The sequence below is a fragment of the Uloborus diversus genome, unplaced genomic scaffold (genome assembly GCF_026930045.1).
Source record: "Uloborus diversus isolate 005 unplaced genomic scaffold, Udiv.v.3.1 scaffold_443, whole genome shotgun sequence".
NCBI classification, from domain to species: Eukaryota; Metazoa; Arthropoda; class Arachnida; order Araneae; family Uloboridae; genus Uloborus; species Uloborus diversus.
In genome coordinates, this window is record NW_026558619.1 from 268 (window position 1) to 144446 (window position 144179).

At 33.1% G+C, this 144179-nt stretch overlaps 1 protein-coding gene across 1 annotated transcript; it reads left to right on the top strand.

Annotated features, from left to right (window-relative positions):
- Positions 1 to 12934: 12934 nt before the first annotated feature.
- Positions 12935 to 82112, top strand: LOC129233474 (ATP-binding cassette sub-family D member 3-like). The gene is made up of 26 exons (XM_054867494.1): positions 12935 to 13091; positions 13226 to 13265; positions 15699 to 15745; positions 15856 to 15907; positions 17176 to 17264; positions 23886 to 23955; positions 30374 to 30400; positions 31635 to 31705; positions 35459 to 35582; positions 35674 to 35730; positions 37532 to 37584; positions 38873 to 38962; positions 40466 to 40535; positions 42518 to 42587; positions 53346 to 53434; positions 59316 to 59505; positions 60789 to 60867; positions 60947 to 61010; positions 62555 to 62632; positions 65080 to 65145; positions 66551 to 66664; positions 67637 to 67687; positions 68038 to 68082; positions 70248 to 70352; positions 73048 to 73104; positions 79094 to 82112. Exons 1-26 carry the CDS (start codon positions 12982 to 12984, stop codon positions 79166 to 79168), a joined length of 1983 nt encoding a protein of 660 aa, XP_054723469.1. The 5' UTR covers positions 12935 to 12981; the 3' UTR covers positions 79169 to 82112.
- Positions 82113 to 144179: the final 62067 nt, after the last annotated feature.

Here is a 144179-nt window from a genome sequence, read left to right on the forward strand (position 1 = left end):
AAAGGGATTACTTGTGATGATGACTCACTGAGCAAAGCATGGGATGTTCAAAGAAGCTCCCACACCTGAAGTAAAATTGCTTTATACATTTCTATAAAGGTTGTGTAAAGTGAGAGAGAGAGAGAGGTTTTTAAAGAAGTGAGATGAGAAAAAAAAACCCTTATTTATAAAAAAAAAACACACACACACACACACCAAAAAAAGTTTAGTTGTGCCAGTCATTGGAAATTAAAGGGTTCAATGACACTAATTCCCCACACTTTTGGTTACACTTCATTATGTTTAGTGAAAATATATAATACATTCAAATCTCAGACTGGTTCAAACTTCAAGTTATGGGAAGTTACCACAGCCCCTCAAGGAATATTTGAGATATTGAGAGTTGATTGTATAACACAAATAAAAAAATAATGTGTTCCGGGATTTATTCCAGATGATTGAAGACCTCAGTGATGATTAGTGGTGACCACGGCTTGTTAAATATATCCATGGTTAAAGTACAAGTTCCCATGCCAGATTGATACTTTTGGGACTGCTGGATCAGGGGTTGCTTGGCTCCTGGTCTGAATCAAAAAACCAGAACTGTCTTCAAGGCCTCATCCAACTGGTTAATCTCTATGTTGTAGTAAGTATGACCCTGGAGTGTTGAGAGAGAGAGAATCCCATTCTTCAGTTGATTCAGTAGCTACTCTTCAGGCTCGGAAAAAACCGAAAAGCACAAGCAGAGTTAATGGCAGCAAACGAAGCCAATTCCCTCTACAATGTGCCATTCAGTCGGGAATTTCCAGCCTCTGCAACTGGATGCCTGAAATAGTTCTTGAACTCTGGGAAGAAAAAACAACTTAATTTAAAAGCAACAATATTATGCAATGCTAATGGACACAATCTGTTTTTCATCTTGTTCAGAAAATAATATATTTTATTTCTCAACATGTTTGTAATTAAAATATTTCGTCAATAGGTACAATAATAAAATATCTGTTATCAATAGCTTATTTGCTATTACTTTTTTTGTCATATATTACACCAAGGTGTAACCATGTATTATATAAAAAATTTACTTAGCTATGATTGCTTCATAATAGAGATTATATCAAGAATAGAAGCAAGACACATTCATACGAAAGATTGTTCAAGAATTAAATGCATTGCCTGTGTATTACAAGAAAATTCTCTAAATATAGTATGGCACAAAACCAATTCAAGTTGAGAATCAAGTTTAATAACAGTCTGGGAGTAATCCAAGTTTCCAATTACGCAGATTAACGATAGAGAATAGCATCCATAAGAAAGTAACAATTTTAAAGATCAAACATACCCACACTTCCATTGATTCAGTAATTACTCTTCAAGTTCGGAAAAAACCGAAAAGCATAAGCAGAGGAAACGGCAGCAAATGAAACCAATTCCCTCTACTATGTGCCATTCAGTCAGGAATTTTCAGCCTCTGCAACTGGACACCAGAAACAGTTTTTAGACTCTGGGGAGGAAAAACTTAATTTAAAATTTGAATGCAACACTATAACAATGATAATGGAATAGCATACAATAGTTCTAAATAGGTATCCATCCTATTCAGAAAATAATTAATATATTTTGCTTCTCAACATGTTATTAATTAAAACATTCTTCAACAGGTACAATAATAAACTAGCTGTTATCAATAGCTTATTCTCTTTAACTTTTTTTGTTGTTGTTGTCTATTACACTAAGGTGTGACCATCTATTATAAAAAAATATATTTCAACTATGATAGCTTCATAATATTACATCAAGAATTGAATGCACGACCTGCTTATTACAGGAAAAATTTCTCAAATTATAGTATGATACAAAACCAATTCAAGTTGAGGATCAAGTTTCATAACAGTCTAGGAATAATTAAACAGATAAACAATATAGAATAGTTTCAAAAAGTAGAACTGTAATAAATTAAAATAGATTGGACATCTTTCTACGTATGGAGAAAAAATCTCAAGAATAAAAACAAATATCAAGCAGTAAAAATCCTCAACATATAAGCACTTTAACCTGGAGCGTTTGTTGCTGCTCACAGCTACTGCACCCCACATGATACTTTGATTTAAATACTTCAGTATTTATCCTTAAGCATGTGACAATATCTGGAACTGGCAAGAAAATCAAATCTGCATGTTATTTTTCTGAAAGTCATGAAGCAATTCAGCAATAAAAGCATGATTGACAGATCTTTTAAAGGATGATGAGTGAATTATTTAATTTGAGATTTCCGTTACACAGAATTCTATTAAATAGCAAAAGCTAGAAGGAAAAAAATGATTGTTTGATAACTGTTTTATAATTCAAAAAGGTAAGAATCTGCATCAGATGAATATACTCCTGTTTTAAAACATAATTTGGTCAATAGGTACCTGCATTTTGAAAAAGAAAAATGCATAAATTATTTTTCTTCTAGAAAATACCATATTTTGCTCCTGTCTGTAACTTAGCAATTTTACTCAAATGAAACAGATACACTATATAGGAAGCTAAATATAATAACTATTGCAGAAATAGTTATTAGTTAACAGAGAAATCTCATTTCGTCTAACGAGCAAAGTATTAAGTCCATAGCAAGAAATTATTGAAATCAAATCCTTATTTACTTCATATCCATAATAACGACGTTCATCATTGAGCGAAACCGTTTTGTAAGATACTATTAAGATGCATTTCTTTAGAAATTAGTTGATTTAATATGAAATCTACACTGAATTACAAGCCGTTATCTAAGTTTACTTATGCTTTAATTAAAATATGAATAAAATTGTACCATTGTTTGTTTCCTTTATGAATCAAAGCAAAATCCTCTTTGTTCTCATGTTCACGAGCGCCAAACCATTACGAGATCACTTTGAAGAAAGAGAAATACATAAATTAATCATTTCATCTCAATAGCTCAATATTAAATACATTGTAACATGTTATTGACATCAAATCACATTTATGACATGCAAGATCGAGCGAAACCATTTTGCAAGACATTAGGCAGTTTTTGAATAAATATTCGTTGAAATAACAAATGAAACTTGCAACATTACTAATTTCAAGAGTTAATTTGTGTTTTTGTGAAACATAAATTCAAATTAATCATTAAAACGTACCTCACAATCACCTAAATCCTCAGGCCCCCTCGTGTATCTACCGTTTGTTCGCGCGTCAAACCATTGCGTCGCCAAATGTCAAGGTTGCCGTAAATTTCCCTGTAAAAATCGCCAGGATTTAGCTGTAATTAATGTCCGCCCAAATACCGTGCTGCTGCTGTCAGATTAGAGTCCCTATATGAAAACGTAGTTTTCAGAGTTGCGACAACGCGGCATCATTTTCCTATTGGTCGAAGACCGCCTGAGGCAGTGTTTCTTCTTCTCCCGTAGGATTAACATGGAGCGTATGACAGTGCTGTGGAAAAACCCAGAATCTGGAAAATTAAAGGTGAGTCCAAGATTTTAATGCTCATATAACTGTTCTACAATGTTCAAATTATACGTGTGTAGCTTTACTTGAGTGAGTCCATTCCTATTTCTTTAACTATCGCGTAATTATATCAAGAACATGTGTTCCGGTGTGCTAAAATTCCCTTCTGACACTTTATTTGGGTCTTTTATAGTTAGTTTTCCTGTTAAATCGATTATTCCAATCACAACGTTATTGAAAAACAACACTTTAAGACAAGGCAAAAGTTGAAATTGTGTAAATTAAATTTTTTTAACGATAGATCTCTGTATTCGGTTTGGCGCGATCAATTTCGTGCTTGGCGACGAGTGGAAGTAAACAAAACATACACTTGTGATGTACGTGAGGATGTCTTAACTTGTGATTTGTATTATAAATGCTGTATGTTTGAGAATTTTTTTTAAAAAAATAAATGTGACTTGATATTAAAACCAATTTTAACTTATGTTTTAATGTTAGGGTTTTTATTTTTCCTGATCATTGACAAAAATTGACTTATGTATCGTTTTTAATATTCCTTCAAGCTATAAAACTCCAAGTTAAATCTTTTCTTTATGCAACGTAAGTATTTACAGTGTCACATTTTTGTTTTTTGAAAGGAGATGCAGAGGAAATAAAATGCTTATAAATTAATTACAGAATTTTCAATGCTTGCTGGCAGTATCTTTTAATAACATTTAGATTTAAGGAAAAACGATTTGTTATGATTTTCTGCTAAATATTTATTAGTTAAAAATTGTAAAAAAAAATATCAATTCGATTATGAAATTAATGTCACCACATGAATTTGCCAAAGCGTTTGAGGTGGAAATGAAGTAGAACACTTGCTTGATACACGGCAGTTTTTATCGATTTTTTAGATTGAGCGAGCCAATTTAAAATGTACTATTTTATTAAAAATTTAATGAATTGTAGGCAGTTTTGGTTATTTTGGTAATTTACTTTTTTTTATTCAACAAGCACGTCACTCACTGTGTGTTCCATCATAAACAGGAAACTGAGATGTTCTAAGTTCGTTTCAAGTAGTGTGTTGGTACTTTTTTATTATTCTCTAATTAGGGTTTACTAATTTTTAGGTTGCCTACTTATTTCCTTTACATGCTACTCTTTCTTTATCACCTGAAAATAAAGTGCATACTATCATCCCGCTTCAGGTTAGTAAAAATTTCTATTTTTATTGAGAAAATGATTTTTAAATAATTATGGCCATGATTGATACATAATTAAGTTTTAACAAATGTTGAATTAATAATGAGATGAGGACCGTTATCATGGGTTTTTGAGATTGTAAAAGTCCTCTCAGCCACAGCTCTTGTTTGTCAGAAATTAGGTACATTTAAAGTTTTGCGGGTTGAAATATCAATACTTTTATGATAAAATGCTGAATCAAAGATTTTTTAAGTGAAACTTTTTTATGCGAGGGCTTTGAAGTTATGATCCAACCTTTTTGTGTGACAAAAAGTATTGGGGATAAGCAATGTCGGTTAGAAGGAAAGCAGTGGCTTGCTTGCCTTCAGGTATTGGAGAAAACTGAGACATTACACTCTTCTCGCTTCCTTTCTCATTTTGTATGGTTGCATGTACTGCGTTCAGGCAGCACGGAGATCAATATGTACATTTGTAATTACTTACTTTAGTTATCGTAAACAGATCATTTCTCTTCTTAAGAAGGAAGAAGATGATCATTATTAGTAGACACATGTATATAATTTTATGTAAAAATATGAATAAGAAACACAATCTGTTCAAAAGTGTTTGATGAATAGTTACAATGTTTCACGTCTATCGTGTGTCATTATGACACAACCTGTTTCTTGGAATCAAACTTTAGAAGAATTCTACTCTTCTAGATCAGCAGAAAAATAAGGTACATGAAGTTCTTACCCCACATCAAGTTCGTAAAAATTTCAATATTTGGTGGGAAAATGATTTTTAAATAATCCTATCTCGTTAATGTGGAGTTAAATTTTAACTAGTGTGGAATTGCATTTTAAAATAAAGGCTGTCATGGTGGGGTTTTGAGATTATCTTTTAAGATCAGGGTTCGAAAATATCCGATATTTTGATATACAGTCGAGTCCCAACTTACGCGAGGGATGCGTTCCAAGACCCCCCTCGCGTAAGTCGGAATTTCGCGTTGTGGAAAAAGGTATGTAAAAACTTTTATAAACATAACCAATAATTTTAGACACGTGTAAACACAACCTTAAACAGTTAAAAACCTTTTCTTAACCATACCTTACTGTTTCTTACATAAAGAACTGAATTTTTATTTGTATTTAAAAAAAAAGCCGTTTTATTCAACATAAAATTCTGCTATGATGCACAAAAACAATGATCATTGGGAAAGAATGACATAAAATAAACCAGTACTGTACGTATGGCATGTAGTAAGGAGAACAAATGCCCTATAGTTGTACTGTACAGTTGATTCAGTAATGATATTTGTAACTTAAAAAAAGTGAAAATGATGATTTATGCTGCAGTTATTCTAATATATTTTTAAATACAGTTGCTTCATTGGTTCTTTTATAAAGTTTCCATCTATGGCATTACCCCTCTTCCTGGTTTCTTTAATTTACAATAAAAAACAGCTTCCATTTTCATAATTTTTGCATTTTGCTTGGATACTATTACTCGGTGAACTTTTATGGATTTCCTTTTCTTGACTTTTAATTGTACGTATGGAAGATTCACTCATACCGTCATACCTAATTGTTGTGTGACCCTTCGAAGCATTTTTTGGTTCAGCTTCAGCTTTTCAAGAAGCTTTACCTTTTCTTTAATTGTCAGAAACTTTCTCTTTTTCTTTCTATCTTCACCAACTTTAGGTAAAGCAGCGCTCCTAGGTGTCGTTATATTTTGTTAATTTTCACATTTAGAATGAAAAAAAGATAATGGAAAATGAGAAGTAGTTATTTATATAAGCGATAAAAGACTAGTACAGTGTGGGTACTTCTGCTCTCAGTGATTCTAAAGGGATGAAGGTCTGTTCACGAAAACAACTTACTCACCGCGGTTCCTTTCCGAAAATTTTCATAATGCAAGCGAGGAATTCGCGCTAGCTCAAAAATTCTTTACTGTTGAAAAAAATTGCGTTATAGCCATTTCACGTAAGTCGGATCGCTTTGTAGTGGGAGTCGACTGTATATTGGATATTTTGATATTTATCCAATGTTTTCAACCAATGCAAAATAAAGTGTTTAGTAACTGCTTCCTTAAATCAGAGTTATTTATTTTCTTATATTATTATTATAATGCATCAACTTTAAAAGTAATTTTTCTTTCATTATTTATATTCATTTATTACATGTTTATGATTTTACCTCACCCACTCAAAAAGTAATTCAATTGCATCCGAGTTCATTTCAACCACTCATAAAAAATAAATATATAAATAAAATATAAATAAATAAATATTCAATTTATCAGAGCTTATCTTAATTTGTTGAAGTCTTTAGAAAATCAATACTTTTGTCAGGAAATAGAACATTGAAATAAAGGGGAATTCAAATGCTCTAAAACAGTGGTGCCCAGCATACGGCTTTCAAAACTGATTCATGTGGCCAGCTGAAATATCAGGTATAGATAAATGAATTTACTAAAAAATGTGGCTTTATTGTAAAGAATTTAAATTCAAGCATCAGTATATTGCATTCTCTATATTTTTACTTCACTTAAATTTATATATTAAAAACAAACAAAAACAGTTTATAATTAATTTCTTTAGTATGTACTCACATTTTTTCAATCACAATCACAAGTAAGCACCACTTTGATGAGGTGGTGGCATTCACGTAAAAGATTAAAACAGGTGTTCAATTTTTTTTTTTCCGCAATCTTGACTAAAACCATTAAAAAAAAAATTAATTCATAGTTTTCTGAAAAGTACTCAGGACTGCTGAAATAACACTTTCTGGAATAAAATTTGTTCAATATAACTGTACCCATGTGATTTCATTATAGGATTTGTAGGACCATATTAGCTATTTGTTGGTCAAAAAATAAAATAAAAATATTAATATTATTCAAATAATTGGAACCCGTACAACATGCCCCACTGTCCAACGTGCCCCACCTCCCCCTACAATTTTGTTGTGGATATTCCTGAGTGAGGTGCATAAAAAACAAGCAAGTTTTCTCACGGTTCCTAAAAAATTTAGAATCACAAACGTTCATTACTTTTAGTCATCATAAACTGATGATTTCTCTTCTTAAGAGCAAAGATGATGCACAGTAACAAATATGTACATAATTTTGTGTACATAATTGAATGAAAAAGCAATCTATGCTAGTCAAAAGAGATTGATGAATTAGGTAAAATATTCCCCTGTAATATGTGTTACTTTTTCAAGTGTTTTTAAAACACACCCTGTTATTTGAACTTAAATTTTACAACACACTTAATGCAAAGTAGTTGAAATACAGCTCTATTTTAATTAAAGTGTGTTTATTTATTTTCCATTTATAATTTTATGAACTAGTTTAAAAAAACATTCCTGCCAATTGTGTTCAGCCGTATTGATGATTTAGCACATTTGAGGAATTTTACTTCTGCTTTTAAATGTTTGCCCTTAATGTTTTTTAAGTTTCTTCCAGATATTCTGCAACTTGAAGAAAGCTCAACTACTAACTGAATTATAGCCCTGATGCAGATGTTCTAGAAAAACTCAGGATAGTATTGTACTGTTCGCTTAAAGAATTGTATAATAGAATGATCTCCAATATTTAGTTTACAAGGATGTCCAGAAATCATTTTCCAAGTTTTCTTAGCTTGACAGCTTTATCAAAACTAATGAAATTGTTTAAAAATAATAATAAACTTCCATACATAATATGCCATTCATGTTTGTTATGCTTCTTATTATGCTGATGACTTCAGGAAATTTGTTGCCGAAATGGTCTTTGGACTTTCAACAATGACATACAAACCAACAAAAATTCTGTGTTTAAATGCTAAATAGTGTAATTAAATGAAATTTTGTTCTTCATACAAACAGTGCTGTATTTCTGATTTGTCACACTTATTATCATATTTATTATCATTCATTTGTATAATAATATTGAAATGTAAAGAGGTAAAACAAACAATAATTTTGCAACAGAAATTGAGAAATAGCTGGAATTTTGTTTTGATTCTCTTAATTTAGAGTTTTGAATTTGTTTTGTAAAACAAATGCTTTAAGGTTTATGCTTGTTTGTCATGTAGAAATATTGTTTTCAATTTAGATTTTTAATAAATTTTTCGGTATTCAATGCAAGGCTAAAAAATTTAGGTATACATAAAATTATGAAAGATATATTTAGGTTTGTTCATTTCAGCATTAAATGAACAGTTCATTGATTCTTATTCTCTTTCTGTAGTTATCCAGAAATCCCCTCCCCCTCTCAAGAACAGGTTTTTCTCCCCACTTAAACTACAGGACAGGATTTGAATAACTGCAAATAACTCCAATTTTGGAAGGGATAGGTAGCAACTGTTATCTTAGTCCACTTCTGACTGTCAATGCACCTTCTCTGTTTCTGACTAAATTCTGGAAGCATTTTTCAGGATGTTGGAATATAGGTCATATTCATCCATCCATGATACAGGGTAATGAATGGAATTGCAATCTATATGAAAAAATCTGAACAAAAAAATTCAATTTATTTCAATCAAGGGTTTTTTTTCCCACAAACATTCACTTCACAAATAGTATAAAAGAAAATAAATTACAAGCGTCAGTATATTTTGCCCTGTCTAATCGAAACTCCCTAATTAAGTAGATGGGAGTAAAGCCTATAACAAAATTTATTTTCTTTATGCTAATAAGTGACTGAAATTTTTGATTAAACTTGTGCTTTTTCCATAGTTATTAGTTTTAAGAAATGATACTTTGGAGTAAAGAATTTTTAAAAATTTGATAATAATAACCACATTTTGAACATGTGAATATTTTAAAGTTACGTTGCATTTCAGAAAACACAAAGATTAATCTTTGCTTATTTTGTTACTTATGCAGTTATTGACAATAATAGTTTGCCCCAAAAATCTATAAAAACTACAAATTGTTTTGGTACCCTGAATTTGATTTTAATTGCCTCATTGAGAAAAATGTCTTTGTTTTCTCTGTTTTTTGTGTGTGTAAAAATGTCAGAAATTCTATGTTTGAAATAAAGTTTACAGATGTAACAACACCAAAAAATAAATTTGAACATTAGAGACTTTTGTTGTAATCTTTATGTGGTAATGACCTGAACTGTTAGTATGGAATGAATGAGTTTTCTTCATGCTAAGTTGTATTTAAAATCTCTGTCAAAATTAAATGTAAACATTGCTTTTCCACGAACATTAAAAATAAGTACAAGTCCTCTGCTGGTGCTGGGAATGATTTTTTTCTTTGTTTCATTAAGAAAGTGTCTACTTTCTTTTCTTTATAATATTGTTTTGATTTGAAAATATTGTTCAAAATGTAAGTAATAGATGCATGATGTGATACAGAAAAATAAATAAATAACAATAGATACATTTGTTTCTTATTCATATGAGTTGAAAATAAGTAATGTTTCAAATTACACCCCCTCAACTCCTCAATTTATTTCTGAATATTACTATCTACATCAAATTAAAGTAATAATTTTCAACTTTATTCAAATTAATATTTTAACCAAGAGTGCCTACTGAACCACTAAAATATTTAGAGGTTCTTGGTATTCTTTCTCTCTTTTTTTTTTTTTTTGTTACCTCGTTTTGACCATCTACCTATTTCTAGTATTGAATTTTCAAATTTTCCTTTGCATATTTATCTTTCAAATTTTTAATTTAATGTTTAACTTAATCACATTTAAATCAGAAAAATTGTACAGGGTAAACGTAAACATGCAATTTTTTTTAAAAGCAAACCATTTTTATTAGTAATATTGCTTTTTAGATGGTTACAGGAAATATTTTTAGATTTAAAACTCTTTATAACGCTTGCCTTTCCAAAAAAAAAAAAAACCCCCAAGCAATTTCTAATGTGCATTATCTGTCGTTCATTTATTTATTTTTATTTTCTTACCTTTTTTTATCTCTTCATTTATTTTATTTATTTTGAATCAATTAAATTCTAATACATGAAGATGAGAATTCACATGCTGCACCCCCCCCCCCCCCAAAAAAAAAGGAAAAAATAATAATAAAAATTATTTTTTAAAAAAAAGGCAGATTTAAATGGATATATTTTTGCTGAAATTAAAAAATAATAAATTATTCCTTAGTTTTAACTGTAAAAGGCATGTGACAGCAAAGTTGCACTTTTTGAAGATTAGCCCATTAGTGACTGACGTTTTTAATTAAACTTATGTTTTGTTAACAGTTAAGGGAAACGACACTTTGAAGTGAGAATTTTTAAACATTTTGTAGTAATAAACATATTCTGTACATCAACTATTTTGAAGTTACGTTTTATTTCAGAAAACACTAAGACTGTTTTGCCACATAAACATAATAGTCACGAACGTTTAATTTTAAATCCTGTCTTGGTACTCTGGTTTTGATTGCTTCATTAAAAAAATGAATTTTTTTCCGGATGAAAATGCTGGAAATTATGTGTTTTAAATAAAGTTTATAGATACAATAACACCAAAAAATAAATTGAACAACAGAGATCTGTGTTTATAACAACAACAAGACTACAACAATAAGATCATGCTATTGATCTGAAGACTTAGCATGAAATAAATGAGTTTTCCTTTTGATAAATTGTTTTTAATTTTTACTTTTTGCTTTCTCATAAAAATTCAAAATAAGTACAAGTCCTTTTTTGGTGCTCTGAATTGTTTTAATTTTGTTTCATTAAAAAAATGTCTACTACCTAACTACCTATCATTCTAATATTGTTTTGGTATAGAAATGTTGTTGAAACTTTTAAGTAATAGATAGTGTACTTTCGAGAAATAAATATAAAAAAAAATGGAGACATCTGTTTCTTATGCATATACGAATGTTGAAAAATATAATGTATCAAAATACTTGTCCCCCCCCCCCCCTTTAGCTTCCCAATTTCTTTCTGAATATTTCGATCTGCTAGTTAATATAATTTCAGTTTTCAACTTTATACAAATTAATCTTTTAACTAGGTGTGCCCACTAAACCATTGAAATATTCAGAGGTTCTTAATCTCTTTTTTGGACTGTGGGGGAGGGGGGAACGAGATAGGATCCCCGCAGTAAGGGGTGGCCCACATCTTGTGGTCCAACAGCCTATGAAATTGAAGAAAAAAAATTGAAAAAAAAACTAGCACTAAGACTTATTTAACGTTACAAACATACACTGATCACCTCTGGGGAGGGGCCATACAGATTTTGTTGCAGGGAGGCCCAAAATGTATAGATCCAGGCCTGGATAGGGTACCGTGTTTTAAGTTTTCTACATATGTCTAGTATTACTCTTTCAAACTTTCCTTTGCATATACATGAGTGCAATAACCCTAACACCCCCCCCCCCCCCCGTAGGTGGCCATCCCAGGCATATATTTCCCTTCGGAATTTTTAAGTTAATGCTAAACTTTGTTCCATTTAAATCTGAAAATTGTATTTTTTCCCCCTTTATAGAAATAAAATAAATAAGTAATGCTTTTGATATCAATATAAGAAATATTTCTAAGTTCAAAAATCTTTATAAAGCTTAATTTAATGTAGCAAAAACAAGCAATTTTTTAAGTTCGTTATTTTTTACCAATTTATTTATTTTCATTTTCTTAATCAGTTTTTATTCCTTCATTCATTTTGAATCAATTAAAACTAATATAATTTTCGTTGTCTCGGAATCTTTTGATTAATTTAAAATTGATCGTATTAAAGAGAATAAGGTTTAAGAAAAAATCTGCTTTTAATTCTGCTAACACAGAGCCATTTTGTCTTTTTTTAATGTTTGAATCTAAATCGAGCGTTTCATTTTTTGACAGCATGCATTTTCGAATCAGCGTGCTTACATCCTTCATACCCGTTTCAGCAACTCTTCCCGCTCCCGCTTGTGACTATTTTTTTTAAAGGAAACTCGAAAGCGAACAAGGAGCCAATCTTGCAGCTCGGCGGCAACCCTATCTTCCCCTGGAAACCGGTTGCGCTCTCCGAGCGTAGCTGTTGTCGCAACTCTGAAAACTACGTTTTCATATAGGGACTCTAATCGAGTGACAGCAAATGATCATTGACTCTAGCTGTAATCAACCAATCAACAGCTTAAAACAGTAACCAAATAGATCTTAGAACGCTGTGGTAAGTAACCGGTTAGTCACCGGTCGACCGGTTAAGTTTGTCAAACGCAACCTATTTAGTTCTGTTTTTGGATTAAATGCCCGTATTTTTTGTAATTGTAACTGATCGTAATGACATGTCCAGGACCTACGGTCCAGGAAATTTTCTGAACTATTAAGCTTATACTTTTCACAAGCATTTTAACACTAGTTTATATCTTCTTTCAGAAATTTAGGCCATCAGGATTGAAAAATATAAACTTCATAAAAAATCTGTAACACCACAATTAAAATTATGGCTCCAGTATTTAGTAAAGTTGCCGCCCGTAATTCTGCTGTGATCGCTGCTTCAGTTGGCTTAGTATACTGGATTTCTACTGTACGATTAAGAAGAGGAAGGAAAAGGTTAAAAATCCATTGTCATTTTAAATACATTACTAGTATAATATTTTGATCATATATTGAATTTTTATTGATTGTGTATGATACCAAAATGTGTATTCATTTCAAAATCATTAAATATAAATATTTTTCCACAGAGCAGAACTAGTGGATGAGGTTGCTTGTGCATATGCTCAGGTTAGTAATCAAATTTTATCTTATTTCTCTTTTCTAAATAATTTAATACTACAAATTATAAAAAACTCAGCTATAATTTTAAAACATTGTAAGTATTGTCATGGAAATGAACGCAAACATTATTTCCTTCTGTGTTGCAATGTATGTATAAAAATTTGAAACTGTTTCCCATTTTAAGGGATCACAGTACATTTTGAACATATTTTTTTTTTTAAATTTATGAATATTGTGTTTTTCTTTGAAACCACAACATACACACACATTTCGCAACCAATAATTTATTTTCAAAATCTTAAAATATTGCCCACATTTTTTAAAAATCTAATAAATTTAGGGAAATTTCAATTTTTTAAAATCCCTAAGGCTTTTTTGTTTTTGCACTTATTTAAAAAAAAGTTTTTGCTAATCAATCACAATATTCATCTCTAAAAATCTGTGCATTCATTTGCTTATATATGTATTGGAACATTTTCTGTGATTAATTATGTAAAAAATTGTAATCTTTTTTTAAAAAATTTTGTTTTTAAAGGTATAACATGCTCTAAACATTTGAGTAATTTATAAATTGCTTATCCAATGCACAGTTTTGTTAAAAATATTTTCCTGACTGCAAAAAGTATTATTTTAAAGCAGTATCTTCAATTCGGAACTCCAGCGCTCGAATACGCTACCTTGCGGTGATTTACAAAACTGCCGATGGAACTAAAACATTGCCACGTTTTAGTTCCATGTGTGTCTGTTGACGTAAACACAGGCAGTTTGTTCTGAGTATTTATTAACGCAATCGATGTGTCTTAGTTTGCTTTCAGCTACAGAAATTAATTCGTCCCCTAAGAGTATTCTCGAGCTTCTCAAAATAATGTTAGTTTTCCTTATTTCTTTCAAAAAAGTATTAAATGGTGGACGCGTAAACAAGAAAACTCTGGATTAACAAAATTGGATAACGTTATACCAGGTAAAAATTTTTATTGTATGAATTTGTAAGAATATGAGTTTTTTTTAATCTTAAATTAATTTAACTAATCATATTTTACAGCAGCATTTAGTTGGAATGGACAGTATGCAAAATATTTTCTTGGATTTATTATCATAGAACAAAATGAAAAATGCTTAACCTAGAAAGAATTTACTTTATTCCTTTTATTCTCAGCTGAAAGGTTTCGCCAAATTTGTTTAGGGTTATAATTTTGGTATTGTGCGAGCAAAGTAGCCTTGGCGAGATTTCGCGTTTTTAGTTAAACCATTTTTAATTTTTATCATGAGTGGAATAAAATGGTAGTAAGATTACAGTATTCGATAAGTGAAAAGAAATAATGATCAATCAACTGAAAAGAAAACTACCACCATAAATCCGTGAGAATTTTGTTGATGATTTGCATAACATGACACAATTAAATCGTAACTCAGAAATTAGAAAAATCGAAACAGAAAATTTTTAAGTGAACCGATTCGGGAATTCGAGAGAAATAACTCAGCTACAAATGGAAAAAAAAATAAGCGCTAGCCAAGCAAGGCAAAGAAGTATCATCTTCTTTCGATAATAATTTGTAATGTCATATTGAATTTTCTAGCATTAATTGTTGTTCTTGTCAGGCTACAATTATTTAGTTTTATCAAGAATTGATAAATATCGAATTCAACATCATGGAAATAGCTGCTTAGAACTACGAACTACGTAGTTTGCATTAATCTTTGTCGTTTAGTAATGCTTCTTGAATTCTCATTTCTTTCTACGTGGGCCAGAATATCCACAAGACTTTGAAAATTAATTTAAAAAGAATAAAGCGAAAAAATCATACGTACGAACAAAAATCACAACACTTTTAGCATTTTTTTCGTTACCATGTGCGTTTGTTTTAGTTTTCAATTCCGCCATTAGACAGTGACTTCAGTGCCCCCTACAGTTCGTTGGAGTTGCGAATAGAAAAAAATCCTTAGGGATTCTAATGACATGAAAACACAAAAAAAACGATCACTGAGAAAAAGCAATTTAAAATTTTTCTTTTGCGTAAGAACACGTAGCGAGCATGACCTTAAACTACTCATAACTTTTTAAATGTTTGAACTCAAATGATGAAACTTTTTCCCTGTGTTTGGAATAATTTGTAGTTTTGAAAAAAGCAATAAAATATGTTTTGATCGTTTGATCATTTTTGAGGTACTATGACTCCTTAAGTTACATTCAGGAAATAAATATATGATTTGAAAGCTTTTTGTGAAAGTTTAAGTTACTTTGACAATGTAGTTATGTTGCCATGTACAACTTTTTGATAACTGAATTGATGTTTCTTGATTCTCTTTTTTCTATATTTTTAAAAATATATTTATACTGCTTGGACTAATAATCTATTGATCATTTTTGTTACACTCTGTAAATCTCTTTCAATTTGTATAGTAAGTTCACAGTCTAAGATTATAATTTTCTATTTTTAGAAAGAAGACAAAAAAGTTAGAGTGCAGGTTGACATGAACTTTTTCAGGTTAGATTTATCATTCAAAATATTTTTTTTTAATGTTAAAGGCATCATTCTTATTTTCATAAATGAACTATACGTTTAAACTTAGACTTCTTGTCAACTTTATTTTGTAGGCAGTTGAAAGCAATATTGCAGATAATTTTGCCTAGTGTGTTTACAAAAGAGGTATGTTTTCTTAAAAATATAGATTTTGAATTAGTTTCCTGCTCTAGGATTTAACTTTAAATATAAGTTTTAGGAATGTTAGTTTATATATCGTCCTCTCAGAGCAACAGTAAGACATCTAATCCTAGGAATAAAAGTAAGATATCCTACTGTTGCTTTGAGGTGATGATTTACAGTCAAACTAGCTTATAATGAGAGCTCTTTATAACCAAGTGCTCGTTAAAAAACAGGTTCTTGAAAAATTTCACAAATATTCTTACATGTGCTTTTTCTGTTTTTTTTACTTTAGTATGCTCCTGAAGAAATCGGTTTAATTTTTTTTTTAAATGACTTCTTGTATCATCCTTGTATTATTGTTTTTCAAGAAATATTCTCAAGGCCTGAAAAAAAAGACTTGTGCATTAAGTAAAAAAGCAGTCTCAAACTTAGTACAATGAAATGAGTGAAATTACAACAACATGTGTACTTGTACAGATAAAAGCAATTAAAACGAATTTAAATCAGTGTAAGAAGAAAAACTTTTTTCTCTCCTTTTTGCACTGATAAAGGGGTTTGCTTTTACGATCTTGAAGCAGCGGTTTGCAGAGTTAACTCTTTTTAATTGTTTTTATTTGTACAATTATACATGTCGTAATTTTGCTCATAGACTTGCACTCCTGGCTTCAAAAAACACTTGAAGTTTCTTGGCATGTGAAATGTCATTGCATATGTTGAGGGTTGTTCAACTTCAAACTCTTCACATTTGTTGTTATAGTCGTCACTTTCAATATTTTTTTTAATTTGCATTAGTTTGAATCTGAACTGCAATAATGTTGCAGTATCTTGGAAGTGATAACATTAATCATCAACAAATTGATATTTTTTTAAATTCTTCTCTACTCACAAATTAAAAAAAAAAAAACTGCTGTTATCACTTGTTTACAGAATATTTGACTCATCATTAATTTTGGTTGACTTTCGAATGTTGCTCGAAATTTTCCAAGAATGGATAAGTGGACTGAAAGCTAATTGAAATTCAATAAATCAGAAAAATATTACTTGTTTTAAGCGGTGTTTGCTTGTTAAAAATGAGTGATGCTTCCATAGACTTAACATTGTACCAACCAATCATTTCCGATTTCCTCGATAAACCCTGGTTCTCATTGAATCAGGTTTTGTTATGAACAAGTTCGACTATATGTGGCTGTGTGGTATTTAATAAATAAAATTTGTTTGCTGTCTTAATGTATTATTTATATGCTTAATTATTTTGATTTTCTATTTCAAAGTTTGCTTATGTTGTTATGATTGCTGGCACACTAGTTGGCAGGACATTGTGCGACATTTGGATGATACATAATGGTACTGTCATAGAAAGGTAACAATATTTAAAATGTTTTATGTTTATTGTAAAACTATTTTAACATTTGTCGATGTTTTATTAAGATTTTAAAACATTAGTTCATTAGTTAATAGATTTCTAGTTAGACAACTAGTTAATGTTTCTTTTATTGCATTGACTGTTAACAGTTACTAGTGAGATAAATAAATACCTTCGTGCTGAACAGTAAAGTAACGTAAAGCAACAACGTCTAAAAAGCACAAATTCGCATATTACTGCAGACATATGTTTCGGCGTTTCCTGAAAGTTACCAGTGGTTCAAATCTTGGAAGCTAGTCCATTTAATCATGTCATTTATTCAAATGCTTTTATTGTTTAAAGGTTTAAAATGTGCATCGTAGTATGTTATAAAAATTTAATGAGGGTCTCATAGCGGCCAACGAATAATTGCAAGCTGATGACCTAGAGAAAGAGGGATGGGGGTCATAGACCCCCACCCCTTCTTAAGTGACCAAAGATAGCCAAAAACTTGGTTTTGGAGGCTTTGAACTTGTTGCTCGCGAACCCTCATTTTCTCTTAGAATTAACACTTATGGACCTTACGGTAATGACCCACTCCAGGAACCAGAAGCTGGATCCTCCCTTGACTGAATTTCATGATCAGCATTCAAAATTTCAATCAAAGGCTAATATAGATCAAATACTATTGTTTGCGGCAGATAAAAGTAAAACTGGAGTAGCATTTTGATACAAATTTGTTGCGTCATATTTTTGAATTTTTTAACAAAATCATTTGAAGCTGTAAATTTTTCATGTGTTTAGAATTACAGAAAGCAGTACTTAAATTATTGTTTTTTACAGCAAAGAATCTAATGTAACTTCAATGCCTCTCAATTAGAATTAAAATTTAGCTTTGGTGATGATTTTATATGCTTATTAAAATTGAAATGTTTGCATTATGTAAGTCGATTAAAAAATTATTCAGAGGTAGAAAATCCATGCCACTATGTGCCAAACTAAAAACCTTGAATCATCCAGATACCAAAATTAAAAAGTCCCTTTTTTCTTTAATAATTACATTTCTACATGCTATATGAATTCTGGTTGCGTGAATATTTTGTGATTTTGTGAAGAATTATAAATAAGACTATGATAAGCTAGTTAATTTCCGACGCAGCCTGGAAAAGCGCCCGGGACGAAAAAAGCGGGTTAAAAACTCCTATTTGTACTTCTGTTAACAAAAATTGAAGGGACTTGCACCATTAGACAAAGCGGCCCCGGCACTGCTATTGTGTGGATCATGCTTTGGGGTGCTGATACATGAGCACGAACAGGAGCATACACAGGCACATGGGGGGGGGGGAGAAGGGACAGGTGTTGGCCCGTTCCGATCCTGAAGAAGGCCCCAGATTTTTTAAATGAGGGGTGAAATATATGTAGGGACGTAGGGGGTGAACAAGATAGAGGGGAGGGCCCGTAAAAGTCATTTGTGACATGCCCCAAAATGTCTGTGCACGCCCCTGGTATTTACTGGTTGTGACAGATTAAACTAAATGCTGTCAGTTGGCAAGATATTTCATTGGTCTATTGTAAATTATCGCTATACGAGTATTTTCATCTCCGAATCGCATACGGGAAAGCTAAAGCAAGCCTGGACTATGATAAACTGAATCTGAAACAGAACAAAACTTCGACTTCGAGAGAGCTCCTGAACACAAGCGGATTTTGGACTGAGTTCCGGGTTGCTGGGGAGGGCAAGGTATCTTTTTTTTTATTTTTTTGAGCTACATTAGTTGAGGAGTAATTTATCAAAAGGGAGCATGTACCTCCATTTTTCGAAAAATTCATTTTATGATATTTTCTAAATCTTTCAGACAACCTTTATCAAATCACTTACTCTCAAGAAGTCCGAACGTGGGAAATCCAATTTTATTTATAGTATGGCTTTTTGATCAAAAGGTAACAAATCCGTCCTCTGCACATTTTATTTTGAACAAAAGGGGACATTTCTTGAAAGAATCTGCAGTACGAAGACTTTTAGATCCAAAGGAAAACATGTCCAAAATCCTCAAATTTTAATCCACTACTTTTAGATTCGTGTACTTCGATAAGAGAATATGACAAGGTGAAATATTAGAGTTTTGTTGAAATTGAAATTTTCAACATTCAGGTTTTCGTTCAAAAGGACACATATCCAAAATATCCTTTTTTTTTCTCACCTCCTGAACCTTTTTGGAAACTGGATATGTTCCTTTTTGATAAATTAGTCCTCGGTTGTAATCAGGACCAGATTTATGCTTAACGGGGTAAGGTATTTCAGATATTAGGTCCCTCTGAAGTCTAAAAGCCACCAACGATACTAGCCTTAAGTCAACAAATTGAGGACTTTGATGCAAGAACCAGTTCAGTCCGATTTTTTTTTTTTTAAATTCATTTTTGCGTGTGGCCGATAGTATAGAAGTTTCGATTGGTGCTACAACGGGAACCAAATGTAAGATCAGACCTCTGCTTTCTAGTAAATAATGTGGGAAAGATATTAGCCTTTTTACCGGACACTGATGTTATTCGTTGGTCTTACCAAAAATGAGTAAGTCTGGACTTACTTCGTTCTTGGTTCTTGCATCGAGGCCCTCAATTGTGTTTTTCAGATTTAAATATCGAAAAATTGCCTGACAAAGCCTTCGAACCTTCGCCGTTCCCTTAAAATCTCTAAAAATAGCCTAAAATTTCACATTTTGAAATTTTCGTGGGAGAGCTCCGTAACCCTTTTATAAACACTATAGCCAAAAATTGATTTCAGTTTTAGAAAAAATGCTGTGAGGGAACCAGTGTTTCTCCCAGACCAAAAAAGGGACAGTGCGCTTTCAGATAAAAGGGTACTGTTCAGAGAAGTTTTGTAAAACACAAAATGTGCTTCTTTTACTTTTTGGTCTTCTAGTTACATACAATGTTCAAGTGTTTTCCATAGTAATTATTTTAGAAATATTGAAAAGCTTTTTGATGTTTAGTTTTAAAGGTAATGCAAAAAATATTCAGATATATTCTAATCAGATTCTTGTGGTACTGAAACGAAAGAGTGACGTTTCAAGGACAGACTTATGTGAATCTTTACCTTTTGAAAAAAAAAGTAGCTTTTGTGCAGTTTTGTCTAAACTTTTAAGGGGCAAGGAGGGATGATCAAGTTAAGGCTCAAAAGTTAGCTTAAAAGCGGAAGGGCACAGCGTCCTCCTAAAAAATCTGGGGGGAAACACTCGAGAAACCTGTCCCCTTTCCTTTTAATGTTTTCAAACACATTATAAGATTATGTTTTTAAAATTCCAATGTCGAAAAATTAAGAAGGAGAGTCACTGGATTCCCTATAGTAACTAAATGGCAGTTTAAAATTGGGTAGAGTATACTTCAGTTTTTAAATGTTTCCAAATGAGATCACTGATCCTCCTCCTCGCTCAAGCGTGACCAATGATAGTTTTTCGTTTTTTAATAGTTCAAAATCAAAACGTTTTCATAGAGAGCTCCCAATGCTTTCCTGTTCCATTCATTTTACCAAGGGTAACCTAAAATTGTATTTCTAAAACTTCCCATTTTGGAAATTTTTTGGGAAGAGCCCTCGACATTCTATTGTAAACAAAGATAGCCAAAAATAGACTTCAATTTTGAAAAAAAAAAAGTTAAGAAAACAAAATCGTGGGCGAACCCTTTCTTTTTCTTGTCTTCAACATTACCGCAAATTGTAAAATTACACTTTTTGACATCAACTTTGAAAATATCGCTTGAAAGGGAACTCTAGAACCCCTTCTCCCAATTCTTTTCTCCTTATGCCTATACAGATCAAGCAATTTCGAAAATTTTCCAGGGGAATTTACCTGATTCCTCCCTTTCCTCGTGTCCTTCCTATGTTGTCAGTATAGAAGCCTAAAGATGTGCCTTTTCAGACTTATACCATTAGTATCCTTTGAAGGCGCATAAAAAATGTTAGCTTTATTTTACGTTTCCCTATTTTCTTTTTTTAGAACTTTAAAACTTGATTTAGAAACTTAAAAGGAAATAGGAACTATAGCGGTAGTTTAATGTCTTTGCTCGACTCGGAAGAATCGAGATCCAGTACTGGTTAATTCAACTTTACAGAGGTGGGCCAAAATACTCTTTTGCCGACTGGGCCAAAGTCAGCCAGTCCGCCCCTGTATATCTATATATATATATATATATATATATATATATATATATATATATATATATATATATATATATATATATATATATACTAGCAAAAATACCCGCCGTTGCCTGGGTCAGAAATAAATGTAAGAAAGAATCGCTACTTCCTTTTGTTTTCTGTTTTAACTGAAAGAACTCAAAACATATCACTTTGACGTGATTAAAAATCGAGCTTCTTCCTTACCCATTAAAGTAAAATAGCAATAAGTATAAAGAACGAACGAATATTCATTTAGAAATGAAAGCACAAATTTAAGCATATAAAAGTTTGAAGAATTTCCAAAATATGAACTAACAAAAACAAAGACCACTGAAAAAACCGTGCACTTTATTTAAATAAATAGTACACACTCAAAAGAAAAAAAAAGCTCTCTACTATGTTTCTTTAAGGATGCAAAAAGTAGAATTTCCTAATGTTTAAACGACTTTAAACTCATGTCTGCTTCAGAGAAGCCTTGATTCAAAAATTTCATTATGATTACTTTTATTATTGCTGTTGTTAGGCAACGAATTTTTGTAACAATGGGTTTTATATTTGCAACAACTAGTCAAAGCTCGAATACGCTACCTTGCGGTGATTACAAATACTAAAGAAAAAGGTAAAACATTCCATTCCACGAGTTTTCTTTGGGGTAAATTTCCGGCTTCAATCAGTTTGTGGTGTAATGTAATTTCAGAAGAATAAAAAAGAAAGCTTCGCACAAATACGATGAAAAAGTACTGTCATTCACTCAACGTTAAAGCAAGTTATAAGTTATGGCATTTGTTTGTTTCACCTTTTTTCATCCGCCGTTAGACAGTGGTTGCTGCGCCCCCTATAATTTATTGGAGTTGCGAATTTAATTATTTATTGGGGAAATGATATGAAATTTACTGTTTTCCACCATAACTTTTTACAACTAATTTTTTAAGGAATAAATTACAGCCTAAGTTGCTCCCTCATAATGTATCTATCTATCTATGGTGAAAAAATGGTTAAAATCCCTCCAGTAGTTTTGAAGTTTACCCCGGACATCCGGACAGAGATTAGCCCTTTATGTGTAAAGATGATGCAATTCCTAAGAAAGCAATGTCATGCTTGCTCCAGAGAGGCCTTGTTTCAAAATTCACATAATGATTTCTTTTAATATTGCTGTTGTTAGGCAACGAATTTTCGAAACAATGGGTTTAATCTTTAATCATTTGATGTAGAAATTACATGACATTCACAGTTTTCGGTCACGCCGTTTTTAAGCTATGATTCTTAGCAATAAATTATAGCCTAAGTTGTTCCCTGATAGTGTAGCTATCAATGGTTAAAAAATGCTTAAAATCCGTCCAGTAGTTTTGAAGTTTACCCTGGACAGAAGTAGCCCTTTACGTATAAAGATAAGGATGCAACTCCTAAGAAAGCAATAAATAACATGCTTGCTCCAGAGAGGCCTTGATTCAAAATTTACATTATGATTACTTTTAATGTTCCTGTTGTTAAGCAACGAATTTTCGAAACAACGGTTTTAATCTTTAATCATTTGATGTGGAAATTACATGACATTTACTGTTTTCGATCACGACGTTCTTAAACTAAGTTTTTTAGCAATAAATTATAGCCTAAGTTGTTCCCCGATAATGTAACTATCAATGGTGAAAAAATGGTTAAATTTCCTCCAGTAGTTTTGAAGTTTACCCCAGACATCCGGACAGAGATTAGCCCTTCATGTATAAAGATAACTGAGCATAATCTCTTTGGTTCTTAAACTGTTAGAACTTAGGATTTTGTAGCACATTCGATTAGATATAAAAAGTCAAGCTGATTTAAAGGGGAAATCTTGAGTCTTTTTGCATGCAAATTCTTTAAAACTCTTAAAGCTTTGAGTTTTGCATGAATTTTCTCTCTTTTCATTTTTTAACAATCTTGTGAATAATTTTGAGAAAAATTTCTTGTTTTAAACATATCAAGAGAACAATTAAATGTGGGTAATGGACTCCATTCAAAAATTCATGTACCAAAAAAAAATTCTCAAAATTATCCTAAAAATTAAAATATTAAAAATATAGTTTTAAAATATAGAAATTTGTAGCTATGAAAATGAAACTCTTCACCAACTTTTTATGTACAGAAGCAAAAAACTTTTAATGCTAAAATTTCTTTTATAAGTTATTTTTCTCATAGCTATTTTCACACAGGCTGTAAAATTTTCTTTGTGATTACAATCTTATAACTCATCTCTAATTTTTTTTAAAAAATGGAGGAAGAAAGTTATACAATAGTTAACTTTTTTTTTTAAATAGTTCACAAAATTTTGTCTTCAATGTTAACCTGTGAACATAGTATATTTTGCAAGTTGTTCATTTTTACAAATGTAAAATAGTAAAAGTTCATAAATATATATAAATTTGTGTACATGTATTGCAATGTAAATGTATTTGGTTTCACTAAAAAATGTTCACCTTAAATTTTAGGGCAATCATCACTCAAGATATAGCTCTTTTTAGGAAAAGTTTGGAAGCTTTCATATTTGCTATGCCAATGGTAAGTGTGACATGCAAATTGCATCCTTATATTTCTATGCAATGGTCTTTAAGCTTAGCATTTGAGTTGATTTATATTTGAATAATGTAAAATAACTGCACTTTACCTTCAAGTGCTTTAATGCCACTTTAGTTTTTGTATGTGAAATATTTTTATGAAGTGTTGAATACAACTATTTTTTTTTCCAATGAAATATTTTTTTTGTATTGTTTACAGGGATTAAAATCTTTGGCAGATCTGCAATCTTGCACTTTTTGTAGTTTCTTTATTTCTGTGTGTTTTGGTTTTGAAAGCCAATTTTCAAAGAAGGCATATATTGATCACCTCATCAGAGAGACAGCGCGATGCAATATAGGAAGATATCAGAACTGTCGGCTAACTAATGACACGGTGTAGTGTACAATATTGTCACAATACCACACGAACAATATAGGAATATATTGGCCAAACTAATATCGACACGATATTGTTTGTCTTGATCACAATGTTGTTTTTGATATAGTTGCAAAATCACACCCAGCGCCGGATTAGGCATTGTTGTATATTGTGATCCCATAACATAGCGATATAATATTGGTAATTTTTACGATATCGTCGTACGACATGTGCTATAAGGGATCTTTGCAAAAATGTTAGAAACTCTGAAAAATTATGCAAATAAAGAACAAAAGAGAAATTAGGCTGGAAAAGAAGAAAAAATGAAAGAATTTCAATTAAAAAAGCTGCAAAAAAAATACGGTAATGGTGCAAAATGCCAAAGACTTAATATCAAACTGTTAAAAAGACTTAAATTATACAGCTGTTAAAGTAACTATAGATAAATCAAATAAATTATCTACTGATGCCGTAAATGAGGAAAGCAAGAGGATTGTAGAATTAAATTGTGTAAATCCTACTGGTAAAAAAATCTGCCAGTGATAATTTTTGTAACCTAGAAAATTTTCTAACTGTAGTTGAAAAATCAAATGGAAAGATTAGCTCAAGGATTACTGGAAAGAATAGCTCAAGAAAATGGGAAGAGGACTCAAGTTCTGAATTGCAGTTTAAGGCAAAAAGAAAAAAAAAATCTTCAAACTTTAAGCTGCATAATTTTTCCTTTCTTTTGACTTTGGGCTGCTTTCATCCCTGTATTTAAAGGGGATATCACACAAGAGAAATTACGGGACATCGCAACCGCAATAGGAACCGTCAACCCTATCTGGAACTTGTTTTTCAGACGGGAAGTTGCCTACAGGGTTACTGCCGGTTGCGCGGACGGTTGCTCGATTTGTTCACAACGAGGGCTACCATTTTTTAGCTTACATCCATGTGTTTGCGCTTGTTCATCGCTTTTCGTCAATTCCGCATTTGGTTATCACACTGCGTCGCGTTAATTTGACACTTATGGATGAAATTAGTAATCAAATACTTAATGCAGCTCTTGCAGCTTTAATTGTATGTGGATTTGTGAAAAGATGGCAAAAAAAAAAAGGGAAATGATCAAGGCAATGATTTCAGAGCTAGAGCATCAACTATTATTTCATGCAGTCACCAAAGCTCCTCCTGTTAAATTCATATTTGAGTTTTAACATTAATTTATAGAACTTATGGTGAAAATTTAAAAAAAACAGAAAAATTTTATTACTATTAATTGAATGTTTGATTTAAAGTGATACTCTTGATACATTTAAAGAAGACATACAGAATATATGACTTCTCTAGGCTTATTTTTCCCATAACTACTAAATAAAATCTTAATTTTAGATAGGAATTATTAGTCACTTACTGACAGGTAAGAAAAAAAATTTAACTTTAACAAATTATACCTAAATTCATAGCTAAAAACAAACATGAAAAATTCAAAAAAAAAAAAAAAAAGCCAGCAAACTCTGATCAATAGGTCTTTTATAGTTATTTTTTTAAACTTTGAGTTTATTGGATGTGCTAACTCTTTAACCTACACAAATATAATACCACTAGATACATATTGCACACAGAAAAATGTGTGTCCGAGTTTATTAAAATAGTTCTAGACATTTAAAAATAAAATGACACTTTAAAAAAAATGTGATGAAACGATGAAGTGCAAAAAAACAGTATTATTTAATGTACAATTTTGAAACTTTTTAAAAACATTCTTTTAGTCGAATAATAAAATCATTAAAATTTCAGTTAAATATGCTACGCGTAAATAACTGGGATTGCAGACTGAACTCTCATAATTTGAGCTGCAAAACTGTTTAACACTATCAGAATCTTGCCTAGTAACGTTAAAAAGTTGAGAAAATTAAAACTTTCATAATATTCTAGATTTCTATTGTACAATAGATGTTTGCCTTACATGCTACTATACACCATTCTGTATAGTATGATGGAAATTTCATTTTAATATAAAAAATTAATATAATAAATATTATTATCAAAGTAATAAATTTAAAAAACACTGTAGGGGAATGTGGGGCAAAGTGAAATAGTTAACTTACTTTTTTCAAAATGAACAAATTAAAAATTCCTTCTGAAAATTACAGTACAGAAAGGAAGGAAAATATGTTTTGCGTTAAAACTCGCATTGAATAAGTACTTTTTATTTTTGGCAGTATGTTTGTGCCTCAGAAAAAAAAGAAAAAAAGGTGGTAATTTTTCATCTTTTTTTTCCATGGGGCAAAGTGAAAAATTAAATATTTTTCTAATGAAAGTTTTTTTATTCTATCGTTAAAGATATTTTTTGTCAAATAAGTGTGTAAATAAAAGAAAGAATGAATAAGTGAAAAGAAAATGAAGGAATAAACGAAAATAAATTAATGAGTGAGTAAAATAGTGAATTATTAAGAAAATAAGTCAATGAATGAATAAATAAGGGAAGTATTGTAGAAGGAATGTAAACGAACTAATTAATAAATGAATACGTAAGTGATTTTATCAAAGACCGAATATGATACAAATACAAATACGAACTATTTCACTTTGCCCCGCATGGACATGCTTAGCTATACAAGCATTTATAATACAAATAAGCTTAATACTGAGCAAATAAACACTGCATTGAATATTAGTAGGTCTCAATCAATATTTCAAATGTTAATAAAAAGAACTTTATCATTTAATAATGTCAAACATTTTTTGACATCTCAACAAAATATTACAATGTGCATATCATTTTTTTAAAAATTCTTTGTATTATCATATTCTTTGATTTTCAGAGGGATTTTTTCTCTTAACTGAAATAAAGTATATGTGTTACTACACAGTCAAAATATTACTAAATAGGTGGCTCTAAAAGTAGAGTAAATATTTCACCATTTCACTTTGCCTTACATTCCCCTGCATTTCAAGTATTTTTAAATGGAAGATACTGTATGTACCCATCAGTTTGAATTTAAAAAAAAAAAGTACAGCTTCCACGCTATGATTGGTAAAAAGGAATTTTCACATAACTTTTTCAAGGAAAAAATTTACTGTAATTGTTCAAGTATCAGAATGGGGTGGTTTCCTCCAGTCAAAAGTAGTACTTTTAGTCACTGAAATTGATAGAATAAGCAAAAAAAAAATCATAATAATTTGGACCCAGAAAATACTTTCATTTTCCCAACCGTTATTTTTTAATTAATTCTTTTAAATATCCAATTTTTCAAACAAGGCGTGGTCTTGATGACGTCAAAAATGATGCACTTTGCTGCACCTTTCACCACGTTTCCACGTTATGATAATCAAGAAGCGAATTAAAATTGCACTCTACGCTTGCTATCAACCCTATCGTTGCCAATACACGTGAGTAAAGATGCGAATTAAATATTTTGCTCTGTGAATGGCAACACGAAATGGCATTTCATCATTTGTGACGTCACATGACAGAAATATAAACAATAAAAGCGCAATGATTTAAGTAATTTTTTAAAAATATTAAACATAAACAAATTATTTAAAAAATGGTCAGATCTTATGTTTTTAAGCATGCTCTTTCAGAAAAAAATACTTTCAAAATTTTGGAAACGACCCCATTGTAACATTTGTGCAAAACAATTTTCAAAAACCCAATGAAACAAAAAACACCAATATAAATTAAGAAATGCATAAAATTTACACTGATGTTAACTAACATATAAGTAGCAATTTAAATTCAAAATCAGATGCAAAACCAGAGGTTAAATGTCGCTCATACGTTTTTTTAAAGTGTAACTGAAAATTATTGAAACATAAAATAAATACAACAATAAAAAGGAATTCCCACATTTCTGTCGCCACGATTGCAAAAGTATTTTACAGTGATGCTGCCTGACGTCACGAAATCCCAGCGCCTTGATTGGTTCCTCCGTAACTTGCCTAGAATTAAAGGCAATTTTTTTCTAGCGGAGGAAAAAATTTGCCCCTATACGAGCAACTGCGAATTTCCACAGCAAACGAGTATTTTGGAGCGATCGTTTGTGGGAGTGAGTTGAAAAACCAGTTCCAGATAGCGTTACGGTTGCGATGTCCTGTAATTTCTCTCGTGTGATATCCCCTTAAAGGAAAATTAAATTGTACCTTTATACTTGTGTGTAAATCAGAACAATTGTTACAAAATTTAGGAGCTTAAAAAGAGATATCACTCTGTGCACTTATTAGTGAAATTTATAATGGAAAATTTTAATTGCATTATGACTTAAAAGTTACTGTTAAAAAATCATTTCAGCAATAAAGCTCAACTGATTAAAAAGCCTGTTTCTGCTTCTTGATCAACATTGTGCATATATTAAGGCGGCATTCTTATTGACCATAAATTTGAAAAATCTGAAAAATGTTAAAAATATAATAATATGAATCAACTTATGTAAGAAAAAAAAGGAATCTATCCTGAACCCAAATTTTGCTTAAGTCAGGGTCAACTTGTACGTGAGCATGATATCTTAATATGTAAAAATCTTCTGTGCAGACATTTGCCACCATAAGGCTTTTAAACGTCCGGACCGATTTTGATCAAATTTCTTGTGTGTAATCAAGTGCAAGCATGCTTTTAAAGCACGATGGATCGAATCGGAAACATTTTTGTTAATTAATTAATTAATCTAAACATTGGATGGTTATATCTCCCAAATGATTAATGTTTATTTTAACCTATTGTTGAGGGAGAACTGAAATAAATATTTAACCCATTGCCAAAGGATAATAAGAAAGCCAGCTCTGCTTTTTGTAATGAAATTTTCTACTGTGATATGTCAATTGAGAATAGATAAAACGTGGAGAGAGAGAGAATGAAGCTTTCATTTCTTGAAAGCAACGATTTTAGGTCCCGTGGTATACTTTAAAGTTAAGTACTAGAAGGTTTACGCAAAAACTGTGTGCTGTTGTCGTAGTTGAACCATGTGACCAGATCGGTGCTTTAGGTTTTCCTAACCAAATGATCAAAAAGTACCGTACCTAGCAACATTTGTTTCTCGGCTGAAATCCATCTGAGTTTTGGCACCAATCTCAAGAATACTTTAAGGATTATCTAACTAATCAGTAAATTATTAAAGGAAAAGATGATGGAATTTAAAGATGAAACAAATTTTATTTTCGTCCAGATAAATTACAACAGGGTAGTTCTGTACACAAAAGATTAGTGCAGTGGAAGATCTTTATCTTTGATGGAAAGAACAAATTAGGAAATATATGAAGTTTAAAAAGTTTTGTTCAGAAGATCGGACCGCTAATCGGTCGGAGTTGGCTTCGCTCAATGATCTGCTGGATTACAGTACATGGTGGCTTGGCGACTTTGGCGATAAACAGTAGAGTTGCATGATCATTTGTTTACATTTTAAAGTTACTGTTAATGTAATTTATTATATTTTTTGTTTATTTGGAAAAATATTTCAAATTGCAAAGAACTGTTTTTTGCTTTTAAAGAGCTTTTAGTCATTTTAGTTGAAGAATGTGTCATGTTTTACATCAGGAGGAGAGGGGGGGAGGGATGAGTGATTTTCGCTTATTCAGAGAACTGTTTTTACCTTTATCATTTTTCTAAAGGATATCCTTTCGATTGTTTTATTCTTTTTCATATGGGGGATGCTGCAGCGGGATTTCCCGTTTGTTCCAGATGGGTAGTTAGGTTTTTAAACTTAATATCTAAGGATGCTTTTTTATCCTGGCTGAAGGAACAAACCATCAAGTACGGGAGAAAAAATAGTTAATGAAACAACTTATCCGTGGGCTTAAATCAAGGGGAGATAAATCAAGTTGTAGATATATGCATTCTAACACCATAGCAGCTTAAAACATTTTTTTATACTTATTTTTTCCAACAGAACGGTTCAAACACTTGATGGTTTTTTGAAATTTTTCAACTTTTCAATTTACGAAGTTTGAACAGAACAACGTCTGTCGTGTCCTCTAGTGATAGATAAAATAATGATACATAAAATTTTAAAGATGAATTGTCTTTCTGTTTTATTATTATATTATACTCAGTTATTTTATTTTTCAGCTTTCTCTGGTGAATAATGCAATGAAAGTAAGTATAATTTCTCCTAATTGTTTTTGAATAACAAATTTAATTCAAGAAAAAGAGAAAACAAGGATGTGTTTTTTATCTACTCTAAAATTTAAGTAATTAAATTGCTTTTTGATTTCCCCTTTGCTTTTTTTTTTACTTTCAAGTTTCAGCTATAACAATTTAAAATAAATTTAATTATAAAATAGTATCTGAAAACTAAAGGGAAATTTTCTTTAGCTCTGATAATTTTTATTACAAAAATTGCACCTTTAGATATTGATAAAAAGATCCCCTGTCTTAATTTAACCACCTTTTTTTAAACATTTTTTATTCTTGAAAAATTGTTTAAAACTGAAAAACTTGGACTTTTTAAATTATTAGCGCAGCATTACTTAATCTTTTTGATAAGCCAAATTCTTAGTCTTAACTTTTACTGTAAAACTAGCAACATATTTAGAAATAATATAGTTTAATACAACATTCTGGGATAAATTTTTTGCAACGAAAATGACAAATATTTCAAATATTTATTGGCATCAACTCAAAACTTGACTCCACAGCACTGTGTGGTTGAAAGGAACTTAACATTTTAAAAAGCATTAAACTTAATTGAAAAAAAAAAATGAAAATCATCATAAATAATGAGTTTGCAAATTTATAGTGCAGTAAATGATTTTTTAATTAAATTTTATTTTATTATATGAATTGCTTTTTGTTTAACTTTACTTGTATACAAGTATGCACTAAAGTTAATGAAAGGGTTACAGGTAGGATTTAATTTTGCGTAGGGCCTCTAGAAACCTTAATATGTTCCTGCTCCGAGTTTATGCTCACAGCCCTTTTGATCAGTAGCCTGTCTAAAATGTATGATACAAATGCTTTGTTTGGATATTTTTAATTTGGAAGTTCCATGTAAGGTTTGTGTCTGCAATTTTATCTCTTCTTTGTGCATTTAATTAAATTCATTTTCTGATTTATTAAATTAAAATGTGCATTAATCTTCATCAGTTTCAATGAAAGTTCACCAAAACTGATTAAAGTTATGCTTATTTCAACTCATTATACAATTTTTCTCAACAAAAATGTCCTACCTTTTTTTCTTTGATGTATTTTCTAATTATAAAGAACTCTCAATTACTATTGTTGACTAGATTTTTTTTTCTAATCAAGTATTTACTATCCACACATTTTGACAATACGTTTGTTATTTCCTAAATTGCATTTATTATTTTTAATCTTTATTTTGTTCCAGTTTGGTTTGAATGAGTTAAGGTTGCATTTTCGCTCTCGATTGACTAAGCATCTTTATGATCGTTATCTTAGGTGAGTTTTTTTTTTTTTTTTAATTTACCTGTAAAGCGTCTTTTAAGTCTAGAATATCAACATGATTTCCTGAACTTTTCTAAAAATTAATTTTACTTAATTTTTTAGTCACTGCTTGTATTATCATTCTCTGTTACTAATATACAAATACAAATACAAAAGTGACGACCAGCAACAGGCTCTGGGCCCAGCTAGACTGGTTCCTAGTCAATTTACAATCCCCAGTGAAGATCAATGGCCCTCTTAAAACTGTCTACTCCTTTGCTCATTACCACCTCTTCCGGTAAGCTGTTCCAAGGTTCCACTACCCTGCTAAAATAATAATTTTTCCTAATATCCATGTTAGCCTGAGATTTAAATAGCTTAAAACAATGACCCCTTGTCCTGTTTTCAGTGCTAAACTTTAGCCCCGTAACATCTTTTGTTTTAATAAATTTAAACAGCTGAATCATGTCCCCTCGGTCTCTTCTTTGCTCAAGACTGTACATTTTTAGCCTTCTAAGCCTGGAATCATAATCTAAGTGGGAAAGTCCACTTATTAGCCTTGTAGCCCGCCTTTGAACCCTTTCCAATACATTAATGTCTTTCTTAAGATAAGGAGACCAAAACTGAACAGCATACTCCAAATGGGGTCTTACCAAACTTCTATATAAGGGCAGAAGAACTTCTTTAGATTTATTTGAAATAGATCTATTGATAAACCCAAGCATCTTATTGGCTTTGTTGCTAGCAATGCTGCACTGTTGGCTAAACTTTAAATCCTGACTTATTAGGACCCCCAGATCAGTAACTTTGCCTGACTAATGACTGAACCTTGCAAATAATAACTTGTACACTTATTTCCATGCCCTAAATGTAGCACTTGACATTTCCCAACATTAACAGCCATACCCCATTTATCAGCCCACTCCCTAATATGATCTAGATCCTCTTGCAGCTGATTTGCTTGTTCTTCATTTTCTACAGTCCCCATAAGTTTGACATCATCAGCAAAACAATTCATGTTCCCAGAAATATTTTTGTGAATATCGTTCATAAAGACAATGAACAAAACAGGCCCTAACACTGATCCTTGAGGAACCCCGCTTAAGACCTCACTCCAATTAGAATAATTTCCCCTTACAACTACTCTTTTTTTCCTTCCGGTCAGCCAGTTTTTTACCCAAATGAAAGTTTTCCCTCCTATTCCCATATCAGCTAATTTGGTTGATGGTTTCTCAAAAAATATATATATAATTTTGAAGCATAACTTTCATTAATGCATCGGTATTTTGACATTTTGTTTCTCAAAACGAGTATACTAAATAATGCAAAATTTTCCTACGAAAATGCTCCAATTTCCATTTGTGTATGTTACTAATGTAGTTTGCAATATATTGCATAAAAATTTTATTTATTGTTCTATAACTCATGTTTAAATGTTTAGGCTTGCTGTACTCTCTGCTGTGTATTTGTTTAATTTTTTGAATCATGATAGAGTTTTTATTGGCAGGAAAAGTGAGATTTGAGAACATGGGGAAATATGCATGTCCTGAGCCCCGAGGCTGATCAAGTTCATAAATTTTATGTTCAAAACTTTTTTCATTATCTTGTAGAATACCCTTAAACCACTGATTTATGAAGTACAATTCTCAGCAAACTGCATAAGTTTACAGAAATAAAAAGTAATTAGTGCAGTGTAATAAGAGCATTATATTCTTCATTGCATCAATTCTGCAGCAAATTGAATTTTAAAATAGTTTTTCAACTTCTTACGTTAATTCAAAACTTTATAATGAAAAACAGTGTTCACAGTAAGAAAAAAGTAATATCAGGGGATTGAAAATGTAGTTGCTATGCGAATCATAAAGCTAACAAAAGTGCATGATAATGCACTTACTTTTGATTATGGAGCATTTTAAATTAAGAAAGATGCTTCAAATTGCATAATTTAGGCTTTGATCTTAAGAAAGACATTAATGTATTGGAAAGGTTTCAAAGGCGGGCTACAAGGCTAATAAGTGAACTTTCCCACTTAGATTATGATTCCAGGCTTAGATGGCTAAAAATGTACAGTCTTGAGCAAAGAAGAGACCGAGGGGACATGATTCAGCTGTTTAAATTTATTAAAACGAAAGATGTTACGGGGCTAAAGTTTAGCACTGAAAACAGGACAAGGGGTCATTGCTTTAAGCTATTTAAATCTCAGGCTAACATGGATATTAGGAAAAATTACTATTTTAGCAGGGTAGTGGAACCTAGGAACAGCTTACCGGAAGAGGTGGTAATGAGCAAAGGAGTAGACAGTTTTAAGAGGGCCATTGATCTTCACTGGGGATAGTAAATTGACTAGGACCAGTCTAGCTGGGCCCAGAGCCTGTTGCTGGTCGTCACTTTTGTATTTGTATTTGTATTTATATTCATTGTAGTTAAAAATTATTTTAATGTTCACAAAATTGATCTATTCCAAATTTTCTTTTGTAAATTTTTAAAATGATCTATATAACACCAAAATCACACAAAGCTTCTGGTCCTATTGAATGTGTTATAACAATCTTCTATTGTACCTGTTAAAGGGTCTGAAATTTTTGATAATGCTAAAAAAAAAACATTCTTCAAGGTTATTTTGTTTGTACCTAATGTATCATGTATCACGCAGAATAGTGGGTCGGTCGGTACCCTTGTTTCAAAAATCGTATTCATGTTGCCAAGTAGAATTATTTTGTGAGCTAGTTAATCTATAATTTAATTATGTCTGCTTACTTCTTCATTTATCCGAGTTCTTCTAATTTATCAGCAAAGACCCAAATATAGATTGTAGATATTAAATAAGACTTTTACTTACATTAGTTAATGGTACTAAACATTGAAAATTTTCATCAAGAATTGAAGGCTAGACACTAGCCTCCTTATGAGTTTAGAAGGTATTTTTGGGATCATGTAATGCTTGTTATTTTGTGTGAAATGAATACCTGTTATTATTTTCCTGCATATTTATACCCTTGTTTTTATTTTTTCAGTTTTGTGATTTTGAATATCATTTTTTCTTTTCTAAACTGGTTATTTCTATGTTTGATTTGTCATCCTAAGTTATTACTTAAGTGACTTAATAGTTCAATAGATCGAATATAGTAGTAAGCACCAAAATAGTTGAATATTAAAAAGACTGAAAATTTCGCATTATATACCTAGAAAGAGTGAAAGGGCTAGTGTGACTCCACTGATTTTTTTCAGTGTTTATATATATATATATATATATATATATATATATATATAAAATTTCTTCCTGAAGTGAGGTCACTAATGTACCTTATCTTCTCTTATGACTAAATTAACATTAAAAGAACATTAAAATAAGGTCATATTATGAAAAGTCAGAAAGGTCCATTACCTTCAACTATTTAATATTCAATTTTTTGCGCTACAAATTACGAGAGGACCCATACGAGCCTCCTCTGTCGTTTGAAAGTTTGAAATACTGATAAAAAATCATTTTCAGATTATAATAAGCCTCTGATTAACTTAGATCATTATACATAGATATGTTTATCTGTTAAGCACTTAATGGATTTGCACTATGTATGCAACACTACAATTTCAGCTAAGGTAAAAGAAATGCAAATTTTGTTGTTACTCTACTTTCCAGTACCAAGCTGTTTATTTTGTTTTTGCAATATTGCCCAATTCATTAAAATTTTCATGTGTGTAATTGTTTGAAAGATACCTTAATTATGTTCCATATTTTCATTTCAAAAATTAAACTTTTTAATGTAGTGGAATAATATATTATAAGATGAGCAACATTGATAATCGAATATCTAATCCTGATCAGCTACTTACTCAAGATGTTGACAAATTTTGTGCTTCCGTTACAGACTTGTATTCAAATATCAGTAAAGTAAGTCGTGTATTTTGATAACCAACATTTTACAATTTGAGGCTGTGATTGTTAAAATTATTCTAATATATGGATTTTCTGAATTCCACAGCCCACATTAGACATCATTATATTTGTGCAAAGACTATCCTCTTCTATTGGTGCTGAGGTATGTTAATATTGCTATTTTTGTGCTCTTTGTATCTTTTCTCATTTATTTTTTTAAATTTCAAATAACCTTTTTTTTTAATTTATACTTATTTATTTTACTTACCTACCTTTTTATTCATTTACTTATTTATTTGATTATTTGTTCTTGTTGAAAAAAAAAAAAACAAGACCACTAAACTTATTTTTTACTGTTGTATATTATTTATGTTATGTTTAAGACATGTAAGTAATCATGTTTCTTAACTGGCAATCTTTGATAACTTTCTGGTTTACCTTTTCTTAAAAAAAGAAAAAAAAAACCTTGTTGATGGTATTTCATTGATCTTTTGCATTAAACAAACTAAGAAGGGCCAAAAAAAAAAAAAAAGGATGCAGTTAAAAACTTAAAACTGATCTTTTCACTTTGAAATGTAGCAGTGAGGACTGTAATTTTTTATGCTTATTCTAAGAGTCGAAACATTTCTGTAAAAGACTCGAGAGGATGCCATAAAAGCATTGTCAACCCATCCTAATAAATATTTTGAAGAAAATATCTTCTGTTTTAGAAAAGATTTAGAATTTTAAACCCAGATTTTGTTTAAATTTTTATTTCTTTTTTTAAATTACAGTGAAGCATCGTTAAGAGCAAGTTTTAATAAGTGTCAGACTGGTCAGATACATGCCATTTTTGGTTTTGCTAAAAATTTTACAGTAGTTTCTTAGAATGATTTTAGAAGACACATATTCTTTCTTTTCTTCCAAAAAAATTTTTTTTTATGATCGATAAAAAGTCCAAAAGTTGGTCCTAACTTAGGGTTTTTCTCAAATGGACATTTTTTAATATTCAATTATCTCTGCACATTGAGCATCAGCAAAAGTAATCTTTGTGATTATAACATGATATTTAGTGCCTCTAATGAAATATATCATAAATTTTATGGCTGACCTTCAGTGGACCCTGGCAGGGGTGGCTAAACTGTGCCAAAAAAGTAAAAGTGTGTCATGTTTGAGGCCTCCTGGTTCCACGCACTAAGGTTCAACTATAGTTTTTGCAAGCAATTTGTGTAGTGATATATATAAATTATTAAATATGCTCATTAAATTCATGGTAAATGCTTACTGCTGCAAAAAAAATACAATATTTTTTTTTTTTGGCTGATGCTTAATACACAGAAATAATCTCATTTTAAAAAACACTGATTTGGAAAAACCTCTACTTTGGGTTCCACTTTACTAATTTTTACAGGTCTCCAAAAAAATTTTTGGAGGAAAAGAAAAAATGTGTCTTCTAAAATCTTTAAAAGAATCCACCATAAAAATTGGAGCAAAATCAAAAATGGTGTGTATTCGAACACCTCATTTCTGCATGGTTCTTATAAAAACTGGCTCTTAATACTTTTTTGAAGGAACTGTCTGAAAAGAGTATGCATAAGAAAAAGCGTATTACAGGTATACGTTAATATGTATTGGACTCTGCTGGGACCAGTTTATAAAATGTATAAATGATAAATACGTATGAAAGAGAAACGTATAAACAGTGCTTCACTGTGTTATTATTATTTGTTGAAATATGAAAGAAAAGAATGCTTATCTCGCACTAAAATAAGTAACTTTCCTTAGTGATACCACTGGCATTTTTTGCTAAACAGTTCTGTGAGGCATATTTTGCAATCTTAAAAGTTTAATTACTTTTCATCTATCAACTCATGCTTTTATATACATGTAAGTTGAACAGGAATGCTACATTTAAATAATAACTTGATGGGTTTATTTCTTTATTTTTTTAGTAATATACTATTTTTAAAAAAATATATTTTCAGGGACCATCATTAATGATGACTTATTTATTATTTGCTGGACTTCTTCTCACCAGGTACATCTCAGTTTTGTGGAATGAAGCAATCTTTGTTTTGTATTTGTTTTTAATTATTGCATTCTTGTTTTTAAGTTTCATTCCTGTAAAATATGTTTTGTAATCTAATACTGCTTTATTATTTATTTAAAGTGTTTCATTATTTTGACAAAAAGAAAAAAAAAAGAAGTATTTTAAAATTTGTTATGTGTTTTGCTATTCTTGAATTCTTTAAAGAATCCTTCCTGCATTGAGCTAAAATTTTATCAAATATAAGCTCATTCAAATATAACCTATTTTTTACTTTCCATTGTTAATTTTTTATGTTACTGAAAATTAGTTCCTGAAATGATTTCTTTACTCTTACTAACCCTACAACTGAAACTAATTTTCTTCGTAAAAGAAAAAATACTTTTCTTACATTTCTTTTTTTTAATAAGATTTGGGTTGAGAAAATAATTGTGGGAGTTTGGGGTTAAAACACACACATTGATACCATTTTTTTTTTCTTTCTCTCTTTCTCTCTCTTTTCTATGTGTGTCTCTTACAAATTTGGCTGAATTTTATTCTCCACTAGCTGTGTCGCCTGGCTTTGCAAGGCTACATTGAAAATAAAAGTTAAGTCAAGTAAAACCTGTTCAGTCATCAGGCTTGAACAAAAAAAAAAAATCCTGACAGATTGAGAAAAAATAACCAAAGAAGGAGAAGTTTTAAATCTCCCGTTTATGGGAAAAGACAAAGGCAGGAATTTTATTTATTCACAGTTAATAACAAAATGGCAACAGATCTTTCTTCTCAACTTTCACGCTAATTAAAACTGATCTCTCAACAGACGCTAAATAGTGGTTTTGAAATCCAAAGGCAGTAAATCTACTTCAGGGGTATTTTTCGGGAGCCTTCAGGTGAGAGTGAAATTATGACAACTGGATAATTATATCAAGCAGAAAGATCCATTTAATGCCATTTTCAGGTCCTATTGTGGTAAAAATTTTAGCTTTTATACTAGAGTAACCAAACACTTATTTTGTTAAAAAAAAATTCTTTTCTTTTTTACCATCTTACTTATTTATGACAAAAAAAAAAAAAATTCAAACTTCTTACCTTTAGTAAGTTAGCTAGCCTTGTATTATTACAGAAGTATTTTTAAGTTCTGCTCATGAGTTATTTTTGTAGCGATAGTTTTAAGTGTAAATCTAGAAATTATTTGCAAACTTTTAACTGTTTTGAACATGTTTAAATAACAACTTAGTTTATTTATTTCATTTGTTCATTCACTTTTGCATTAAGCTATCATTTTTCTCCCCTACAGATTGAGACGTCCGATAGGAAAGATGACAATGACTGAGCAGAAGTTAGAAGGGGAATTACGATATGTTAACTCAAGATTAATTACCAATAGGTATGTTTCTGACAAAAATTGAATACTTTCAAGTTTTATTCAAAAATTAACATTTCTTTAGTATGGGAGAGGCTTTTATCCTACAGTAGATTCATCAATCTACTGCAGAATAATTTGTTAGCATCTTCAAATGTGTAGTTTTTGTTGTTGAAAATTAAATTGTTCATTGAAAAAAAAAGTATTATTCCCATGTTTCTAACCATATTTCTTTTAAATGATAATTTGAATCAAGTTGTTTCAATGATGCTTTTTCCTTTTGGTGAGTAACTTCAGCTGTTGGATGAAGAATTTTAGAAAATATTTTTGGTTACTGCTAGATATTTAACTTCTTTCTGGTATAAAATTTAGGTTATCACCAAATATTGGAACAAATCAAAGCTTTTGATCGTTTAAATTCCTTGAACTGTGATTAAAGATAAGAAAGTGATGTGTGTAATACTTACAGAGAGAGATTAATCAATCCATGACTTATAAAAAGTTATTGGAAATAACAAAATATCATTTAATCTTTTAACACTTAATAAAATTTCATTTGCATGTTTTTTATCATTATTATTATTATTAATGTATATATGTTATTTGTTTTCATTGTGTTTGGTAATACCTTTTCCTTTTATGTGATGAAGAAAAGTACAGATAATATCATGAAATTTTTCGAGAATAAAATACAACTGTGTTTGTAGAAAACATTTTTTTTTTCTGTCTCAAGTTTTTACTTGGGAATCAGAGTGTTTAAGAAGCAAAAAGTTTTTGTTCCTCATACAAACTAAATATTCTATAACTAATATGCTGAATCCATTTGCAGAAATGAGATATCTTTTTAGCATATGTTTGCACTAAATTCCAGGAATTTTAAATTTTGCTATGTTCAAATATAAGAAATCAATATCCTAGAAATTCCGGGGAATGTTTCAAAATCCCCTCTTTTAACATGATTGAGGTGGTCTGAAATTGTGCTTTTTTGGAGTTCCGGCTTTGAAAAATTACTTGAGGAAAATCAATGAACCCATTCCTTCCCTAATAAACTCTACCTGAAATATCTACAATTGCGTCTTTAAGACTTCAATTTTTCAAAATGCCTGGGTGAAGGTCACCAAACTTCTCCCCCTAACATTACCAAAGATCATTTGAAATTATCTTTTTGAAACTTTGATTCCAAAAAAATTTTGGGGGAGAGATTCGAATCCCATTCCTTTTCTTACATCCTCAAAGATGGCTTACGCTTGTGTATTTGAAGTTCAATTTGGAAAAATTACCGGTGCAGGGCTCTTCAAGAGAAGAGTGATTGCCCCATTGCCCTCCCTTGTATTTGCCCTTGGTTACAGAGTTATTGTTTTAACTTGTGTATTTTAAATGTCAAAAAATTTGTGTATGTGCGTCAAATAATTTTCTTATGCTTTCCTAAAGTGAAATCTTCTTTAAGTTTTCTACATCACTGTTCATGACTAAAAATAATAGCCATTTTAATGATGAATTTAAAAAAAAACCCTCATTCCTTTTCAGTGAAGAAATTGCTTTTTACAAGGGTCATGGCAGAGAGAAAGTCACCATGCTGCATGCTTTTCAAAGATTGGTAAATTGTGTACTACTTTACAATATGTTTATGCAAGGCATGAAATTAATTTTTAAATTCAACTCATAGTGTTTTTAACCAGCTTTGAGTTCTAAAGTTAAATTGTTTTAAAATCATTTTAGAGACAATTAATATCTGGAGCACTAATGTTAGATTTTATTGTCAGAGACTTTATTGAGAAACATTTTAAAACAAATGTATCAGAATTTCATTTATATTTTTTACTTTTCAATAGAAATATAGTATTAGAAACAGTTAAATGTAAAAAGCAAAAAAATATGCATTTTCTTTGTTTGTAAAAATGTATACCCCCTCCTTTTTTTCCAATAATTTTTGATGAATTATCTTACAATCCTTAAAATATTTTCTCTGTCATACATTGTTTTATTACAATTAGTTAAACTTGTATGGTTTTAAAGAGTTCTAGTTTTTTTTTTTTTTTTTTCCCCTAAGCAACACCATTTATTGTGATATTTTACGAAGTATTTTATTAAAATGTTTAGTATTTATTAACATGTTAAAAACATGACAGATTTTTTTTTCTTTCTGATGCGACTGCAGTGGAGGCAGCACCTTTTGCGACCCCCTGGCATAGCAGCCACTCTTTCACGTGGCACCACTATCGGTGGGATGCCATTGCCACGAGAATTTTGACGCCCAGTTTCCCTGCTAGATGGAGACACCTGGGCTCTATTTGATGCAAAACAGCACTAGAAATTTAATTTTGCCTAAAGACACTCCGTGCTAAACGAGTTCTCAAGGGATCATTTACATGCTGCATAATCATACAATATGGACACACTCGATTTTCTGCATCTTGAAAATCCACCGAGACCAAACCTGCTCCTTTGGTCATTAGAGACCAGCGTCTAACCACTAAACCACTCTGCCGGCACATATGAGATATGGATTGTGATACTTTACAAGATAATACAATGTGCATAAAATGGAAAAGTAATACCCAGTACTAAAAATTCAGTCAAAAATGCAAACCTATGTGACCTATTGACCTATCCAAGGATAGGTCACATAGGTTTGCAATCCTATATATCCTTGGAAAGTTGCAATTTAAAAATGTATATTTACGTAAGCGTTCAATAAGTTAAGATAAAGTAAATTGTTAATTGCGGGATATGATGTGCCAAATTAGGACATGTAGTAGCTTTAAATGTGTAATGTGTTTGTGGCCCAAAGCATTTTGAATGTACCACTGTAGATTAGTCTGGAAAGTAGCAATAAATTATTGATACCAGCAGTGAAAACCCCAGTCCTTATGTGCATGCTTTATTTCAATTATTAAATAAAATATATTTCAGAAATCAACCACATTTTTAATGATTCTGATATTAGATTTCATGATTTTAACAAAACTAAAGATGCTCAATGTGTATTGAATCCCTTTAAAGAAGATTTTAATAAAAAGCATATTGAATTTAAAATGCCTAATTTTGATTTATAATGAAAAGTGTCAGAAAATGAATTTCAGTCAAAATAATATGAACTCAACAACCTGAAATTCATATAAAAAAGACTCAACCTTCTAAACATTGCTTTTTTTTTTAAATGAATATGAGTAATGATTACACTGGTTTGTGATCAAATTGTTGCCTCCAAAGTTTGAATGTTTTGGGGGTGTTTTTAGCATGCCAAAATAAAATTCAAAATCAGGAAGCCTCTATCATACTCCATTTATTTTTTCTAATGAAGTTAATTCCATACAAAAAAAAGCATATTTTTGATATTTTTTGGACAATTTGCCACTTTGCAATAGTTGGAAATAGCATCAAGTTTGTTTATGCTGTGATTTTTGATAACCTTTTTTTTTTTCATTTAAATGTTTAGTCACACATATAGTAGTATTTCTTTACAATACAAATAATAATTACAATGCATGGAATAACATTTTAACTACGATTTGTATGAATATTTACTTACATGAATTTAAATTAATGAATTACAAATAAGTGCTGTTGCTCTTATAGGTAAACCATATCAGAATGTCTCAGCATTTCAATTTTGCGATGGGTTATATTGACAATATTATTGCCAGATGTAAGTATTGTTGTAACTTGCTCATAAAATGTTAAATTATATATATATATATATATATATATATATATATATATATATATATATATATATATATATATATATATATATTAATTTAGTAAAGCACTCATAACTACTTTGAGTATTATAACATACCCATGTTAACCAAACAGGAAAAAAAGGAGCAAGAAGGGGTAAAAAATAGTAATGCATTCAATTTCTGTCTTAATAGAGCATTTATAAGTTTTAGAAAAGAAAAAATGAGTTTTTTTTCCTTTCTTTTTTTAAATTTTTAATTACACTGCATGGCCAAAAAACCTTCTTAAATTGCTTCTGACACCATTCTTTCTAACTCTTACATAAAATATCCCTCTAAATTCAACTATGACCACTATTTTCTCCATTGCGTTCTCCTTTTTGGTGATAGTGTCTCTTGTTCCCATTTTTGACTTTTGCATAGCTAGTATTTTTATTTGGAGAGAAAGAGAACATTACAATAGCAGAGTTAACATTCTTCTGAGGGGCTTAAGAAGTGAAAAGATCAAAAGTATAAACTTTTATAGGAGGAAGATTCTCATAAAGGTAAGTCCCCCCTTCTCCCCTAAAAAATTGCCTTCAAAAATGATTTTTTTTCATTATTTTTTCAGCTTCAAACCATCATATTGGCCTTACTCCTATGAGCTCTAAGTCCGAAAAATTTTAATTTTATATATATATATATATATATATATATATATATATATATATTGTAATCTTGGAAGCATTGCATGTCGTATGTATGAGTCGCATCGCACATCTTTAGTAAAGAACCTTCTGTATTACAGTAGAGTCTCAAAAATCCAAGTTAATTGGGGCTCACGCTACCTTGGATTTCTGAAAACTTGGATTATCCAGAAAATTTTCAGCAATTTAAATTTTACACTGTTCTAATGACATAAAGTTGTTCAGCTTATGCTTTCTTGTAAAGTGGAGAGGATGCATTATCTGCTTGAAAAATTTGTTTTTTAAATTTCAACGTAAATGAAAATTTTATTTGCCTTTAAACAAAATTGTATTAGATTTTATTTCATGATGTCTTTCCATATAATTGTATATAAACTTGAAGACTGTAAAAAAGTGCATTTCGATTATCTCTAAACCCATTTTTATAAATATTACTGTGACATCTGTATGTGTCTGCGTATGTAAGTAAAGTACCTTGCATACTTTAGGTAGACCTTTTCGATAAGGTATTGCATGTTGCTCTACTTAGCAAATTAGCTGATATAGGAATAGGAGGGAAAATTTTCATTTGAATAAAAAACTGGCAGACCGGAAAGAAATATAGGGTAGTTGTAAGGGGAAATTATTCTAAATGGAGTAAGGTTTTAATCGGGCTTTCTCAGGAATCAGTGTTAGGGCCTATTTTGTTCATTGTTTTTATGAACAATATTCATAAAAATATTTTTGGGAACATGAATTGTTTTGCTGATGATGTCAAAATTATGGAGATTGTAGAAAATGAAGAACAAGCAAATCAGGTGCACAATGAACTAGATCATATTAGGGAGTGAGCTGTGAAATGGGGTATGGCTATTAATGTTGGGAAATGTCAAGGGCTACATTTAGGACATGCAAATAAGTGTACAAGTTATTATTTGCAAGGTTCAGTTATTAGTCAGGCAAAGTTACTGATCTGGGGGTCCTAATAAGTCAGGATTTAAAGTTTAGCCAACAGTGCAGAATTGCTAGTAACAAAGCCAATAAGATGCTTCGGTTTATCAATAAATCTATTTCAAACAAATCTAAAGAAGTTCTTCTACCCTTACATACAAGTCTGGTAAGACCTCATTTGGAGTATGCTGTTCAGTTTTGGTCTCCTTATCTTAAGAAAGATATTAATGTATTGGAAAGGGTTCAAAGGCGGGCTACAAAGCTAATAAATGGACTTTCTCATTTAGACTATGATTCCAGACTTAGAATGCTAAAAATGGGTATACGCCCAAAATGTCGCTGCCAAAATGTCGCGGGCCAAAATGTCGCGGCAAAAATGTCGCCGTCCCAAAATGTTGCCGGTCCAAAATGTCGCCGGTCCAAAATGTCGCCGTCCCAAAATGTCGCCGGTCCATAATGCCGCCAGTCCAAAATGTCGCCAGTCCAAAATGTCGCCGTCCCAAAATGTCGCCGGCCCAAAATGTCGCCGGCCCAAAATGTCGCCGGCCCAAAATGTCGCCGTCCCAAAATATCGCCGGCCCAAAATGTCGCCGGCCCAAAATGTCGCCGGCCCAAAATGTCGCCAGTCCAAAATGTCGCCAGTCCAAAATGTCGCCAGTCCACAATGTCGCCGGCCCAAAATGTCGCCAGTCCAAAATATCACCGGTTCAAAATGTCGCCGGTCCAAAATGTCGCCGGCCCAAAATTCGCTAGTTCAATTGGTACGAAAAATTTAAATGTACGTCGATGCTTTTCAGCATAAAAGTTGCGAAAGAATATTAATTGCCTTTCAAAGTAAGTTCCTTCAAAAATTCCAAACGTTTTCTCCTGTCTTAATTCGTAAGCATCAGATTAATTCCAGAAAATTAATAGTTTTCAGAAAAACATACGTTTTTCTGTATACTATTAAGAACGTAAACATGCGAAAGGCTGCTGCAACGGATTTCTCTTTCTCGTTTAATCTGATTAATAATAATACTCAAGATGTAAAGCAAAGGATCAAGATGTAACGCAAGGATTCAGACAAAAAATTGGTATGGAAGTAAAACTAAACTGTTCTAAAGGCGAATGAAAGAATAGTGAGGCGCTATGTGAATATGGCAAGAGAATAGGCGGTTTGTATTTTTTGGCGTAATGAAGTAAAAACAAATAACTCCTTCACTCTAGCATATTATTACCTTAGCGACAAGTCAGTAATTTAGGGGATCAGGCGGAATGGCCCCCGACTTTGAATTTTTTTTATATATACAAGTGGAAGTGCTTTTTATAGCAATCCTATGAAATTTGCATTGGTTATATGCCCGTTATCCTCCCTCTCCCCTTTCACTAGAAAAATTCGAAATCACGGGCCAGGGTGGAAATCAAGTAGAAAGGTATCTTAATGAAATTTAATTTTCTCATAGATTTTTTAACATCACCCTAAGAACTGTAAAAAAAAAAAAAAAAACTGTACGTTTTCAGTGAGATATACGTTGGTTAAAGTAAGATCAAAACTGTTCTGAGACTTTTTCTGGAAATGAAAATGAAGAAGTTTAACAAGACTGCTCGAGACCTGCTCGATTTGTATGTCCTTTGCGACCGGGATTTTGGGACAGCAAAACAAATGTTTAACAGAGATGACAGATTATTGCCGTGGAAACTCTGTCTTATGAGTAAAATTCTGAAATTACGTCGAAATCTTCACCGTCAAATCTTCTGAAATCAATGAAACCCGTAATTGCTAAAACAGGTGTCTTTCACTCAGATTTTTGAAAAACGACTCTACGCGATGACAAATATTTTCAATTCTCAACATTCATGAAATTTATATATTCGATAGAACATCAAGGGGGACAATTTCAGAACAGCTATTTTATTAGAGGTTTTCAAGAGGATACTTTCATGCTTGCGAAGTAGCGCTTGTCAGCTGAATCACATTTTCCAATTTTAAATAGAAAAGAAAAAAATTCACAATGTAGGGTGAAATAACTGATATCAATGAGATTATTCAGATCAATTTTGACCTAAACTTATTTTTAAAATGAGTTTCAAAAAGTAATAGTTCTAGCTCAATATAGCTTGGTAATTCAGAAAGAAAAGAATACTGATAATAATAATAATAAACAAATAAGTTTTTCCCTCTCAGAAAAAAATGCTGTTTTAATTATTGAATTTTTACTACGCAAATTGTATAAGAATGCAAACTCAGTTTTTATTTAACACCCACGCTAGTTAAAGTGCTACAAAAATGAGAGGAATACACGGCTAATTTAGATTTTATTGATATCTTGCTCTACCTCTCATATTTAAATTCAGTATATTTTTCATTGTTTATTTAATTACACTGACTCACGTAAACGATTACGAAACTCAACTTAGAACGAAAATAAGGCTTGTTTTCGTTTAATTTCACTTGCATACTACATTTTTGTATGAATCCTCGCATTACTTCTTGAGATATAGCAGTCACATAAAACGATTAAAAATATTCGGTGATCCATCCTTTTGGGATGACTGAAGCCAAAAATAAATGAGCAACTCGCCCTTTAAGATATACCTGTAGACCAAATTTTGTCTTAACCCTTGTACAGTAGACCCTCGTTTTACGCGGGTGTTATGTTCCACGGAAATGCTGCGTAAATCGAAACCGCGTAAATTGAGACCTAATATCAAAAATAGGGAATGGGTTCAAAATAGGGATTCGGTTCCGTAGATAAAAAAATACTTCATTCTAGTGATGACTAATTGTATGAAAAGTTTAATGTGTACTTATATCGATTTTTATGGTTAATATGCATAAAGAAAACAAACTAATTTCGTGTTCTGTTTATGAAGAAGAGCTGGCTATGATAGTCTTTTGGTAGTCATTAAGAATTTTTCCTCTAATTCTTTGCTGAGCATTAACGCATCCATGACCACTTGCGTCATTTCCTTGATAACATCTTCCTTTACTAACAAATCAGAAAAAAGATTATTTCTATTGTCTACGAATGGTTCAAAATTTTCAATGTGAGCGTTTTTGGTTGTGTGTCACCGGAGTCGGTATCCTCGTTGGTTTTGACCTCCTTTGTCACTCCTAAAAGCTCTTCTTCCAGTGAGTTCTGAACTGTGTGAGTTTAATCACTTTACTTCTATAATGGAAAAAGCTCTGGAACCAATCGCATAAAATGTCTCCAAGGACCCAAGTTCGATTATTAGCACGCCAAAATGCAGTTAGTTACGAGTAATCTGCAATCTATAGGAGCTTGGGTTTTGAAAGAGAAGAAAATGTTACCTGTTTGCATTGCCGCATCAGCGTAAAACCGAAACTCATCTGCGTAAATAAAATAAAGGTGTCAAATCTTCAACCGCGTATAATCGAAACCGCGTAAAATAAACCTGCTGAAAACAAGGGTCTACTGTATTACTTTTTGAGATATATCAATCACAGATAAAAAAAAAAGAAAGGAAAAAAAACATTCGATTGCTCCACCCTCTGGTGTTATTGGCCCCAAAATCTGTCCCCCTGCTGCTTCCTAACATTTTATTTGATTCCGTTCATCATTTTTTGAGCAATGACAGTCACGCATATCGATGAAAACGTTCAGTTACTCCACTATCTTGAACGAATTGACGCAAAAAAACCACGCAGCCCTAAATCATATATGGGTACTTGCGGGTATCGTTCGAATTCTTACCACAGGTTTTGACGTAGAATGGCCCCAAAAAATCGGTCACATACAAACGCACACTATTCTTGAAGAAAAGTTTTAAAAAATTTATCGAACGTCAGAACTGAACGCCGTCAGAACGTTTTACAGTTGGTAGATAGCGAGTCATAAGAAATAAGATAACGTAACGCTTGTATTCTTATTTGTTTGCTGAAAAACAGCCGAGAGTTGCGAATCAAAACGGAATAATCTTTTTAGAATTCATCAAGAAACTCAGTTAGTTCAGTCCCGTTTTTAACGAAGACATTCATTAAAGGCAGTAATCATTTATTCTGCAAATTTGGTGTTAAACAGCATTTTTGTACATTTGCATTTTTCTTACCAACTGAATGAGCGAATTTTGGTTCTACGACATTTTGGACAGGCGACATTTTGGCCCGGCGACATTTTGGTCCGGCGACATTTTGGACAGGCGACATTTTGGCCCGGCGACATTTTGGCCCAGCGACATTTTGGCCCGGCGACATTTTGGGCCGGCGACATTTTGGATCGGCGACATTTTGGCCCGGCGACATTTTGGTCAGGCGACATTTTGGCCCGGCGACATTTTGGACCGGCGACATTTCGGCCCGGCGACATTTTGGGCCGGCGACATTTTGGATCGGCGACATTTTGGCCTGGCGACATTTTGGACAAGCGACATTTTGGACCGGCGACATTTTGGCCTGGCGACATTTTGGACAAGCGACATTTCGGCCCGGCGACATTTTGAACCGGCGACATTTTGGTGGCGACATTTTGACCCCAAACCATTGGAAAGGGTTCAAAGGCGGGCTACAAAGCTAATAAATGGACTTTCTCATTTAGACTATGATTCCAGACTTAGAATGCTAAAAATGTAGTCTTGAACAAGGAAGAGACCAAGGGGCCATGATTCAGTTGTTTAAATTTATTAAAATGAAAGATGTTACGGGGCTAAAGTTTAGCACTGAAAACAGGACAAGTGGTCATTGTTTACAGCTATTTAAATCTCAGGCTAACATGGATATTATGAAAAATTATTATTTTAGCAGGGTAGTGGAACCTTGAAACAGCTTACCGAAAGAGGTGGTAATGAGCATGGGAGTAGATAGTTTTAAAAGGGCCATTGATCTTCAATGGGGAATGGAGCAAAATTCGAATGGGTACTAACTATTGGGATTTTAGTAGAAACGGATATAGGGTGGCTAATAAGAGAAAACATTTTAGCAGTTGGGATTCAAATAATCGCGCAGCATTAAATAAAGGTAAGATGGGCTTACTTAAGGTTTTTTATACAAATGCTCGTAGTATTAGGAACAAGATGGAAGAATTGAAAAGCATAACAATAGACGAGATTATTGGACTTACCGAGACATGGGCTACCGAAAGTGATGATGATTTATTATCTATTGCTGGGTATAATTTGTTCAGACAAGATAGAGTAGGTAAAAGAGGTGGTGGGATTTTATTTTATGTCAGAGACACTTTAACTTGCAATGAATTGGTAACTAATGATAAACCTAACAAGATTGATATGATTTGGCTGGAGTTGATGAGCAATAAGGGCAATAAACTATGTTTACGGAACATTTATAGGCCACCCAACTTAAGCCAGGGTCAAGATGAATAGATGTTTAGTATTATTAGTGACATTTCAAGCAAGGGGTCAGTCATTATAATGGGAGATTTTAATTTTACAGGAATTGATTGGAATAATTTTTACCATAGTAATAGCAGAGAAGAGGAATTTTCGAAAGTAATTGGTGACTGTTTTTTAGATCAAATTGTAACTCAGGGTACTCGACAGGACGTGATTTTGGATCTAGTTTTCTGTGATATGGAAGGTTCTGTTCAGGGGTTATGTGTAGGGGAACACATTGGAGACAGTGACCACAACAGTATTAGGTTTGGGATTAAATTTGATACGCACAAAGTAGAGAATTTCAGGTTTGTGCCCAATTTCAGAAATACTGATTTTTTGGCACTTAGGCAGAGTTTGAAAGCAGTTTTTTCTTCTGGATTGGACAATAGCGATGTGAATATTCAGTGGGCAGAGTTTAAGGAAAAGCTAGCGAAAACGGTTGGGGATCATGTTTTTTTTAGGAGAAAGGGTGTCAACACTAAAATTTGGCCAATGTGGTTCTCCAGGGAAACTAAGGACGCTCTAAATTACAAGCAAGCTGCTTTTCAAAGGTTTAGAGAAACTGATCACAGTGCAGATAGGCTCCAGTATTGTAAGGCAAGGCATAAATTTAAGTATTTGGTACGGATTCAGAAAAGAGAGTTGGAGCAAAGACTGGCAGATAACATAAACAGGAATCCCAAGAGGTTTTTTGCATACGCTAATTGGGGGAAAGTTCGAAATAGTCATATTGGGCCACTGGTTGATGAGCACGGAATTTTAATTCAGGACGATAGTGATATTGCTAATGTTCTTAATAACTTTTTTCGAGTGTTTTTAACGATAACTGCATCTCAACATTTGACACCAGCAAGACACAAGCTATAGTACAGCTTGAGGGCTTTGTATTTTCCAAGGATGACGTTTTACTTCATTTGAAAAAATTAAAGAGACTAAGGCTCCAGGACCTGATAATATTTATCCAAAAATTTTAGTTGAATGTGCGGAGGAATTAGCAGATGTAATCGTAAATATTTTCAATGCTTCTTATAACTCGGGGACAGTGCCAGAGGACTGGAAGCTGGCTAAAATTACACCGCTCTTCAAGAAAGGGTCTAAAGGGAGTGCAGGAAATCATGGACCTGTGAGTCTAACTTCGGTAGTTTGCAAAATTTTTGAAACATTGATAAAAATTAAGATAGTAAATTTTCTAGAGACTAATAATCTATTGACTTGTTTTCAGTACGGTTTCAGGAAAGGTAAATCTTGTGCAACTAATTTATTACATTTCTATGACAAAGTTACCATGGCTTTGGACAATAAGAAGCCTTTAGATGTTGTTTACATTGATTTTCAAAAAGCTTTTGATAAGGTACTGCATGTTGCTCTACTTAGCAAATTAGCTGATATAGGAATAGGAGGGAAAACTTTCATTTGGGTAAAAAACTGGCTGACCGGAAGGAAACAAAGGGTAGTTGTAAGGGGAAATTATTCTAATTGGAGTGCGATTTTAAGCGGAGTTCCTCAGGGATCAGTGTTAGGGCCTATTTTGTTCATTGTTTTTATGAACGATATTCACAAAAATATTTCTGGGAACATGAATTGTTTTGCTGATGATGTCAAAGTTATGGGGACTGTAGAAAATGAAGAACAAGCAAAACAGCTGCAAGAGGATCTAGATCATATTGCGGAGTGGGCTGATAAATTGGGTATGGCTGTTAATGTTGGGAAATGTCAAGTGCTACATTTAGGGCATGGAAATAAGTGTACCAGTTATTATTTGCAAGGTTCAGTCATTAGTCAGGCAGGCAAAGTTACTGATCTGGGGGGTCTTAATAAGTCAGGATTTAAAGTTTAGCCAACAGTGCAGCATTGCTAGCAACAAGGCCAATAAGATGCTTGGGTTTAACAATAGATCTATTTCAAACAAATCTAAAGAAGTTCTTCTGCCCTTATATAGAAGTTTGGTGAGACCTCAATTGGAGTATGCTGTTCAGTTTTGGTCTCCTTATCTTAAGAAAGACATTAATGTATTGGAAAGGGTTCAAAGGCGAGCTACAAGGCTAATAAATGGACTTTCTCACTTAGACTATGATTCCAGGGTTAGAAGGCTAAAAATGTACAGACTTAAGCTAAGAAGAGACCAAGGGGACATGATTCAGTTGTTTAAATTTATTAAAATGAAAGATGTTACGGGGCTGAAGTTTAGCACTGAAAACAGGACAAGGGGTCATTGTTTTAAGCTATTTAAATCTCAGGCTAACATGGATGTTAGGAAAAAATTATTATTTTAGCAGGGTAGTGGAATCTTGGAACAGTTTACCGGAAGAGGTGGTAATGAGCAAGGGAGTAGATAGCTTTAAGAGGGCCATTGATCTTCACTGAGGATTGTAAATTGACTAGGACCAGTCTAGCTGGGCCCAGAGCCTGTTGCTGGTCGTCACTTTTGTACTTGTATTTGTATAAATTGACTAGGACCAGCCTAGCTGGGCCCAGAGCCAGGCCTGGCTCCAGGGATAGGCAACCTAGGTGACCGCCTAGGACAGCAGATTTTAAGGGCGACAAATTTCGAAATTTAAACTTTTTTTTAAAGTATGAACATCTGTTTCAGTGCCGTAAGATTCACTGCTTTAATGCTAAAAAAAAATAATTTGGAGTGTGGTACCACTGCTTAGATATGCAAAATATAGTTCAGAATGTAACTAGAAATTCAATTTAATTTTAGATTCGGCAAATTGCTTGATTTAAGTCTTTTGAAAATATTAATATCTGTTTCAATCAACTACTTTAATTTTTAAAAAAAATTAAAGTGTGTACCAGTGCTTGGATATGCAAAACCCAGTTTGGAATTTAACAAGAAACTTGCTTTAATTTTAAGTACCGTGCTATCATTTTTATTTCATTAATATATTATTATTTTATATTATTATTATTCAATAGGGGGGCGGCACTTGTCAATATCGCTTAGGGCGGCAGAACTACTAGAGCCGGCCCTGCCCAGAGCCTGTTGCTGGTCGTCACTTTTTGTATTTATATATATTGTAATTATTTCAATGAAAGTTAATAATTTTAATAAGCATCTATAAAGTTGGATCATTCAATTTTGTAACATCTACCACATTGAAGTTACGGACAGCAATCTGAAATTCCCCAATGTCTCATGGTTTTCTCTTGGTCGTTTAGGGTCCTAAGTTATAAGTTATTGTTATAATTTAGAAAACTCTTTGGAGCATGTTTAAATTACATCCCAGTTTTTACTTAAAAAACAATTTTGCTTTTAAATTGTTTAATTTCAGTGTGACGTTTCTGACGGGTGCAGCACATGCAGTCACATTTTTCTCTTTTTAATAAGTGCCACGATGGGTACGACTCTTACTTCCTAAAATACGGCGGTGGTTCTTTAAAAACATCTTGCACAGAACTGGTGTCATGATTTTCTGTCACCTGGGCAACTGCTAGATTTTTTTATAAAATTTTTTCAACCCAGACTTTCTATATAATTTCCTGTTTCCTCTGTGTATTTATTTCCCTTGCGAAGGCATCAAACCCTTCTAAACGTCTAGTCATAAAAAAAAGGCTTTCATCCATAACTTCTTTCTGCATTGAAAAATGGATTTCTTGAAACTGAATGAGTTTTTGTCTTGAAACATGTCTCAGCAACTTTTTGAAAACTAGTGCTTTTAGTGTTGTAAACTTTACTTTTACTTCTTAGTGCAAATCTATTAATTTATTTTTATTTATTTCTGTAGTGTATTCTCTGTTTATCAATGCTGATAAATGTTTTTTTTTCTTTTGTAGATTGGGCCACTGTTGTTGGTTACCTTCTAATCAGTCGTCCATTTATTGGGACTCAAAAGAATTCATTGTCACATAGTGAAAGATTAGAGGTAAATATCATTTTTAATATGTTTTTAGGGTATGATATTCTTTCTTTCAGTAAATGGAAAAAAGTTTTATAACTTTTTCCCATTTTAATACATTTACTGAAAGCATTTGATGTCATTACTTTTATATAAATGAATTTTTTAGCTCTACTATACTATACTATTTGTCTAGACGGCAAATTTTGAAAGAAATGCTAGTGTTGGCACTAGTAGTAAATTTTTGTTGAATTTTTGTGAAGAAATATTCATTTAATTTAGAATCCAAGCAGTGGAAATGACAAAATTGAAATGGAGATAACTGATGCAAATGATATAAACAACACTTTGCAAATCACTCTCTAGTGTTCTCTGTCTATCACCTCCTGTGGTTTTACCGGTTGAATGGAGTCCTGAAGACTGTGTATGCTCTAATTTTTTGGTCCTTACAGGAATTAAGAAACCTCTGATCCCGAGCTCCCAGAGGATTGATTTGGAATGGAAATTTGGAGAACTTTGTGACCACGACAGATTTATAATGTACTGGTCACCATTAGTATACACAGAGGCCCTAAAGCAGAATACTTTATGATGTTCTGCAACGTAAAATCATTTGACCAGAATCGTAAATTGTTCTGCAAGTATTTCAAGCATTGTACGCGAAAAAACGTGACATTTTCCACAAATTAGGTGGCAAAAATCAAAATCGTTTTATATAGGAGTTTTTTTTTTTTTTTAAACTGGACTGTTGTTATTTATTTCTGTGGAAATGAAATATTTTCGGAAACATCACAGCTTTCAACCAAATGACTAATTAAAGAGCACAGAATTTGGAAAATTAGTTGATCATGAAAACTTTAAAATCCAAAAAACTTTAACAAGGTGTCAAACCTAAACCGATTGAGATTTTCCAAAAATAGTTTATATGCTTTCCAAAATGCATAGAAAGAGCAAAGATACAAAATTTTATAAAAATTCGAACCTAGGTGTCAAACCATTTTTTTTGGTTAATTTTACATGGCATGAAGGAGCAATTAAAGTAATGTTACTAAATAAAGAAATTACTGAAGTAATAAATAGAATGAGTCGAGGTTGGGTTGCATATAATAAAACGCTTCAAAACAATTGAAATATTTTTTGGATGCAAAAGGATTGAAATCTCAAACAAGACAGGCAATTTCCGGCGGTGGACGTGTTTCAATGTTGGCATGTTTCCAAAACATACGTGTATGGCGGAAATTGTAATGATGAAGATCGATTGGGAAAGTCCTCAAAGGATTAATCAAATTCAACATAGCGAGCTTTCCGCCAAATTATCGTAATTTGAGATAATTTTAGATTTTCTTTTAATTTTAAGAAGTTCAGTTTCTACAGATTCTCTGCATCGCAATTTTTGCAGATTTTCGGCATCGCGGTTTCTGCAGATTTTCGACACTGCGGTTTCTGCAGATTTTCGACACTGCGGTTTCTGCAGATTTTCGACACTGCGGTTTCTGCAGATTTTCGACACTGCGGTTTCTGCAGATTTTCAATGAAATTTGCAGAATTTCTGCAGAAAATTTGTCAATTTTCCTCTCACATTTGAACAGAATTGTTCTGCTGCTCAGCATATGTTCTGCGACGTACGTCGCAAATTCAGTAGTATTCTGCTTTGGGGCACAGAGGGTATTTGACCCGTTGATATTAATGCTCTTTCAACAAAAACTGATTCAGTTTGTGTCGGATCTTTGCCAAATTTGGCACCGAAATTCTTTGATGATTTCAATAAGGAGGTTAGGTTCCCCCCCCCTCCTATACAAATTCAGCTCACTTCGGGTCTTTCTCAAATTTGGCATTAAGGGCCTTTGATGTTCAGGAATTCACATAGGGAGGTCTTTGACCCCTGTGGGGGGCTTAAACCCCCCACACATTTTGATGAGAAATTTTGCACTATTTTTATTTATTTTATATATGCGCATGGTTGAACATGTATCACTTGGCACAACCTTTATTTGTGAGTTAGACTAGGTAAGGCATCTAGTGAAATTATATAAAACCTGGGTTGTGGAGTCGGACTGATTTTGGGGTAAAGGAGTCAGTGTCGTTAGAAAACATGCCAACTCTGACTCCAGGCTTTTGCTTTTTAACTTAACAAATAACAACTGTCGGCGAACGGTTTTGTTGCCTAACATTTTCAAGTAATCAAGTAGAAATATAGTGTTTTGTTCAATCTCAGTTATAAAATAGTTAAAGGAAAGTAACAATTTAGTAAGTCGAGGCCCGTAGCTCTGGTGGAAACTTTTGAGAGTGTTCGGCAAATTCAAATAAGTTCTGGCGTGAAAGCACGAATCTAAAAGATCCGATGAAATAATCTAGTGTTTATTTTATTTTTTTCATTAAGACCATTTCTATATGCTTAATTCTCCCTAAAAAGTGTGGAACAAAATAAGTGTAAGTGATTTCTTGGTTACAACACTCAATAATTGCAGTTTATGTTAAAAACTTCATATTAATGTTAATTCTAAAGCAGACTATAAAATTTAAATCAAAATTTAGCAGAGAAGAAATATAGGTATAGTAAAAGCTATTTGTACAAATTTGTATACCGCCGCATTTTGTGTAAAATTTGCTCCTGACGTATATGTGCCTTACTTTCGTTGAAATTTTATTAGTGAAATCTTATATCTTTAAACGAGCAATTCTTGTGGGTATATATATATATTTCTTATCTCGGAAATGGCTCTAACGATTTGGATGAAATTTTGGATTTAATTGTAGTTTCTAAGTTCATCTACATCAGTGCTTTTTCTGTAAAAACGCGATTTTTTTACAAAAAAGCTTTTTAATATAAAGTCAAATTGAGTTAAGCCTTGAAGTAAACTGTGAGGTGATGCATCAGGCAGAGGATTTGCAACCATAACAATGAAAATTTGTCTCTTCTCATTTTAAAATTTTATACTTGCTTAGGGTTGCCAGGCTTGGCTGATATTGGCCACTTTGGCTAATTTCAAACACACTTGGCTAAAAACAAATTCAAAAGCATTATGTAAGTCGATGTAAGGCTTTTTTTCTTTTTTAAGTGAAACTATTGCTTGACCATCCTATTTTATTTTATTTATTTATTTTCTTTTTACACTTCAAATACTTTAACATGTTTTTTAAATCCCGCATCTAAATTTTATTTCGAAGAAGTGTATGTCTTGAGATTGTTTATGTTTTGTTAAGACAGTGGTTATCATTTGTTGGAATGGTTTGTGGATCATCAGTTTTGATGGATATCATGCTGTATGTAGCATTTTCTGGCGTAAAAACTAAAAGTACTTATTCAAAAAAAAATCTTGATTGGGATAAAATCGTGAAACGCATCATAGTATGAAAGGAAGTATTCGGTTAAAAAACGATTTCACCATAGCAAAACTAAGGTCAAAATATTTTAATTACTGACAAGAAAATTGTATAGTGGAAAAAAACGTAACATATAGTTAAAAGCAAAATGTTGATTTAATTACATTCAGAATCTTCTTTGTTTGGTACTTTAGTGTTATAAGAAGGTCGAGTACATAATATTTCATTAACGTGAAGCTTTTCAATTATATTTGGAAAAGTATTGAACCTTAAAAAAACACAATTTGACAAAAAATAATTCTTTTAAAGTCGAGCGAGGCTCGGTCGTCCAGGTACTATAATTTAAAATATGTTTGGGAAAATTTTCAGAATTAAAGTATTTATATTTTTCACAAACTCTGAAATTAACTTTGGGTGTCACCTACCAAATAGTCGTCACCCGGAGCAAACCACCTCCTCTCAAGAACTTAAACTTAGAAAAAAAGCTTTTTTTCTTTCAAGTTGCAACTTTGAAAAATTGAAAGCACACGATTTTATCAATATGTATTTGTTAAACATTAAAAAGGGGAAATTACAAGTAATCTTTTTAAAGTATTGAAAAAAATGGTATTTTTAAGTCATCTCACTTTTAAACTCGTAACTATTGGAAAATTTGATTTTTAAATTGAATATCTAACGTTGTATGCATCTTGGGTTTACAATAAAATATAAAATGCGAGATTTTCATGAAAAGGAATTAATATTTCAATATCTGTTTGGTTTTCCCCCTTCCTGAAGGGGGAGAGGGAATTAAAAAAATACAATAAAATAAAAATTAAAAAAATCTGGAGTCGGAGTCGGGCGTTTCAAAATCCAGGAGTTGGGTTCTGAGTCGGCCTTTTTCCTTCCGACTCTGCACAGCCTTGTATAAAACATCATTATTTCTTCAGAAGGTTGTCTTTTTGATTTTAGAAAGCCATTTTTAGAGGCTTTAGTTGGGTCTTTAAAGATAAAATCAGTTTATTTCATCTCTTGTAAAAGATTTAAACTCTACCTAGGGTGCGGCATACCGTTAAATTTGGCTCTGCATGAGTCCAGTCAGTACCTCGCTGATCTGGTAAGGTTAGTCCCATTTTGAAAAAAAACATCAGGTGTTAGTGGATAGATAGTTGCTGCTATCTAGCGTGATTTAGGGGGAAAACATAGTATTTAAGTTGGTGGTTTAAACTTTGCTAACATTTTCACTCAGAATCTGCACTTACACTCCTTTGCATCCCACCATATGAAGTTTTTTTCCTTTATTTCATTACGCTTATGATTGAGATAAATATTGTATAAATAAATAAATAAATAACCTTGTGAAAAAGTTAAAGTGTATGACATAAAAAAAAGCAAATTTGCGAAATGTTGCAGACGTGTTGCAGAGTACAAATAGCCCCTTTTCCAATTCAACTATAAAAAGGGTTTTGTGTGTAATTGAATTATAATAGTATTGTAATTACATTTTTACTTTTTCATTGAAAGGCTAAAAAATATTTGAAGGTTTAATTGAACTGTCAGTGCAATGGTAGTTTAGATAGAATTAGCAAAAACTTAGAAACACTTTAGTGGATTTCACTATATCATACGAAAGTTTGTATACAAGGTGAGATTTTATGCTGGTTATAAATTTGTGATAAAAGCCAGGATTTGCTTTCTGAAATTTTAAAGCTGATGCTGCTAAAATATGACGGTAAGTATTTAACAAAATTTGATAGTTTTATTTTATACTGTGCATTATTCAAGATAAACTGATGTATTTCATGTGTTTCTGGTGTAAACTATTTCAGTTAAAGGGACTATTTCAATTTCTTTCTTTTTTTGGGGGGGGGGATTACCTTCCTTTCTGTAGTGTCATTGTAAAAAGGTTCTCCTTTGAAAATTCAATCCACTGTTGAGACAGTGAGAAGCAAAGAGATGTAAATGGCAAAATTAAAAATTTGGAGATAACCAGCACGCACTGTCTTAGGCCAAGAGCAGGGGCATTTGTAATCTGAAATTTCCGAAATTTTTTGTGTTGTTGTTGTTTCCCAAAAGTTTAGTCTGGCAACATTCTAAAATCGAAAAATTTATTTAAAAAAAAAACTTTCAAAATGTTTTTTTTTCAATGATTTTTGTATTCATGTATTTGAAGAATTTTTATGGAGGAGGGGGGGGGGCAGTTTCCAAAAACTTCACACTGTCTTCAGAAAATTTTACTTGATTCCACTTGCACCCTACTAGTAGCCCTGGAAGGTGCTATTATACAGCATGATTTGGAGAAAAAATTAAATGAAAGCGTACCTAAGACCTTATCTTTAAACGCGTTTTGCTTAATACTTGAAAATGTCCACTTACATCCCTTTGCTTCTCACTGCTTTATTTAATGTTAGTTTTATCAAAAAGTCAACCCTGATAATAACATGAAGCACTATATTTAAAAATAAAAAATCTTATTTTCGCTACTCTCTCTTTAATAAATATAAAGTAATTATATAAGCTCTTATTCTGTTATTATTGTTGTTTTGTGTGTTCATTTAGTTAAATTAAACTGTATTAATTGATCCTCCTTTCTTTCTCACTTCAGTCTTATTACAAAAGTGGTCGCATGTTGGTCAAGTTGGCTGAAGCAATAGGCAGATTAGTTTTAGCTGGAAGAGAATTGACAAAATTGGCTGGCTTCACAGCACGAATTACTCAACTTATAAAAGTTCTTAAGGATCTAAGTGAAGGATCATACGTGCGCACTATGGTTGGGGAAGGATCTAAAAGCTCTTGTAAGTCTGAGCCACTAGCTCTCACACTAAGTGGCAAGTCTCAAAGTGCTCCTTAGTGTGTAACCGCTAATATTTCTTATGGTTTTTTGCAATGTTGATAATTATGATTTTTATGCAATTTAAACATATGCAAGTAATACTATTTATTTGTTCAGTAATTAAATATTAATTAGTTTACCAACATTTTTCAACATGTGCTAGTTTTTTTTTTTTTTTTTTTTTTTTTTTTTTTTTTTTTTTACAGTGTCTGTTATGTATAGAATCTACTCTCTCCATTCTGCTTTCTTGAAATTTGCAAACTACTGCAACTGTATTATGTAAAGTGAGAGATAGAAAAAATAGATTGTAGAGTAGAAGTTTGTGCCAACACTATCAGTCTTCAATGTCAAGTTTATGGAATTACTTTTCCATTAGCGTATTTAGTTTAAGGTTTAATTTTAACAAATACAGTGAAACCTGTGTAAGTTGACCACTTGTGGTGTACCACTTTAGCGGTCAACTTAAACAAGTGGTCAACTTATAGGGGTTGATTTATATGATATAGATTTAATTCTGTGCCTGAAAATAGCAATCAAGTTAGAGAGGTGATCAACTTACAAGGGTGGTCAATTTTACAGGTTTTACTGTATTATAATCACTACCCTTTGTATTACCCTCTGCAATAGGACTTTATACACAGTACTGTCCTTGTACACAGTACTGCCGATAGACCTGCATTTCTTGAATGTGCCCCTTAGCTCCCAGAAGCACGGAGCCCTGTTGGTCGCACAAGTTGCCCATGCCTACTGCGACCACTGTTAATGATGTGAACAAATAGTAATTAAAGTTAGTCTGGAATTTTTTTATATAGTATATCGCAGTCTCAGCAAAACAAAAAGAAAGAAGGGGGACAATAGTTGATAACGTCTCCAAATAATACGAAAAGTCAAGTTCTTGACTCATTTGTAAAGATGTATTAAGTAGTTTAGCCACCATAATGATAAGGAGAAGTCAAAATGGTTGTTTAAGAGAAAAATGTTAACGTAAAAGTCTATCATTATAAGCAAGAAATCATGATTCTTTTCAATTTGAGTACTATTGATGTGCTTGAAGTAGGGTTTACACTCTACATATATCTGTACTATTTTGTTTCTTTTCAAATGTTAAGATAACACATTGAAAGCAAAAAGAAAATAATCATAATGATGATGGAAAATTATCAAAATATTTTTTATCTTATTGTGTAAAACTGTTCTATGCTGTGCTTGTTTCCATGGAGTCTTATGTACAATTTTTATTCTCAGTATCAGGTGATGATAGTTCTAAGAAAATGCTTCTTATTCCTGGATCTGGCACAATCATAAATGTAGATAATTTAATAAAGTAAGAAGTAATTTGCTTTTCATCATTCTTGCATCACAGTGTTAAAATATCATAATGTTAAATTCTGTTAATATTTTAGATTTGATCGAGTACCTTTAGTTACTCCTAATGGAGATATTTTAATCGAAGAACTGTCATTTGAAGTAAGTTCCATTTACATATAATTTGTTCCAATTATTTATTTGTTATCATTGTGGACAATTGGTTTTGGTTTTTAGTATGAAAGTGAAATATAGACTTTGCAACTGTCAACTGTTTTAAGACCCCCGAAAAAAAAAACAGTATGGAGAAGTAACATCATGATTTTTTTTTTTTTGAAGTTCAGTAAAACCTCGATTGTCTGAGTTAATCGGGACCACTAATGCCCCAGATTTCAGAAACAATAGAAACTGTGTATATATGTATAAAATTTTGTCAATCGGGGTCATAAATTGTAAAAATGTATTAGTTAAAAATACAATAGAATATTTTTTTAAAGAAGAACATTTAAAAAGTTATGTTTTAGAGTTAAAAAACTAAAATGGAAAATGACTTGTAAGTTTTAATAAGACAATTGAATTTTTTTAAAAAATACAAGATAATATTTAAAATATGCAATGAAAGAAAAAAACATAAATTTTCAGAAAGTATTTTTATTTTCAAATAAAATTTATCATTTTATTAAATTTATACAATTAAAAAAAGACTTCGTATCAGCTCAGTTGATAGAAACCTTGGTTAATCGAAGTTTATCTGTACAGTTATGTCATGGTTAAACAATCTTTTCCGTAGTGTTATTAAAGCTAATCTGAGAAATATATATATTTAAATATTTTATGGTGAAAAAAATGCATTCTTGGGCATTTCTATCACTATTCAGTTGAAGACTCTTATAATGCACACCTTGGAACCTGAGGTTTTGCTGTATAGATCATTTCAAATTTAGAAAGTATGATTCAAAATAGTATATCAGTATGTTTGCACATTTGAATGAGTTTTTACTACAATGAGGGTTACAACTCAAATTATGCAATTTAACATTATCATTCCCAAATAAGTATGTCTTGTAGTCAAAAGAAAGTGCATTATCATTCACTTCTACTAGCTTCATGGTTTGCAGCACAGCTGCATTTTCAAGAACAATCTGGTGATAGGTTTACTGTTGACGTTTAAAAGCTTGGAATTAAAATGGGAAGATGAAAAAAATTCAAATTTTAAAATGCCAAACAATTGTTAAGTTTCTTACGAAGCAAAATAAAATATTTTTTTTACTGAAAAAGTTATTGCTTTTTTTGGAAAAGTTGTTGGTTTTATAGAGAATTGCATTTTATAGGTTTTTGTTATTAATGTATCTACTGTCTTTTGATGCTGTATATATTAGATCGTAATATTTTTCTGAATTGAATAATGTTATTAAAACGAATGATTCATTAGAGCAACTTGGTTTAGGTTTCCCCATTTTCTTTTATTTTATTTATTTATTTTTTTGTGAAGGTAATTGAAAATATAATCAAGATAAGATATGAAGATAATCTAATTCATAAATTATTGACATTGTTTTTTTTTCCAGCATAATTTTCAATATCAATTAATTTCTTCATACAAATGTAATGGAAACAGCAAGTGTGTAGAGTGCCAAAAAAGAAAAAAAAAAGTTCTGTTTTCTTTTAAAGAAGTGTCTAATTTAATGCTTTAAATATTTCCTTAGGTCAAGTCTGGTATGAATGTTCTTGTGTATGGTCCCAACGGTTGTGGGAAAAGCTCCTTATTCCGAGCTCTTGGTGAAGTAAGATTCAACTTTTTTGTTTCTATATTGCATGTACTTTTGTCTTTGTTCAAAAGTCAGTGATTATATTATCGCATGTCTAGGCTTTCAAAAGGTTTTAAAATATCATGGAGTGCCTCTAGTTTGTTTCATATATTAATCGAAGATTTCAAACTGACTGTAATCTGACCGTAGTAAGGTGTTTAGTATGTGTTAAAAGTCTTTCATAAACAAAATTTCATTTTTCCCTTCTTTAATGTATTTCAGGACCCGTGCTAGGGATTTCAAATTGCTAGCCAGTAAATTAACCAAAATTTACAAATATTAGCCACACTTCAAAAGTCTTAGCCAAAGACTATTATTTTAACAAATCAGAGAACAAAGAATATTTTTTGAAAATATAGAATATAAACACTTTTATATACAGTTGAACTCTCTTAATACGATCACTTTTAATATGAAATCTGGGCTAAAACGAACATTTTGTTTGTTTAAGTTTGATTTGCTATCTTTTTACATTAGAAATTTCACTTATAATACGTCATTAAACTGAAAATATTAGCTAAAACGAACAAACATTTCTGACCTCTTTACTTAAAATGTTCTTGGTTGAATATTGTAGTTTTCTTTTTTAGAAATCATTCATCATTTTGTTCGGTAGTAGAAGTCTCATTGTGTTTCAAGAAGAAAATACTAAATATTTTAAATAGAAAATAAAGCCGTACTTTTGTTTAACTGTGAACATTTTAATTTACTCGGAGATAAAACTGTTCATCTCCTATTGTAGATTACTACCTATTCCGCGATTGTCGATTATCATCTTCCTTTTTCAATATTTCCCAAAAACAATCATAAACAATCATTTATACGAAATTAGTGATTTTTTCTGAATTTAGTAATAGTTAGATTACAATGTGTGTATTAGTAGTAATATTTTTTTAAATATATATAAGCATTCCTTTGTTTTTTCACAGTATCACTCGTTTAGGGTCGTTATGAATAACGGCTAATACGAATGAATTTGCAGAGAGTTCAGAAAATAAATAAGTAAATAAGAGTTAATATTAATGAAGAGGGAGAAATTAATTAATAAAAACCTGTCATAATTTTCTAGTAGTAATAAATTGCACGTGGGTGCCAGTTTTTTCGAAAGAAAGGATTTTGCACCGCAAGTTGGCAAAACCCCTATAATTTATCGCTTGAAAATTCATCATGTACTGAAAGGTTACAGCAAAAGAAGCAAAATCTTAATGTTCTTGTTTCTGAATAGAAGCAAAAATCGCAATCACAGCCGCAAATTCGTTACGAAGATCGTAATTTCGAAAACTGAGCTTTACAAAGTCCAGTGGATTAACCCTAAACTTTAAGAGGATAACGTTAGTTTTTGACCACTTTTACAATTCTTCATTCCCCTAAAATATTACAATTCCACCCCCCCCCCCCCCCGTCTTACCAGTAAAACAGTCAAGTTACCAGATACAATACAGCCTTGTCAAAATAAAGCCTTTCCCTGCATGTCAAACGTTACCAAAACATATTATCAAATTATTATGCCGTGGCCCGAGTTTCATTGTTGGTGACATCAGTAGCGTTATTCGATCATTCCCTATTATATATATAAGGATTCCATTCAAACTTTTTTTTTTTTCACTTTCAAAAAAATAAAACGAAAAATGGCAGGAAAATTTCCAATCACCCTAAAAATACGTGAGCTATGCTTTCCCTATTCTTGCACATGTTTCTCTGTTCCTGAGAAAATAATGATAAAATGAAGGATCACTTGAAAAAAGAACACCTGCCAAAGCACTCTAATTAATGTTAAAGATTCGTTCTTATGATTCATCCTCTCAACTCATCTTCGTTTTTTCATTACTTATTCAGTGCATTTAAAATTTCTACAAAGAAGTTTTGGTCTAGTGGAGAATTTTTAAAACTCATTTATTTCAAAGTATTTAGCTGAATCATAATATTTCATTTAAACCTTTAAATTTGTAGACTTATGAACTTCTTCACATATAACTTCTTTCACCATTTTCTGTCTTTCACCATTTTGAGAACATCTTGCTTTGAAATATTTTCAAAAGCTAGGAACAGGTATTTTGGAATGGTTGAAACTTAAAATCTAACTACCAAGTTAAAGATTGGAAATATACATTTTTATCCTCTTGTTTTGCAATACTATCCTTTTCCAATCACGGGTTCTGTAAAAGGTTTGGTTTTGCATTTGTGACTTAGTAAATTGATTTCGTCTTTGCAATTCCCTGTAACAATCCAAATTGAGAGGGGGTAGATATTTGATACTTTTACTGTACGGAAAGTCCAAGGAAAAGAGAGGACTGCTTGTTTATTGTTTCGCAATGTTCTTTTATAACTGAATGAGAAATTTACAAATTGAAATGTAAAACATGAATTATTTTCTCCTCTCCCCAATAATCTTTTCATCATGTTTTGTTTTTGTGTATTTATAGCTGTGGCCGTTATTTGGTGGGACACTGAAGAAACCTGAAAAGAAGAAGCTTTTTTATATTCCTCAGGTAATCAATATTTAATATCTGCTTGATTTTCCAATTTTGTTGCACAAACTGAAATTCACAAATGATTTTCATATTTTCTTTGCATATTTACTGTAGTACTTTTAAAACACTTTTAGTTTAAAAGTACTTCATCTTGTGAAGTATGCTGTACAGATAGGTTGTGACACATTGTGAACTCCCACAAGAACACATTGCTTGAGACTACAAGTGTGTAAAACTCTGTTAGACAGGATTGCCCATCCCCCCAAGGTGAATGGCGCACCACCCTCAAATATTATGGAGCTCCTATCCCAGAACAAGAACACCCATGCATTAAATAAATCCCACTTTTATCTGCCCAACTATTAAATATGCTGTTTAACACGGTCGACGAGAGACCTTGTCAGCCTAGTCAGAAACGAGGGTCTAAGCTCTTGGAAGAGCCCCCGCTCAGAATTGGAGTAGTATAAATTTTACAAATTTTATTGGGGGAAGGGGACCTAAAGGCAGAAAAGTTAATGCACAAATTTTATACATTTGTGCAATACAGCTTAAAAAATTCTTTACTTTCCCCACTGTACATAAAAAATTATATTTTCAAACATATGTAATATATTTTTGAAAGTAATGGTTATGTTGATTTAATATTATTATCTTTTTTTTTTTTGCTTTAGCAAAGTATGAAATGCTCAAGTTTGCATGTTATGAAAGGAAAAATTGAATTTTATCCCCTCTTGTTGATCCTCTGGGTATTATATGTTTTATTCATTTAGTTTTGTTTCGCATAACCATATGAATACTAGCTGCTTCCCTGGGCTTTGCACAATCTTCTTCGAAAATAAAAGTTATGTCAAGTGACGTGTGTTCAACAATCACACTTGAAAAAAAAAATCAGTGCTGCAGATTGCGGAAAAATAACCAAAAAGGAAACATTTTAAATATCCCGATTACAGGAAAAGCCTCAAAACAAAATCCAGAATTTTATTTGTTCATATTCAAGAAAAAAATGACAACAGATCTTTCGCCTCGAGAATTTTCTTCACGCTACAAATTTCAATCAAAGTATTGTTACAGAAAGTTGAGATAGAGGAAAGTCTTCAAAAAAATAGGGATTTTATGTCAAAATCTAAGTAACTTAATTAATGGCTTTTAATTGATATCTCCGCCAATTATTATCGGAGGATTTTATTTAAAAGCCAGGAAAATTACGAATCCATCGATACCTGGTTCAATCGTCAGTTTACTGGCATTTGGGAGAAGAAACTCAGACGTAGATAGATAGATACATAGATAGGTACATATGCTCAGTTTTTAATTATGTAAGATTTAGTTCACTTAGACATAAACAAGAAAATGTGTTTTTGTACTACATAGAATGATCTTATTTAATATATACCTCATTTCTTTAATAATCTTTTTTTAACAGAGACCCTATATGACTCTCGGAACATTTAGGGATCAAATTATCTACCCAGATAGTCTTGAAGATATGAAAAGAAAAGGGAAGACAGATTATGATTTGGAGTTCTTTTTAGAAATGGTATTTATTTTTATTAACACATTTCAGAAATTTCTGAATTAGTTCCAAGCTTTATTTGCTCTATTGTATAGAAAATTTGTACATCTACCATATATACTTGCTTATAAGTCGAGAAATTTAGTAGAGAAAATAAAGTTAAAAGTAGGAGGGTCAACTTATATGCAGGGTTGAACTTCCAAAAATTTTCCCTGAACAATTCTTGGAGAAAAAGCACTTAGAAAATTGAACATTTTCCCGATTTTAGTCCAACCCTTTAAGGCAAACGCTAAAGAAATAAATGTTCAAACACATTCTGTTACAATGCTACATGGTCAGACTGTAAAATTTCATCTTAATAATTACAGTTAAAGACTGACTACTAAAAAAAAGAGGGAAGCACCATATTCATGAATTTGTCCGTTATTTGTTCATGTTAAATTAATGCTCATTAAAAAAAAATGCAATATGCTACAACATAAAATGATATTGATTTTAATTCAAATTAAAATCAACAATTAAGAGAATTGGTAATGATGAAAATATACACTTTACAATAATCGCAATCTCAGGAACAAAAACTTCTGTACAAGTATAAAAATCACGCATCTTTGATTTCAAGCAGGTTTATTACATTTGATTTTCCTTCTTTTATATATAATTTTTCTTTTCAAAAACTACCACAAAATCTCTTGATTTTTCCAGAAAGCAAAGGTTTGACTTACATGCAGGTTTTCAATTTTTTTCTGATTTTCACCCTAAAAGTAGGGAGGTGAATTTATGCATGACCTTGGACACACACAAATGTGTACTTTTTTTTTTACATTAAATTCAAATGTAATTTATCATATTTTAGTTTCAGAAACACTATCATCAAGTGCCTTAAACTCATTTAAAATGTAATGTATCTATGTAAGACTATGTTTTTGTTCAACAAAATTGTTTGACTTCAATTTTATGACCCTCTTTTGATATTTTGCTGTTTATAAAATTTAGGTACAGTTAACGTATTTATTGGAGAGGGAAGGAGATTGGAATTCAATTAGGGTGAGTATTACTGTTCAATAATGTAACTTTGAATGTTATTTTCTTCTTCTTCTTCTTCTTTTTTTTTTTTTTTTTGATAAATATTTTGAAGCAAGAACAAGTGGAATGACAATATTGTATTTTAAGAAAGCATTAATTAAAATTTACCAGCTAAATCAAGCTTTACAATATACTATAGATGTAATATATATATATATAAATTTGAGAAACCATGTTTGGAAAATAAGCTGGGATTTACATTAACTAAATAATCAATTTCTATGTTATTTTACTTTTTAATTTTACTACTTTTTACTTCTTGTGTATGAAATTTTCAAAAAATAAGTAAATGACTTATGGATTTCTTTAAGGACTGGATGGACTTGCTTAGTGGAGGAGAAAAGCAAAGAGTTGCTGTAAGTGCTATTGCATATGTTTCAACTTGTACTGAATTATTGTTTTTTTTTTTACTTTTTTTTACAAAAAAGGAAGTATTGTATTCGCGAAAAAATTTTCATTAAAAAATCGGCCTTAATTTCCATTTTGCTCACCCCCAAATGAATGTTGAGTTTTTTTTCCTACCCGACCGCACGTACATATGTACCTAAGAACGTATAGACGCCCGAAATATCCATTTTGAAGTTTCCCCGAGTTAATTAAAACGAGTTTTCTCGTGACGTCTGCATGTACGTACGTATGTATGTGTGTATGTATGTTGCATAACTCAAGAATGGTATGTCCTAGAAAGTTGAAACTTGGTACGTAGACTCCTAGTGGGGTCTAGTTGTGCACCTCTTTTTTCGGTTGCATTCGGGTGTTTCTAAAGGGGTCTTTTGCACCTTTTTGGGGGGAATTCATTGTTAGTTTTGATGCGAACTCAAGTGGTGTTATAATTTGGCGGACACTTGGCGATATATCGCCAGTCTTTTGGTCACCAACTTGGCGACAAATTTGGCAATTTTTTTTTTATTTTTTTTTAAATCTGGTTTCAATGTGGCCATTGTTGGAGATATTTAGAGAGTTAGAAAGTGAATCATACTAAAATTGCAATAATAGAGAAATAACATTAAATTGGTGTAAAAGAAAGTTATGCAATGCATACATCAGCTCGTTTTTTTTAATTCAATTTGAAAAGCAGTCCTTTTTTAAAACTCATGTGCATGTAAGTTGAAAATGTGGCATTGCAATAGAAAATTCAAAAGATTCCGATTTGCTCAGCATATTTAAAGGTAACATGTTCAAGGTATATCCAGTGATAGACTTCGGGAAAGTATTATATATTTTTGAATATCATCAATGTCAAATGGCGAAAAAAGAGTATTTTCTCCAAATAACTTTTAAATATTATTTTGGTTAAACAAAAATAAATTTTTATCATGTTTCAAATATTAAATTATCTTAATAAAACATTGATAGCCTATTGTGATAAATAATGTTTTTGAATTAAATTTATCAAATTAAGTCAAATCTTTAAAATGTTTTACATTTGTCTGTTTGATTTAAAAGCTGTGCCTTTTAAAAAAACTTTCATAACTTGAATGTAAATAAAAAAAAAATTACTTTTTTTTACTTCACTACATACTCACTAAGTTATTCAAATTTTATACAATGAAGTTTCATAATTTTTTTTTTTTTTTTTTTTTTTGATAATGAATCCTACATAACAAACCAAAAATACATGTAATGTACCATGAATGTTTTTTAAAAATACTACCCCCCCCCCCTCTCCCTCCAAAAAAAAAATTATAAAGCAAATAGGTGAATTAACTCTTATTGGTTATATACTGTGCATTGCTATTTCTTCTAATAATTCATACGTTTTGAATATTATAAATGTGTGTGTGTCTTTTTTTTTTTTTTTTTTTTGAAGTGAACTTTTTATGCTAGGTCTTTGAAATTTTGGTACTGTATCTCTTTGTGTGAAGGAATTGACATAATTTGTTTGTGTGATGAAAATTCGCTCATGCACTTTTTTTCTTTCTCATTATCTATGGTTGCGTGTACCTCATTGAGATGGCGCGACAATCACTAAGTAAAGCTGTTGGTTCAGAACATCTGTTGAAACATGTGTGTTTCCAATGCATTTTGATTATTGTATAATGTTTTTGTTTATAATCAATTTTCTTTATTTATTAAATTGTCAGTGATAATTTTTAAGTATTTTTTTAAAAATAGTCTGACAATCTGATGTCAATCACAGGAAACAAATATTGACTGAAACCTATGTTGGACCTTAGAATTCATCAGAAATTTCTTTTTTTAATAAGTCTCGGGAATTCAGTAATCATTATTTTTAATGGGGTGCATAAAGCCACTTGTATTTTTCTTCCTATTTAATGTGCAAATTACTTTTATCTAAAACTCCCATTTTCTTCTTGATAGTCTTATTGTACATCATGTATGTATTTATTATTATTGTGAAATTTGTTTTTAAACGAGCTTGGGCTGTATTTAGATTGTCACTAAGTGTTTTAACTGAAATGTTCTAGCTTTTGATAATCTACTCAACTTTAATTAACTTTTTAAAAAATGTATGTGTAGTTCTTTTTTTTTTTTAAATTTGACCAAATTTTATTCTTAGATGGCAAGGCTTTTTTACCATCGCCCACAATTCGCTATCTTAGATGAATGCACAAGTGCTGTTAGTGTTGATGTTGAAGGATCTATGTATCAGTACTGTAGAGAGGTATAAAATTTTCTCCTGTGTAAATAAACTAAAAATTAATTTTTGCTTGACTAACATCCTATGTTGTTTTTGTTATTACATGTTCAAAATACAAATTATGTATTTTATTTACATGATTAAGACTTTCAATATGTTTGCTTTCCAAACTTAATCAAATTTTGAATTTTTTTTTCTTGAAGAAAGAGTATTATTTTTTGATTAATACATGTATCACCATTTAATTTTCCAAATAATACAAATCACATCTTTTTACTGTCTTTATACTTTTTGAAGAAGAAAAACATTGGGCACCTTTTAATCTGTTTATTTTTTTTTTTTTTCATTATTTTTTGTTTAGTAACTATTGCTGTACTTTAATGTTTTCAATAAAAGAAATTGAAAACAGATGCTAATCAATGGACAAAAATACATAAAAAATGTATAAAATGTAAGGATCTCTTACCAAAATTTAAAAACTATAACACAACCCGAATATTGTAGGTTAGTGTTTTATGTTAAATTGATTGCCAACCTAAAAAATATTTAAAACATAAGAATAAAATTTAAAGATATGCATCTCAATAATCATTTATCAAAACTGCATCCCACCCCTCCTCTTTTTTTGTTTGTATATATGTGAAAAAGAATTTTAAATTTACTGATCCAGATCATTCAATCAATTAATCATTTAAACATTTTATACAATCTGTCTTTGGGAAAAAATATTTTTTTTTGCTAATCACTTTTCTTTGATTTCTTAGAGCAAAAAACTATTCAGAATCTCTACAGTTTTCTTCATTAAAAAAAAAAATAAATGTTGATAAAGAACTTCAAATTTCTCCCATACGTGCTAATGTTATGAATGTTTTATTGTTTAAAAAAAGCTTTAAATAATGAAACAAAAAAAAAAAACTGTGTTTTATATCAAAAGCTCTTCTTGATTAAAAATTCCCCACACAAACTTGTTGCTGGATCAAAATTTGAAGAAGAATGCAAATTTACCTGTAGAATCTATCATTAAGTTTTTCTTAGCTGTTCAAAGTTGAATGAAAAAATGCTCAAATCAAAAAGTGGAATTATAAAAATGAAATATCTTGATTGAAAATTTTAAATTAGAAAAACAAAGTTTCAAACTGAATTCCTCCAAAAATTATTAGGAAGAGACATAGCAACACATTTATCTTGTTTTGCAACCCTTCATTCGTAATTTTGTTTTCAAAGTACAGTAAAACCTGTAAAGTTGACCACCTTTGTAAGTTGACCACCTGTCTATGTTGACCGCTTTTGTCGGGAACGGAATTGGACCTATCTTATATAATGAAGGAAAACCTCTGTAACTTGACCACCTCTCTATCTTGACCACCTGTCTATCTTGACCACTAATGTACACCAAATTTGGTTCGGAGTATTGTAAAAAACCCTTTGTAAGTTGACCACCAATTTTTTTTTTTTAAACTTAATCAAGCAAATTATTTTCTTTTATTATTATTATTTTTTATAGCTTTCCAAGAATAATTTTGATGCTTTAGACCAGCATTTTACCTACTAAATAAAACAACAGCATCAAGCTTATGCTGCTCCTAATTCTCCGAAACTTGTTTTTCTTCTGTTGTTCTATTTGAGATCGCTTTTTGTATTCTCTGTTCAATGAAAATAAAAAACGGGTGTCGGTAGAAAAAGTACAAAGACTTTTCTTCCAGTAGCAATATTTTGAGGCAACACTGGAATTGTGCTACAGAGAAAAGTTACTTTGTTCTGGTGCAAGGGATTAAGAGATAGGATATTTTCATTTTCAACTGCCTTTATGAACTAGGAGAGTCCAGCTTGTTGCTCTTTGTGTAAAAGTTTTACATAAAATGGTTTCAAAAAGAAAGTTAGTTGAACTTGAGATTGATAAAAAGTATGAAATATTAAAATTATATGAAAAGGAAGAAAGTTGGCAAAAATTAGCTGACACATACGGAATTTCTAAAACTTCAATGTCTAATATAGTAAAAAACGAGGAAAAAAAGCAAAAATATTTGAATAAGTTTTTAAATTATTGTTTCAAAGTAATGTTAAACAATAAAAGTGACTTAAACAGAAAGAGTAAGTGGCAATGATTCCAGAAATGAATACATGGTCCATGGTGCAAGGAAATGACAAAAAAAAAAAAAAAAAAACACTACCCCCTTTATAAGTTGACCACCTGTCTAAGTTGACCACCAAAGTACTGCACCGCAAGTGGTCAACTTACACAGGTTTCACTGTATTTACTGAATTAACTTTATAGTTTATATTTGACTCATATGCTTTTGAAAAAATTTTATGAGGTATTAAGCATTCCTTCTTTCATACCTTTATTATTATTTAGTTATTTTTTTTTATTGTTCTACCTCTTGTGGGACCGTAAACTAAAATTATAATGTTCAGTTTCCAGCATTTTCTATTATAACACTTTAACACGATATTTATATGATAATGATTGGTAAAGTTTGAGCAGAATTGCAACTCTTTTTGATTTTTTTCTAAGGCATGTATCAAAAATCTCTCAATTTAAACCAAACGTAAAATTTTATAAACATATAGTAATTTTAAAATGAAAAAAAAAAAAAGGAAAGTGGTTTTTTCACATTTTTTTCCCCTGCTTTGTTTTTATTTTTCATCTTTTAGTTCTGTATTTTTTAATATCTTTTTTAAAATCATAAACTAAGTTTGAAGTACACATTTGTTTCAGATGGGAATAACATTATTTACAGTTTCACACAGAAAATCCTTGTGGAAACACCATGAGGTAAGTTTGTTTTTTAATTTTAAAAGCAGTAGCATGTATAAAATAGTTTTATAGTCGTAGAATTGAAGCCCGCAAGAAATCTTTTCCCCATCTGTGGTCTTAATGCATGCATAATGGTCCTCATTTTGTAGAAGAGAAACTGAAATTGTTATGTTATGTATATGAGGACATCATTTTTCAGTGTTATCTGTAACAATGTCTATAGCAAGTGATGGAGCCTTGAAGACAAGAAATAATTTTCTATCAGATTGATCCTTTTTACCTCGAGGCCAAAATTTCTTCTGGGAACAATAAGGAAATAGAGGCAAATTAAGAGTAGTTGGGATATTCCAGCGTTATGTGTGTGACTTTTTGACACCATTTCTTTTACAAAAAGCAATAAAAACCAATATGATGTTTTAAAAGTATTTCTTAATAGTTTCCATTGGAGTAACAAAACATATGTAAAAGTTTTTAGGTGGCAATTTTTTTTTTCATATGAAAATTCTAATTTTTTTAATAAAATTTTAAATGCAGCATTACATGTGTGACTCGGAAAATCTGAAAATAAGTTGTACCTCATATTATTTTGTTATTTCCTGTGAAGTTTTAAAAGGTAAATGAACAGTATATTTTGTGCATGTGTCTTGGTATACCAAGTAAGTATTCCATAAATAATTTTTTTCTACGTTTCAGTGCCAGCACACAATAGTTTTAGTTGAATTATGTAAAGTACTTTTTCCCTTAAAAATGATTTTATAATGAAAACAATTCAGGTGCGTTACATGTGTGACATTTTTCAAAAAGCCTCACTAAAATTTTCTGCCGAATGTTTGAAGATGAAAGTCAGGTTACAGGTAATTAGTGATGTTCCGGATATCCGTATCCGTATCCGTGGATATCCGAGGGAAAATAAAAATCTGTATCCGTATCCGCTACTTTTTTGACGGATCTTAAACGGATCTTTTCTATTCTAAAAATTCTTTATTTGAATAAAGGACTCTTACATTCCGTTTAAATTAGGTTTTGTTCCCTGTTTAAATTATAAGGTATCATTTCAGAAGCCAATTTGTACCCCCCGTTGCAAAAAGAAATGGATAATAAGTTTTAAAAGTTTATCTGTGTCTATTTGTGGCATCGTAGCTCCTAAACAGATGAACCGATTTTGATAGTTCTTTTTTCGTTCAAAAGGTGATTTGATCGAAAGTGTTCTTAGCTTGGCCTCGTTTTTGCAGAACTTTAATTACCGGAAATATTAATAAAAAACAACTTAACGTTTTTCAGAATTATGGTAGTAAAAACTTACTCGTATGTTAAAAATATTGGCCCCAAATTGAACGAACTAAGTTTTCTGCGTTTGATATTTGTTTGGAACTTCCAAGTTATATACAGTAAAAGTTATAATCTTGTTAAGGAAATTTTAAATGCAATTCAAAGCCTTTATATGCGTGATCAGTAGCTAATTCATAGTCAGATAAGGAGAAAAAGCTCCATGATTTAAAATTTCTATCCGCTGTCAGTTCTTATTTGTTAACAATGTGTGTTCTGACCCGCGAAATCCATCTCAATATCAGGTTGGCCCTCTGGGACATGTTTTTTTTTTTTTTAAATTTTAGTTTAATATTAGTTTCTGTTATTGATTTGGGGTTTCTGTTATTCTTCATTTTGGTTTTTCTAGGCATTCTACAAAAAAAGTGAGACTAAATTCTCTATTGACTGTTTGTAAACGTGTTTCCGGCTCTGTTATTCTGTCAGTCGGAGTCTTCCCGAGGATCCCCCATCTGGTTAGTCATCACAATGACAGGTACAGGGGGCCCTCGGGGGAGATGTCAGTCGGAGTAAGTTGGGTGGAATGGGTCAGCGCTGCATTTATGCTGAAATAAAATGCAAAAAATTATTTCTAGCCTGTCCAGTAGCAGCTTTACACTCTTGCTCCTGTATCCTACATCTACCAAGCAAGCTAGAAATAATTTTTTACATTCTATTTAAGCATTAATGCAGCGTTGACCCATTCCTTCCAACTTTCCCTCAATTTTAACGGAGATTTCTTTAAAGAGTAAATCAGAGTCTTGATTATATTTTCGCCGTAGATGACATTTTTTGAAGAAGCAGTGTTATTATTCTGACGGGAATACCTTCAGTAAGAAATTAAACACTTAAATAGTTGAATTGGGTTTTAAAAAAAAATGAGATCCGTATCCGTATCCGCGGATCTTGACACTAATGATCCGTATCTGCGGATCTACTTTTTTGACGATCCGGCACATCACTACAGGTAATATGTATCAAGTTCATTTATGATATGAGATATTTTTCTTCTTAGTCCATTAATTTAACCTTGAGGGAAGACTTTTGTTCCTTTTGTGTTATGTGTGTTTCCAATAAAAGTGACCTGCATATTTTGGGAGGTTAAAAACTTTTCAAAATTCTTTATTAAAAAAAATTTAGACATAGTTATAGTAAAGCATCTGTGTTCATGATACTTGATAGTTTTTCCCGAAAAAATTGATGATTAAGTTAAAAAAAATTCTCTTACATTTATTTCACTAACAATATGTTTTTCTTTTTTTTATGCTCATGAACAAGAAAAATGCTACGCGAAGGTAACGTTAAGTATTGTAAAACAAGCGAATGTCAAGGGGTTATGGATGCAAACCACAGCGATATTTGGTATACTATTGTAAAAATATTGCAAACTTAATGTAAATTAATTTCAAACTGCCTCCAGAACAACAAAAAAATAATTAATGTCAATGTTTTGAATTAAAGCTACTATAATTATAATCCAACCGCAAACAAATGGCACCATTCAGTCATTTGAAAAAATGAGTTCATTCCTTAAAATACATATAGGAGGAAGAAAAGACACATGCCAAAAAAAAAATAAGTTTAGTGTTTTTTGGTGATAGTAATGTTTTTTGAATAAGTTTTATAAATCAAGAAATAGTTCTATGAGAACAAAAAAGGGGCAATATTGTTGCAAATTATTTTTAATTTAGCTCCTGCAGCATTTATTTTATTATTTTATAATTTATTTCAATTGAGACGGTTGTAAATATCTTGAGTGAAATAATTAAAGTCTTTACTTGCTGTTTGCAGATTGAAGTCTGTTGATGTTTATTTGTATTATTAAAAATGACGTACGTAGTTTTAATAATTAATACTTAAGGTGTTTGCAACCAGTTGAACTGGGGAAAAATGTGCTCCTAATATATTTTCGTTTTGTGATTGTTTAGACCTGAAATGTTTAAGCTGCAGCAATAAATGCATTGAGTTGGTGAAAAAGTAAAAATGACAATGAGCTTTACCATAGGCGGCTTGGGGGGGGGGGGGAAGGGGGGGGACTGCCTCCTCACTTTTCAGAATTAAAAATTAAGAGTTGATTTAAAAGGATTTTTTATAGGGTGGATTTATTTATTTCACGAAAGTAAAAACTAAAAATTCCAAACAAATGACCTTTTATCATTTTATTTCATGAGAATGGAACTTTAAAACAGAAGTGGAAAGCCTGCTGTGGCCATCCATCCCGATTTTTGATGCCGTATCCTACATTTTTAGAAGTTATTAAATCAATTTTATTAAAAGCTAGCAATTTTAGCAAAAAAAAAAAAATCAGTTTTAGCATCCACAACCCCTAACACCTACACTTCTTTTAACTTCCCACTTTTTTTGGTGTGCCAGCCACCCATGAGCAGGGGCGGATCCAGACAGAATTCTTGGCGGAGGCCATTTAGAAAAATGCTTTGGAAATTTTTGAATATTACAAATATTAATATAGCCCACCTTTGACTAGATCATTTTTTAAGGAATTTTTATTTAGCGACACAAGTTTAAAATAAAGGCTGTAACCCTTCCAATAATCTTCCTCTTTTTGTGATAAACATGTGCATATATCGTCACCTCAAAGTGGTATTACTGTGTTCAGTACTGTTTGTTCTAAGGCGACTGTATAGGACTTCTGAATTAAGAGAAAGCCTATATAAACCAACCGTAAGTATAATATTAACTCCGAAGTAAAGGGAGAGGGGGGGGTTCTACTCCGGAAATTTTTGGAATTTGTAGTCTTAAAAACGCATTTTGGACGATCTTTGGTAATGTTTGGGGAGAAGAGATTTGGTGGCACTCCCCTGTCTATTTTTCGAAATTGTAGCTCTAAGAATGCAGTTTTAGATGATCTTTGATGATGTTAGAGGGAGGAGAGATTTGAGGGCTCATCTAAGGAATTTTTTCCGATTTGTAATCTTAGAAATTCATTTTAACTGTCTTTCGTAATATTAAGGACTCAGATGCGACTCCATTCCCCCGCCCATTTTTTGAAATTGAAACTTTAAAAATGCACGCATTATCTCCAATAATGTTAAGAAGAGGGAGGTTTGGGGGTTCCTCAGCAGATTGTTTTTGCAATTGAAGAGCCAAAAACTCAGTTTAATACGATCTTTTCATGATGATTTGTGGAAGAGAGATTCGAGGGCCCACTCCAAGAAATTTTTCTAATTTACAATTACAGTCTTTAAGATGCATTCTAATTATCTTTGGTAATGGTAGGGGGAGAAGAGGGTTGGAGCACTTCCCTGGAAATTAAAGCTTAAAAAAGGCTGTTTTAGACTATTTTTGGTGATGTTAAGGGGAGGAGAGATTAAAATGCACATCCCAGGAAATTTTTCTAATTTATAGACTTTTAATCACATTTTAGACTATCTTTGGTAAGGTTAGGGTTTGTAGAGTTTCGTAGGTCCACTTAGAACGAAAAAAAATTGATTTGATTTTTTTCATTTTAAGCTAGGAAAGAGGGTTTCAAAAAACTACTTGAAACTTCCTCAGTGTGAGTTGATGACTCTTCGGCATTGTTTTTATATTCATGTTAAGCTTCGAGGAATAATAAGGATTTTTTAATGTTTAGCTCTAAAACAGCTTTTTAACTATTTTTGAAACTTTCTCATGCCCCCCCCCCCCCTCATTGTTTTCCCTATTGTTATACTTTGTATGCATTATAAGAGAAATTATTTGCCTTTTTGCTCAAAAAAGGGGATTTTAACTATTCTTGATATTTTCTCGGAGGGGGCCATGGCCCCCGTGACCCCTTCCTGGATCTGCCCATGCCCATGAGCTTTGCGCTCTTTATTGCTACCTTACTCTTGCCAATTTTCAATTCAAGTTAACTATAAGAAGTGTTGTCATCTCTGACCAATGGCTGCTGGAAAAGATAAAACCAAAACCCACCCATTTACTTGAATATGACCTGTCCCGTGAGGCATCTGCCTTGATCACACAAAACTGAAATCTTTTTACCTCCTTGGCTAATTCCTTAAATTCCAAGGTGACGTATTCAAGCTCCAGAACCATTACCACATTTGTGAATTCCGTTCTTCAATTTTCCTCTATGTATCACCCTTTCATGAAAATGCACGCTTCTGAAATCAGGCGTGATCAAGTGTCATCTTCTGACAGTCGGACTTAAATCAAAACGGACTGTTTTAGGCCTTGTAAAATTCATCCACCTTGACATCTGTCCTATAAAAAGGCATGTTCCCCCAAATATTTAATGACATAACAGCACAAGAGGCAGGATGTGGTAATAATAGCCCTGACAGATGCTGCTTGCAGCATAATTTAAGAAAACGTTTCAATGAAAGCCTACCTATGATTTGATTGCACAAGTTTTACTCAAAACTTTAAAAAGTCCCCTTGCATCTCTTTGCTTCTCACTGCTTCCGTTGTCTTTGAGATAATTGTTCAGACTATAAACCTTTTAATGAAAATTATTGTTTTCTTATAGCCTTTAATCTTAAAAAAATGAAGGGAGAAACAGCTTTGAAATGGAAATGCTGTACTAAAGTCATGACAATTATAATTTATTAAAATCCTGGTTTTTTTAAAACAGTTAAACATGCAGAGCAATTTACAGCTTTTTATCTATGAAAGACTGTTACTTGGAAATAATTTTACTTATTTTTAAATTAATGTTTTGAGCATATGTTTCTTCAATAATGCCATTTTCTTTACATTTTAGTACACTTTATACATGGATGGGCGTGGTAACTATGAGTTCAAGCCAATTGAAGAATCTGAAGTTTATGGTTCATGAGCGTCAGTGGCAACAATTTAAAAAGCCTTCTGCTCTTCTTCTCCCAAGGTTGTGGCCTTAAACTGCAAAAAAACTAGACTCCACAGACAGAATACTCATGTGATATATTTATACAACTACTTAGTTTAATATTAAGCAAAAGAATACTCAGGCAGGATAAATAATTATTTATTTATCACTCTGATAGCTGATTATGTTAAAGATGTCATTGGATACCTCTGATCCCTCCTACAATCATCTCTCACTTGCAACTTACAACAAGCGATGACCAAAAAAAGATGCACAAGTGAGATATCACAGAGTTGTATACAGCGTGAATCTAAGCTCTTGGACAAAACTTGAACTTGTGTTAGAGGGTAGGATAAGAAGCCAGAGTCACATATCAGAATGTATGGTCACAAATGCAATGCTGGTGTGCTACATGCACACAAAGCCAGAAGCTTATGGATGAAAACAGGTCACAAAGTACTGACAGAAAGATGATTTTATACAAAATGTTAGTTTTTAAGAAAGGTTTAAAGCAGCTGAAATTTTCAGCCCGCAGCTGTAATACATGGGTCGCAATGACAAAGAACTCGTTGTTGCTATAACAAGCCATTTTAACAAACTTTTATCAATCATAGCACTTTTGTTAGGAGTTGCGAGGTGTGTATTAGAGCTATTACAGGCCGTAACTTTTAACAACAATTCTAAATATGTCTCAAAAACTAAAATGTGGTGTAAAATCGTCTTTGTGTAGTAAATTTTTGACCTGTTCGCATTCATCAGTTTGCGGTTTTACGTGCATGTAACACGTCAGCATTGCATTTAGAACCATGTGTTCCACATAATCCCACATGATCTTATCATGACCTCTAAAACCCCTTACAGTTTTGCCCAAGAGTTTAGACTCACCCTGTATATGAAATTCAGAACCTAATGTTATATAAGCTTATTGGTAATTAAATAACAAAAAAAAAAATGTTGATAAAATTGAGACCAGTTTTCTTTCAAAAAATTAACTTGCTATTAAGAAAAAAGGTTAACAAAAATGAAGCAAAACGAAACAAAATGTACATAAATGATATTTTTTACTTTTTTAAACTTTCATGAGTCAAGATTGTTTTTCCCCCTCATTTTTAAATGATTTTTTCTTCTCATTTAAATAATATTTTTGGGGAATAAAGACACTAGATCAGCATTTTGCGTAAGATTATCTTTGAAAAACAAAGAGGACAGGAGAAAAAAATGTACAATTAAAATTTTACTGATGCATGACTAACAGATACTTTCAAGCGCTAAGTTACATCTGAAAATTTATTTACTGGGTCTGATTGCTGAAAATTCTCAGAATTTGAGCTTTCTCTCATAACTTTTAGGGTGCCTAATGTCTGAAAATGATTGAAAATTACACTTTTTGCTTTTAAATGCATTTTTAAAGAAAAGGTAGACATAGAAATGGATGAATAGAAAACCTTTAAATAAAAAGTGAGGACAAATGGCGACAAATTTCATAAAATGCAAATTATTTTGAACAGTGGGAATATATCAAACTTCGTCATGCTGTACTTTTTTTACATTGCCTACATTATGTGAAGTGATAGATATGACTCAACTTACCCAAGAATTGCAATGCAACGAATTGGGACAACTAGTGCCTCAAATTACAGAAATCTTGGTTAGTAGAAACTTTATAAAATGTCAGAAATGTAAATTTTTAAAATGTAATTGAAAGCAAAATAGAAAAATTTTAAAAGATGAAAATAAACACAAAAAAGTAATGTTTTACAGTTAAAAATCTAAAATAGGATAATAACTTGTAGTAAGTTTTAGAAAGTCAATTGATTTTTTTTTTTTTTTTTTAATTTTTTTTTACAACGTCAAGTTAAATATTGAGAAATGCGTTAAAAAAACTCAAATTTCAAGAAAATAATTTTACTTTCAAACTGAAAATGTATCATTATATTACATTTACATTATTTAAAAAAAGAAGAAATAAAACATTTGAAAAACAGAGAAATAAAACACCTTGTCTTTCTTAGGGCTTACCTATTTACAAAAAAAAAAGACTTCATTATCAGGTCGGTTAATAGAAATTTCGGTTAATCATATGTATTAATTTTATTTACAAATGTCTCTTAATGACAGGCAATTGGATAAAAAGTGACTATTTTCGAAGGTTTTTTTTTTTTTTTTTTTCTTTTAAATAATTATTAATGAAATTGAAAAGTTAACAATGCCAGTTTTAGGTACTGCCTAATACCGAGGATTAACATTGGTAATACATGGCATTAGCATTCTTTTGTGAGGAAATTCACCACTGCTACTTCAATGATATTTAAAGTTTTTTTTTTTTTTTTAATGCACAGAAAATACACAAAAATCAGACAGTCAAGTGGTTTTTTTAAACTTTACATATATTCATTACATCGATAACTGAGAGTTCAGTGTAAAAATATTAACAGATTTTAAGTGCTGTAATCATGTTTTAATTCCAAACGCTTTCCTATAAATTACGTTACCAATTCCTCATCTGTAAAATGGCATTCATTACAGAAACAAAATCCTGTAAAATATTGAACAATATATTTTTCACTTGTCTTTTAACCTTATTAATTTCTTCACTTTTTTCCTTTAAATGGCACTCTATTTTAGAGACATTAGTGACTTACTATGTTCTCTATTCAAAGAAATTACTACTATGGTTATTTTAAAACAACCATGAAATGAGTGAAATGGTTTTGTTAATTATTTTTACTGCTCAAATAGATATTGAATTTTTATGTAGATGGAATTTCAATTGAACTGTGATGATTAATTATGTTTGTTATGATTTTAGTAACAACCTGGTGATTATTGTATTGAGATTGTTTTGTTATGCATTTTGAATATGTTTATTATTGCTCACAGATGGGAAGATCAAGTTTTTGAAAGTTACTTTTAAATGTATATTCTAAATGATTAAAGTTGGTTTTATAAGTGTGTGATTCATCTTTTAAAATCACATGTATACTTTTAGGAAACACAATTTTTGTTTTAATTAGGGTGTTACTTTCTCATCACCTAATTTCTAAATATTTCCACCACTTCTTTCAAAGCATTTTATGCATTTTTTAACATTGATCATTTTTTAGTTAATTCAGTGTTGTGTTTGTTGGTGAGCAGGGGCGTTCACAGGGAAGGGGGGGAGAGATGGAACACCTGTTGGAAAACAAAATTCCTGTGCAGCATAAAAAAAAGTCCAAATTGACCAAAGTTTCCCTACTTCTTCTTGATTAACAAACTTCAACTATTCTACAATCTTTTGCCATCACCATAAGGGGGGGGACAAACCGAAATTGCCAATAGTGAGACGGGCAATGCTGCAGTTCTGCACCCTCTAAGTCGGTGGGGGTTCTCATTTGCAAACACCGAGCTACCTCTCTTTTACGCAGCTCGTTATGTGAATTATGCTAAATATGCAGACATATACTTACAACACTATCTCAAATTTTTGAGTACATTATGCGATAAAAAAAATTTGATGACATCAGCTAAAACATCAGCTATCCAAAGATCTAACGCAGTGATAACTTCAGGTGGTCTAGAACCTGTAGTGATTCAACAATAGAACAAGTCTTGATGAGAGCAATGAGCAATACAACAATAGAATGCTAAATATTTACACCTTTTTGTCTCCCAGTTTGGAAATCACAATCCGTTTCTAAAGCCCCCAGAAGTTTCTTCCCTCTTAAGTTGGTATGGGTATTGCTCGCTGATGATAAGGTGAGTTGCGATAAGACCTTTAACGTTCGGGTAGTAACATCAAAGGATATTGAAGGCAAACAATTTTGTGGCATTTCTTTGTAAAGGAGGTAAGCAGTTATGTCTTTAGCTTCTGTTACGAGAGTAGTTACTATCTGTAAAGATGTGTAAGCCCAAACCATCTTTTACACCGAATGGTATGAGCATTAAAGATGGAATAACAAATTGTTGAAAACTTCTGGTACGAGTTATGCGCTGATCCTCCATCAGTATTCGATGAATCTGGTTTCAGAAGGAAAGAAATCTTGTATCGTTAAAGTGCTATTATCTGAAGCAAAAGGTTCATCCACCATCACAGAACGAACAGCTGGTGTCATTTATGAGGGAGGCAGTGAGAAGCAAAAGGACGTAAGTGGACATTTTCAAGTTTTGAATAAAACGCGTTTAAAGATAAGATCCTAGGTAGGCTTTCATTGATTTTCTTTTCTAAATCATGCTGTATAGAAGCAACTACCAGGTCTACTAGTACCATCTCTTGCCTCAAGATAGAGGAGAGGTTCATCAACCATTTGTACTGGTTATCTCCAATAGATGGAAGATACCTGCTTGATCATATTTTTGGTAATGATCTGTAAGCTTCAAGGAAATATGCCAGCAATGCAGTGTATAGGTAATTTGTAAGTATGGGAAAGCTAGTGTCATTTTTGATGGGTGCAAAGAAAGCACCACAGAAATATAATCTGCGTCCTATTACAACAGCCAAGCCTTCTGCTCTAGAAGACTTTCTGCGTCTCAAATCTTGTGCTTGCTCTGAGGAGTTCATTGGATATAGTGAATGTTTGAAAAGTCTGAAAGTGGACTGAAGTGCTCAATTATATGCACAAACTGTGTTAGACATAGCTGCAACAATAACGATTTTGCTGAGGATCTAGATTCCGAAAAACATCTTGATACTGAAGACTTTTTGTTACAAGCTTAGGAAAAATCATTTGAAAGCAAAAAACAGTTCAGCGTATTTTTCTAGCCATTTAATCGAATGTGCACCATTAGAGGGGGTGGGGGGAAGGATAATATTTTAGCATATAATTTCGTTTTGGGACGTGAGCTACTGTTCTTATGGGGTGGACAGTCCTGATTTAATGCATTTTTGATTTGCATGAAATAATACTTCTACTTGAAGTAAAGGGGGGGGGGGCGAGGATTTATTTTATTTGGCGGGGGGGGGGGGGTGCTGTAGCTTTGAGAGCAGGTGCACCATCGATCTTGGAAGATGGACACAATCGATTTCTAACTTTACCTTAGCATAAAGTAATGTTTCCATATGTAATGTATGGAGGGGGGGGGGGGGGGGGGTTCGGGGATACTGCTTCGTTTTACGGGGATAGGGGGGCTCTGTAGCATTGGTGGGTTATGTCATCCCTCTTGGGGGTCAAACACCTTCAATTTCATACTTTTAAATTTAGTAAAACATAATATTCTCACTTTAAATTTACTCTAAAAATTCTGGAAAAATACCCAAAACAGCAATTTTTAGATGCCCCCCATTCCAAAACCCGACGCACAATGGGGTGGGACTTTTTACCTGTTCTTATTGGGAGCGTAATAAACAATTTGCACCAGGTTTAGCTTTTTTTTTTTTTTTTTTTTTGGATGTTTGGGTCCGACCCCTATTTTTACTGTACTAAACCCCCTCTTTGGGACACTTTTTACAGCACTTATGGAGCATTCTTTTGATTATACCAGTAGTTTTTGCTGTATATTTTGCAGTAATCTCTTAAGGCAGCTGTAGATCGACGTCGTTCAATGGACGGTCTAGGATCAGGGAAGACTGACTTTTTTTTTTTTGCATTATTGACCAGCGCACGATTAAGCTATCGGGAGGCCTTAGCCAGACACTTTTTCAGGTCCCCCTGTAGTCAAATCTTACAATTTTAGCCATTTGGGGACAGTTAAACCATGGGTCCATCATGGCCTACTTGACCCATCCAGTAATCCAGGCCCTGTTCTTGACACAAACGGACAGAGATTCATTGCAACAAAAATTTTAGCTCTGTCATTCTATTTATTGATAGTTAAAAACAGCTATTAAAATTATATTTTACAAAAGAAAGCAATGATTTTACAGTGGTCAAATTTGTTCACAATCTGTTTTCATCTGTTCTCAAATATGTGTGTACCGAATCTTAAAATTAACAAATATCCTAAGGGGGACACATTCGGAACAGATTTGGAGCAAATTGCTGTACGATATCTTGGGTAATTTAATCCACAACGCCTTCTCAACTTTTTTTCCGGTCCCCTTTCACATAAAACTGCTTACAACTAAGAATTTAAATATTTCTGATTGGCGTTCCGGCGCTAAAAAATTTACGAAATCACCCCTGCTCCAGATTTTGGCAAGTAGTGTTCAAATAAAAATTCCATACTTCAAAGGTGAAAATTCCTGTTTTCAAAGGCAAAAGCATTATTTCAATATCATTTGTTTTTGAAACATTTTATTCCGAAGTTGGCGGCGGACCCCCACCGGCTCCACGGACCACAGTTTCGGAAGCTCTGAACAAGAAATATTCTACAAGTACCAAATTAGGTGGACGTTCTGCTATGACTTAAAGGTGCTTTGCTTACAATGCTGTAGGCTCACGGTTCATTTGCGTTCGTTTCAGGTAAAATGAATTCAGAAACGCATCAAAATATCCTCGCAAGTCATCTTTTACCAAATGCTGAATTTATTTCTGGAAAATTTGGAAATTTCAACAATGGATTGCAACCATCCATTTGAGTAACAGTACACATCAGGGCCGTACACAAGGGGGAGGTTTATAGGGTTCAACCCCCCCCCCCCCCCCGAAAATTTTCAAAACTATTCTAAATATTCGTTTTCGTTCATCATAAAGATTTCTCAACAAATGAATTTGGTAAAACCCTCCCCGAAACAAAAGTCTGGTTACGGCCCTGGTACAAACAAGAAACGTCGTTCCATTGCTCCATCCCCTTGGAGGAATTTGTGCGAAAAACCAATGGACGCAAGTTCACATAGGGGCTCATATGTGTACCAAATTTCGTTCGATTTCATGTGGTAGTTTTTGCTGTAGAGCGGCCACAAAAAACTGGTCACACACATACGTGACACACACACAGACAGACAGACATTTTCCAAAAATGGTCGAAATGGACTCAGCACACCTCAAAACGTTCGAATCCTTCGAAAATTTGCACGAATCCAATACTTTCTTCTATATATTAGATATAGAAGAAAGGAAAAATTGGTTCCAAGTCAATATTGTTGAAACTTTGAAATGGCCAGCTAAGTCTCCAGATCTCAACCCATTCAAGAACTGAAAATCTACTGTCGAAGAAAAATGGGGTAGAATAGATCCAGAACTAGCTTCATCTATGACAGCGTTTCTTAAATTGTGTTCCGCGGAATCCCGAGAGTTCCATCGAGATTCCTCAAGGGTTCCACGTAACTTTTCTTCTTTTTGATTCAAATTAGTCTTGTCTTGTAAAAAATCGATAAAGATGTCACATGTCAGTGATTTAAAACTTCATGAAGCTTTAAAATCTGTACTTTCCGAATAAACAGCGAAAAGGTATCAAAACGAATTTTAAATTAAAATCCAATTTATTTTTACGTACGAAAATGGACTTTGTCCTTGCAAGAATATGAAAATTTTATTGAATTAACATCTGCAATTCATTTTTGCTACTGAAATTTCGTGGGGTTCTACGAAGGAAGTGGAAACTCCAAAGTGTTCCGAACGCTGATCTATGAAAACAAGAATATTTGTAGCAACTCGATGAAATGGTTCCTACACAAGCTTTTAAATGTTTTTTTTTTTTTTTTTAAATCTTTCTGTGGTTTTCTATGGCCCAAAAGATTTTACTCAGGATCAAATACTGTTCTGTACTGTTTTTTGATAACAAAATCTTACAAATGAATATTTTTGTAATTTTTTCTTGTGTTTAAGGTTAATTATTAATCACGCAAATGATTTTTTACTTCCTTCTATATCTAATACTAGCAGTATCCGCACGACGATGCCCGTACTAATTTTAAGGAATTCTGTTGAATAAAAAAAATCCGCCCCCCCCCCCTTGATGAGAAATGATATTTTTTTAAAAACACCTTTTATAAAGTCTCTTTGTAATTTCCAACTATTTGCCAAAACATTTGAAAAGATTTACAGTAGCTTCAAAACACAAAATATTCGTCTAACTGTATAGTTCATCGCGTTTTACGTGCCAAGCAACCACGCGACCATAACCTTGTCCTTTAGCGAATGAAGCGGTTTTTTATCTGCAATTTGAAATGTTTTAACAAATAACCAAAAAAGACATCAAATAGTACCATTCAAATGTAAAATTCTTATGCAACTCTATTGTTTGTCGCCAAGCGATCACGCTACCGTAACCCAGCTCTTAGCAGCGACGCGAACTCCGATTGATTAGCTACCCCATCTGTGTAACGAAAAAGGAAAAAAAAATCCCATGGTTCATTCAAAAATCGTCAGTAAAAAAAGAAGAAAAAGTCGTAAATATTTCATTTGGTTAAAAAATCAAAAGTTTTTTTGGAATTCAAACAGTTCACGAAAACAATTTATTAAACTTACAGTTGCTTTAAAACTTAAAATACTCCTCCATTGTTATCGCCTAACTCGCCAAGCGGCCACGCTACCGGACCTCAGTCCTTTTGGAGTGAAGCAGTATTTTTTTTTTCAATTGAAAATGTTTCGCCAAATAAAAAAAAAAAAAAAAAAAAAAGGCGTATAGTATACAACAAAACAAACAAAAAAAGACGAAAAGGATATTTCGATAATTGGGAATCTGACGATCCTTCTTCATTGGCGTCAATTTTTGGCTCCAGACCTGCACGTGAGGTATTTTTCTTCGCAAATCCAAACAAAGAGACCGGAAACATCTATTAACATAGGGTTACTATAAATCAGCAGGGTTACCAAAATAAAATTATTTTCTCCAAAAATGAGACGACCGCGCCAGATTCCCAATTATCGAAATATCCCCAGAGAATATATTTAAATGCCCTGCTACAGACAATGACAGTACCCCAATGCGTTAAAAACCAATTGCAAGAAATTTTACTTCCCGATACTCAATCAAGAAATGGCAACTGTGGCATTGTTCAGCTTTTCTTCAAGCTAAAATTAATCTCGCAGAAAAAATGGAAGAAGAAATTTCCTTTTGGAATAAATTAATTTTTACTTCAAACGCTTATAATTTTTTTTTTTTTATTGTAGTCATTTTTTGATGTCCGCAGCTCTAGTCCTTGCGGATATTTTTGAAATGATTATTTTTATGGACTTTCCAACGGCACAAAAGCCGAAAAAATCAGACTATTTCTTGTCATAGACGTATGTTCAAGTGGACGTAAAACTGAGTTTTTAATTAATATCTACTTTAATTAGCATCCTACGTGGATGAGGCTGGAATATTCGTAATTCTCGTAAAATTTTGAATTTTTTAATATCTGGTTCGACCCTGAACTCGAGCCCATTCTCGAGAACTTTGCACATGAGTGCGGAATATTCCCCATCCCGTTTCTCTTCTGTAATTTTTTTACACTATGGAAAATCCGTAGACTAATAATAAGAATAGACCGAGCTATGGCAACCCTTTTGCTGCTCATAAACCAAACCATGTGACTGGTGATTATCCTAGCAACAGCGGGCGTTGATCGTAGCTGACGATCAACGCCCGCGAGAATTAAAATAAATAGAATTGATGGAACACGGAAGAATGATCTTTTATGGAGTCCGATTTGTAAATTTGTTATTCTAAGTTGTAAATATTTTGTTAATATAGTGAGTTTTTCGTTTAGATAGTATAAATTGTGCATTTTCTTTAGTCAATTTCAATAACTCTCTAAGCAACGAAAGATGCAAGCGCCCAAAAAGAATCGGCAAACGGTAAGATTTTTACCTACAATTTCAATTTAAGATACCGATTAGTACATTTTTGCGTTAACGCAAAACGTTTACGCCATTACGTTCACGCCAACGCTGACATAGCAGTTCCGAATGAAATAAAAGTTACTGAAAACTGTGATCAAAAGCTAATTACTAATGTCAAAATAATGCATAACTAAAAGAAAAACAGTTCAATCTCTGCACCTGGAAAAAAATTATAATGAAAACACATTACGTCTTAAAATACATGTCGAGTGCCAAACTATAGATAATGTTGCCATCTAGCAACCTCGCAGCCAAAGTTTTCGCCAAGCCTCCCACCAGTCACATGATGAATCCATGAACCAATTTTTTCATCAGCAAGTCTGGGAAAGCTCAGTCTACTCGGTCTAAGCCGGGGGAAGCCGTTCGCCGCCATCATGGGGAGGGTTTCGGGTGTGGTTCCAGCTCCTAGAGTGGCTACTTTATCGCTAGTTTTGCAGATATTTGACGAAGATGCCTTTTGGCGAGGGCTCTTTTGTTGTTCATTATTGCATTGTTCAATGTGGTTCCAGTGTTGAATTTTAAATCGGATGCGGATAGCTTTTTTTGTTATAACAATCAATGCCAACTTTTAGTGCATATAATTACTCTTATACAAGCATCAAAATGTTAAAACCTCAGAGAAAACGGCTCATCTGTGACAAGGGCGGATACAGAAAAAACTTTTGGAGGGGTCAGGAAATTAAATAGCGCACCCCCTCCCTCATACAATGTTTCATAACAAAGTTTTCATGACTTTATTTTAAAATGTTTCTTTTAGGATCACTTAGGGCCTTTTCGTCTACTTTTAGGTACATAAATATTACACACTAATATGCTTTGAATGTGGACGTAAAACATCTTTAACATTTCAAGCGAATCAGGGGTGCCCACAGGAGGGGATAATGGCGCAAGTTGCGCAATCAAAAGTTTTACTTTTTTTTGAGGGCGGGGGTTTAATGTTTTTATTTATTATTTTTTTTGAATTTGATTAATTTTTAATGAATAATTTTTTTAAATTTAAATTTATTGATTAATTTTTAATTTAAATTGTTTATTTCATTTCATTCTGTTTATAATTTATTTCATTTATTTATTTAGTGTGTGTGTGTATGTATGTCATTGGCGTAGCACAGAACTTTTCTGATAAAATAATCACAATAGCAATTAAAATTAAATAAATAAAATAAATTAAAAAAATAAATACAATAAAAAAAAGATCAAAAACAAATGAAAAATTTAAAAAAAAATGGAAAGAGGATTGAGAAAAATGGGGGGGGGGGGATTTGTGCCATTGAACTTGGGGGGAGGGATGGGCACCCCTGAAACGAATTAAATACTAAACCCAATCAATGAGATATTATAAAATGAACGGTTTTAATTAGGAACATTGTCATTCTGATTGTAACACGAGGGCAAGGCTATTAAATAAACCCATACCTCATTTGAGTTTTTATAAATTAATTTATATTTTAGCTGTAAAATGTCATGTAATTAGGAAAATCATAACATCATAACACATAAGTTTTATTGAAGAATTCAGAAACTCTGATCTGGATCTACGTACCCGCAGACTAGGGACGTATCCACGGGGGGGGGGGGGGAGCGGACCCCTCCCCCGAATCGTTTTGCAACGTAAAACAGAAGAAAGGTTTTTTTAAAGTCTTAACTGGGTAACTATTAAACGAGTAAAAATTTGAAGAAATGCAGAATAAGCAATTAGTTCTCATTAGCTGCATTGCATACTTAAAATTTCGACACTTATTCCTGCTCTCTTTCCCAATTCAATTCAGATCGTCCAGGACCAAGGCAGGTGCTCGGTCAGTTTGGTAGACTTCCCCTCCTCCCCGAAAAACTCTTATAAAACTTACAGTACGCCAATTTCGGGATTCCTCAAGGGTCGAGCCCCTAGTTTCTGATTAGGCAATAAGTGTCTGATTACCAAGATCATAGGCGGATTTACGGGGGTGCCAGGGTGTGCGCCACACCCCCAAAATTTTTGGTTGGTTTTTGAAAAAAATTAGTTTAGTACATTTCACTCAAAAACGCAGTTGGGGGAAAAAAATTCATAGCTGTTATACTAGTAAATTTATTTGAATCCAGTATATCACCACACGTCGCTAGTGCAAGAAAAACATAACTCATATTAAGAATTAAAGTAATTTTGTTCATTTGGGAACAAAACCCTAATAAATAATTTTATGCAAATAGCTGCTCAAACAATTAATTGTTCAGTGTTGTGTTATTGTATACAGGGGTGCCCACAGGGGGGGATTATGGCGCAAGTTGCGCCATCAAAATTTTTGGGGGGGATTTTTTTTTTCCGGAGAGTTTTTTGTTTTGAGCATGAAATTTTTAAATTTTGGACAGAAAAAATATTTAAACTCATTCAACAAGAAATAGATGCATTAATAGTGCTTTTTTCACGTATTCTTGAGGGCAGTCTCCGCCCCCCCCCCCCGCAGTGTTTCAGAAGTGAGGTCGCCAATTTCATTTTAGCGATGCAACTAACGAAGAAAAAGGGAAACTTCGTTGTTTTAAAAAATTAAAATAGTAATTTTAAATGAACAATTGAAATAATAGTGCCAAAACGTCTTTTTTTTTGTGAAATTTGAATAGAAAATGTAATCTTAAAATACAATTTAGGAACATCCATGATTCTCTTTCATTAAGAATATCTAAGTAAGGGCCGCGGAAAGGTACGCTTCAAACATTTTTATCAACGAAAAAAGAAGTATTCAGTATAATACACTTTTCACTAGCCCGCAGAGTGGGTATGTCTGCCTAGTCGAAAACAATGGGCTCGGCTCAAATTAAAGTATTGTGCATAGAGTAAAATTGGCATAAAGGAAGAGAGGACCGGCAACAAAACTAACATGGTGCACGCCTTGTCTCTCGGCTGCTCTGGTTATACAAAACCATGTTTCATGGTTTTTCAGTTTAAAAAAAAAATACATAAATAAATAGGACAGCTTCATTGGGATATCCCATATGATAGAGGTAGCCGAAACATTCTTTTTTTTTGATGAAAAATGTTGTCCTGAAAGTCTTTACTAAGTAGAGAAAAATGTATGGGTCGCCGAAATAAGTTTGAAATAGAGAGAGAAAAAAAAACAGTCAAATGCAAAGAGAGATTCAAAGTATTGTAATGAATATACTCACAACAAAAGTTCTAATTGTTTGAATGTAAAAAGCGTAAGTAAATCAAATCTTAATGCAGGTGGCATATTTAAAATAAAATGAAGTGGAATAGAGACCTGAGGTATCTCAGAAAATTACCACATCCGTTCAAAATGTTAAAAGTCCTTTTTCTAAGGCCGCAAACGCTTGTATTGCAAGAAAACAAAAATATTAGGCAGGAAATTGAAAACTTTATTATGAAAAATCCAAGCAAATAATCGTGTTTGGCAAAGGAAAATTGGAAGAAAATATTAACACAATATGTTTACTAATAATTAAAATTTGCAATGAAGATAGGAGAGACGTAGCCAAACTGAAAAGAAGAGTGGGGAACTCCAAACCCTTCTTTTTCCGTCCCCTAAGCTGGCCTGTGAGTGACTTTTTAAAACTTAGGTTTTGAAAAACTCCCGGGAAAGCTTTCTCAAACCCCAACCCTTACCCTAACGTCATTAAACATGGCCTACACCTGAGAGCTTAGAACTGCAATTTCAAAAAACCGTGAGAGTGCTCCCCACGTAACCTCCGAGAAACGCCCTCAAAATTAATCATTCATCATCATTCGAGGCCGAATAAATTTCTTCTTTTCTACTTTATTTAAAAAAAAAAAACTCGCTGAGGTTTTTCGAAACTGTCGTTCTCCAAATATTACCGAATATCTTTAAAAATTTCATTGTAAAAGACTTCCATTCATAAAATGTTTCAGAGGAGATCTTCAAAACCTTCTACCCCTCTAACATTATTTAAAATCGTCTACGATTGCGTTGACTGAATTTCAATTTTAAAAATATGTCAGGGGAGGACTTCTGGTCTCGAGCTCCTTCAAAACTCCCCCCTCCCCCTTTTCATCAAAAGTTCGATTAAATTACGTTTTCGGAGCTTTAATTTCAAGAAACTGGCGGTGCACTAAATTTTCAACAAAAAAAAATCTACAATCGCGATTTTAAGGTTTCAAAACTTCAAAAAAGTTCGGGGGTGGGGGCGCATCTCTTTTCCTTAATATCACCATAGATGGTCTAAAACTGCATTTTTCGAACTACAATTTTCAAATTTTTCCCGGGGGAGAACCCCCGGACCCCTCCCCCCTTATACATGTCACAATAAGAAATAATTCACAATTGGGAATGCGTGCTTGGAGTTAGCATTTTGAAAAATTATAGAACGATGACCCCGAGTCTCTTCCTTCCTTAACATCACCACAGATCGTATAAAACTATGTTTTTCAAATAACAATCTTGAAAATTTTAGGGGGAGATGCCCCAGATCCCCTTTTTTGAACATAATTAAATATAACGTACGATTGTGTTTTAAACTTAAATTTGGGAAAAATATCGGAAGATGCTATCCTGGACCTCATCTCCCCTTCCTCCCAAACTTAAAATATAGTCTAAAACTGTGTTTTTATGTCTTCAATTTCGAAATAATGCAGGAAAGTAGCCCTCCGACACCCCCTAATTCTGACTGTATATTATCCTTACGGTTAAACTTATATTACTAGTACTAAGGTCTAGTAATATGACTATCCCTGCCTGCTAAACCAGAAGCCAAATCTTCTCTCTCTCTCTGCACATTAAAACATGGATGCGCTTGAAACAATTAAGGGCCCACCAAAGCGTACCCCCCCCCCCTCCTCAGAAGTTTTTTCACCTAGCGATGGCCCTGGTACTCTTTCCAAACTTTAATGACCGTGTCTCTTTTTCAATGAAGGGAACACATCACAGACGACATGGAGTTGGTGCCCGTTTCAAAGCTGGAACAGACGATTTGACTTTTCAATTTTTTATGCATTTTCTGAAAGTAGCACAATTCTGCATGAATACGTGTGACAGTGATGAGAGTCATCTAAAATTGTGTTTCTAGTACTGCAATTTTGAAAAATTTATAGGAGAAAGGCCCTGATTCCCCCCTCTTTCTTTCACACGATCAAAGACAAGCCTAGAATTGCGTTTTTGCAGTATAAATTTCAAAAAACTGCCGGGTTAAAGGCACCGAAATTCACCTTCCACTAACAATATAAAGATCTATCAAAACTGCGTTTTTAAAGCTAAAAGTTTGAAAATTTAAGTGGAACGCCCCCCGCCCCTCTCGTCAACATTATTAAAAAATCGTCTTACATTTGGTTTTCAGATCTTCAATTTCGAGAAAATTTCAGGAGAGCTGCTTTTCCTTAACGTCACAAAGATCGACTGCAGTTGTGATTTTAGAGCTTCAATTTCAGAAAACTGCTTTTTCCCCCATCCAAATATAGCGTTTTTAAGACTTTAATTTTGAAAATTTTCCTGGTGCGAGCCCTAGGATCTCTTCTTTCTCTAACATTACCACAGATAGTCTAAGACTGCGTTTTTAGAACTACAATTTTGAAAACAAAGGAGAGCCCTCCTTAACACAACGTTAGAGTATCTACAATTGCGCTTTTAAAGTTTCAATATTGAAAAATTACCGGGAAGGGGCCCTCAAACCTTTTATCCCCCTAACATCAGAGATCCTCTAAAACTGGTTTTTAAACTACAATTTCGAAAATTTTAAAGGGGAGAAACCCCCGAACCCGCTATCTAAGTGACGATAAATTTCCTTTTCAAGATTCATATTGCATACATCTAGTAATGACTCCATTCTAAGCCAGAAAGTTGAATCCACTCTCCCTGTAATTATTCATACGCTCGAAAAAAAAAAAAGGTGTAGCAAAATTCAGGGGTACTCAAAACTTGTTTACTCAAGTTCCACGCTGTAAAATTTGGGAAGACAAGGCGGATCAACAATCCAACAATATTTCAGTTCAAATGGTATTTGTTAGCGCTCCCCCTCCTCTCCCGTAAATTTGATTGGAAATTTCACACTCTAAAAACTATTACGTTTAACCCGATTCGAAAGCGGGAAAATTTTTGGGGGGGAATTTGCGCCATTGAGCTTGGGGGGGATGGGCACCCCTGATTGTATATAATAATTGCATGTTCTGTAATTATGTATCAATTCGTATATCAATACCAAATCTTCTATTTTGAAACAACAATGGCTAATAAAGTCCAAAAAAAACATGACTATTGCAAGAAACTTTATCAATAAAATTTACACCGAAATCAACCGAAAACCAACTTTTTAAAGGTAAATTTTCAAAAATTTTTGAAGGAGGACTCCCAGCCATTTTGCTGCAGTGGTGCATCCAGGGGGGAGGGGGCACAAGACTGGTGACCCTCCCCACAAAATGCTGAGTAGATGTTTAAAAAAAAATATTCTTCATTATTGAAGAGAAGAAAAGATCTCATTTTGAGAAAACGCAGTTATTTTATAAAAAGAAAACAAGCTGGTCATTTTCTCATTATTAGCAGTTTTAATATGATTCAGTAGTTTACTCTTTAAATATCTCCAACATGGTCAAATTGAAACCAGATTAAAAAAAAAAAAAAAATTTAATTGCCAAATTTGTCGCCAATTTGGCGACAAAACTTGGTGACCAAAAGACTGGCGATATATTGCCAAGTGTCCGCCAAATTATAACACCACTTGAGTTTACATGGAAATTAACAATGATTTCTCCCCAAAAGGGGCAAAAGAGCCCCTTTGGAGCTTACGAAAGCGACTAAAAAAGAAGGTGCATAACTAGACCCCAATAGGAGTCTACGTACCAAATTCCAACTTTCTAGGACATTCCGTTCTTGAGTTATGCGACACACATACGCACATGCATATGTACATACAGACGTCACGAGAAAACTCGTTGTAAATAACTCGGGGATCGTCAAAATGGATATTTCAGGTGTCTGTACGTTCCTGGGCACATATCCACGTGTGGTCGGGTTGAAAAAAAAAAAAAAACTCTCAACATTCATTTGGGAGCAAAATGGAAATTAAGGGCGATTTTTGGGTGAAATTTTTTTCGCGAATACAATACTTCCTTTTTTGTAAAAGGAAGTAAAAAGAATGTTGGGGAAAAATCTTAATTTCTTTTAAAAAGAAATCTTGACATTTAAATTTTTCAACAGCTTCAGATTATTGGCGGTGAATTGTGTGCCTCCTCACCCCTCCTCGCACAATCCTCTTTCTTTCATATCTCCCCCCTCCCTTTTTTTTTCATTTTTTCTATTTCGTTTTCATTTTTTTCTATTTGTCCTCAGAATTTTTCTTCTCCAAAGCCCTTTCTCCACACAACCAAAGTTATTACAGAATACCTCAAATTTCGTTTCTTGGGCTTCACTTTCGCAAAATTTCCAAGGACGATCTTCTAATCACCTAAATACATCGAAAATCGTTTAAAATTGCGTTTTTGGAACTTCAATTTTGAAAAACTGTAGTGTCCCTAACGTTACAAGTATGGTCTTACACTCATGTGTTTAAGACTTTAATTTTGAAAAATATTCGAACAAAGGCCTCCGACCCCCTTTCACTAATATCATCAAAGAGTGTTAATATTTTGGTTTTGAAAACTACTATTTCGAAATATTTAAGTGAGAGAATCCATTTTTTATAATACCATGGAGTATTGCAGAAGAACTTCATTTTTAGGACTTCAATTTCGAAAATTTTCCAGGGGCGAGCTCCAGAACACCCCGTCCGGTAACTATAAATATGGACTATAATCACATTTATAAGACTAAAATTTCTAAAAATAACCTTGGAGCCACATGTACAGTCATAGAAAAAAAAAAAACGAAACACTCGATCGTATTCAAAGACTATTGACACTACAGACACGTGAGAGGTGTCATTGTTTCAGGAATAAAAAGTTCTACAAAATTATGTTAAAAAATTGTTGTTAAGGGGTCGTCTTCATATTAAAACGAGCATCAACTTCAAATTTTTCAATGAGAACCCCCCTTTTTTATCACATATTTGTGATCAGCATCCTTTTTTAACTTTGCATGCAAAGTTTTGTTTAATTCGATCCAGCCGTTACTTCAGAATCGAGTTTTGAAAAATTCCTCTCGTAATGTTAAAACGTATTTTGATATTTTTACTCATAACACAAAAACTAGATTAGGCACGGCAAAGATTGTTTTTTTATATCAAAATATGAATCGACCCAATAATAAAAACGCCCTTTACAACATCTAAAATGTAATTTTATTTTTTTTATGAATTATTTTAATACTTTTTGAAAAAAATATGATCTGAAACCATATTAAATTTTAACAGAAAAACAATCTAGAAGAGCTTTTGTGCGGGAATCCAAAATTTGAGCTCAAAATATTCAGTAGTTTTTGCACTATGCTTAAAACTTCATTTTTTCTTACTTTAGGGGACCGTATACTTTTTTAAAACAGAAATTATGAAAGTTGGTTTCTTCGTAAAAAAAGAAAAAAAAAATGTTCAACAAAATAAGCAAACCAATTATAACGTGGTTTTTCTACATTAGAGTTACGTCTATGAATTTTTTAAATGCATAAATTCATTCGTTGTCCCAGCAGAAAAACAACACAATATTGCAACCGTCAGTTTTTTGTGGATATCATTCGAACGTCAATGTGTAAATAATGCGAAACACTACTTCATTGTTTAATAAAAGAATATTTTACAGAAATTTTTTAATTAAAAAAGACACTTAAAATACTTCTGTTTTTTTTTTTTTTTTTTCCCTTGGAATAGACAGTGTAGAATTAATGACTCTTCCCGGTAATAATTTGCTAAAAGGAAAAATTATTGCCTTGTCTAAATCGGGAATAAGCACTCGAAAAATAGCCGACAAAGTGAAGTTTCGCCTTTAACAGTATCCAGATGGGTCAATAGGTAATATTTGCTCTTAGATAAGTTTACTGGTTTTTAGGAATTATTATTATTTTTTTTTTGTAAAGTATTTGAATAATTTTCAATGTGGTAGGAGAGGAAATTTTAGTAGCAGTAGAGGACCCCGTGCTTTGAGCCTCATTCTGCACGAAAGTAGTAGTTGTAGCTAATTGTGAACTTTTTTTAACAAAACATTAATTTGCGTGTTAGATGAAGTTGAGTTTTTGTCTATTCTTAATTATAATTTAAATACTTTTTTTTTCTATTTATTTTCTCGGTCATTGTCCGTGCATTTCACATTAAAACTATTCTCGCAAGACAAAGATAAAATTTCAATTTTTTTTTTGAGCAATCGCGATTGCTTATATTGCTTTCATTTGACTGTTTTGATGTCCTATCATTTTATTTTCCCACCGCCACCCTCCGCACCGTCACCGTCGACCGGGTCCTCCAGATGCTGCTCCTATAGCGAAAGCCGTCTCCAGGTTGCATCCATGTCCTACACACACGCGCATACATACACAACTACACACACACACAAACACACATACACTTACACACACATACACACAACTACCCACACATTCATGCCTGCACACAGACTCAAACACATATGCCTACGCACACATACACATACCCCCCCCCCCACACACATTCATACACACAACTACCCACACACTTATGCCAGCACACAGACAAACACACATACCCCTATACACAAACACACATACCCCCCGCACACAAACACACAACACGCCTACATACACACACTCGTGATTGCGGAAAAACATAATTTGAATTCAAGATGTCAAAATTCAAATTAATTTTTTTTTTTTATTATTTTTAATAACGTGGAAAAATATCGACAAAAAAAAAAAAGAGTTGCAAAAAATTATTGTTATCAACTACTAGATGCCTATCTTATTAAATGCATGTTTTTCAGAATCCAATATCTGAATATTCGGCTCCACCTTTATGACACTGGCACTCTAATTCAACTTTCTGGTCCTATTCTTTAAGCAAACAACGGACCACATGGAAGAGCTGCGAGGGCTGAATGTGGCCCGCGTCTCCACTGTGGTCTGGTTATCCCATTCGATGGCTGCAGAGGGTCCTAATAATGAGCACAACAGTTTTGCACCGAACATCTGGATTAACCGAACAATGAAGCAGGTGTCATGTCATTGAAGCCGAGAGTGCCTAAAAACTGGTGGATGAAGAAAATGTATCTCACCAGTGAGATGCCGTAAACATACAGCAAATAAATATACTTTACCTACCAGTTTATTCGCACTCTTAGCTTCAATGAGGTGACTTCTGCATCCCACGCGATTAGTTTCGATTCCAGTCTGCGAAATCTGTAGCAAGGACGAAATTGGAGTCTCTGGATAGATTAAACTGATCTGTTCCGGGTATGCTTCATGTAGTATTGCTATAGCTGCGCCAGCCTATGGTCTCACACTATAGGAGATGTTCATTTGCAAGTATATAGTACGCGATACAAAATCAAATAATACTAAGCTTTGTTTGCATCTGTTAAGTTACAAAATCGGAGAAATGACAAGAAGTCTGATTTCGGTTCACCTTGGTTTAAGCTAAAATAACTTTTGTCTTTTTAAATCACGGGTTGGACCATGTCGAAACTTGTTGCTAGAAATAGCATTGGGGAAATTACTTTAATAAATTGTTTTTGAGAGTCATTACATGTTTAACTTAAACCGCCAATTGTGTTATGCTTTTTTAATATTACCACGCATTATGATCTTCCGCATCACATTTGGATTTGAAACAAATTCTCTTTTTTTTTATTACAAAAAAGCCGCTAAAACAATTACCGTGTTTGTCCACTGTGTTAATTTATATAATCAAATTTTTACCAAATAAAGTTCGAGTATGAACAGTTTGCTCATTAACGGGTATTTATATTCTTCTGTTTCTGTTTTATTTTTCAGATTGATGCTTCGTTCATTTTATGTATATAGAGCAAATTTTCACGGAATAAATAAACCTTGCTTCTCTCGTGTCTCCAATCTATTTAATGCAGCAACTTCCCACGTTGTGCGGTACATTTTTTATATTTTTGTGTGCGATGGCCCAAACTTCTGCGGATGTTCTGCGAAATTAAAAACGCGCAATTCCATTTGACATCAAAAGACTTTCTATTCATTCCAAAATAAACCTGTAACATAGGTGCAATACATTTATCAAACATATTCGCATCATGATTCTAGGTATAAGGTTTGATATTTACATTTCTTTGAGGCTAATTTGCTGAATGTTTATATAAGCAATCCAATAGGCTCATATTAGAAAAGGCAAAAAGTTCCATTAATTTTAATTTGTCCTTATTCGATTTACCAAACAACGATCTATACGATGGACCAGTCAAACCCGGTCCGTCATTCTTAGGTTAATCCTGATAGACAAAAATCTGTAAATATTTTAACTTTTTTTTTCAAAAAAAAAAGTTTTCGACCGTAAATCGCTTTTTGGCGCAACATTATCGGCCCAAAATGTTTCGAATTACGGAAAAAGAGAGAATTTCAAAAGATCATGAATTGAGTTGGATAATCTCGATCTTTTCTTTGTTTACATTCCGTTACTTGATAAGCCGTGACCTTGAAAGAAGCGTTTTCAATGTGGTGACGGTCCCTAAAACGTTTTTCGTTAATAACTCCTGTTGTACTGCAAGGAATGCAGTGAAATTTCGTACCCTGGCTGTATTTTGCGGTCTAAACATATTTATGTAGTAAAAAATAGGGGTTCCCATTTCAAAATCAAGAGTTGGTGCTCGTTTTGCTTTGTATATGGTCCCTTATCAAAATTTTACCAACGTAGTTTTAAAGAAGACTTTAAACCAAATCGGATGACACCTTTCTTTCCTTTCTAGCATGTATAATGGCCGAATAATTAAAAGTGTTTCGTTTTTTTTTTTCTATGACTGTACCTTTCTTGCCCCTAAAATATCACCAGGAACTGTAAAACTGCGTTTTCAAAGCTACTATTTCAAATTTTTCTGGGGCGTGAATACCATTCCAAACCAAGTAGCTGGATTCACCCATTGCTTCTAATATCGACTTTCGTTTAAGGCTTTTTCTGCAGTTTGAAATGTTAAGAATTGCCCATCCTCTAATCTTACTAAATATGATTTACATCGCGTTTTTTAGATTTAAAAATGTGTTCCGCCCTAAAACTATTTTCTGATTTCGCCACTGTCTTGTTATTTCGGGAATAGCCCCCCCCCCCCCCGCCTCCCCAGATCCCTATTATTGTTGCACCCCCAAGTATTTCGGCTTAAATCCGCCTATGACCAAGATGCGCCTAATTCAGCTCCTTCCTGCCTAAAAAATGCAAAAAGACGATTCTCGCGTTTTTGTGAACTCAATTATTGTTGTGTGCATAACTTTTAAAAGGTTTTGTTTGCTTATTTTTCTTCATATTTGTAGTCTCAATTACCACCATATAAGGCCTCAAAATACAGATTTTTATATCTCTTTTTCAAAAATTTTCCCGGGGGATAAACCCCCGGCCCGGAACCCCTGAAATTATGCATGTTCTACACCCCATTTAAAGGGCCACTCTCCTATTACCAAGTGAATTAAAGATAATAAGAAATTAAAATAAAAACAACGGGGAGCATTAAAAAATGTGTGTGTGTGGGTGTGTGCTAGGGCAATGTTCGAAAAGAGCGATAACGAGCCCCTCCATAAAAAAAATTCTGGATACGGTCATACCGCAGGCTCCACAACACTAAAAGGCCGACCGCCCAAGAAACCAAGAAAAAATCAAAAAATAAAAGAAACCTTCACACAAATTTCAAAGGATTTAAATATTTTTGTAATGCTTTAGTAAAAAATGCTGGAAAATTAAACGCATACTACGCATCAAGAACAAAAGCAAATCTTAACTAATAGGAGTCGACATTGAAATTACAAGAATTTTTGAATTTCGGGAAAGGGGAGCAATGTTAATTTATGGGAGACTTGTTTCTTTGCTGACATAATTCATAAAATCGGGTTTAAAAAGCCCACATAACTATCTAGGAGGTAGAAATATTAAAGCAGTTAAAAATATACAACAATCACTCTTTTCATTATTAAGGGGGGGGGGAGGAGGGGGAGGTGAGCAATCTCGTAGGCTATTGTGGGCATTGCTGATTTTTTTTGCAGGAGGGCCCAAAATTTTCAGATCCGGGTCTGCAAAAACTATTTCTTTTCGAATTTCAAAGCAGTTGTAGATTTGTTTTTAAAGCCATGATGCAGTTGAGGTGACATTTTGAAACTACCTGCTGTTTCTATCAATATAATTGTTTTACAAAGAAACTACCATGTGAGTTCTTTCATTTTGCATTTTTATGAGCTGAAAAAGAAATCTATTATTTTGAAAATAGCTTCTTGATAGAAACGACTGTCTTAAGAACGTCTACATATTTTTAAAAAAAATTATTGATTCCATCAAAGAAGAATTAATGGACGAATCGCGGTATTACGTTCCCTTGAATTCGAAGCGAGTAAAAATGCTTTTATTCAAAATATGCTGTGTATGTTTGGTGGTCTTTTAAGGCAAAAAAAAAATTATGTTATACAGAAGTCAATTATAAATAATAAATGAATTAATTTATAATTTTTTAGGGGGGGGCTCGCCCCCCCCCCCCCACTCTTCCATAATCCGCTACTGATCTGTGAGTATGAGAATCATTTTGATTTGTTGATATTTTTTCTTGGTAAGTTTTCGGAAGAAACACGTTGAATTGTTTGAAGCTTTTGTTAATAAATAGTTTAAACTAAATTTTATTTCATACCCATGTATTAAAAAAAGAAAAAAAGATAATGAATGCTGTTTAATGGATAATTGATTTACGTTTTTTTTTCCGGTAAAGGTAAGCGGTAATCACTTACCTTTACCGGACCAAATTTGGACTTTTAATTGGGTGATTTCATTTTGAGGTGGATTTAAATCAAAATTCATAACTCATGTGTGTGTTTTAAGTAGTTATCATATTAACAATAGAACATGAAGCATTTCACGTATGACAAGAAAATATATGCAAAGTTAATTCCCAAAATTATGCAGTTAATTCCCCCTGAAACACTCACAAACTTTTTTTTTTTAGGTTTTTATTTTTTCAAGAAAAATTTGTTTTACAGCTGTTTCAAAATAGAACGGAAAATTGTTCAAATCACAACACATTATCTATTTCTCATCAAAAGCTCTTTCTTACAAAGTTTTATTGATGCTAAGTCGCCTCTAAGTTCAAAATTTATATTTGCCTTGAAGTTTTTTTTTTTTTTTTTTTTTGAACTGTTCAAAACTGAACGAAAAATTGTTCAAATAAAAAATAAAATGTGGGAATGAGGTGTCCTCTTTCGATCAAAAAAAAATGTTCAAATTGGACCGTTCACTCAAAAGTAATAGGGGGGGGGGCAGAACAGACAGACATTTTCCCCCATCTCAATACCCTACTTTAAAATTTCAAATTTTTCGATATTAATTTATCTATTTTATTTATTTTTGACTTTTTTTTTTTCGCAATGTATTTTTTAAGTTGCAGAAAGCCTTTGATGATATTTTCTTCTTTCCCTGACTTTTACAGGGAAAGTAAGCTAAAAATAAAAATATACAAATGTGGGCAGATTTAAATTGTATATTTAATTCAAATTTTTTAAAATTTGATTTAAACTTTAATTTTTTAATATGTTTTCTATGAAAATGATAGGTTTTTTTTGAATCTTAAACTGAAGATCATATTGCTTTTAAGAAATGAAATCAATCCCTTTAAATTCTGCTTCAAATAATTCTTGAAATTAAAAAAAAATTTAATTGATATTTTTAAAAATATGTTTTTATTGTTTTATTATTAATTATTTTGTATTAGTTTAAAATCATAAATTAATTTTAATAACTAAACTATTAATTTATCCCAAAAATTAATGCAAGAAAATACAATTAAAATAATTAGAAAAACTCTTGCAAAATGCGTGATAAAAATATATCAAAATATTATAAATCGAAATGCGTGATAATATCAATTTTATTAAAAAAAATCAACTTTCATGGTATTTATTCGTATATGAAAAGAATGTTATACCTATGTCATTAAAAAAAATTATATCCGTTATGTCATTGAAAAATATTTAGTCGATACGTTATGTCGTAACAGGTTACAGAATATTGTTTTCATAGTCTATTTTCAACAAAAAAAGAAAAACGAAACTTAATTTCGCTCTTCGCGACGCGGCAAACGAAGAAACAAAACTTGGCGACAAAAATATCTTCAAGATTGAGCTATGTTTTGTAAAGTATTTAAAATAATTCGTTGGCCATAAAAAAAAAAATCAATCCTGGTAGCTCAGAAAATGAAGAATTTTTAATCACTTATTGCGTTTGTAACTTTCGAAAAGATTAAAATAAACGTTCTGCCCGCATTTAAAGTCGAGCAAAATTCCGTAGGACTCCATGGTCAAGAGTGTCCGCTCGGATGGGGTAGGGGCGTTTCCTCTAGGGGGGGGTTGCTGGCCTTCATTTCCTCCACGAGCGGGGTGTAATCCTTCCAGCTCTATCGAGTTCAGTGGTCTACTCTGGGAAAATCGCGATGATTTAAACTTTTTAATTGTTGCCACCAAGTGTTTGGTAAGAAATAAATGTTTGTAATTATTTTAATCAAGGCTTTTAAAATAAATTTTCAATTTTCATTCTTTGCTTTGCTTTTGAGATAAATCGGGATTTGGGATGGTCGTCAAGTTATGGCGTGTGTAATTTTGTTTTTGTCGGGAATATTGCTTCCTCGTCAAGCATGTGGAGGAATCTGAATTATAAGAAAGATATAGAAGAAAGTTTCGTGATAGGCACAACACACTAGGTTATCTTCAGTCTAAGCATGAATACGTAAGCGCCAGCGCATTCAGTGGGGCCATATGGTCTAAGATATGTCCAATTTCTCCAAAAAGTTTACCAAGTTTTTACTCAGACTGTAATGTAGGAAAGTGGTATTGCAGCAACCGGGTTCGTTTAAATTTGTAATTGTAGTTGAATTATGGCTACGAATAATTTCCTCAACTAAAGAATATGCGTCTATCTTTACAAGACATTTTAGTAGTTGTATTGCAATAACTCTCCCAAGTTTTTCAAATACCTGGAAACTAAATTTTAAAGTTTTGAATTCTATAGCCAGAAAAATCATTAAAATAATTTCTAGAAAAAAAAAATAGTTTCTTGGGCTTCTGAAATATTTTTCATCTTCCTTTCTGTTCGAATAGTCATGAAACAGAATGAATTATGATACTATTGGATTGGAAAGGAATTGGATGGTTAATTAATATCCAGTTCCTTTCTGACTCTCCCCTCCCCCCTACTCATATAAATATTCGAAATGATCGCAACAGTTGCGGTTCCTCCGACTAGAATTTTCTAGCATTGCCAGTAGATGGGGGACAACTCAGTTGTCATGGTCCGTTCGGATCCGAAATTTCGGAGAAGCCTCGCGATAGCGCGGGTCGGGAATGACACGATTAGTGTAATGGTACAGGTAGCAATAGAAAGAGCATCTGGTTCTGATGTTTACACTGGTGCGGGGGCTGATCCCACTTTACCTGATATCTATGGGAAGGGGGGAGGGGGGTAGAAAGATGATTAGGACTTAATATGAAACAAAATGTAAAAAAAGAAGGGGGAGGGGCGCTGCGACTTGCAGGGGCGAAGAGACTGAGGCTTATGAGCTTAGGCAATCCCTTGCCTCTCCAGGAAAGTTTGTCCAGTAGATCTTGGGTAGGATCGCGTTCAGTCTTCTTATTATGAAAAACCTTCGAGGCTCGGAGGCGTCGAGGGCAGGTCCTGCTCATGGAGACGTGCTCGCCAGAGCATTCGCGCATTTGGATGATTCTTCAGGGGACTTCTGACACTTCCTGCTATCATGAGATCCGGCACATTTGTAGCACTTAGGCGGCAGAGTACAGATCATGGCTGTGTGGGTGAAAGCCCTGGCAGTTGAAGCACTGTACAGGAACATATTTCTCTCATCTTTGATACTCCACTCCGATCCTTTAGTAGGATAGCTTTTTGAGAAGGAAGATCTCCTGAACCTTGGTTTGATTTTTGAGCAGCACAAGAAAGAGGGGTAGGGGTACAAAGTCCTTTTCGCGTCCTTTGTGCAGCTGGATCACTTTTTGTTCAGGGTAATTTAGACCTTTTCGTTCCGATTGAAGTTCGTCCAAGGCAAAGTTGATTGGTAGTCCACGTACTACCGCCTTGACAAGTCTATCAGCTTCGGGGCGAGAAGTGAAGAAAGGTACGTTCTTTTCCTTGACGGCGGTTTTTATGATTTTAAAATCATCGGGGTTTTCCGGTTGAATATGTAGGGTGGCTCATGTGACGGTAACATCAATGTTATTTTTGGTTTTCTTTTGAAGTTGGTCCAGCAAGGCAGTTACTGTCTATAACAATAAACCTGTTTATAATGATATTCTCCTTGGTCCCAGCAAAATGTCAGCCGAAATAATCAAACTGTCTTTTACGATAACTTGCTTATAACAATATTTTTTTTAGGTCGCAACAGTATCGTTGTTAGGCAGGTTTTACTATATTAGGTGTGAATGTCCGCCGAAATTTTAAGAAAAGCGCCAAATTTAAAAGACTTGTCGAGAACTTTATCACTCAATTTCACTGTCTGCCTCCTTTTTAAATCGGGTGAAAGATGTCTTCCATTGCTCACTGAAGTTCGCTAAAATTGGCAACTTTTGTTAAAATTTCGGCAGTTTTTAAGACATCATATTTCGATAACGGGGCAGTGGCGCAGTGAAGGACGGAAGGGTTTTGGGGGTGAAAACACTCCCCAGAGCCTTTGGTTTTAACATCGATGTAAATTCTAATACAGTAGTTTATGCATATGAAAGAGCTGTTTTGATTTAAAAAAAAACCCTTCAGATGGAATTTTTGATCAAAAAATCCCCCTCCAGAAGGCATTCCTAGCTGCACTAATGTAACGGAGACATGAGGGCAAATAATAATTCATGCCCCCAGAAACATGTTTTACAAGACAACACTCTTTCGACAGCTACCTTATTTCTTGTGGCTTCCTAGTAAAATGAACGGTCCCCCCCCCCCCTCAAACGGGACGTTGTAGCATTTTAGACAGCATAAAAAGCAAAGTAAAGCTAACTATTTGTTCAAAATAATAATAATAAAATAATAGTTTAAAAAACCAAAAAAACACGCTTTCGTAGCAAAATGAGCTAAAAAGTGAAAAATAATCTTTGGATGATAGTAGTTGACCAATCACTTAATTTTAATGTAATACAAAAAAGCGTGGGGTGCTGTCTATTTACATTTTTGCTTGGACAACAAATGGAAGAAATTCAAGACAGCTGATAAGAAGCCCCCTACGCTTTTTGTATTACATTAAAATTAAGTGATTGGTCAACTACTATCATCCAAAAATTATTTTTCACTTTTTAGTTCATTTTGCTACGAAAGAGTGTTTTTTTTAGTTTTTTTAACTATTATTTTGTTTTTCTGTTTTTTAGTCTTATGTTGGAGAATTATCAGGCGACGAAATTATTTATAAAACGAGTGCGAGGTAATATCTTAAAGTTAAGACGAGGGCATCCCGATGGGAAGCTACTGTGAGTCATCGATGCATGTTTGTGGAAATCATATTATCTTATACATATAAAATCTGAGTATCTATCTATCTATCTATGTCCAAGCTTCTTCTCCCGAACGACAGTGAACTGACCAGCGAACCAGGTATCGATGGATTCGTAATCCTCCCGTCTTCATGTTTAGCTATTTAACATAATCCTCCGATAATAATTAGCGGAGATATCAATTAAAAACTATTAATTATGACTCTTAGATTTCAAAATCAAATCCCTATTTTTCGAAGGTTTTCCTCCATTTAAATTATTATTCAGTGCTTCATTTCAACTTTCCGCAACAATGCTTTTATTAAAATGTATGTGAGCGTGAAGAAAATCATTGAGATGAAAGATCTGTTGCCATTTTTTTTGCTCAGGTAAAATTATTGTTTTTGTTTTGAGGCTTTTCCTGTAATCAGGGGATTTAAAATGTTTACTTTTTGGGGTTTTCCGCAATCTGCCGCAAAATTTCAGTGACTTTTTTTTTTTTTTTTTTTGGTTCAAGCGTGAGTGTTGAACTCGCGTCACTTGATATAACTTTCATTTTTTAGGTAGCCCGTGCAACGCCGGGCACGCAGCTAGTATTACTTTGAAAATTTGAGATATATTTGAATAAAAGTTTTGTTCAACAATGGTCTGATCAGCAATGAATTTCCAATTGAAGGCTCACATAAATTTTGGCATGGAATTAGTTAAAAACAATTATATTTCATGTTCTAATTACCTTGGTACATTGTAACAAATTTTGTCTGATGCAGAAAAATTAATGGTTTTTGTAGATATTTTTAAATAATTTTTGCGAGCATTTTTTAATGTTTTTTTTTTACATTTTTCCTTTTTCACATTGTTGGATTTATGTCAAAATATTGATTAAAATTGGAGGAAACTAACAATTAAAAGAGTTAATTAATTAATTTTGTTATAGAATATTGCATTGTCAACCTGTCTGAGGTCGCCTGCCAAATTTCAAAAGAATCCGATCGCAGGAAGTGGGCGAAATAAGAGCTGCAAGATTCCGTTACAAGATACATACATATATAAATACATACATACAGGTGATGCTAATAAAAGTGTGTTAATAATAATAATAACAATAATTAACCGTTTGAGCGTGTTACAAAAAAAAAAAGAACAAAATTGAAATTAACAGATTGAAAAGAACAATGTATCTTATATTGCAATAATTTTCTTAGTTAACCACTGTCAATAATTAAACTTAATCTTTCCATCTCTCAGACAAGGTAAGTCAGATGAAATTTTTTGTTATAGTACCCCCTGATACCCCTAAATGACGGAATCGCTGCATTTTCTTTTTTCTTTTCAATGAGTATGGTGGCTAACTTTCAGAACACGGGACATTTCTGCGTCTTGAAACATTGTGCGGGGACAACGGGAATGTACCGTTTTAGTAGGTCTTTGAAAATTAGTATTACAAATGTATTATGTTTATTGTAAGTCTTAAAACCTGTGCACGGTAGTTCTGTTTCTTCAGAACAGCGATATTGTAAATAGTTGGTCCTGAAGAGACTTCATCTCCTTTTTTCCCCCTCACAAATAATTCAGCATCCTATTTCATGTCAGTCCCGTAATGGCTTATTCTTTCGTCGTAGTAAACGAGCTATTCTCTATCCAGTATCTATATACGAACTGTGACGAATGCAAAATGAAATTTCAATAAGTTATCCACCACTAAAATTTCATGCACGCAGCCAATAAGTAATTTGTACTCCGTTTCTAGTTTGTCATTCAGTAGGGTCAATTCATGACCTGAACTAAGACCAATGATGACATCGGGTGATGATTTACATGATTAAATCGCTCGGTGCATGGCAGTTCACGCAACGGCTGCCGTGCATTCAGTCTGAGTCATACTACTGAATGACCTGTTAATTGAACATTATACCTAAAATGGAACGCCTGGACTCAAAAGCTCCTAAGTTCCCTCTATAGCTTGAAAAGTTAACTAGTGAATTACGGTACAAATTTGGCAACAGCGCCCTCATCCATTTACGACCAATTTCTTCCCCTTATTTGTATTCACTCAATGTTCAAAATCTTCCAGAAGCGACCTGCCAGCTATGGCTATCCAGTCAACCCGCTATGAACGACCACGGGCTGGCCCTTCGTTCAAAAGTTTTCTTGCATATTTTTCCCCACAAAAAATAGATTAATTCACATTGCGAACTGGTCGTCGACCTTGGCGTATTGTTAACTGATGGGCAACAGGTGTAAGGAAGGGATGGATGACAAGTGAAAAGTCAGATTGCTGATAATCCCTATAGTTTCCCTATCCCTAGCACATTTGGTGTGAATTTCAGTGGCGTAGAAGAGGAATGGCATGACAGTGCACGTCAGCTAAAATTCTTATTTCAGTTAGTGCTTAAAACGTGTCTAATAAACGAGTTACTTTAACGTTGGCGCAGCGGATAGAAGTGATTGATACTTACGAAAAAGAAAACAATAACATACAAACTATGAGTATGTTGTAAATTAATGATAGGAAAAAAAATGAATTTTTCGTATCTTGAATTTAAATTATGCTTTTTGCAATCCCGTGTGTGTAAGCGTGTGCATGTGTATGTAGGCTTGTGTGTGTGCAGGATATGGACGCCACCGCCTGGAGGAGCAGCATCAGGGTCGGTAGACGGTGGTACTGCAGATGAAGGCAGGGGCGAAAATGAAATCAAAGGACGAACAGACGAGCGCCGAAAACAGTCGACTGAGAACAACATGCAATTGGTGATTGCTCAAAGAAAAAAATACGAATTGTGAAGCTGCTAAAGAATACGTAACATTTAAAAGAAAACATCAAATTAAAAAAAAAAGAAAAGAAAAGAAAAAAAAAATTGCTATCTTATTTGTCCACCAACACATACACATAATGTGTGTCCCCAAAAAATAAGACCGGGTCTTATTTTAATTTTTTCTTGCAAAAGATACGCTACAACTTATTTTCAGGAGGTGTCTTTTTTTTTTTTTTTTGCACCATAATTGATATTTGCTCTTTTTTCAATAAACATATTTATTCGGTTCAAGAAATATATTTATCCAATTTTAAGAAATATATTTGTTCAGCTGAACTAAACTTTTCTTCCCGAATACTTAATTTTCCAGAAAAAAAAAATCAATCTTAATATATAAAAATCTTCTGTGCGGACGTTTGTCACCATAACTCTTTTAAACGGCTGGACCGATTTTGATTAAATTTTTTGTGTGTAATCAAGTTTTGGCAAGCATAGTTTCGAAGCCCGATGGATCAAATCGGAAACGTTTTTGTTAATTAATTAATTAATTTAAACATTGGATGGTTATATCTCCGAAATAAATATTTAACCCGTTGCCAAAGGACAATAAGAAAGTCAGCTCTGCTTTTTGTAATGAAATTTCCTATTGTGATTTGTCAATGAACGTAGAGAGGTAGAGTGAAGTCTTCATTTCTTGAAAGCAACGATTGTTTTTTTTTTTAGTAGTTCCCGTGATATACTATTTTAAAGTTAAGTACTGGAAGAAATCGGGTTTCTTTCACTAAACAAAAGTACCGTACCTAGCAACATTTGTTTCTCGACTCACAAACCCATCCGAATTTTGGCACCAATGGCAAGAATACTTTAAGGATTATCGAACTAATCAGTACATTATTAAAGGAAAAGACGGTGGAATTTAAACACGAAAGAAATTTTTATTTTCACCCAGATAAATTACAACAGGGTAGTTCTGTACAGAAAAGATCAGTGCCGTGGAAGATTTTTATCTTTGGCGGAAAGAACAAATTTGGCAATATATGAAGATCATTCAAGTACGCAGAGAAAGATAGGGGGATATTTCGATAATTGGAAATCTGGCACGGTCGTCTCATTCTTTGGCGTTAATAGTTTTATTTTGGTAACAATGCTGATTTATTGTAACCCTATGTAAATAGATGTTTCCGTTCTCTTTGTTTAACTTTGCAACGAAAAATACCTCTCGCGCAGGCGCTGGAGCCAAAAATTGACGCCAATGAAGAAAGATTGCCAGATTCCCAATGATCGAAATATCCCCAAAGATAGCAAGTGAGAATGCTCAGCGAGAGAGGGGGATTTAGAAGTTTTCGTTCAAAAGATCGGACCTCTAATCGGTCGGAGTTCGCTTCGCTCACTGATCGGCTGCATTACAGTAACGTGGTGACTGGCGACTTTGGCCATAAACAATAGAGCTGCGGGATTATTTGTTTGCATTTTAAAGCTACTGTTAATGTAATTTATTGTATTTTTTGTTCATTTCGCGAAATATTTTAAATTGAAAAGAATTGTTTTTGGTTTTTAAAGAGTTTTGTTATGTAGGCTGAAGAATATTAGTTTTATATTGGGAGGGAGGGGGGGGGAGTGGTTTTCGCTTATTCAGGGGACTGTTTTTACCTTTATCATTTTTTCAAATGATATCCTTTCGATTGTTTTATTCTTTTTCATATGGGGGACGTTGCCGCGGGATTTGCCGTTTGTTTTAGATGGGTAGTTAGTGTTTTACACTTAATATCTGAGGACGATTTTTATCCTTTGAGTGTGGCTGAAGGAACAAATCATAAATTTTCTAAAGATCTTTCAAGTACACGAGAAAAAATTGTTAAAAAAACAGCTGCTCAGTGGACAATAGATAAATCAAGTTGTAATAAATATACGCATTCTGACACCAAGCAGCTTAAAACATTTTCTTTTCACTCCTTTTTGTCAACAAAGAAGTTCAAACACTTGGTAGTTTATTGAAATTTTTCAACTTTTCAATTTACAGAGTTTGAACAGAACAGCGTCTGTCGGGTCCTCTAGTATTATAATAATTTTGGTCAGAGTTTTCTTTTCTTTTTCCTGATAAAAAGAATGTAGTTTACTTCTATGCACCAGCACACCTATGTTTCTGTTTCCGTGGAAGGGTTCGTAACAGTATTAACACTAACACGTACATAAACTATTGTACTAGGATTGGCAATGTATGTTAAATCCAAGGGCTTATGTACGAGGTGGTCATAACTGTTCGAACACGAACACAAAGTATCGTAGAAGGATTGCAACTTTAAAAAAAAAGAAATTAAAATTAATTTGAATTTTGATGTTTGGAATTCAAATTATGTTTTTCGCAATCACGACTGTGTGTGTGTGTCTGTGTGCAGGCATGAGTGTGTAGGTATTTGTGTGTGTGTGTGTGTGTGTAGGATATGGAGCAACCTGGAGACGGTTTTCACTAGAGGAGCAGCATCGTGAAGCCGGTTGACGGTGATGCTGCAGAGTAGAGATGAGTTCGGGCTCATTTTTGTGAGCCCAGGCCCGCCCGAGCCCGAAAATTTGTGACCGAGCTCGCTCGGTCCCGGATGATATTGCCTCGGACAAAGATCCGAGCCCGCCCACCGAGCCCGAAGGAAACTTTTTTGTATCAGAAACCGAAAATTCTACAATCTGACATGATCTCTCTGTTAATGAAAAATGTTATGTCAAATGTTCTTCATCAACAGAGAAGTTTCTAAATTTTCTCAAAATGCTCCACTTCAAATGCATTACTGTATGACATATTGCAATAGTAATCGTAAAAAAACACTATAAATAAGCGTTAATTGTATTACTATTTTTTTGGGGGGGGGGGGGTGTTAAAGTTTCACATTGATCGAAGTGATTTATATGTACCTTTCATTTTCTCACAGTAGGAACATGTTTATTTTCTTTGAATTTGTTTGGCGATTGACGATTGGATATATTTGCTTGAGTCCGAGCCCGCTCGGGCAGGAAACCTATTTTCGGTTCTAGAGTCCGAGCCCGCTTCGGGCCTGGGCTCGGGCTGTCGAGCCCGGGCTGAGCCCGTCTCATCTCTACTATAGAGGGAGGCGGAGTGGGGGGGGGGAATAAAATCAAAACGATGCCAAAAAAGAAAACAGTCAAATGAGAACAATAAGCAATATGGTTGCTCAAAAAAAAAAAAAAATAATAATAATAATTTGAATTTTGACATCTTGAATTTAAATTCTGATTTTCGCAATCACGAGTGTGTGTGTGCATGTGTGTTTGTGTGTGTGGGGGGGGGGTATGTGTATGTGTGCGTGTAGGCATGTGTGTTTGTGTCTGTGCAAGCATGAGTGTGTGGGTAGTTGTGTGTATGTGTGTGTGTGTATGCGTGTGTGTTTGTAGGTGTATGTGTGTGTATGTGTTTGTGTGTGCGTATGCGTGTGTGTGCAGTATATGGACGCAACCTGGAGACTTTGCTCGCTAGAGGAGCAGCATCGGGAGGACCGGCCGACGGTGGTGCTGCAAAGGGAGGTGGTGGGAAATAAAATCATAGGAACATCAAAACCGCCAAGTGAGAACAATAAGCAATCGTGATTGCTCAAAAAACAGAAATAAAGTTCTTGTCTCAAAAACGTCAACACATGTGAAAGAAATTAATATTAAAAAAAAAAAAAAACTCTCTTTTTAGAGGACCTCCTTTTGTTATAAGAAAGAACAAAAGGAAAATTGCTGTGAAATAGAGTGTATTGCTTAGAAGTGGTATTTCAGCCACTCTACTGCGAGTAGGTACAGTCATAGAAAAAAAGAACGAAACACTTTTGATTATTCGGCCATTATACATGCTAGAAAGGAAAGAAAGGTGTCATCCGACTTGGTTTAAAGTCTTCTTTAAAACTACGTAGGTAAAATTTTGATAAGGGACCATATACAAAGCAAAATGAGCACCAACCTCTTGATTTTCAAATGGGAACCCCTAATTTTTGCTACATAATTATGTTTAGACCGCAGAACACAGCCAGTATACGAAATTTCACTGTATTCCGTGCAGTAGAACAGGAGTTATTAACAAAAAACGTTTTAGGGACCGTCTCCACATTGAAAACGTTTCCTTCAAGGTCACGGCTTAAATGGAATGTAAACAAAGAAAAAATCGAGATTATCCAGCTCAATTCATGATTTTTTGAAGTTCTCTTCGATACTTTTTAGCCGATTATGTTGCGGCAAAAAGCGATTTAAGGTCTTTTTTTTTTTTTTTTGAAAAAAAAAAAAAAGTTAAAATATTTACTGATTTTTTGTTTATCTGGATTAACCCAAGAAAGATGTATGGAGTTTGGCTCGTCCATCGTATAGATCGTTGTTTAGTAAATCGAATAATGAAAAATTAAAAGTAATGGAACTTTTTTGCCTTTTTTAATATGAACCTATTGGATTGCTTATATTAAGCAAATTAGCCTCATAGAAATGTAAATATCCAACCTTATACCTAGAAAGATGATGTGAATATGTTTGATAAATGTATTGCGTCTATGTTGCAGGTTTATTTTGGAATGAATAGAAAGTCCTTTGATGTAAAATGGAATAGCGCGTTTCTAATTTCGCAGAACATCGGCAGAAGTTAGGGTCATCGCACACAAAAATATAAAAAATATACCGCACTACGTGGGAAGACGCAGCATTAAATAGATTGGAGACTCGAGCGAAGCAAGAACAATTTATTCCGTGAAAATTTGCTCTAAATACATAAAATGAAAGAAGTATCAATCTAAAAAATAAAACAGAAACAGGAGAATATAAATACCCGTTAATGAGCAAACCGTTCATACTCGAACTTTATTTGGGAAAAATTTGGTTATTTGAGTTAACACAGTGGACAAACACAGTAATTGTTCTAGCGGCTTTTTTGTAATCAAAAAAAGAGTTTTAAATCCAAATTTGATGCGAAAGATCATAATGCGTGGTATTATTTAAAAAGCATAACACAATCGGCGGTTTTAGTTAAACATGTAATGGCTCATAAAAGCAATTTAGGAAAGTAATTTCCCAATGCTGTTTCTAGCAACGAGATTCGAGATGGTCCAACCCGTAATTAAAAAAAAGAGAAAAGTAATTTTAGCTCAAACCAAGGTGAACCGAAATCTGACTTCTTGTCATTTCTCCGATTTTGTAAGATTGCTAACAAAACCTCGCATTATTTGATTTTGTTTCGCGATCTATTTACCTGCAAACTAATATTTTCTCTGGTATCAGGATGGCTCACATATAGCAATACTATACCCGACAGGCGAGTTGATCTATCCAGAGCCTACAATTTCGTCCTCATGATAGATTTCTCAGACTGGATTCGGAACTAATCGTGTGGGATGCAGAAGTCGTCTTATTGAAGCTGAGATTTTGAATAAACTGGTAGGTAAAGTAAATTTATCTGCTGTATGTTTACGGCATCTCACTGGTCAGATAAATTTTCTTCATCCACCAGTTTTTAGGCACTCTTCGCTTCAATGACATGACACCTGCGTCATTGTTCGGTTAAACTTAGTTCAAGGCTGTTGGACTCAGTAGTAGGACCCACAGCAACTATCGAATGGGATTACCGAACCGTAGTTGCCTCGAAGTTAAGATGCGGGACGCATTCAGTCCGCGAAGCCGGTCCGTGGGGCCCCTTGTTTGCTTAACGAGTAAGATCAGAAAGTAAAAATAGTTCCAGTGGCATAACGTTGGAGCCGAATATTCAGATATTGGATTCTGAAAAACATGCATATAATAAGATAGGCATCTATAATTGATAACAATAATTTATTATAACTTTCTTTGTCGATATTTTTCCATGTTATTCAAAAAAGAAGAAAATTATTTGAAATTTTATCTTTGTCTTGCGGGAATGATTTTAATGTGAAATGCACCGACAATGACTGAGAAAGTAAATAGAAAAATAGTATTTAAATTATAATTAAGAATAGACAAAAACTCAACTTAATCTAACACCCAAATTAATGTTTTGTTAAATCTTTGACGAAGTCAAAAAAAAAAAAAAAAAAAAAAAAAAGTTCACAATTAGCCACAACAATTACTTTGCGTGCAGAATTCGGGCTCAAAACATGCGGCCCACTACTGCGACCGACATTTCCTTTCCTACATCTTAACACATTGAAAATTATTCAAACACTATACAAATAATAATAATAATAATAATTCCTGAAAACCAGTAAACTTATCTAAGAGCAAATATTATATTTTGACCCATCTGGATACTGTTAAAGGCGAAACTTCACACTGTCGGCTATTTTTCGAGTACTTTTTCCCGATTTAGGCAAGGCAATAATTTTTCCTTTTAGTAAATTATCACCGGAAAGAGCAATTAATTCTACACTGTCTATTGCAACATGACTAGCAAGACAATGAGGTTTTGTTGTATGTTTCTGTGAAAAAGTTGTGCATGTTTATTTATTTATTTTTTGAATTATTGTTTTACAAAAGGCAATGGCTAAACGCAAAAAAAAAAAAAAAAAAACACACAGAAGTATTTTAAGTGTAGCTTTTAATTTAAAAAGTTCTATAAAATATTCTTTTATTAGACAATGAAGTAGTGTTTCGCATTATTTACACATTGACGTCTGAACGATATCCACAAAAAACTGACGGTTGCAATATTGTGTTGTTCTTCTGCAGAGACAGCGAATAAATTTATGCATTTAAAAAATTCATAGACGAACTCTAATGTAGAAAATCCACGTTATAATTGGTTTGCTTATTTTGTTGAACAATTTTTTTCTTTTTTTACGAAGAAAACCAACTTTCATAATTTCTGTTTTAAAAAAGTATACGGTCCCCTAAAGTAGGAAAAAATGAATTTTTTTGCATAGCGCAAAAACTACTGAATATTTGGAGCTCAAATTTTGGATTCCCACATAAAAGCTCTTCCAGATTGTTTTTCTTTTAAAATTTAATGTGGTTTCAGATCATATTTGTTTCAAAAAATATTAAAATAATTCATAAAAAAACTAAAATTTCATTTTAGGTGTTGTAAATTATGTTTTTATTATTGGGTCGGTTCATATTTTGATATAAAAAAAACAATCTTTGCCGTGCCTAATATAGTTTTTGTGTTATTAGTAAAAATATCAAAATACGTTTTAACATTACGAGAGGAATTTTTCAAAACTTGATTCTGAAGTAACGGCTGGATCGAATTAAACAAAACTTTGTATACGAAGTTAAAAAAGAATGCTGATCACAAATATGTGATATAAAAAGGGGGTTCTCTTTGAAAAATTTGAAGTTGATGCTCGTTTTAATATGAAGACGACCCCTTAACAACAATTTTTTTACCATAATTATGTAGAACTTTTTATTTCTGAAACAATGACACCTTACACGTGTCTCTAGTGTCAATAGTCTTTGAATACGATCGAGTGTTTCGTTTTTTTTTTCTATGACTGTACCATTTCGATAGAATATCCTGCTTGCACAAGCAGTTTCCCTCCCCTCAAGCGTCCTCACTATTATACAGAGAAAAGACACTGAAAGTAAACGATAACTAATAACTTCCCTTCCCGTGGTTCGGGGACATTTCCCATGCGATATTAAATAAACGACAAAAACTAACTGGTAGATAAAAAATATATTTCATAAATAAACAATAAAGTGCATCAAATCCTGGGTGTTTCCCAGTGTTTCGAAGTCTTTTGACGGCTATTTTTTTTAATACAAAAAAAGCCATGTTATGCTGATGTTTCCAGTTCTACAGACTCTGATAAATAATTAGTCTTGCGTCTAAAAGTTTCTTCCGGCTCTTAATATTTCACAATTTTTCAGAGTTGTTATTGTAAAAAAAAAAAATGCAGCACTTGCCCATCTTTACAAATTTAGGTGAAGGTTTACATTTTTGTCCGGAATTCAGATTGCGTTTCGATGAAAAATGAGATCTCATTACTATAGAGCTCCTGCACTTCTTTTGCCAGAAGCCTTTTTTTACGCCGTTGATCCTGATCGCCTCCCCCCCCCCCCCCGCTTTGCAGCACATGTGACTTTATTGTTATTTTTTTTTTATTATTATTTTACGCTCTGAAACCAGTGCGTCCGAAAACTTTTCTTTTCATTTAATTTTATTTCCGCCCTTGAACCTGTGCGCTTTTGTTTCTTTCTGCGCCCTCCAAGCACAGAAGTAGCGTGACCAAACATTTTAGAGGTGGGGGGGGGGGCACCACGGCTTACGCCAAGAAAGATGTTGCCCCCCCCCCCCCCCAGTTTTTCAGAAATTGGGTCACCAATTTCGTGATTAAAAAAAAAAAACAGAAAAGAAACCTTCGCGATCTTAAGAAATTGGATTAGAAATAATAACTTAACAAATAGAATGAATGTTTCAAAAAGTGTTTTTACCAATCTTCAGTCAAATTAAAATGAATTGGTGAATAAACATAACATCATAGGGGCCACAGACATAATTACATTTCTTTGTTTTTTTTCTTTTGCCTTTTTTTTAGTAAAAATATTGCGAAAATTACAGTTAAGTGGAGAAAAATATATGCGCCGCCAAAATGCGTTTTAAATAGAGAAAAAGTTGAAACAGAGAAAGCGAGATTTTAAAATTGACATGACTAGTCACACCAGTAGTTCTCAGTGTTTAAATATAAAAACGCAAGAAAAAAAAATTTTAAAACGATATTTAGGGGGCATGACAACAAAAGAAAGTGAAAAGGTATCGCTGAAAAGAACCATGGGAGGTCATTCCAAGCTTTTTCTCCTTTCAAGTTCGAGACGTTACGTCAGAGCCGATCACATGACGAGAAGTCTCACAAAGTAATATTCTGAAGTGATAAAATTCATCTTGCGATGTGGCGATGAGTCCAAGATTCCAGCCGCGATGGGGAAAAGGGTTTTTCGCCGGTTTTGGTGGCGCGGGGGGAGGGGAGGGGAGGAGGCCCGTGATTTCTTCCAACCAATGGTCTTTCAGCACAGATACTTTTTGTTTTGCTCCATCCGTGCAAAACAAGGCGCGAATTTTGACGATTGGCACGCTAATGGCTCATACTTCAAAGAATACGTTTTACGTTGCAAAGAATCACATCGAAATAATTTTAGATTTTCTAGAAGCAAATCTAGAATTTATAAAAATAAATTCACCGAGAATTTTAGAAAATAGTACACAAAGGAGAAATGAGCCGAGGGCTCCGGTGCAAAAAGCATAGTCAAATGGCAAAAGGTAAGTCATATTTTATGCATATTTCAATATTATAGTGTCTAAAACAAAAATCGAAGAGGGGAAAAAAGCCAATACATAAGTAAGATAAAAATTAACCGTACATTTTGTTGATTTACAATATAAAAACCATCTATATTAGTAAGAACGTCTTTTATGAAATATATTTTTCCCGAGAAACTCTATAATCAAAATAATGATAATAATACTAACTTTAAAAAAAAAATCATGATATTTAAAAAAGACAAAAAATCCTAACTGTCATAAATGCAGACGAAGAAATATAAATAGTCCGTAATCGTAGATTGAATAATATGTTGTTGTGTCGAATGAAGTGCAGAGTGCGAAAGGTTTAGCTGCATCCAAAAGTCTTGATGAAAAAATCTGCTAATTCAAATTGAATATAAAATACTAAAATGCAGGGGGGGGGGGGCTAGGTTATGGCGCTGACTGCGCTATTGAAATTTTTAGGGGATGGTGGTGGTGTTTTGAGGGGTATTTGTTTGTTGGGGGGGGGGGGCTCTTGCTTTTGGAGGGGGAAGTCTTCGCGATATTTGGGGGAAGGGGCACCCCTGCAAAATGTAAAAGGTTTGTTGGGCTAATTGAGCTTTTGGGGATGAGAGCAGTCATAACAGAGTTTACAATCTTCCATATTAGGATTGGTTCTGAAAAAAAACCAACCCTACCCCCGCTCAGTTGTAACTTGTAAATGTATCAACAATCTCAGTATCATAATCATATTCCAGTTTTTTTTCTCTTTTCCTTTAAAATTATACTTTAATAAGCATATGCTTAGATAAGAAGTTTTATTTCTTCATTATTCTTGTTTTCAAATTCCATTTTTTCTAGGTATTGTTTTCCAAGACCCAATCTTAAGATATCTTCAAAACAGTACTTTTCTAGTTTTCCCCTTTCAAAACAAGCAACTTGTAACTATGATTACATAATTTCATCTTTATCTTCAAGATTAAAAAGTCAAAACAGCAATTTTGGTTACAAGAGCAGTTTAAAACAAATAAATACTCTGCTTCGGTAAATGTATATTGAAAAATATTCGTAAAGAGAATAAGATTTTTTAATCATAGTTTCACTTCAGCTGGTAAAGAACTTTAAACGTTCAACCCAAAGGAAAGATTCTAAATTGAAGAAGAAATGAAAAAAGGAGCAGCCGGCGAAATGGAGAATCAAATTTTGGAAATGATTCCCCAGAAATTACAGTCTTTGTACTTTTTTGTAATTAGTTAATCACTATCAAATTTCAATGAAGAAAAATAAATTTTCTTACAAATTAAATTCAATTGGAATTGAATAATGAAGTAGGTAACAAATAAAGAATTTTGGGAAAAAAAGGGGAGAAGGATTTCACAGCAAAAGAAGACAGAAAAAAAATTACCTTCGTCAGTGGTGTACCTAGCATAGGTGACACACGGGGCGGTAATTTGTGTCCCCCCCCCCTTAAACGCAAAAAAAAGGGGGATTGTATATTCTGTGTAAACTTGAAATTCATACACTTTTTAGAAACAAATAGTATTTTTGTGAAAAACTAAATTTTAAGTGGGATAATGTACAAAAGACAAATAAAAATTATGAACGCTTTTTATATAATTTGCCCTAGACGCATTTGTGCAGGCCGTCAAGCGGTCAAAACCAATAAAGGGGAGTAGGAAATTCATAGCCCCTTAATTTTTTCAAATGCATTATTTCTTGAAAATGGAAGCCCCCGATCCCCCCCCCCCCCCAACTTATTTCCTAAGTGATGGATTTGGTTCAAAGAAAATGAAATCCATGGGAATAATCAACCTTGCATTTTTATTCATAAACACATCTTTTACATTGAAAAAGGAGCTCTTAATGTCTCCAAAACACGTGTCTGCAATTTAATTCGGATATTTGTGCATTATAATGTTGTGAAAGTGGGTTTAAGTCTTTTAAGCATGGAAAACTTGTTGTAAAGCGAGAAATGCTGCATATATACCTATTTTATGTTTGCAGTTATAGCTCTCCCCCCCCCCCTCTCTGCGCCCTGCCCCATTTTTGGGGTTGGCCACATCTTAATTAGTTTTATTCGTACCAATAACTTTCAGAAAAACCAACTCCGTAGTTTTATTACGAAAATTCCACCGAAAATCACTTTGCCCCCCCCCCCCCCTTCCCTGCAAAATGTTTGGGGTTCGCTACATTCTAATTTGTCCGCTTGCCAACACCTTTCAGAAAAACTAACTCCCGTTTTAGTGTCACAAAAATTGAACGGAAAACCACTTGCCCCTCAGTGCAGTTATGACCCCCCCCCCCTTTTCCTGCACAATTTTCAGGGTTGACAATATCCTAATTCGTTTTCCTCGTGCCAATACCTTTCAGAAAAACCAACTCCCGTAATTGTATCACAAAAATTTCACTAAAAACCATTTGCCCCCACCCCCCCCTGCACCATGTTCGGTGTTCGCAACATTCAAATTAGTTTTTCTGAAATGTATTGGCAAGCGCGAAACAAACTCCCGTTTTTGCGTCACGAAAATGGAACGGAAAACCACTCCCCCCGGTACAGTTATGATCCCCCCCCTGTCCTCTGCACCATTTTCGGCGCTGGCAAAATCCTAATTCCTAATTTGTTGTCCTCCTGCCAATAAATACCTGTAAGAAAACTTACTCCCGCAATTGTATCACAAATTGAATAGAAAACCACTTGCCCCCCCCCCCGGTGCAGTTTTATCCTCCCCACCCCCGCCCTCCCGCTCCCTGAATAGTCCGGTCAATTTAGACAATGGAAATAACAAAAAATCCGGGATAGCTAAATTTTTGTAGTGACCTTGGGTTTAGCATTACAAATAAAGAGCCAAAAGTCCCCGTCGATCCCATGTGCGCTAAAAAAAGTTATTCGGGGTCAAAGGGCAAAATTTTAGGTTTTCTGGATTTTTCTCAAAAACGGTAAGTTTTATCGAAAAGTACCTCAGACCAAAGTTGTAGATATCAAAATTCTCTATAAAAATGGTCCTTATGATTTTTATTTCCAAGACCAAACCATTTCCCAGATATTGCGTACTCTCAAAAGACAGCCAGTCACTTACAGAATCCCCTCTACTCGCATGGCCTTGAATAACATCTGGCTATTCTAGTCCGTGTGGCGTCGTTCACATACCCAGGGGTGCCCAACCCACTAAGGACATGGGCGCACCCCTCAACATCGCGGAGCCCCCCCCCCCAAAAAAAAATGAGAAAAATAACCCTCAAAACAATCCCCCTAAAAATTTTATGGCGCAGTCTGGGCCATGACCCCTTCTAGGTGGACTGACGTACATGCTTCTTTTAAAGTTAAACGTGCAATTCGAGTGAATAAACATATTTATTACAAGCGTCTACTGTTAGTGCTGATCAATATTTAAGAAAAATGTCACAATTTTGCTATATTTGCAACAAACTTTTGACTGAAGGTGAAACTGTTGTGCTGGGCAGTCGTGGAATGCCAACTTTAATACAATTAAAGTGTCGGGAGAAGTTATAAGAGTGCTGATTATTTAAGAAGTCAAAAGTCCGTTACAATTCGCGTGGATTGCAGAAAATCATACACCCGGAAAAGTTCAATCTCTGCAGCAACGTGAGGATTTAATTCCAAGGCCAAATACTTCAAAAGTAAGTCCTCCTCGTACTGTAGCGCGATTAAGTGAATTTGAATCTAGCTTTTGTTTTCAAAAACACTGCTTATTTTGTGGCTGTGAAGCGGATGAGGAGGCTGAGAAGAAGAAAGCGCAGAATTATCGCAGACATATTCATAAAGCAGCGACTAAATCACACTCAAAATTAAAACGTGCAAGGGCAGCTCTTGGTACACCTCCGAACGATCTTTAGCTAATTTTAAAAGGGATTCTTTGAATGCAAGTGTAGAAAATTTAAGAATTTTTCTGCAATAATTCTGCGTTTTGTTCTTCTCAGCCTCTTTATCGGCTTCCTCGCCACAAAATAAGCAGTGTTTTTTACAACAAAAGCTGGATTCATATTCACTTAATACCGCTCTAGTACGAGGTGGACTTACTTTTGAAGTATTGGATATGTTCATTAGGGTGGATTAAAAAAAATCAAAATCTGATAAACGCTAAGTAATAACCCGGAAAAGTTGCCTTTTGTAGAGATATTTGGTTATGCAAAACGATTTCGACCGCAGAAAATATCTTGAGGTGTCGCTCCGCCTTAAAGTTGATCATAAATGCATAAAAACTGGAAAAAGTTACAATAATTTCATCAAGTATCAAAATTTGATAAATTTGATGTTATCGCTCTTAAGAGCAGGCTTTCTGTGTAGATTACACATTGCATAAGATCATTTTAATAATAAACTGTATTTTAAAGTTCCACACATGCGTTGAATCTTGAATTTGACCAATATAGTGTCCGAATTGATTAACACAGTGTTGCTCCGTACCTAGAGAAAAAAACATTAGAAGTTATAATTTGTAAAAGTTTGCTTTCATATTAATTAATTCTTACATAGATACGGAAAAAAAGAGCAATAAGAAAGCATTTCTTATCTAGTAAAAAAAAAATGTTAATTCTCCACTTAACCCATAACTTTGGCTCAAAATGTCAAATTTACCTATGATAGAGAACAAAGGTTAAGTATAAAAATTTTAAAATATAAATGTGGCTTGCAACAGCCCACCTAAGTCACCCTTTAAAACAAAAGACGTTGCTAAAGAAACTTTAATGGGTTTTGAGCCCTCAAACTGTAATCACATTGATTATAATAAAACATAAGTTTGGCATGCGAGTTGAACTATTTTGCTTCTCATAATTTTCAGTCTTGATTGAAATTGTGGCTTGATGGTATTGTGACTTAATACTTCTAGATTCTAATCTGAATCGAATAAATCCATCCCTTTGATTAGACAACAAACTGTAGCTGACACTTCTTTCTCTTATTTTACCTATCGTCTCGCTGCTTTAGTATGACATGCGAAGTTTTGAAAGCCATACTAATCAGTAGGTACGCCATCAAGCAATTTCTTTCAAAGTTTTATCGAAAGTCCCCTTTTTGAAAGAGGGCGCTGCCGAGTTTTACCAGTTCTGCTTATCAATGAGTTCAAAGTATTCTCTCAGCTTCAAAATTGAAATCTGGAATTATAAATGTTCTTTGTCCATCTTCGAACTGGTCGTCGTAATCCGTCTCGAAACAAGTTCTCTGATGGTCATCCGCAATACCTAGTGTTATATTTTTTAGATTCTCAAAGTAACCAGTTTGCAGAACAAGAGCTAATGATCCAAACATAATACGATGACAAGTTTGAAGAATTCGATTGTACAGCGAAAATTTACAATTCCATATTTCAACTTGAGTTCTTTGATAAGCAAAAGTGCGAAAACTCGGATCATCTTCTTAAAAAAGGATTATCAGATAAAACTTTAAAAGAAATAGTGCTTGATTGCGTAACTATTGAATTATATGATTTCCAATACCTCAAGTTATACTAAAGTAGTGAGACGATGCGCAAAATTAGATGAAGAAGCGTCAACCACAGTTTGTTGTCTAACCAAGAGAGATGGATTTTAGAATCTAGAAATCTTAACTACAATGTATCACTAAGGCCAAACATTGTCAGGAATCAAGATAATAATGCGACTCGCCAGCCAAACTATGTTTTATTGTATGAAATGTGGTTACAGTTTGAGAGCTCAAAAAACATTTAAAGGGGGGTGGGGGATCGTTTTGAGGGGTTATTTTTCTCAATTTTTGGAGGGGGCTCCGCGATATTGAAGGGTGCGCCCATGCTCTTTAGGGTTGGGCACCCCGGGATATGTGAACGACGCCACATGGATTAGAATTGCCAGATGTTATTCCAGGCCATGCGAGTAGAGGGGATTCTGTAAGTGACTGGCTGTCTTTTGAGAGTACGCAATGTCTGCGAAATGGTTTGGTCTTGGAGATAAAAACCATAAGGACCATTTTTATAGAGGATTTTGAGATCTACAACTTTGGTCTGAGGTACTTTTCGATAAAACTTGCCGTTTTTGAGAAAAATCCAAAAAACCTAAAATTTTGACCTTTGACCCCGAATAACTTTTTTAGCGCACATGGGATCGACGGGGACTTTTGGCACTTTATTTGTAATGCTAAATCCAAGGTCTCTACAAAAAATTTGCTTTCCCGGAATTTTTGTTATTTGATCATTATTTTTATGTCTAAATTGACCGGGCTCAGAAAAAACAAACTCCCATAATTGTATCACAAAAATCGCATAATCTGACCTGCTTCAGGGCAGTCGAGATTTCGCTCGCAAGTAAGAGCGCGAAATGTCACTTTTTCTTCTTCGTTTGGTGATTAGAATACGAACTTGCGAGATTCATTCTGCGAGACTGCGATTTTCAGCGCCATCTAGAGAGGCGATCGGAACTAATCTCGCAAGGTGAATTTCGAGCTTGACCGAACTACCTCAGAAAAATAGATTCGAGCCTTTTACACGTGGAACCAATGAGTTGAAGTTAAACGGATGGGAAACAGCCGTAAAGTGAGTTTTGAAACAAAAATATAGTTGACACCTTTTTTCATAATGACCGATTCAATTAGAACAATATCAACAAAAGAAGAAAAATATGAAACTACCAGTCAAAAAGGTAACAGATCGCTTATATATATTAAAAAGTATCTTCTTCGTCAATAGAAAAATAACAGCGTTCGAAACAGCGTGGAGGCGGGTATTAACTGCTGCTGCGCCAACAAAAAGGTAATTATAATCCAAAAATTGATTACCATGTATCCTTCGTCATCATCCCTCCCGCCACGTGACAGCAAGACTGCGGATTTTGAGACTTCAGGTCCCTTTAACTTGTTACAAATGTGAGAGAGATTTAATTAGAAAACTAAATTTAATAGAAGCCCCAAAATTTAATTTTTATGTGATTTCATCACTAGGAAGATTAGTCTTCGCAAGAATAAACAAAAAACATCAAAAAATGGTGCTGATTAAACAAATTTCAATTTTTTTTTAGAATAGAATTTCGAGAAATTGAAATTTAGTAAATAAAATTGTCTTAATTATGCCTCTTAAAAGACTTCTACTTACGACACGCTGTTACTGTCCATTGTTTGAATGGCGGTTGGTTTACTGAAAGAGTGAATAAAAATGTCGGTTTATTGTGGTTTCACTTAACTTCTTCATGTGTTGCTACGGTAATTCATTGGTGAAAAATCTCTGTTATTAATTTTTATATTACTAAATTCATTTTAATTGTATCGTTTGCTTCAATTGCAGAACCAAATAACACGTTTTCTCAAGTAATTCAACAATTATACAACTACCAGTTTTTAGTAAAACACTTCAAATCAGCGTATATATAATTGCTCATGTACTACTTAAATGGGTGCTGAAGGCTGTTCTACTGCGGTGTTTTGTCTGCTTTCCTCAGCAGCAATCTCGTGTCCGCGAAAGTGCGACGGTCAATCGTTTCACCATTTGACTGTTGGTTTATTTAAGAAAATGCGATACAACATCCCTAAATATAAAAAATAAAATTGTTAACTAACCGTTCAGTAGCTGAACGCTTTCAGCATCTTTTATTTGTTATCCTATCGGTTAATTAGTCAGACTCCCAGCCCAGCGTCAACGTTCGTGGAGATCAGAGGCATTTTAAGTCTGTTCGCGGGTATTATATTCCGTCCCACATCTTGTCTGTTATCCCCGAATATTTAAAAGGGAAATTTATACTATAATTGATGAAAGATCTGAAGAGGCGGTCAAAACAATTTTTCTTTTTCAGTTTATTGCTTCTTATAATTTTAATCTGTTTCGGAATTATCATGCGAAAGCAATTGTGTAATTTCTTTGATAAATAATTTGGTGGAAATTTTCACATAAAATAAACAATTTCCCAAAAGGTAGGAGGAGTAGAGGTTCTGGATTTTTTTTTTTTTTTCTTTTTCTTCTTACCCTGAGAACGAAACATTTAAAGATATCACAATCACAAAAGTTTATCTGTAACTAGAAACACTGCACGCTGAACGAATTTAATAGTTCGCTAAATTCTAGCGAGCAAGAGATGGCGCTAGATGCTTGGTTTAAAGGATTACTGCGGAGTCCGAGTCGGATTGATTTTTGGGTCTAGAAGTTGGAGACTCTAAAATCCCCAAAGTCGTAGTCGGTCATTTTCCGTGCGACTCAGTAGCCCTGATTTAGGAATAGTAATCATGGAGTTGCATCAATCACCGTATCGAAGTTAAAAACTTCGATTTCCTTGCTCAAAGAATTATCGGAATTTCGAAAATTTCTCGTCTCCTACTGCGCTGGTAACTTGATTTTCACGAGACCGTTGTAATCGAGAGAATTTTAGCCTCACGAAAAATTTCAATATACACAATCCACATTCGGTTCAGTTCACATAAAATCCACAAAATCATCGATATCATAATTTTCGCGAAAGTGACGGCTTACGAAAACAAGTGCTTTTACTCTAAATGTTTTATTTTGCACATAAAGAGCATGTGCTCTATATGGGCAAAATAAATATTATACTACATATTATACTATATATACGCCCTATTCTGCATGGTCCCGCCAATTTGTTTTAAGTATGGCAAGCTCGAAAGAAATTTTTTTAAACCAGTACGTATGTAGTAAGAAAAAATGCTTTTGAAAACACTTTCAAAATAATGACTTGACTAGCATACAATCCATACAGTCAACGCTCTTTAGAACGACCCTCTATTGCTCTGCGACCCTTCCGTTATATGCACGAAGTCCTGTTCCCCAGGCCATACATAGATGCAATGTTATTTTAACGTCCATTACGGCGTCCAAATTGCATCGTTCATTCCAATGTAACGTCCAAAATTAAGTTTTTTTCTCTTTCGTTACCCTGAGGTTTAAGTACTCGAAAACTGATATTAAAACATTTTATGCTTTTAAGTTTAAAACATTTCCATTTGAAAGCAACTACAGGTTGGTAAAGGATGAAATGATGAAAATCGCGAACAAATGTAGACATTACGCATTGTATTTTTGAAGAAAGAGGAAAGCTTCTATCATATCTATGTAAGAGGAGAAGATATATACTTGGAAAAAATTTAAACCAAACATATAAAAAAAATTTAATTTTAAAAATGAACGATTTTTCCCGGTTATTTTCAATGTATTTTGTCGTTAAACGTATAATTTTAAAGTTATGTGTAATTTATGGATAGAGTATTTCAGCATAAAATTTAAAGCAAGAGAAAGAAACTGGCAAAATCATTTTTAAAACATAACTATTTTATTATTTTGTTAGTCTATTCTTGTTTTCCTTTTAAGATCATACATAAATTTGAAAAACTATTCCTGCATTGAAAAAAAAAAGGGGGGGGGGAGTGGTCGTTGTAACGAGCGTCGACATAATTGCTAAACTTCAGCCTTGAAATTACTTTGCTGTCTCAATTTAAAAATAAAAAAAAAATAATTTTGTAATTACTGTAATAATTCTTTTTTTCCATTATTTTTAGCAACAATTAAAAAGCGGCTAAAAATGATGCTATACGTTTTTGGGCAATCATGATTGCTTATTGTTTTCATTTGACATTACATGTGGTCCGGTTCCTGACCTCAACTAGCAGCAGTCCACCCATGGCTACCTGGTCGGTGGCGTACATGCCCTGCACACACATACTAGTACACGTCCTTACACACACATACATAACCGCCCAGGAGAAAGGGTAGGCTTTGTATGCCAGGCGCTATTTCTAGAAACAACAGCCCCCAATGAGTAGGGTCCTTTCGCAACTCATGATTGCGAAAAATATAATTCGAATTCAAAATGTCAGAATTCAAATTATAAATGTATTATATACATTTTTTCTCCGCCCAATGGGGTGGTTTTCTTCAGTCAAAAATACTACTTTTAGTCATTGAAATGGATAGAATGAGCAAAAAAAAAAACTTGAGCCCAGAAAATACTGTTACAAATTCTGTAAATAGTAATTATTGTAGGAACGTAACCTGTAAATAGTTTCCCGTAATGAATATACAACCCCTTTTTCATTCGGCTAAAGTATACGACCCCTATTTTCTTTCTTTTCATTGATAACGGTCTACTACTTTACAGAAGCGTGTGGAATATTTGAGAAATTTCTTTTCGGTGTATTTAAGCCGTTAGCGATGGATAAACAGTTAGTTTCGATTGAGATTTCGAACTGAGTGCATTTTTGCTCTGTTTATTGCGAGGCATTTCGCTGTGTTGTTTTCGTATTTGGAAGTAAATACGTGTGTAAACGTTGAGTTTACGGTGTTGTGTGATAATTGCTTAATTGCTGATGAATAATTTAGCAGTTGTTGAAGATCTTTCCTGTACATAGTGTAAATAAATTTCCTGTGTTTTTATCAAGAACTGTGTCTTCATTTCAAGAAAGTGGAAGTCGCACCGAATCCGTTACAATACTTTTATTTTCCCAACAGTTTTTTTTTTTAAATTAATTATTTTTAATGTCCGATTTTTTAAACAAGGCGTGGTCTTTATGACGTCACAACTGATGCACTTTGCCGCATCTTTCTACTACGTTTCCACATTATGATAATCAAGCAGCGAATTAAAATTGCGCTCTGCTTTTGCTACCAACCATATTGTTGCCAATACACGTGAGTAAAGATGCGAATTAAATATTTTGGATCCTGAATGGCAACACTGAATGGCATTTCATCATTTGTGATGTCATCGGCAGAAGCGTTAAACGATGAAAGAGCACCGATTTAAATGATTTTTTAAAAATATTAAACTTAAAGAAATTATTTAAAAAATGGTCAGATTCTATGTTTTTAAGCATGCTCTTTCCGAAAAAAATACTTTTAAAATTTTGGAAACGACCCCATTCTGTGCGTTAAAGGAACTAGAGAACGCCGCAACTCTTAATTGATGATGTTTTCGCTATGTATGGATTTTTTTTTTTTTCCTCAAGAAGCTGTGCTTTTATTCTAAAGGAAATAAGTTCGGTCATACATATTACACTTATTAGACCGGGGAAAAAAATGGGTGTAAAAGTTGACCCAAAAAATCTACATCCGCGGTTCTACACTATTTAAGGCAGATTACTAAAAAGGCCCTACGTACTTCTCACCGTGACGAGTCAAGTCAGTTAAATTTTTTGAGGAATAATTTCAAGCTAGTGTCTTCTGCCTTTATTTTAAACACATCCAGATAGGAGTTTGAGATGGTTAACCGTCGCATGTCGCGGAGTAATCAATTGCCGGATGAACAGAAGTCAAACGGACAATACACTGTCACAGCGTGAGGGACGCACGTAGAACCCATCTAAGGGTGGATGTTTTAAGTATATAAATGTGTGCAATTTTAATGCTTACAAAAAACTGGTGGCTTTTACAATAAAATCATTTAATTTGGGAAGAGGAGTATTGTAAGCATAGACTCATAACGCGTAGACTCATACGCGGGGTTGGCAGGAATGGCTCCCGCCAGGGACGCAGCAGCCAGGGGGGCGGCGTTTCGACTGATTAAAAAAAAGTTTTTTTGAGATTTTTTTTATTTTGATTACATAATTTAAAAAATGCATCAAAGAAAATTAAAAAAAAAAAAACTCGCAAGAAAAAGAGTTAGAGGGGGGGTATATATAATCTACTGAGAAGGAACTTGGGCATCATTGAAAACAGTTCTAAAAAAGGAAATAAGAAAAAAAAAATACAATGCTGCCTCCTATTTGTCGAGTCAATTAGTCTAAAATGTTCCAAAAAAAATTTTTTTTTTTTGGGGGGGGGGGGATGTCACAATGACCTCCGATGACTTCCCGTGGGCGACCCCCTGGTGGGAGGGGGCGCAATTTCTTTAGTTCGCTGGGTGCGCTAGACCCCATAGTTATGCTACTGCTCATAACAGTGCGTGACAAAAAAAAAAAAAAAAAAAAAGAAAATTGCAAATTTTCTTCTGACACCAGTCTGATGATCCGTTTTTTAATTGATCCACTGAATCCATAGACCACCGTTTGCCATTTCAACACTTACTTTATGGACCCCCCCCCCCCTTTTCCAACCGTTTCAAAACCAATATTTGCGTGAGTTAAGCGAGAGATCTGGGTGCTTATTCCAAGCTCGAAATTCACCTTGCGAGATTAGTTCTGATCGCCTCACTAGATGGCGCTATAGGGAAAAAAGCGGTCTCGAAAGGAAATTCTCGCAAGTAGCAATTCCAAGCGCCAAAAGAAGGGGAAAAGTGACTTTTCGGGCGCTTATTTGCGGAGCGAAATCTCGACTGCCCTAAAGTAGGTGAGATTGAGCGATTTTTGTGATACAATTTGGGAGTTTGTCTTTCTGAAAGGTATTGGCTCGAGGAAAACGAATTCGGATGTTGCCAAACTTGGAGATGGTGCAGGGGGGCAAGGGGGGGGGGAATAAAACTGCACTGGGGGGGGGGGCAAGTGGTTTTCCGTTAAATTTTTGTGACACAAAAATGGGAGTTAGTTTTTCTGAAAGGTATTGGCAAGCAGAAAACAAATTACAATGTTACGAACCTTGAACATAGTGAAGGAGAGGGAGGGGGATTAAAACTGCGCTGGGGGGGGGAGCAAGTGGTTTTCCGTTAAATTTTTGTGACACAAAAATGGGAGTTAGTTTTTTTGAAAGGTATTGGCAAGCAGAAAACAAATTAGAATGTTACGAACCTTGAACATAGTGAAGGGGAGGGAGGGGGGTTAAAACTGCGCTGGGGGGCAAGTGGTTTTCCGTTAAATTTTTGTGACACAAAAACGGGAGTTAGTTTTTCAGAAAGGTATTGGCAAGCAGAAAACAAATTAGAATGTTACAAACCTTGAACATTGTGAAGGGGAGGGAAGGGGGTTAAAACCGCGCTGGGGGCAAGTGGTTTTCCGTTAAACTTTTGTGACACAAAAACGGGAGTTAGTTTTTCTGAAATGTATTGGTAAGCAGAAAACAAATTAGAATGTTAGGAACCTTGAACATAGTGAAGGGGGGGTGAAAAAGTGGTTGTCCGTGGAATTTTTGTGATAAAATTACGGCAGTTGGTTTTTCTGATAGGTATTGGCACGAGGAAAACGAATTAGGATGTGGCCAACCCCAAAAATGGTGCAGGGGGGGGGGGTTATAACTGCAAACATAAAACAGGTATATATGCAAAATTTTTCGCTTTACAAGTTTTCAAAGCTTAAAATGCTTAATTCAACTAATAACAACATTATAATGTACAAACATCCGATTTAAATTGCAGACACGTGTTTCGGTAGACACGTGTTAAGAGCTCCTTTTTCAATGTAAAAAATGTTTATGAATGAAAATGCATTAGGCTAAGGTTGATAACTTCCATTGATTCCAGTAACCAAACCCATCATTTAAGAACTAAGATACGAGTGTGTGTGGGGGGAGGGGAATCGGGGGCACTCCAAATTTTCAAGATATAATGCATTGAAAATAATTAAGGGGCTAGGAATTTCCTACTCCCTCTTATTTTTTTGACCGCTCGACGGCTTGCACAAATGCGTCTAGGGGAAATTTTATGTAAAAAGCGTTTATAAATTTTATTTTTCTTTTGTACATTATCCCACTTAAAATTTATTTTTTCACAAATGTACTAGTTGTTTCTGAAAGTTGTATGAATTTCAAACTTACACAGAATATACAATCCCTTTTTTTTGCGTTTTAGGGGGGGGGGGGGGGTGACATCACAAATTATCGCCCCGGGTGTCACCCATGCTGGGTACGCCACTGACGTAGGTATTTTTTTTTTGTCTTCTTTTGATATAAAATCCTCCTCCCCTTTTTTTTTCCTAAATTCTTTATTTATTACCTACTGTCAATATTCAATTTCAATTGAATTCAATTTGTAAGAAAATTTATTTTTCTTTATTGAAATTTGATATTGATTTACTAATTACAAAACAGTACAAATACTGGTAACTTCTGGGGAATTGTTTCTAAAGTTTGATTTTCCATTTCGCCGACATCAAAATTAGCAATATTATACATGTATTCGATTATCGTGTGCGCATTTGTAAATTGGCTGCTATGTAATATGATGCATTTCAAGGAAAAGAGAATGCTTCAAAATGCTCCTTTTTTCTTTTCTTCTTCAATTTAGGATCTTTCCTTTGGGTTGAACTTTAAAGTTCTTTATCAGATGAAGAGAAATAATGATTGAAAAATTTATTCCTTTTACGAATATTTTTCAATATACATTTACAGAAGCAGAGTATTTATTTATTTTAAACTGCTCTTGTAACCAAGATTACTGTTTTGACTTTTTAATCTTGAAAATAAAGATGGAATTATGTAATCATAGGTACAAGTTGCTTGTTTTGAAAAAGTAATCTAGAAAAGTACTGTTTTGAAGATATCTTTGGAAAACAATACCTAGAAAAAATGGAATTTGAAAACAGGAATATTGAAGAAGTAATACTTTTTATTTAGTATATGCTTATTAAATTATAATTTTAAAGGAGAAGAGAAAAAAAATCTGGAACATATCTTTGAAACTGAGATTATTGTTATAATTGCAACTGGGAGCGGGGGGAGGGTTGGTTTTTACATTACTAATCCTAATATGGAAGATTATATATTCTGTTATGTCTGCTACCATCCCCAAAAGCTCAATTAGCACAACAAACCTTTTACATTTTGTAGGGGTGTCCTCCCCCAAAATATCCGGTAGACTCCCCCCTCCAAAAGCAAGAGCCCCCCAAATAAAAAATACCCCTCAACCCCCTTTAAAAATTTCAATGGCGCAGTCAGCGCCATGCCCTAACACCCCCTCCCTGCATTTTAGTGTTTTTTTTTATTCAATTTGAATTAGCAGATTTTTTCATCAAGACTTTTGAATGCCTCTAAACCTTTCGCACTCTGCACTTCATTAGACACGGCAACAACATATTATTCAGTCCACGATTACGAACTATTTGTATTTTTTCGTCTGCATTTATGAGGGTTAAGATTTTTTTTTTTTTTTAGTATCATTATTTTTTATTTCGATTATAGTTTCTTGGGAAAAATATATTTCATATAAGACGTTCTTACTAATATAGATGGTGTTATAGGGTAAATCAACAAAATTTACGGTTAATTTTTATCATATTTATGTATTGGCTGTTTTCACCTTTTCGATTTTTGTTTTAGACACTAATATTGAAATATGCAAAAAATATGACTTACTTTTTGCCATTCGACTAATCTTTTTGCACCGGAGCACTCGGCCATTTTTCCTTTGTGTACTATTTTGTAAAATTCTCGGAGAATTAATTTTTAAGAACATCTGGGTTTGCTTCAAGAAAATCTAAAATTATTTCGGTGTGATTCTTTGTAACGTAAAACGTATTCTTTGAAGAGTAGCCATTAGCGTGCCAGTCATCAAAGTTCGCGCTCTTCCGTGCAAGGATTAAACAAAACAAAACTAGCTGCGCTGAAAGGACATTGGTTGAAAGAAGTCACGTGTTCCTCCTGGCCGACCAAACTAATCGAAAAAATCGGCGCCTCTTCGAAAGACAGCTGCGAGCTGTTCAGAATTCAATGTTGCGAGATTTTTTCGACAACATCGATCACGTGACGGGAAATCTCGAAGTCGAAACGAGAATTGTTTGGAATGAGCGCCCAGGATATTCCCTTCTAAAAAATTTTGAAATAATGAAAACAATTTTTTTTTCTAAGCGTTTGCTTTGTAATTTTTTTTTTCACTTATTTCCGGTGTAAAACCAGAGTATCGAACTAATTCCTAGCAGCCCCATAGACAGAAAAATATTCACGTTGCAAAATCAATATAAATAAAACAAAGAATGTGTGTGTATGTTCCCTAGATACAAATCCAGTTTACGTCGGATCTCCGCAAACCAAATTTGGCAAGAAGGTACTTGTGCACCCGAGAGGGAATGTAGGGTGTGGGGGGGGGGAGGTTTCGAACGCCAAAAAAAAGAGTCGAACCGTTCGAATTTTAATTTTAGGGCCCGACAATGGTCTTAAATGTCTCTTTCTACCAGAAGTAAATACCCGATCAGTTCAAATTTAGCGCCATTTTTCTCGGCTGTGACTAAATAACATTTTGATTTTGTTTTGTGGTGAAAATTTCCCGTTTCGATTTTTATTTGACGATTTATCTTCTTCTTCTTCTTCTTCTTTTTTTTTTTGTACTGCAATCAGAAGATAATCAGGAAGGTTGCGTTTAATTGATTCGGGAATGTTTTATTTGCCGTTTTCTTTCTTTAAGAATGATCATTTTGACGGGAAATTTTACAGTATTTTTTCTTTCCCCTATTGAAGCCTGATTCTTGAACACGCATCATTTGACCCAACTTTTATTTTCGAGGTAGACCGTGCGAAGCCGGGGAATGCATCCATTTAGCACATAAAAGAAAATTTAAAACTCATAAATGCCAGAAATTAACAAGTTTTCCGGATCATAATCACAACGCCTCGTGTAAATAAAATCAGGTGTAAATAAATTAATCCCGTGATCAGTACTCCAAATAATGATTCCCACAGGTTGGCATGAGAACGACGACGAGTACGTTTTGGGGACTCTTTTCCTGTTCCTATTATCTGTAAAAATTAATTTTGGCACTCCGATTCCATCAGCGACTTTTCAAATTTTAAATACAATAATAACGAAGATGATAGATGAAGTTGGTGTTATGCTATCTCGGGGTTCGAATTGCCTACGCAACTAAACTATTCAGGATTATTAATTTACAAAAAAGTCTCATTCTTTCTTTGCCAGTTTTTTAATTTAGCGGAAGCATAAACTATAAGTTTATGGCTCTTCCCCGGCATCAGAACCACAGAACCAAAACCAGAACTAAACGAAGATATAACAGATGTATCACTCTTACGTGTATTCAAAATGGCGCAGGGGAAGGTCATTTTCACCCCTCCTGCGTGAAAAAAAAAAAAAATGCTATGGTTAGCTCCAAGGGAGGCCAGCAGCCCTCGTGCCGGACCAAACCACCACCTGAAAATTGCTTTAATTTATGTCTCTTAACACACTAAAGCTATTATTTTGAGAACAGTAGTTCACCAAACATATTAACTTGGATCAAAGGGGAAATCAAAAGTTTATTTTCTAAATTAACGCTCTTTTTTCCTTTAAATTAAGCACATATATAAGGAAGAACGTAAGGAATAACAAGATTACGGTATAAGGATCTGTCCACGGTGAGTGACGTTACAATTCGACTCAATTTTCAACTTATAAATTCAGCAGTCTTGAAATTAAGCTTTGTTGCTTCTGAAATTGATCAAATTATCATGACAGTCATAGAAAAAAAAAAAAAAAAAAACGAAACACTTTTAATTATTCGGCCATTATACATGCTAGAAAGGAAAAAAAAGGTGTCATCCGACTTGGTTTGAAGTCTTCTTTAAAACTACGTAGGTAAAATTTTGATGAGGGACCATATACAAAGCAAAATGAGCACCAACTCTTGATTTTCAAATAGGAACCCCAATTTTTTTGCTACATAATTATGTTTAGACAGCAAAATACAGGCAGGGTACGAAATTTCACTGCATTCCGTGCGGTAGAACAGGAGTTATTAACGAAAAACATTTTAGGGACCGTCACCACATTGAAAATGCTTCTTTCAAGGTCACGGCTTATCAAGTAACGGAATGTAAACAAAGAAAAGATCGAGATTATCTGACTCAATTCAGGATTTTTTGAAATTCTCTTTTTTTCCGCAATTCGATACTTTTTGGCCGATAATGTTGCACCAAAAAGCGATTTACAGTCGAAAACTTTTTTTTTTTTTTTAAAGTTAAAATATTTACTAATTTTTGTCTATCTGGATTAACCTAAGAAAGGCGGATGGGGTTTGGCTGGTCCATCGTAAAGATCATTTTTTAATTAATCGAATAATGATAAATTAAAAGTAATGGAACTTTTTCCTTTTTCCAATATGAACCTATTGGATTGCATATATAATCATTCAGCAAATTAGCCACATAGAAATGTAAATGTCCAAGCTTATACCTAGAATTATGATGTGAATATGTTTGATAAATGTATTGTACCTATGTTACAGGTTTATTTTGGAATGAATAGAAAGTCTTTTGATGTAAAATGGAATTGCGCGCTTTTAATTTCGCAGAACATCAGCAGAAATTTGGGCCATCGCACACAAAAATATAAAAAAATGTACCGCACAAAGTGGGAAGACGCAACTTTAAATAGATTGGAGACTCGAGCGAAACAAGGTCCATTTTTTCCGAGAAAATTTGCTCTAAATACATAAAATGAACGAAGTATCAATCTAAAAAATAAAACAGAAACAGGAGAATATATATACGCGTTAATGAGCAAACCGTTCATACTCGAACTTTATTTGGGAAAAATTTGGTTATTTGAATTAACACAAGGGACAAACACAGTAATTGTTTTAGCGGCTTTTTTTTAAATCAAAAAACGAAAATTTGTTTAAATCTAAATTTGATGCGCAAGATCATAATGCGTGGTATTATTTAAAAAGCATAACACAACTGGCGGTTTTAATTAAACATGTAATTGCTCTTAAAAGCAATTTAGGAAAGTAATTTCCCAATGCTGTTTGTAGCAACGAGATTCGAGATGGTCCAACCCGTAATTTAAAAAGACAACAGTTGTTTTATCTTAAACCAAGGTGAACCAAAATTAGACTTCTTGTCATTTTTCTAATTTCGTAACTTTGCAGTAGCAAACAAAGCTTAGCATTATTTAATTTTGAATCGCGAACCATTGACTTGAAAAAAAAACATTTTCCATAGTATCAAGCCTCAGACTGTCGCAAGGCTACGATTTCCATTTTGCTATGGATTTCGCAAATTGGAATCGAAACAATCGGGAGGGATGCAGAAGTCACCTCATTGAAGCTGAGAGTGCGAACAAACTGGTAGGTAAAGTAAATTTATCTGCTGTATGTTTACGGCCTCTCACTGGTGAGATAAATTTTCTTCATCCACCAGTTTTTTGGCACTCTCAGCTTCAATGACATGACATCTGCTTCCTTGTTCGTTCAAACCTAGCTCAAGGCGTTTATACTCATTAGTTGGACCAACAGCAGCCTTCGAATGGGATACCCAAACCGCAATTATATCGCAGTGAAGACGGAGGCGAATATTCAGACATTGGATTCCGAAGAACATGCATTTAATAAGATAAGCATTTAGTAGTTGTAACAATAATTTATTATAACTTTCTTTCTTTTTCCATAGTATTCGAAAAAGAAGAAAATAATTTGAAATTTTATCTTTGTCTTGCGAGAATGATTTTTAATGTGAAATGCACGGACAATGACAGAGAAAGTAAGTAGAAAAATAATATTTAAATTATATTTAAGAATAGACAAAAACTCAACTTAATCTGACACCCAAATTAATGTTTTGTTCAACTTTGACGAAGTCAAAAAAAAAAAAAAAAAAGTTCACAATTAGCCACAACTACTACTTTCGTGCAGAATACGGGCTCGATGCACGCGGCCCACTACTGCGACTGACATATCCTCTCCTAGATCTTAACGCATTGAAAATTATTCAAACACTTTCCAAAAATAATAATAATAATAATTCCTAAAAACCAGCAAACTTATCAAAAAGAAAATATTACCTATTGACCCATCTGGATGCTGTTAAAGAGGAAAACTTCACGCTGTCGGCTATTTTTCGAGTGCTTTTTCCCGATTTAAACGAGGTAATAGTTTTTCCTTTTAGCAAGTTATCACAGGTAAGAGCCATTAATTCTACACTGCCTATTACGACATGACTAGCAAGAAAATGAGGTTTTATTGTATGTTTCAATGAAAAAGTTGTGCATGTTAATTTTTGTTTTCTGAGTTATTGTTTTACAAAAGGCAATGGCTAATATAAACGCAGAAAGAAAAAAAAAAAAGTATTTTAAGTGTAGCTTTTAATTTTAAAAGTTCTATAAAATATTCTTTTATTGGACAATGAAGTAGTAACAAATAAATACCTTTGTGCTGAAAATTAGAACAGTTAGTAATCCAACGTTGTGAAGCACAAAAATTGCAAAATTGTGCTTCACAACGTTGGATTACTAACTGTTCTAATGAAGTAGTGTTTCGCATTACTTACACATTGACGTTTGAACGATAGCCACAAAAAACTGAAGGTTGCAATATTGTGTTGTTCTTCTGCAGAGACAGCGAATACATTTATGCATTTAAAAAATTCATAGATGTAACTCTAATGCAGAAAAACCTCGTTATAATTGGGTTTGCTTATTTTGTTGAACAATTTTTTTCTTTTTTTACGAAGAAACTAACTTTCATAATTCCTGAAAATAAAAAAGTATACGGTCCCCTAAAATGGGAAAAAATGAATTTTTAAGCATAGCGCGAAAACTACTGAATATTTTGAGCTCAAATTTTGGATTCGTCATAAGAGCTCTTCTAGATTGTTTCTCTGTTAAAATTTAACATGGTTTCAGATCATATTTTTTTCAAAAACTATTATAATAATTCATAAAAAAAATTAAATTTACATTTTTGTTATTGAAAAGGATGTTTTTATTATTGGGTCGATTCATATTTTGATATAAAAAAAACAATCTTTGCCGTGCCTAATCTAGTTTTTGTGTTATGAGCAAAAATATCAAATTACGTTTTAACATTACGAGAGGAATTTTTCAAAACTCGATTCTGAAGTAACGGCTGGATCGAATTCAACAAAATTTTGTATACAAAGTTAAAAAAGGATGCTGATCAAAAACATGTGATAAAAAAAGGGGCTTCTCATTGAAACATTTGAAGTTGATGTTCGTTTTAATATGAAGACGACCCCTTAACAACATTTTTCTAATATAATTAAGTAGAACTCTTTATTCCTTAAACAACAACACCTTACACGTGTCTCTAGTGTCAATAGTCTTTGAGTACGATCGAGTGTTTCGTTTTTTTTTTTTCTATGACTGCACATTACTGCACCCACACTTGTTTTCAGACTTGAGGATTTTTTTTTTTTTTTTTTTGTATGAAATTAAGGGGAGTAAAAAAACGTGACTGATGTTACGCAGAAGAGACATTGAAAAAAGTGACTTATATATAATTTGAAATTCTCATCAAACTAATAACGTAAAATCTAAACAGATTTCTTCCCCTTAAAATAGAGATTTTAAACTTGATGAAAACACTTTGCTTCATTGAAAAAACTTAAAACCTGAAAGTATAAAAATTATTTAACATAACAACAATTATTTAACGAGACTGATGATACAAAGATTTTGTGAATGATGTTACATTTACAATAAATTGCTGCAATTATAAATTATTTCTCCTTAAAAATAAAATTAGCATATGCTTTAAGATAAATAAATACCTTTGTGCTGAATAGTAAAGTCAGACCAAACAACGTAAGTAGAAGCACAAATTTGTAAATTACAGCAGACACGTGTTTCGGCGTTACAGGGAACGCCTTTTTCAATGCAAAAATAATGAGCTTATGGATGTGTGCTTCTACTTACGTTGTTTGGTCTGACTTTAGCATATGCTTTGCTTAAAATTGTAAAATTGTATTTAAATTACAAGAAAAATAAATTTATAAAGTTTTAAAAGTTATGTTTTTGATGTATTTCATAAAATAGAAAGTCCTCTTGCATTTGCTACATTTAGTGCGCTAAATATTTTATTCCTTTCTCATGTTAATAATAAATTTCATACACAATGGCTTTTTCCAATGTTTTACTGCTCGAATCTTGACAGTTACTAAATAGTCCTAGTTTTCAATTTCAATGTATCTAACTTCTCGTGATACAGTTGTTTGTCATATTCTTCAAGAACCCGTTCTCCAGTTGCAATCAACAATTTTGGAACATGCTCTGCTGGAAGTGATTCCCTCTTTTGTTGTAAAAAAAAAAGTTGTTACTAAACGACTGCTACAGCTTCTGAATTAAAAAAAAAGATGACTAAAATGTAATTCTTCATAACATGACTGCAAGTCGGATGGTGAAACTTGCATGGAGATTTGACATTTAGAAATATTTCTGTATCGATTATGTAGCATTTTTATTCAAATGTAATACATGAAGAACTAGGAGTATCTGTTTGTCAAATTTCATGCAGGAGAATTTTTTAGCAGCTGCAGTTTTCTTTTGTGAAGATACAGGGTGATTATAATTAAAGTTCCATTTTCAAAACGCTGTAAAAATAAAACCACTGATCAGAATGACGTCAGATTTCAACAGCATATTATCGAGGAAGGGGGAAAACATATGGCAAATGAAAATTAAATAGTTGAAATTTTTTGCAATAGATGGCGCGGTAAGCATCATAACTTAATAGCGGTTGTTCATTCTTTCATCAAATTATTCTTTAACCGTCGTGAGACTGGCACAAAAGATGTTCAATATGCTGTCCCCCGTTTTCTGAAACAAGTTGAAATCGAGAAAGAGCATGTTCCATAACTGATCGAAGTGTTTCCGGGCTAACGTTTAAAATGTGTTGCGCAATACGTGCCTTCAGCTCAGCTAAGTTTGCAATCGGAGCACCGAACACAACAGCTTTCAGATAGCCCCATAAACAGAAGTCACACGGGTTAAGATCAGGTGATCTGGACGGCCAGGTTGTATGGAAATGGACAATAGAAAATCCACACGCAAATAATCCAGAACCGCTTCATCCTGCAAAGATCACTGTGCGGTGCGGATTTACGGCAGCATTTATCATAGGGCCATATTTTTTCGAAGAGACTGGGACCTTCGGTCCTGTTACTTGTACCGTAACTGGTAAGCGCTATGAATGCCTTTTGCGCAACCACGTCATTCCAGCTCTACAGCAGCGCGGATGCGTGGATGAAGTTATTTTTATGCAAAATGGCGCACCTCCGCACATCGCGAATCCAGTGAAGCAGCTGCTGAAGCGTCATTTCGGAAATGCTAGAATTATCCGCCGCCATTTCCATACAGTCTGGCCGTCCAAATCACCTGATCTTAACCCGTGTGACTTCTGGCTATGAAGCTGTTGTGTTTGGTGCTCTAATTGCAAGCTTAGCTGAGCTGAAGTCACGCATTGCGCAATACATTTTAAACGTTAGCCTGAAAACACTTCGATCAGTTGTGGAACATGCTGTTTCTCGATTTCAACTTGTTTCAGAAAATGGTGGACAGCATATTGAACATCTTTTGTGCCAGTCTCACGACAGTTAAAAACCAATTTGATGAAAAAATGAACGATCACTATTAAATTATGATGCGTACAGCGCCATCTATTGCTAAAAATTTCAACTATTTAATTTTCATTTGAGATACGTTTTCCCCCTTCCTCGATAATATGCTGTTGAAATCTGACGTCATTCTAACCAGTGGTTTTATTTTTACAGCGTTTTGAAAATGGAACTTTAATTATAATCACCCTGTATAACAAAGAGGGCTTTGAATGACTAACAGATTTTACCAAAATTTCATTATTTTAAAGAGGGGCATTGCAACTTAATTCAAGCCTAGGACTTCAATACTTTAAATTTGTTCTACTCTTGTTCTACTTCTTCACCTAATTTTTCTTTTTAATTTTATTCTGAGCCCACTTTGGTAATTATGCTAGGTTTTTTTAAATTATTTTATTTATTTTTTATCATCCGCTCTTCTTAGCTTCTACTTTGTTTTATTTTTTCTAATTTTCATGTTTTCCTTTATTTCTTAATTTATCTCGCCTGCTTTTTTGCCTTTCTGCTGCAGTCAATGCCATTTGTGCAATTTGTTTGAGGTTTATTAACCAAAAGAGAAATGTGACTGATATTACTGTGACTGATGTTACATACTTTAAATAAGTTTTAAATAATTACGTTCAACCATTTCTAAATATTTAAAGGATTAATATTAAAGATATCATCACAAATGAAGAGAATAGGACTTTTTATAAACTTGGGTTTTTTTTTTTTTTTTGTTTAAGCAATGCAAACTTTAAAGAATTTTGTGACTGATGTTACATTAATATGAGGCCTACTTAATGAATACAAAAATATATTGTTACAAGACAATTATAACAGTTTAAAGTTTCTTTGTTGGTCTAACCTCATCCTATGTAAACTAAATTTCAATAAAAATAAGATTGTAGACGTAACAATTAATTTCCTAAGTGAAAAAAAAGGATTAATTTTTAGAACCGCATATACAACGACACATGGGCACTGAGTATAGTGTTGTCAAAATTCACCTATAAAACTTACAAAAAATGTATTTGCAACTTTTTTCGCATTGTTTTATAAAAATGCAGTCTTTTTTACCTCATATGAAAGAAAAAAAATGCTGATACAATGAAGTTTTTTTTTTTTTTACTGTGATGTCCCTAGTTTCATGGACCCCATGACCAAAATTTTCAATACGTTGTATCATATCCGTATGATTTTTATCGTAAAATAATATCTTAATTATCAATATCATAACGAAGTAAACATAAATGACAAATTTTGATTTTAACTATCATAGACTCATAATTAAACAAGAACGACATGCTTTAAATTTTCCCATCCACTATCGTAGTAACGCATTGGCTATCCCAATAAAGTATTCTAAAAAAGTGTATAGTTGCATATGAAATGCGTTCTGCATAAATATGAAAATACTATAAAAAATAACCGGCGTTGCCTGGATCAGTAATTATTGTGAGAAACAATCGCTACTTTCATTCGTTTTCTGTTTTAGCTGAAAGAATTCAAAATACAACGCTTTGACGTGATTAAAAATCGAGCTTCTTCCTTACCCATAAAAGTAAAATAGCAATAACTATAAAGAACGAAATAGTATTCAGTTAGAAACGAAAGCACGACATTTAAGCATATAAAAATTTGAGGAATTTCCAAAATATGAACTAACAAAAACAAAGATCACTAAAAAATCCGTGCGCTTTATTTAATTAATTAGTACACACACACACACAAAAAGAAAGCTCTCTACTATGTTCCCCTAAGTGTGCAAAAAGTAGTTTCCAAATGTTTAAATGACTTT

What these genes read in the sequence shown, in the direction of transcription:
- LOC129233474 (XM_054867494.1), top strand. Translation starts at nt 12,982, where the DNA reads ATGGCTCCAGTATTTAGTAAAGTTGCCGCCCGTAATTCTGCTGTGATC. An exon ending in TCAAGATTAATTACCAATAG is followed by an intron (nt 38,963 to 40,465) that starts GTATGTTTCTGA and finishes ATTCCTTTTCAG; the next exon opens with TGAAGAAATTGCTTTTTACA. An exon ending in TGCATGCTTTTCAAAGATTG is followed by an intron (nt 40,536 to 42,517) that starts GTAAATTGTGTA and finishes TTGCTCTTATAG; the next exon opens with GTAAACCATATCAGAATGTC.